Genomic DNA, 144179 nt, shown 5'->3' with positions numbered 1-144179 from the left:
ATTTCTACTCTACCAACCATATACACTATTGTTGTTGTTTTTCCTGCAGAAAAGAGCACAGGACAGACCGTGATCCAAACAGAAGGCAGACTGACCATCACAGAAGGACAACCTGTATTTCTCAATTGCACTTATGACCGAAGTGTAGATTATCAACCAAGCCCATTCTGGTACATTCAATATCTTGGACAACCACCTAAGCTTTTTAAGAGCACTTTTTCAACACCTAATCTAGATGCTAGCCTCCCACGAAACTTCAAGGTCATCTATAGTAAAGTAGAAAAGACTTTCAACATGAAGAAGTCCACCAGCCAACTCAACGACTCAGCTATCTACTTTTGTGCACTGAAAAACACAGTGAGGAAGGACAGAAGAGAAGCAGATCAAAAACCCACAGAAGAGGATGTGCAATGAAGAAGAGGATGTACAAGATGTTCAAAGACTTCAGCTACAATCAAATATACAACTATATTTGAGGCGTTTGTGAGTATCTTCTCTGACCTGGTCTCTTCTACATAGGCTATTAGATGGGAATTACCAGATAGGAATCATAAGCCCATTCAACTGATGGTACCATGTTGAAGCTGATTGAGATCCAATTAAATGGGGCTTTTATTACTTTCTACCACTTTGAGGAAATGTGTTTGTTCCATCTCAGTATTCTTTGCCTTCCTGGTCTTGTTTGTTTTATTTGGAATCAGAATTTCACATGTTTGGAATGTCTTGTGGATTCAAATTCTCAGAACTCCATCCAGTCAGATATAGAGAAGTTTCTTGGCAAGAACACAAAATTATGAGAGCCCATTGAAGTGAGTGGCTATAATATATTTAAAGAAATAAACAGATAAATAAAGCTATTAATTGACATCAAGGGCAAACTTTGAATTGTCAAGCTGTCATTTGACCTGTATATTTGTCTTGCAAAATTTATATAAGATGATGGTTGGACATAAGACAGAGAAATTTTACAGTCAGTCGGTTGGATTCCCTGATTATTAATTATATTTGATTTATGGAATCTTGATCTAATTAATGGCATTCATTTTATTTTTAAACCAAATACAATAGCATTGGCATAATGAGATATACACTTACTCCAACCATTTCAAGGTCTATCACTGCAATGGATTGACAACAAATTCTAGCATGGTCCTCTTTCCATTTTGTCATTTTTTCCTTTCCTCCAGAAGAAGCAATAGATATAAAATTGAATTCTGGTGTTGACTACTTAGGGTAACTCTATATTTAACTCATGTCTTCTACTCTGAAAAAGCTTTTATTTATTCCCTTTCTGTTGTATTCAATTAGGATACTTCCACCCCCCAGTTTTATTTAGAATGTTCTTATCAGAAGAATAATAGCTATATCTTTCTTTACCATAAAGTTTGTAAGAGAGAAATGAGTGACGGAGACCAAAACTTGTTATAAAAAGGGCATAATTGTTGATTAGATCTACCTAGGAATAGGCTTCTTATGCCACGGTTCTGACAGATGAAACTCTTCAAAAGAAATTTGAGGCATTGTTTACTTTTAAGAATCTTTATTTTGAGTAGCATAATATCGGCACTGCATAATCGAAGTCAAAAACTGAATTCCCCTCCCCTCAGCACATAGTATCAAAGCACAATTCCCTCCTCCAATTAACAGTCATAAATCACATTCCCCAAGTAGCTTGAAGCACAGGCTTCCTCTCCAGTTCTCCAGCCCACCAATTCCTTATCAACTCTGGTTACAATAACCTTGTTTCTCACACTAGGTTTAGTGTTGTTATGTCTAGCTGGACTCTCATTCACATCCCCCCTCCCAACATCCTCAACTATAAAAGCAAAAGGTAAAAGATGGCTACATTTCCATCTGTTGTCAATACAAAAACATCCAATGTTAGCAGTGTTGACATCTTATTCCTCCTGAAACTAATATATTTTTATCAGTAAAAGCTATCAACATGTGGTTTCTTAATCATTGATTTATATTTTCAAAAGAAGAATGTTTTTTCATTGGACAGTCTCACCTTGTCAAGGAAAAGAATAACTGAAAAAGAGTAAAGAGATTTAAAAAAACAAAGACATGGATTCTTCTCTTCTTTATAGCATCAAGTGAAGCATATCTTCTTAATCTTCTGAAAATTTTTTAGTAGTGATTAACTTCAGTCAAATTGTCTTATATGACTCAAAGAAGAAAAATAAATGGGTAGGGTCAAAAAAAGAGAAGAGATGGCAAGTGTAAATAGTGTAATCAAATACCCATCCAACTTTTTATATGTATAGAGATGTTTCTATTTTATATGTATGTGACACATATAGAGATGAGATTCCATTGAAGAGTTATGGCTACCATCTTCATTGTTTGATCTCCAGCAATGCCTCTGCTCATAAATTCAGTAATTCAATAATTCAATAATTCAGTAATTCAATAATTCATAATACAATAATACAATAATTCAATAGTAATTAGAATAAAAACAGTAAGTTAAGCATTTTTTTCTTGATTTCATTACATCTGTTCTTAAAATGATTAAATCTATAGACAAACATCATATAGTGACTGCCTTATTTAGTGACTGCTGGCAGTTATAACAATGAAGAAAAAAATAACTTTACAACCACTGCTTAGCATTTATGATCTGGGCATGTTTGCAAGTAAGATCATAAACCCAATTGTGGTTTCATTTAGCAATCTCTTCACAATTACTGAATTATCAGTCCTAATTGTGGTCTACCTGTAGTTTTGTCCCAAATTATATAATCTTAAACTCAACATATTCTTTCCTACAAAAAAAGAAAAAAAAAACCCAGAAAAAAATCAATTGTGATGAGAGAGGCTTAGAATTTTGTAAAGCCTTCACTGACTGTGGTTTTAACAAATAGGAAGTTCCTAGTTCACTTTGGAAAGGGAACAGAATTAATAGTAAAAGCAGGTACGCCTTGCCTATAAATATATATATATATATATATATATATATATATATATATATATATATATATATATATATATATATATTGCCCCCAACAATCTGGGTCCTTATTTTACCTACCCCGGAAGGATGGAAGGCTGAGTCAACCTTGAGCCAATGAGATTTGAACTGCTGACCTGCTGAACACAGTCAGCTAAAGTGGCCTGCAGTACTGCATTCTAACTGCTGCGCCACCTCGGCTCTTGTCAAGATTTTCAAAACTGCTCCCCATACCTTGTATTAAGAGGGTATTATGACCAACAACAGGAGAACTATTCAGTTCCAGTTGGTGAATCCTTCTCAACAAATACTCTAGCTCAGTGATGGTGAACCTTTTAGAGACCGAGTGCCCAAAACCCGCCCCCCGCTCCACCTCCCACCCTGCCTGCTCTGCCCCCTCCCGCCCCCTGCTCCACCCGCCCACAGGGCCATGCATTGCCTCAATGGCCTGTCGTAGCAGATCACCCAGGCATCCCTGCAAGGCCATGGCAGCCACACTCTCCGCCCACAGCCCGCAGCATCATCTGCATGCTATGAGCGTGGGTCTTGTCCCTGCTGCCTGGTTATGTCCTTGGTTGCACTGATCCCCGCAGGCCATGCCTGGGGGTGACTCTCCTCCAGGGGGGCTGCTGGAGAGGAGGGGCCACAGGGGGAGGTGGGGCTGGGGCGATGGCACGTGTGCCCACAGAGAGGGCTCCGAGTACCGCCTCTGGCATGCATGCCATAAGTTCACCACCATTGCTCTAGCTCAGTGGTTCTCAACCTTTTTAATACCGTGACCTCCAACCGGTCGTAAGTCGAGGACTACTCAACCAGTCGTAAGTCGAGGACTACTCAACTGGTGCAGCACCGTTTGCAGAATGGGACTTTTGGCGGGTTCAGCAGGGCAAAGACAGACTGGACAATTCCTACTGGCTTTTGAAAGCCAATAGAATTAGACTCTATTCAAGGGAGTCTATTCTATTGGCTTTCAAAAGCCAATAGAATAAAAGGGAGTAGCACAGCTAAGGAAAAGGGGGATAAAAATGGCGGACTGCGTTGTTTGGCGATCCCCGTGAAATGGTCGTTCGACCCCAAATGGGGTCCCAACCCACAGGTTGAGAACCACTGCTCTAGCTTAAACTTCACCTTTTTATAAAGAACCATATCGGTATGAATATTTTAAGGCATAGATTTTCTTTACAGCTCAGAATACTGAGCAGTTTATATGAACAGTGATGTGAAATCAAGAAAGAGCCAGCAGGCACAATGAGAAATGCAGAACGGTGTTCACCTTGCATTATTGCAAATGAATAATTTAGAGCCCAATCCAGATTCCAGTGGTTACCAATCTCATCAGGAAACAGGGAGAGTTTAAAAGTGAATCCTGGTGCATGCAAACGGAACATATATATGGAAATGCATGTGAGTTTGCACACAACTCTTATGATATTTGGATCTTGCGGCTTAGGATTAAAAAGAAATTGGACAAACAAAGCTGCTTTTTCAGGAGGCAACTGGACTTTCTTGTTTTTCTTTGAAGACGTTTTGCTTCTCATCTAAGAAGCTTCTTTAGCTCTCACTGGAGAGAGGGGAAGCTTTTTGGATGAGAAGTGAATTGTCCTCAGAGAAAAACAAGAAAGTCCTGAAAAACCGCCTTTGGGATAACCATGACCTTGTATGACTGAGAATCTCCATAGACAAGAAATTGGGCAGTTTCAGTGTTGGTAGTTGAGTTAGTAGTTTAGCAGTTGGTAGAATAAGATGTTCTTTTTTCTGGTTTTGTTTTTGGTTCTGGAACAATGTTGAGATGTTTTTGTCCCATGCAAACCTAACCACCAATGGGAAAGCATTGGAGATCTTGCCACCTCTTTGAATTGTCCTTATGAAAAGCACTCTTTTCTAGTTGGGGAGAGTTCCAGCTGTATCCCTGTAAGACAGACATGTCAAACACAAGGCCCAGGGGCCAGATGCGGCCTGCAAAGGGGTTTCATGTGGCCTGCAAAGCCATCCTGGAAATAGTGAGGGAACGGCCCCGCTGCCTTGACCCTGGCCCAGGCCGGCCGGGAGCCAATGTACAATTTTGTGGTAGCCATTTATGCTGAAATGCATTCAATCTTAGCTCCACAAGGCCGTCCGGAAACAGCGAGGAACCAGTCCCTGCCACATTGGCCCCGCCCCCTGGGTGCATGCTGGGGAGGTGTCACCCTTTGTGAGGAATGAAGAAATGGACCATGCCTTGGCACTTGCCCCGGTCCCACCCCCTTCTGCCAGAGACCCTCAGATCTGTCCCACTCCTGCCCAGGCCCCCACAGGCACCCTTGACGCAAACGATGTAGAGCTGGCCACACCCACTCAGTAGGCCACACCCACTCCATCCATGCCCACCCAGTAGGCCACACCCATCCTGGCCGCACCCAAACCCCCCCCCCCGAGGGCAACCGCAATGCTGATGCGGCCCTCAATGAAATTGAGTTTGACACCCTGCTGTAAGACTTTAGGGCAGTGCTTCTCAATTATTTTCTGTCATGCCCCCCTAGGAAGAGGAAAACATTTCGCACCCCCCCCCGCGCGACTGTCTATCCAATCGGGTCCTTTGCGTGTGTCACGTGCGTCCAATATGACAGTATTTGCCGAGGTCAAACGAGCCCCCCTTTATGGAGCCTCGCGCCCCCCCCCTGGGGGGCCCGCCCCACTATTTGAGAATCACTGCTTTAGGGTCAAGGAAAGGCAAAGGATTAATTTTGGGGTTTGGAGCATAGCTTCAGATCTTTTTTATTTTATTTTCTTTATTAGCTTATAATATAAAATAGGAAAATACAAAAGCAAGTAGTAGGGAACAAAGGGAAGGGGAAGGGAAAAAGAGAAGTGTGGAAGAGAGGGGAGAAAAAAGGCATTGACTTCCGACTCCCTCTGTTGAAGTAAAATAAGGCATTAGCGTCGAACGTCAACTTTTTACATTTCTATAGTAGTACCATAAACTAGCCATTTCTGTATTAACAAATCAGTCTAATCAGCAAAACCTACATCAAAGTATCATTTGTTTTTCCACCTCAAGCACAAGGTCCAGAAGTAGTAGAAACAAGTAAGGCAAAGCTTCAGATCTTATCCTGTAAGTGTGTTCAGTCCATTTCTCTCTCCTATTCATGCTTAAAAGAGTTCTTTCCAATAGCAAAGTCCCAAGGCAGTGCTCGTATTTCCCAGTTATTCTTGAGTTTTGCAAGATTTAAGACTAAGGAATTCAGGGCAATTTCAAATTTAAAAAAAAATGTAAAACACCAGAAATGTCCTGGAATGTCTTTAGACAATTTGATAGGGAGGGAGGGAGGGTGAGAGTGACTTTGTGGTGTGTGTGTGTGTGTGTGTGTGTGTGTGTGTGTGTGTGTGTGTGTGTGTAGCTTTCTCCTTAGAAAAGATCCTTTGATAAAAAGACAGTTACAGGTTAGCCCTGTCATTCTCTGTTTGCTTAACTCAGAAAAAAGGGGGTTTTGAATGCAATGAGGCTTTTTTTGCAAAGAAAAAAGAAGAAACTAGAGCCCCCAGGAAAAGTAATTGATAGGCACAGATGTCCAAAGGATGCTTTCAAATTTCTAGTAGCCTTAACATGCCCCTGACATTTTAATCCTAAAGAATAGAGATGTAGTTTTTCAAAGGAAAGTTATAACTGCTGATACAGATAGGAAGACATGTTTTTCGCAAGGCAGAAAGCACTGTATATAACTCTAGAAATGAAAAGATTCTCTTTGGAAGTGGGACTGGGCTGGTCATAAGTCCAAGTAAGTTTAAGTACTTTGTTTTTGCCACAGTGGTAAATGCAAGAGGGTCTTTTTGTATGCAGTCTTCAATAATTATCGCAACTAAATGTTATTTTCCTTTCCTTTCCTCTCCTCTCCTCTCCTCTCCTCTCCTCTCCTCTCCTCTCCTCCTTTCCTTTCCTTTCCTTTCCTCTCCTCTCCTCTCCTCTCCTCTCCTCTCCTTTCTGTTCTTTTTCCTTTTTTCGATCAGCAAGCATTTCTAAAGGAAGTTATGCTTGCTGATCGAAATAGGAAGTCATGTTTTTGCTAAGGCAGAAAGCACTGTGACCAACACTGGAAATGATAAGATTTTCTTTGGAAGTGGGACTAGGTTGGTCATCATGCCAAGTAGGTTTTCATTTGTTATTTCTGCTATTGTAGTCAGCACAGAGGTTCTTTTCTTTGCTCATAGTGCTCTCTCTGTGTGTGTGTGCTATCCCCATGTATTATAAAACATACTGGCACCTGGAAGCACATGTTATTGTGTTAAAACAAGAGGGTCTCTCCTACCGAATTCACATGCAGTCTTCAGAGATTACCAAAAGTAAAATGTATTCCTTTCCTTTCTCCTTTCTCCTTTCTCCTTTCTCCTTTCTCCTTTCCTTTCCTTTCCTTTCCTTTCCTTTCCTTTCCTTTCCTTTCTTTCCTTTCCTTTCCTTTCCTTTCCTTTCCTCTCCTCTCCTCTCCTCTCCTCTCTTTCCCTTTCCTTTCCTTTCCTTTCCTTTCCTTTCCTTTCCTTTCCTTTCCTCTCCTCTCCTTTCCTTTCCTTTCCTTTCCTTTCCTCCCCCTCAACTCTATTATTTTGTTATATGCATTTTTGTGAACCTTTTAAATCAAATCAGTACTTTTATTGGAACAGACTATACCAGTGCTTTGGGAATAGATGGCATTTTTATAGTTTGTAAACTTCAATGTTCATTGTTCAATGTTCTAGTCCAACAAAATGAAAGACTAAGGGTCTCATGATGGAAATTTTCCAATATTTGAGAGGCTGTCATAAAGAAGAGGGGGGGAAAAGCTATTCTCCAAAGCACCTGAGGGCAAGGCAAGACATAACAGATGGAAACTTACCAAAGAGCAATCCAGTCTAGAATTAAGGAGAAAGTTCCTGAAGCTGGACTGGCTTGACTTCAGAAGTTGTGGATGCTCCAACCCTGGAAGTTTTTAAGAGAGATTGGACACCATTTTTCTGGTATGGTATAGGGTCTCCTATTTGGGCAGGGGGTTGGACTAGATGACCTCCAAGGTCCCTTCCAACTCTGTTATTCTGTATTCTATGTATGGAATTAGGTCTTACATGAAAGCAAAGGAAAAGAAAGGTAGCTGTAGTTTAGTCTTCCAAAAGTTGGGTGGGAACTATTGTAGCTTTTTTACAACACATCTGGAGGACATTAGGAAAAGAAAGTAGCACTTTTCTGTTGTTAAATATTTTTTTTATTGTGTGTCTAACAACAATAAAAAGATGCACTTAGAAAAACTAGGCTAGGAGTGGATTAGGGTGAGAAGAAGAGAAAATATTGATGGGGCAGATGAAAATATTGGGGAGGTGGAAAAATAGTTATTGTCAGGAAGAATCATTGATGACTTGACTTCCGATCTTCCAGTCTTCCAATCAGAGTAGAGCTGGAAGGAACCTTGGAGGTCTTCTAGTCCAACCCCCTGCTGAAGCAGGAGACCCTATACCATTTGAGACAAGTTTTTGTCAAGGCAGAAAGCAATGTGTAATACCGATTACTTTAGTAAAGTCATCTTTGGAAGTGGGACCAGGCTGGTGGTAACACCAAGTAAGTTTTAACCCTTTATTCTTGGGCTAAACAGGAAGGAAAAGACCCCCTTGTATTGTGGTTAGTGTAAGAGGGTTTTCTCCTTCCTCTTCCCTCCTGCAGTTTAGATCCATTAATTTTCCTGATTTGTGTTAGAAAATGTCAACCCATTCTGCAAATTTACTCCCTGTGGTTGGAAGCTCTTACAAAAAATTGATGAGTTTTTGTTAAGGACTGTAACACTGTGATTTATAAAGTCAAGACAACTTGGGGATCTGGCACCAGGCTGATCGTTGCACCAAGTAAGTTGGTCCACTAATATTAAACCTCTACTTGTGTAGTGTCTGAAGTTGTTTCTGTCGGCTTCTGTGCTGATCCTTTCTTCAATGTGACTTTGTGTTCTGAGCTGCTGTTTGTTCCCAATCTCCCTTCTTCATTGCCAGGGTCCTATAGAATGATGCCCAGGTTTCGTAAAGAAAATTTCTCCTGGGTGAACAGTATACAAGATAGAATGATATCTGGAGTTAGACTGCAAGTTCAACTTGATAACATAAATGTAGACAATTCATTGTGCAAATATAGGTAATTGTGGGAGGGGGTGGCTGATGTGGTGATAGAGGATTCTGGACTAGACAGAGAAGTGAATACATGGCTATTCTAATGAGTTTTTGAAGGGGTGCAGTGGCCTAATGGTTAAGTCACTGGGCTTGTTGACCGAAAAGAGGGCAGTTCAAGACCCAAGTACCGTGTGATTGGATGACCTCCCATTCTTGACCCAGTTCCTACCAACCTAGCAGTTCAAAAGCAGGCAAATGCTGTTTTAACTGCTGCAAGGATAGTATTTGCCCAATTTTGGAAAAATGAGAATCTACCATCTGACCGGATTATTATTATTATCAAAATTTTAGAGTGTGCAGAAATGGATAGACTAACATTAGAAATGAAAGAAAAAGATTCAATTTATTTTAGAACTTGGGAAAATATTTTATCAATGGTTAGAGACACGTTAGAACTTGAAGGATTTAATATTTTAGAATAGATGACTGATTTTTAATCGAGTTCTAACATTTTGATGATACGATTACTTTTCCTGATTTACTGATTTTCATTTGTTACTTTTGATTGTTAGGAGTTTTTTTGAGATTTTATTAGTAGTGTTTACTTAATAGATCAACGTATTTGTTTACTAATTGTTTTTAATATGTTACAGTTTAAGCTTTGTTAAAAATGGTTGAATATGATATTTACTCATTATTATGATCTGGACGGTTGCTTGTTTGTTGAAATATGTGATTGTGCCTATCCTTATTTTACTCTAATTCCTTATTTCCTTCCCCTACGTTTTAGACTTAGTCTGATTGGAGCAGGTAGATTAAGACAACCCAATCCGTGGATTCTCCATCCAATCATGCTGGAGAATATGATATTTACTCATTATTATGATCTGGACGGTTGCTTGTTTGTTGAAATATGTGATTGTGCCTATCCTTATTTTATCCTAATTCCTTATTTCCTTCCCCTCCCCCTTTCCTTTTACCCTTCCCTTTACCATACCTGTATTGTTCCTATTTTTCCTCACCTATATAAATTAAATAAAATTTTGTTTTTAAAAAAGCATGCAAATGCAAGTAGATAAATAGGTACCACTTCAGTGGGAAGGCAACAGGGTTCTATGTGCCTTGGCATATAATCATGCCGGCCACATGACCACGGAAATGTCTTCGGACAATGCTGGCTCTCTCGGCTGAGTAATCAAGATGAGCACCACCTCTGAAGGAGAGGAGAGGAAGAAGAGGGAAGTAGGGAAGAGAAGAAAGGGAGAAAGAAGGTAGAGAAGAAAGAGTGTGGATACGGTGAAAGGGGAAATGGGCGAGCAACACCAAAAGTCATGTGTATGTATATATTTCATTTTGTTAAAAGTATCTTGTATGTGAGTGTGGAGGGAATGTATGTTAACATCTGATAAGTATTACGGTATATGTATGGAGGAGAGTTTGGAAAAATAAAAAATTATTAAAAAAAAAAGATGAGCACCACCTTCTAGAGTTGGACACAGCTAGACAGTGAAAACCTTTATCTTTACTTAATGGCTCTTTGAAGCTACTGGTAACATCTGGATCTACTGCAGTTTTTGTAAAGGACCACATTGCTGTGGCAGATAACTTCAGAAAATTCATTATTGGGTCTGGCACCCAGTTGGTTATAACTCCAAGTAAGTTAAAGAATTTTTCCACCATCTTATTCCTCTTCTGAGAGGATAAAAGTCATGCAATGTGTATCTTTCTTCAGCTTTTGCAATAAAAATGCTCATCAAGGAAATACTGCTATAGGCTGTGAGAAAGCTGGGCTGAAATAGGTACTTATTTCAAGAGAAACTTTTAAAGCCACAGCTTCTCAACAGGATGTTTAAATTTAAGAAAACTATAGGAATGAAGAAACAAACAAAAAATGACACATTTGTGGTAGCTAGAATTCTCTGTCATGGAAAGCTTCTCATGTAGCATTTTTTTTCATAGTCTCCAGAATGAAACTTGGTAGATCCCCTGATCTGGAACAAAATTCTATATTTTATAGTCTGATGCCCATTTGATGAATAGTTGCTTCCAAAGATGCTACCAACAAGCAAGGTCTAGATTTTCCCCAGATAGATTGAATGTCCATTTATTATAGATTCGTAGGATTGTAGGGTTGGAAAAGGGACTCCAAAGATTAGCTAATCCAGCCCTTTTATTCTCTTCAAACTTTATGTTAATTTCTGGTTCTGCACATACACTGCTACATTTTAAAGCAAGTAAGCTGAAGAACTTGCATTAAACTTGTAGATATAAAATCAAAGCTGAGATTCATATATTTTCTCTGCACAAATAGCAATTATCATGGATCTTTTAATTACCTTGAAGATACTTCTTGGGCAAAAGGCGACAGGTGAAGCATATTACAGTCAACCATCATTGCTTGAATCTTTAATACTAATTTTCTTTACACTGATTAATTGTGTTGAATAACAACGTCAAATAAGGAGTGGGGGAATATCTAGTATCTAGTAATGCAGAGAATCTTGACTTTTCTAAAGGAAGTTATGACTGCTGATAAAAATAGGAAGTCATGTTTTTGCTAAGGAAGAAAGCACTGTGTCTAGTGCTGGATATGATAAGTTTTTCTTTGGAAGTGGGACTAGGCTGGTTGTCATTCCAAGTAAGTTACATTTGCCATTGTGGTTAGCATAAGAGGGACTCTCTCTTGCTCATCCCACTAGTTATATGCATCCTCAATGATTATCAGAACTAATGTCTTCCTTCCTTCCTTCCTTCCTTCCTTCCTTCCTTCCTTCCTTCCTTCCTTCCTTCCTTCCTTCCTTCCTTCCTTTCTTTCTTTCTTTCTTTCTTCCCTCCCATCCTTTCCCATCCCTTCCCATCCCTCCCCATCCTCCTTCCTTCCTTCCTTCCTTCCTTCCTTCCTTCCTTCCTTCCTTCCTTCCTTCCTTCCTTCCTTCCTTCCTTCCTTCCTTCCTTCCTTTTTTCTTCTCATTTATTTGTAACATATATTCAGTCATTCTATTGTAACTACCTTAGTCTGTTACACCTGGATAGCTTCCATTAGCCATCTCAGAGTCATTAGCCATCTCAGGGGAAAAAAATCCATTACAAGTGCTTTTTTCTGAACAAATCGATTGTATGGCCTTGTAAATAAGAGTCTTGGAACATCTGAAAATAATCTGGAAATTAATTGATGGAAAGGCCAGATTAGATCCACGCCTCTGAAGAAGGTACTAGAGCATGAAGAAAAGGATTTTATACCTACAGATGTCCAAATGTTGCTTCAGATTCCCAATAGCTGCAGTATTTGATATTTTATTCCTAAAGTCTAGAGGTTTAGTTTTTAAAATGGAAGTTCTAACTGCTGATACAAATAGGAAGATATGTTTTTGTCAAGGCAGAAAGCACTGTGTCTAACACTGGCAACAGTAAGGTTTTCTTTGGAAGTGGGACTAAACTGGTTGTAAGGCCAAGTAAGTTTTTGTTCTTTATTTCTGCTGTGGTGGTCAGTACAAAATGGTGATTTCTTGGCTCATATCATTTGGCATGGACCAGCTCTACAATTGTCCTACATGTTTTCTGAAGTAGCCTATGGGCCAGGTCCACATAAAGTAGAAGAATCTTCATGTAGTTAAGGTCAATGGTGACTCTAGATTTTGAAATAGACCTATTAATCCATTTGTTTATCAGACTGGTACTAAGTAGGGAACAGTGTAGGGATAAGTGATTGTAGAGATATTGCAAAGGTTTGAATCAATGTGCATAATATGGAGGAGGAAGCAGTAAACTCACTTTTGGAGCTGGGACAAAATTGCATGTTATACCAAGTGAGTGATATTGTGGTGATACATTTTAAGAGTGATTCAAGCTCTTTCTTTCTTTCTTTCTTTCTTTCTTTCTTTCTTTCTTTCTTTCTTTCTTTCTTTCTTTCTTTCTCTCTCTCTCTCCTTTCTCTTTCTTTTTTCTTTTTCTTCTTTCTCCCCTTTTTCTCTTTCTTTTTTCTTCTTTCATTCCCTCTCCTCTCTTTTCTGACAATATTAATTTTTGATTAACATGGGTCAATGCTGAGATCTATGTTACCCTTTCTTTCTTTCTTTCTTTCTTTCTTTCTTTCTTTCTTTCTTTCTTTCTTTCTTTCTCTCTTTCTCTCTTTCTCTTTCTCTCTCTCTCTCCTTTCTTTCTTTTTTCTTTTTCTTCTTTCTCCCTTTTTTCTCTTTCTTTTTTCTTCTTTCATTCCCTCTCCTCTCTTTTCTGACAATATTAATTTTTGATTAACATGGGTCAATGCTGAGATCTATGTTACCATTTCTTTCTTTCTTTCTTTCTTTCTTTCTTTCTTTCTTTCTTTCTTTCTTTCTTTCTTTCTTTCTTTCTTTCTTTCTTTCTTTCTTTTTCTTTCTTATTTTCTTCCTCACTTCCTTGCTCCCTTTCTTTCTCTTCTCCTTCTCCTTCTCTCCTCTCCTCTCTTTCTTTTCTCTTTCTTTGTACTTTTTTCCCTTCCATTTCCTCTCCTCTCCTTTCCCTTCCTTTCCCTTCCCTTCCTTTTGAGACAAGATTAGTTTCTTGATTAAAGTGAGCCCACACTGTCATGAATGTTACAATTACTTCTTGTATTCTGATACCATCTTTTACGGCTAACAAATTTTCCTAAATGGCTCAGTTTTTTCTAAACTAAAAGTGTCTCTTTCTTCAATTATTCCCCCATTATTGGAAACTGGGCCCTTTGAGAAAAGATGCACAGCCCCCTTCAAAAGAGGGACAACCCAGGCAGGAATTCTGCATATAGGAGAACATCTCTTTAGTCCATTTGTATATCAGCAGGCTTCAGGTGAAGCATGCTACAGTTAACCATCATTGTTGGAATCTTTAATGCTAATTTTCTTTACACTGGTTAATTGTGTTGAATAACAATGTCAAATAACAAGTGGGGGAATATCTAGTATCTAGTAAGGCAGAGAATCTCTTTTCTGGATTTTTTCTAAAGCAATATTTTACAGTGCTGTTCATTTTCCAGTGACTACATTGGAAATGGGGTGAGTGTGAAAGTCAACCCAGGTAGATGCGAATAGAGGAAGCAAGTCTTGAAATGCCAGCACATTTACAGAAAAATTGCAGTTTAGAAGAGAGTTTTATGCCACCCTGGATGTGATTAAGATGGATATGATGACAAGATTCTTGTATCATTGCTGGTTTTTGTAAAGGGATGTGCTAGTGTGTGTTATAATGCAGACAAGCTCTACTTTGCATCTGGAACAAAACTCATTGTCAGAGCAGGTGAAAATCTGGAAGTCACTGCATATATATTGGTTGTAGGCATGTTTGTAAATATCAAATGTTAGCCCAATTACTTGACTACTTAGAACTTCTGGTGTAGAGAACTTTTTCAGATTTGTTTGTTCTAGATGAAAGTGTGTTTCCAGTGTTGGCATGTGCTGAGTTCCTCAATGATCAAACAGTATTGTGATCAAGTGCTTACATGTTTTATACAACATATAGTTCAATTTTGGAATTCCCAGGAATGAGATGTGGTGCTGTCAGTTGTCTAGCTTCCAAAAAAAGTTGGACCGATGGAAGTCAGGGGATCATTGGCCATTAGCCTTGAGAAGAGTGTGACACCTTTGAAGGACATCTGCTGGAAGACTAGTGAACTTCCTGGAACCATTGGTGGGCTTTTTTGAGTACAGATTGCTGGACTAGGCCAGCCAAGGTCCAATTCAGCGGTATATCCCATATATTCTTCTGTTCTTAACTTCTTGAGATCTTGATATGTCTTCTTTGGTTAAATGGAGGACCACTTCCATTTCATAACTACCTGTACTCCCTAATCCAAAATGGCTCAGGTGGAAAGGGCAGACTGGATTCACACCACTGATTCACACCACTGAAGAAGAAATTAGAGCCCCAATAGTAGTATTTTATACAGTAGGTACAGATATCCAAATGAAGCTTTGTATTTCCAGGAGTCAAGTCCTTGACACTTTTTAAAAACTAAGCCATTATAACTTCCTTTAGAATAGCTAAATCTCTAGACTTTAGGATTACTAAAGTCTAGAGATTTAGCTATTCTAAAGGAAGTTATAATGGCTTAGTTTTTAAAATGGAAATTCTAACTGCTGATACAAATAGGAAGATATGTTTTTGTTAAGGCAGAAAGCACTGTGTCTAACATTGGCAGCAATAAGGTTTTCTTTGGAAGTGGGACTAAGCTGGTGGTAAGGCCAAGTAAGTTTTTGTTCTTTATTTCTGCTGTGGTGGTCAGAGCAAAAGGTTGATTTCTTGGCTCATATCATTTGGCATGGACCAGCTCTATAATGATCCTACATGTTTTCCAATGTAGCCTGTGGGCCAGGTCCACATAAAGTAGAAGAATCTTCATGTAGTTAAGGTCAATGGTGACTCTAGATTTTGAAATAGACCTATTAATTTATTTGTTTATCAGACTGGTACTAAGTAGGGAACAGTGTAGGGATAAGTGATTGTAGAGATATTGCAAAGGTTTGAATCAATGTGCATAATATGGAGGAGGAAGCAGTAAACTCACTTTTGGAGCTGGGACAAAACTGCATGTTATACCAAGTGAGTGATATTGTGGTGATAGATTTTAAGAGTGACTCAAGCTCTTTCTTTCTCTTTTTCTTTCTTTCTTTTAGCCATTGGTCTTGCCTTTTTGGTTTATATAGGGGGGTCTTTTGTATTAATCATTAATAATTGCTGTAAAAGAAACTCCTTTTGTTTCTTTACAATTTTTTTGTACCTTTGGCTTTTTGCTTATTTTTGCCTTTGTTTTATTTTCTTCCTTTTATTTATCTTAGTTCTAGTTAGATTATGTTTCTTTTAAAAAAAATTCCAATAAATTTAGAGGACAAATTGGATAGCCCAGTAAAAATCTGGAAATCCTTTAAATTATGGGATAGAAAATGCCAGAGGCAATTCCAAAGAAACCAGAGCTGCAAGAACAGTATTTGATAGGTACAAATGTCCACATGATGTTTCAGATTTTCAGGACCCATGTTCTTGACATTTTTATTCTACAGTCTAGAGATTTAGCTTTTCTAAAGGCAGGTATGATTACTGATAGAAATAGAAAGCCATGTTTTTGCTAAGGCAGAAAGCACTGTGTACGATGGTAGCAGCTATAAGGTCTTTTTTGGAAGTGGGACTAGGCTGGTCATAATACCAAGTAAGTGATTAACTGAATAACAGAATAACAGAGTTGGACAGGACTTCTAGCACAACCCCCCCTGCTCAAACAGGAAACCCTATAACATTTCAGACAAATGCTTGTCCAATCTCTTCTTAAAAACTTCCAGTGTTGGAGCATCCACAATTTCTGGAGGCAGGTCGTTCCACTGATTAATTGTTCTAATTGTCACTTCTCCTTAGTTCTAGGTTGGTTCTCTCCTTCATTAGTTTCCATTCATTGCTTCTTGTCCTGCCTTCTGGTGCTTTGGAGAATAGCTTGACTCCTTCTTCTTTGTGCAGCATCTCAAATATTGGAAGACTGCTATCGTGTCACCCCCTAGTCCTTCTTTTCACTGGTCTAGACATATCCAATTCCAGCAACCGTTTTTCATGTGTTTTATCTTCTGGCCCCCTAACTATCTTTTTTGTTCTTCTCTGCACTCTTTCTAGAGTTTCAACATCTTGTTTATATTGTGGCAACTACTTCAAAAATAATTGTTATGAGTAGTAAGGTCTCCCTTGAACTAGTAGGTTTTAGTAAGGGATTGTAACACTGTGAATGATGATAGTTTCAAGATCGCTTGGGGATCTGGCACAAGACTAATAATCAGACCGAGTAAGTTGGTCCACGAATATTGCACATTATTTCTCCTGTGACGGTCAGTGCAAAAGGCTGATTCTTTGGTTCATATCCTTTGGCATGGACCAGCTCTACAATTGTCCTACAGATATCTTGTTGTAGCCTCTGGACCAGGTCAACAGAAAGTTGTAGAAAGACCTTCTTGTAGTTAAGATCAGTGATGACTCTAGATTTTGAAATAAACCTGTTAATCCATTTGTTCATTGGGGGTACAAAGTAGTGAATAGTACAGGGATATTGTATGCAGAGATATTGCAAAGATTTAAACTAATGTGTATATTATGGAGGAGTAAGCAGCAAATTCACTCTTGGTGCTGGGACGAAACTGCATGTTATACCGAGTTAGTGATATTGTGGTGATAGATTTTTAAGAGCAATCAAGCTTTCTTTCTTTCTTTCTTTCTTTCTTTCTTTCTTTCTTTCTTTCTTTCTTTCTTTCTTTCTTTCTTTCTCTCTCTCTCTCTCTCTCTCTCTCCTATCTCTCTTTTATTTTCTTTCATTCTCTCTCTTTCTCTTTCTCTTATTTTCTTTCTTTTTTCTTTCACTCATATCCTTTCTTTTTCTTTGTTTCTTTCTCTCTCTCATTTCAGTTTCTTTTTTCTTCTTTCTTTCCCCCTTCTCTCCTTTTTGACAAGATTTTTTTTTTGTGTATTAAACTGGGTCAACACTGATATCTATGTTACAATTACGTTTTGCATTGTGACAGAAGTACTCTGATACCACCTTTTCTGGCTAACAAATTTTATCAAATGGCGTAAGCTTTCCTAGAATAAAAGTCTCTCTTTTTATGATTATTCCTAATTACTAGGAATTGGGCCTTTGAGAGAAGCTGCTGAGGCACTTTCAAGAGAGGGACAACCCAGGCAATGATTCTGGATACAGGAGAACATCTCTTTTGCCCATATGTGGTATGGCACAATACTGAGGTTAACTTTGAAATCTGTTACCATGAAACAATTACCAAATCCTGCATCAGCCATTAATAATATTTTAATCCTAAAGTCTAGCGATTTAGCTGTTCAAAATAAGGTATAAATAGTGACAGAAATAGGAAGATATGTTTTTGTCAAGACAGAAAGCATTGTGTATACCAGTGGTACATATAATGTCTACTTTGGAAGTGGGACTAGGCTGGTTGTCATGCCAAGTAAGTTTTAGCCATATATTTTATCCTTTTGGTCTAGACAGGATAGTCGTTTGTACTAAAAATTGCTGTAAAGAAAATCTGAAACTCCTTCTGTTTCTTTCCACTTTTTTTAAAATTATATTGGCTTTTTGCTTGCTTTCTTTTTTTCTTTTCTTTCCTTTCCTTCCTTTATCTTAGTTCTAGTTAGTTTTTGTCTCCTCTTTTTTTAAAATAAATAAATAAATATATTCCAATATATTGATAGGAGCTTTTCCTGAACAGTTTGTATGGCCAGCAAGAGTCTGGAAATACTCTTAATTATGGGATAGAAAATGGCAGAAGGTGGATTCACATCTCCAAAGAAGAAAATAGGGCCCTAGTAATAGTATTTGATAGGTACATATGTCCAAATAAAGCTTCTGATCTCCAAGAATTGAGTCTTGGGCGTTTTAATACTAAAGTCTAGGGATTTAGCATTTCTAAAGGAAGTTATGCTTGCTGATCGAAATAGGAAGTTATGTTTTTGCTAAGGCAGAAAGCACTGTGACCAACACTGGAAATTATAAGATTTTCTTTGGAAGTGGGACAAGGTTGGTCATCATGCCAAGTAGGTTTTCATTTGTTATTTCTGCTATTGTAGTCAGCACAGAAGTTCTTTTCTTTGCTCATAGCTCTCTCTCTCTCTCTCTCTCTCTCTCTCTCTCTCTCTCTCTCTCTCTCTGTGTGTGTGTGTGTGTGTGTGTGTGTTATCCCCATGTATTATAAAACATAGTGGCACCTGGAAGCACATGTTATTGTGTTAAAACAAGAGGGTTTCTCCTACCGAATTCACATGCAGTCTTTAGAGATTACCAAAAGTAAAGTGTATTCCTCTCCTTTCTCCTTTCCCTCTTCTCCTTTCTTTTCCTTTCCTTTCCTGTCCTTTCCTAAGCAGTTTACAAAGTCAGTCTATTGCCCCCAAAAATCTGGGTCCTCATTTGACCAACCTTAGAAGGATGGAAGGTGGAGTCAACCGTGAGTCGCTCAGAATCGAACTGCTGGCAGTCGGCAGAATTAGCTTGCGGTACTGCATTGTAACCACTGAGCCACCACAGCTCTTAGTTGAGGGAATGTTTTTTTTCAATCTTTTTACTGTGTCAATAGTTACAATTCACACATAATATTTGGGAGTAGAAACAGGCTAGAGGTGAGGCTGGGTGAGTTGGTTCTACAGAAGATATTTAGTGTTGAAATGACTAGTTTGTGTTGAGTAGATTCTAACTAGGCTTACAGGATGTAAGTAGCTGTGCCTGCCTTAATATGAGAGGGTTTTTAGAAAGGGTTGTTATGCTGTGTAAATAACAATTTCAAATTCTTTATTGGGTCTGGTACAAGACTGAACGTAATCCCAAGTAAGTACTTTTATAAATTCACTGGTGGTGAATTCTCTCCTTCAAAGAAAGACTGAGGCAGTTCTTTGTGTAGATACATTAGGGAAATGAGGACCATTCCCTACTTCCTAGATCAGGGAATGTCCATGTTCTAATCAGGGAAGAAAGGGGCACATTTCAGTTCTTAATTCAGCCTTCCTCCACATGATGTGCACTAGGTGAGGTCAAATGGATGTTCTTAAGAAGTAGAAGTCCTTGAGGGGACCATGAATGATTGGGAATACTAGGAATTTGGCACTTTGAGAAAAGCTGCAGAGTTACCTACAAGAAAGGGACAACCCAGGCAGAAAATTTGGATGCACATGAGCATCTCTTTACCCATATGTGATATAGCACAATTCTGAGGTTAACTTTTAAATTAGTGCGCATGAAACAAACACCTAGAGTTGGAGTCAACAATGATGGGGATCATTTTAAGGAAGTTCTTATGTTCCAGAACTCTGCATTTATCATGCATCATTCAATTACCTCCCAATTAATATTATTGCTTGGCTTTTCAAAACAAATTAATGGAAAGAAATTGTGTTGACTCCATCCCAATCCCCAATCATAGATACATACACTGTTCTGCCAGGAATATATCCAACACATCTTCCTCCTTCTATTTTTCCCAATACTCTGTGAGGTTGGCCTCAGAGTGAATGACTGGCCCAAAGTAACCCAGCTGGCTTTGAGGCCTAAAGCAGCACTAGATTAAGAGTTCTTGGGAGTAAGTCTTTCAACATATAAACATTTTTGTGGTTCCTTAATATAGAGAACATTAACCACTTAATTAAAGTTCATTTAACAACATGCCAAATAGACGGAAGGAAGCACCTGTGTTGCTCCTTCCTTTTTGTAAAGTCCTTTCTCATTGTGTAATCAAGATGCCTACGGGAAAGTGATATTTGGGCAAGGCACCAGATTGACCATCATGCCAGGTATGTCAGATAATCTCAGTAGATTGGCTTCTCATGAGTGTGACACAGGGGTAATAGCACAACTTCTCTGCTCTGAAGCGGAGGAGATATATATTTTTGCTCTGTTCCTTTTGGGAATGAATGCAATTTTGTTTGGTATTTTCTATGTTTTTTTTTAGAAATTTACATAGCTGTTTCCTCCCCTCTTTCCAAAAGTGATTCATATAAAAAAGAATCAAAATGGTATAGGATCTCCCGTTTGAGCAGGGTGTTAGACTAGAAGATCTGCAAGGTTTCTTCCAACTCTGTTATTCTGTTATATCTGTGAATGCTTTTTTTTTACTCCTTTACGCTACACTTTTCTCTTTTCCCCTTTCCCCTTTTCCTCCCCTATTTTCCCATTATTTTTCCTTGCATTTCTATATTTTATATTTTGATAAACTAATAAAAAATTTGAACACCGAAAAGATGGAGAGGGAAGGTGTAAGATGATGGGGGAGGGAAGGTGGGGTCTGTTATTAATCTATCAACTATCCCCTATGTGAAATCCCTTCATTGGAATCCCAAGCTAACTGGCAGAGCCAGGTCTGTTCCTAAAAGTGTTTGGGTGCCCTTTGGATCAAACTTTGGATATACAAACTTTCCACACTAGATTGTCTTTTGGAGAGTCACCCTTCACCTAATATTGAGGGCATGATAAGTAAAACTCTAGAAATTCTCTAAATTACGGGAACGGAACTGGCAGAGGGAGCTCAAACTTCTATAGTCCAAGGAAAGCATTTTATAGAGACAGGGGTGGAAATGATGCTTCAGGTTTCCAGTAGCCACAATCCTGGATATTGTAGTCCTGAACTCTAGAGAGTTAGCTTTTCTAAAGGAAGCTATGATTGCTGATAAAAAACAAAATAGGAAGGCATGTTTTTGCTAAGGCAGAAAGCATTGTGTATGGTAACAACAATAAGGTCATATTTGGAAGTGGGAGTAGGCTGGCCATAATACCAAGTAAGTCATCCCTGCCATTGGTGGGGGCTCTTGCTCACCCCCCCTTTCTATTTATATGCAATCTTCAGTGATTAGTAAGATTCTGGAAACTCTCTAAATTACAGGAACAGAAATGGCAGAGTAGGTTCAAACTTCCCTAAGTTCTATAGCTCAAAGAAAGCATTTTATAGAGGTCCAAATGAGGCTTCAGATTTCCAGTGGCCCAAATCCTTGATTTTTTTTAATATCCTGAACTCTAGAGATTTAGCTTTTCTAAAGGAAGTCATGACTGTTGATCAAAATAAGAAGTCATGTTTTTGCTAAGGCAGAAAGCACTGTGGTTAACACTGGAAATAGGATTTCTTTTGGAAGTGGGACTAAGCTGGCCATAATACCAAGTAAGTTATCATTGCCATTGGTAGGGGGTCTTCCTTGCTCATCCCCGTTTCCAGTGGTGGGATTCAGCCAGTTCTCACCAGTTCGGCAGAACTGGTAGCTATTTTTTTGTTGCCCAGGCCGGGAACGGACTTCCAGAAGTGGCATCCACACAGAGAAGCAGTTGTTCACATATTTGAATCCCACCACTGCCCCTTTCCATTTATATGCAATCTTCATTGATTATCAAAATTGAAGGGCTACATTTCTTTGTTTCTTTTGCACTTATTTCTAACACATATTCAGTCATTCTATTGCAACCCATCTCAATAAAGGAGTATATTTATAGCTCAGGATTGAAATGATGGTCTCTGAATTTGGTTGTTTTGTGAACCTGTTTGTTTCCATCGTGCTCTCTGAGGCTGGTTGGTTCCTTGCAGTCATTTCATTAGCCAAACTAGTAAACTAGCCAAACTGTAACCTAGTTTGGGTAATGAAATGTGTGCAAGGAAAGAACCAAACTCAGGGTGTAACTAATCTATTATACTTGGATAGCTTCCATAACTACTTCAGTAACTATGAATTAGTTATCAGGCATCTGATAACTAAAAAAAAGTTTCATTACAACGGCTTTTTCTGAACAGATCAATCGGATGGGCCTGTAATTAAGAGTCTTGAAATATCTGAAAAGATGTCTAAAAATTAATCAATGGAAAGGCCAGAGTGGATTCACACATTCAAAGAAGACACGAGAGCATAAAGAAAAGGACTTTATATCTCTAGATGTTCAAATGATCTTCAGCTTTCCAGTAGCCGCAAGTATGACTATGCCATTTTAGTCCTAAAGTTTAGAGATTTAGCTTTTCAAAAGGAAGTTATAATTGCTTATACAAATAGGAAGACATGATTTTTGTCAAGGCGGAAAGCACTGTGTATAACACAGGCATCAATAAAGTGATCTTTGGAAGTGGGACTAGGCTGGTCATAATGCCAAGTAAGTTTTAACCATTTATTCTTATTGTTGTTCGCAGTGCTAAAGGATTTTTGCAAATGCTGTAACATCTGAATCTACTTCTTTCTTTTCCTTTTTTATTGTTTCCTCTTGCATGTTTGCCTTTTTCCTTTGTTTGTTTCATTTTCTCTTTTATTTTATTTCCTTTAGTTCTCATTGGGTTTTTAATCTCCTTTTTTTAAAAAATCAATATATTTAGAGGAATTTTCCCAAACAAATTTGATGAAGCAGTGTCTGGAAATACTATTAATTATAAGGATGGGAAATGCAGATTGTGTATTCACACGTCTGAAGAAACTAGGGTTCAAAGAAAATAATTTTGTACCAATAAAGGAGAATATGTGTAGCTCAGGGTTAAAATGAGGGTTCTTTGGTGCTCTCTGAGCTTGCTTGTTTTCTTCTTTGAACTCTAGTTCTCCTTTATTAGTACCAAATAAGGGTGTCAAACACTTCAGAAAGCATGTAAATCCATCACTAATAGGATAATGTCACCTATTTTGGGTAATGAAATGTCTGCAAGCTCAGAAAACACCAAGGACCCCTTAGGAATTTTATAGTTACAGATGTCCAAATTATGCTTCATATTTCTAGTAGCTGCAGTCCTTAACATCTTAAACCCTAAAGTCTAGAACCATGTCGAGAAAAATCTGTCCAATGTTTCTCATCCTTAGCCATTTTAAGATTTTTGAATTTTCTTCTTCCCAAAATATCTCAGCCAGCAATACTGGAGCATGTGCCTGCTTTAATGTGATAGGTGATTAGACAGGATTTAATAGAGGTAGAGATTTAATATAGGTGCAGATTTCCAAAGACTGCTTCAGATTTCCAACAGTTGAGACCTTGACATTTTAATCCTAAACTCTAGAGCTTTTAGTCTAGAGAAAGTTGTAATTGTTGAAATACATAGGAAGAGATGTTTTTGTCAAGATAGAAAGCACTGTGTCTTACATTGGTAACAGTAAGGTTTTCTTTGGAAGTGGGACTAGGCTGGTCATCATACCAAGTAAGTGATTAACTGAATAACAGGATAACAGAGTTGGACGGAACTTTGGAGATCTTCTAGTACAACCCCCTGCTCAAACAGGAAACCCTATAACATTTCAGACAAATGGTTGTCCAATCTCTTCTTTAAAACTTCCAGTGTTGGAGCATTCACAATTTCTGGAGGCAGGTTGTTCCACTGATTAATTGTTCTAATTGTCACTTCTCCTTAGTTCTAGGTTGGTTCTCTCCTTGATTAGTTTCCATTCACTGCTTCTTGTCCTGCCTTCTAGTGCTTGGGAGAATAGCTTGACTCTCTCTTCTTTGTGGTAGCATCTCAAATATTGGAAGACTGCTATCATGTCACCCCTTAGTCCTTCTTTTCACTGGTCTAGACATACCCAATTCCAGCAACTGTTTTTCATATGTTTTATCTTTCAGTCCCCTAACTATCTTTTTTGCTCTTCTCTGCACTCTTTCTAGAGTTTCAACATTTTGTTTATATCATGGTAACTACTTCAAAAATAATTGTTATGAGTAGTAAGGTCTCCCTTGAACTAGTAGGTTTTAGTAAGGGATTGTAACACTGTCAATGATGATAGTTTCAAGATCGCTTGGGGATCTGGAATAAGACTAATAATCAGACCAAGTAAGTTGGTCCGCGAATATTGCACATTAATGTATTTCCATAGTGCTTGAGGAAGGTTGCATGTGGTTGTGTGTTGGAGACCTTTTCGAGTGTGCTGCTCATGTTTGAAGTAGCTACATTTCCTGAATTCACTACTTATTTTGCTGGATGCCAGGAAGTTGCATATCTTTTAATTAAGCTTAATTGATATAATATATTCAGTATGTTTTCAGAATCATTCATGTTCCAAATTGATAAGTTGGATGGCCCTGTAAATAAGAGTATTGAAACACCTGAAAAGATTCTGGAAATTAATTGATGGTAAGGCCAAAGTGGATTCACTCTTCCGAAAAAGCAACTAGAGCACGAAGGATTTTATACCTACAAATGTCCAATTGTTGCTTCAGATTCCCAGTGGCTGCTGTCCTTGACATCTTAACCCTAAATATTAGAGCTGTAGCTTTTCAAAGGGTAGTTCTAATTGCTAGTAGAAGTAGGAGGACATGTTTTTGTCAAAGCAGAAAGCACTGTGTATAACTACCTCAATAAGGTCATCTTTGGAAGTGGGACTAGGCTGGTTGTCATGCCAAGTAAGTTTTAGTCCTTTATTTTCCCCTTTCCAATCTACACAGGAAGGTCTTTTACATGAATCACTACTGTAGAGAAAAACTGATGTTCTTTCTTTCTCTTTCTTTCTATTCCCTCCCTCGCATCTTTCTTTCTTTCTTTCTTTCTTTCTTTCTTTCTTTCTTTCTTTCTTTCTTTCTTTCTTTCTTTCTTTCTTTCTTTCTTTCTTTCCTTCCTTCCTTCCATCCTTCCTTCCTCTTTCTATTTCTTTCTTTCTTTCTTTCTTTCTTTCTTTCTTTCTTTCTTTCTTTCTTTCTTTCTTTCTTTCTCTCTCTCTCTCTCTCTCTCTCTCGCTCTCCCTCCCTCCCTCTCTCTCCTTTTTTCTTTCTTTTTCTCTGCTTTTTGTTTGTTTTCTTTCCTACCTTTCATTTAACTTGGTTTTACCTTGTTTTAATCTTCTTTTTTTTAAAAAAAAATCCCATAAATCTATAGGAGCTTTTCCTGAACAAATTGGATGGCTCCGTAAGCATCTGGAAATCTTCTAAATTATGGGATAGAAAATGGCAGAGAGTGGATTCACACCTCTGAAGAAGAAACTAGAGCCCTAATGATAGTATTGGATAGATACAGATATCCAAATGAAGCTTCTGATTCCAGGAGCTGAATCCCGGATATTTTAAAGTCAAGAGATTTTGACTTTTCTAAAGGAAGTTATGCTTGATGATAAAAATAGGAAGTCATGTTTTTGCTAAGGCATAAAGCAATGTGTCTGGTATTGGATATAATAATGTTTTCTTTGGAAGTGGGACTAGGCTGGTCGTCATTCCAAGTAAGTTCCATTTGCCATTGTGATTAGCACAAAGGGGTCTCTCCCTTGCACATCCCACCCTCAAATTTATATGCATCTTCAGTGATTATCAGAAATAAAATCTTCCTTCCTTCCCTCCTTCCTTCCTTCCTTCCTTCCTTCCTTCCTTCCTTCCTTCCTTCCTTCCTTCCTTCCTTCCTTCCTTCCTAGAAAGCTTTGTGTCTAATGTTGGATATGGAAAGATTTTCTTTGGAAGTGGGACTAGGCTGGTTGTCATGCCAAGTAAGTTTTTGTACTTTATTTCTCCTGTGATGGTCAGTGCAAAAGGCTGATTCTTTGGTTCATATCATTTGGCATGGACCAGCTCTACAATTGTCCTACAGATCTCTTGATGCAGTCTCTGGACCAGGTCAACAGAAAGTTGTAGAAATACCTTCATGTAATTAAGATCAGTGATGACTCTAGATTTTGAAATAAACCTGTTAATCCATTTGTTCATTGGGGGTACAAAGTAGTGAATAATACAGGGATATTGTATGCAGAGATATTGAAAAGATTTAAAGTAATGTGTATATTATGGAGGAGTAAGCAGCAAATTCACTCTTGGTGCTGGGACGAAACTGCATATTATACCGAGTGAGTGATATTGTGGTGATAGATTTTTAAGAGCAATTCAAGCTCTTTCTTTCTTTATCTTTCTTTTTTCTTCTTTCTTTCCCTCTCCTCTCCTTTTTGACAAGATTAATATTTTTGTATTAAACTGGGTCAACACTGATATCTATGTTACAATTACATTTTGCATTGTGGCAGAAGTACTCTGTTACCACCTTTTCCAGCTAACAAATTTTATCAAATGGCGTAAGCTTTCCTAGAATAAAGTCTCTCTTTCTACGATTATTCCCAATTACTAGGAATTGGGCCTCTGAGAGTAGCTGCTGAGTCACTTTCAAGAGAGGGAAAACCCCAGCAATGATTCTGGATACAGGAGAACATCTCTTTAGCCCATATGTGGTATGGCACAATACTGAGGTTAACTTTGAAATCTGTTGCCATGAAACAATTACCAAATCCTGCATCAGCCATTATTAATATTTTAATCCTAAAGTCTAGCGATTTAGCTGTTCAAAATAAGGTATAAATACTGACAGGAAGATATGTTTTTGTCAAGATAGAAAGCATTGTGTATACCAGTGGCATATATAAAGTCTACTTTGGAAGTGGGACTAGGCTGGTTGTCATGCCAAGTAAGTTTTAGCCATATATTTTACCCTTCGGTCTACACAGGATAGTTGTTTGTACTAAAAAATGCTGTAAAGAAAATCTGAAACTCCTTCTGTTTCTTTCCACTTTTTAAAAAATTATATTGGCTTTTTGCTTGCTTTCTTTTTTTCTTTTCTTTCCTTTCCTTCCTTTATCTTAGTTCTAGTTAGTTTTTGTCTCCTCTTTAAAAAAAAAAAAATTTGAATAAATTGATAGGAGTTTTTCCTGAACAGATTGTATGGCCAGCAAGAGTCTGGAAATACTCTTAATTATGGGATAGAAAATGGCAGAAAGTTGATTCACATCTCCAAAGAAAGAAATAGGGCCCTAATAATAGTATTTGATAAGTACATATGTCCAAATGAAACTTCTGATCTCCAGGAATTGAGTCTTGGGCGTTTTAATACTAAAGTCTAGGAATTTAACATTTCTAAAGGAAGTTATGCTTGCTGATCGAAATAGGAAGTCATGTTTTGGCTAAGGCAGAAAGCACTGTGTCTGGTATTGGAAATGATAACATTTTCTTTGGAAGTGGGACTAGGTTGGTCATCATGCCAAGTAGGTTTTCATTTGTTATTTCTGCTATTGTAGTCAGCACAGAAGTTCTTTTCTTTGCTCATAGCTCTCTCTCTCTTTCTGCTATCCCTATGTATTATGAAAACATACTGGCACCTGGAAGCACATGTTATTGTGTTAAAACAAGAGGGTCTCTCCTACTGAATTCACATGCAGTGAGATTACCAAAAGTAAAATGTATTGCTTTCCATTCTCCTTTCTCCTTTCTCCTTTCTCCTTTTTCTTTTCTCCTTTCTCCTTTCCTTTCCTTTCCTTTCCTTTCCTTCCCCCTCCCATTTTGAACTTATATTCATTTCTCTAATTGTTACTAGTCTATTAGACCTGTGTAGTTTCTGTAACTAATTCAGCAAATACGAAGTAGTTGTTCTTTCTTTCAGAACAGAAGAGTTTCTTTGATAAAAAAGATCTTTAACCCACACAAATAGATTGATAGATTCAGATTGTTGATATTTTTTGTTTGTTTCTAGCAAGCCTTTAAGCTCTTTTGGTTATTGGTTAGAAATGTTGAATTATTGCTAGAGAGAAACTCAGCTATGTGATTGGACTTGGGCTAATTCTCCTGGAAGCAAAGAGATTTGAAAACATCTCAGAGATCACCTAGACTAGGGGTGTCAAACTGCCGGCCTGCGGGCCAGATGCATCATAGCAAAACCGCGCTGACCCTATTGCCAGCAATGGCAAAAAAGTCACGATATGTCACGACACGTCACCTGACTTTGTGAGTTTGACACCTCTGACCTAGACCAGCCCCTTACTCAGTACAAGGCTGGTTAGATTATCTCTGACAAAGGACCATCCAAGGCTGGCTTGAAAACTTCTGGTGAAGGAGAACTCATTACTTCATATGCCAGCCTGTTACAAAGTCCATGAGGGAAACCGGATTCACTTAATGCCCATGTGATTCAGTTAATAAACAGCAATAGCACTTACACTTATATAATACTTCATAGTGCTTTACAGCCTTCTCTAAGAGGTTTACAGAGTCAGCCTATTGCCCCCAACAATCTAGGTCCTAATTTGACTGACCTTAGAAGGATGGAAGATCAACTGTGAGTCGCTCAGAATCGAACTGCTGGCAATTGGCAGAATTAGTCTGCAGTACTGCACTCTAACCACTGAGCCACCACAGCTCTTAGTTGAGGGAATGTTTTTATCAATCTTTTTACTGTGTCAATAGTTACAATTCACACATAATATTTGGGAGTAGAAACAGGCTAGAGCTGAGGCTGGGTGAGAAGATATTTAGTGTTGAAATGACTAGTTTGTGTTGAGTAGGTTCTAACTAGGCTTACAGGATGTAAGTAGCTGTGCCTGCCTTAATATGAGAGGGTTTTTAGAAAGGGTTGTTATGCTGTGTAAATACCAATTACAAATTCTTTTTTGGGTCTGGTACAAGACTGAACATAATCCCAAGTAAGTACTTTTATAAATTCACTGGTGGTGAATTCTCTCCTTCAAAGAAAGACTGATGCAGTTCTTTGTGTAGATACATTAGGGAAATGAGGACCATTCCCTACTTCCTAGATCAGGGAATGTCCATGTTCTAATCAGGGAAGAAAGGGGCACATTGCAGTTCTTAATTCAGCCTTCCTCTGCATGATGTGCACCAGGTGAGGTCAAATGGATGTTCTTAAGAAGTAGAAGTCCTTGAGGGGACCATGAATGATTGGGAATACTAGGAATTTGGCACTTTGAGAAAAGCTGCAGAGTTACCTACAAGAAAGGGACAACCCAGGCAGAAAATCTGGATGCACATGAGCATCTCTTTAGCCATATGTGATATAGCACAATTCTGAGGTTAACTTTTAAATTAGTGCGCATGAAACAAACACCCAGAGTTGGAGTCAACAATGATGGGGATCATTTTAAGGAAGTTCTTATGTTCCAGAACTTTGCATTTATCATGCATCATTCAATTACCTCCCAATTAATATTATTGCTTGGCTTTTCAAAACAAATTAATGGAAAGAAATAGCGTTGACTCCATCCCAATCCCCAATCATAGATACATATGCTATTCTGCCAGGAAGATATCCAACACATCTTCCTCCTTCTATTTTTCCCAATACTCTGTGAGGTTGTCCTCAGAGGGAATGACTGGCCCAACGTCACCCAGCTGGCTTTGATACCTAAGGCAGCACTAGATTAAGAGTTCTTGGGAGTAAGTCTTTCAACATATACACATTTTGTGGTTCCTTAATATAGAGAACATTAACCACTTAATTAAAGTTCATTTAACAACACGCCAAATAGACGGAAGGAAGCACCTATATATTTCCTCTGTTCCTTTTGGGAATGAATTGCAATTTTGTTTGATATTTTCTATTTTTTTTTTTTTAGAAATTTACATAGCTGATGTTTCCTCCCCTCTTTCCCAAAGTGTTTCATATAAAAAAAGAATCAAAATGGTATAGGATCTCCCACTTGAGCAGGGTGTTAGACTAGAAGATCTGCAAGGTTTCTTCCAACTCTGTTATTCTGTTATATCTGTGAATGCTTTTTTTACTCTTTTACCCTACACTTTTCTCCTTTCCCCTTTTCCTCCCCTATTTTCCCATTATTTTTCCTTGCATTTCTATATTTTACATTTTGATAAACTAATAAAAAATTTGAACACTGAAAAGATGGAGAGGGAAGATGTAAGATGATGGGGGAGGGGAGGTGGGATCTGATATTAATCTATCAACTATCCCCTGTGTGAAATCCCTTCATTGGAATCCTGGCAGAGCCAGGTCTGTTCCTAAAAGTGTTTGGATCAAACTTTGGATATACAAACTTTCCACACTAGATTGTCTTTTGGAGAGTCACCCTTCACCTAATATTGAGGGCATGATAAGTAAAACTCTAGAAATTCTCTAAATTACGGGAACGGAACTGGCAGAGGGAGCTCAAACTTCTATAATCCAAGGAAAGCATTTTATAGAGACAGGGGTGGAAATGATGCTTCAGGTTTCCAGTAGCCACAATCCTGGATGTTGTAGTCCTGAACTGTAGAGATTTAGCTTTTCTAAAGGAAGCTATGATTGCTGATAAAAAAAAAGGAAGGCATGTTTTTGCTAAGGCAGAAAGCATTGTGTATGGTAACAACAATAAGGTCATCTTTGGAAGTGGGAGTAGGCTGACCATAATACCAAGTAAGTTATCCCTGACATTGGTGGGGGCTCTTACTCACCCCCCCTTTCTATTTATATGCAATCTTCAGTGATTAGTAAGATTCTGGAAACTCTCTAAATTACAGGAACAGAAATGGCAGAGTAGGTTCAAACTTCCCTAAGTTCTATAGCTCAAAGAAAGCATTTTATAGAGGTCCAAATGAGGCTTCAGATTTCCAGTGGCCCAAATCCTTGATTTTTTTTTATTCTGAATTCTAGAGATCTAGCTTTTCTAAAGGAAGTTATGATTGATGATCAAAATAGGAAGGCATGTTTTTGCTAAGGCAGAAAGCACTGTGGTTAACACTGGAAATAGGATTTCTTTTGGAAGTGGGACTAAGCTGGCCATAATACCAAGTAAGTTGTCTCTGCCATTGGTAGGGGGTCTTCCTTGCTCATCCCCCCTTTCCACTGATGGGATTCAGCCGGTTTTCAGCAGTTCAGCAGAACTGGTAGCTAATTTTTTGTTGCCCAGGCCCGGAACGGACTTCTGGAAGTAGCATCTACTTCACACTTCTGAAGAAACTAGGATTCAAAGAAAATAATTTTATACCAATAAAGGAGAATATTTGTAGCTCATGGTTAAAATAAGGGGTCCTTGCTGCTTTCTGAGCTTGCTTGTTTTCTTGCAGATGTTTTATTTAATTTTGCTTCTGATCTAGTTTGGGCAATGTCTGCCAAAAAACAGCCAAGCTCGGAGAGCACCAAGGACCCTCATTTCAACCCTAAGCTGCAAATATTGTCCTTTATCAGTATTACCTTTTTCTTTGAACTCTAGTTCTCACCAGATAAGGGTGTCAAACACTTCAGAAAGATTGTAAATGAGAAAAAAAATTGTTTGTAGGCACACTTCCATCACTAATAGGATAACGTTACCTAGTTTGAGTAATGAAACTTCTGCAAGAAAACAATCAAGCTCAGAAAGCACTAAGGACCCTTCAAGAATTTTATAATTACAGATGTCCAAATAATGCTTCAGAGTTCTAGTATCTGAAATCCTTAACATCTTAAATCCTAAAGTCTAGAGCCGTGTTGAAAAATATCTGTCCATTTTCCTGAACAAATTGGATAGCCCAGTATGGGATAGAAAATACCAGAGGCAATTTCAAAGAAACTGGAGCTGCAATAGTACTTGATAGGTACAAATGTCCACATTCAGATTTTCAGGACCCAGGTTCTTGACATTTTCATCCTACAGTCTAGAGATTTAACTTATCTAAAGTCTATCAGTTTCTACTGATAGAAATAGAAAGCCATGTTTTTGCTAAGGCAGAAAGCACTGTGTACGATGGTAGCAGCTATAAGGTCTTCTTTGGAAGTGGGACCAGGTTGGTCATAATACCAAGTAAGTGATTAACTGAATAACAGAATAACAGAGTTGGACGGGACTTTGGAGATTTTCTAGTACAACCTCCTGTTCAAACAGGAAACCCTATAACATTTCAGACAAATGGTTGTCCAATCTTTTCTTAAAAACCTCCAGTATTGGAGCATCCACAATTTCTGGAGGAGGTCGTTCCACTGATTAATTGTTCTAATTGTCACTTCTCCTTAGTTCTAGGTTGGTTCTCTCCTTGATTAGTTTCCATTCATTTGTTCTTGTCCTGCCTTCAGGTGCTTTGGAGAATAGCTTGACTCCTTCTTTGTGCAGCATCTCAAATATTGGAAGACTGCTATCATGTCACTCCCTAGTCCTTCTTTTCATTAGTCTAGACATACCCAATTCCAGCAACTGTTTTTCATATGTTTTATCTTTCAGTCCCCTAACTATCTTTTTTGCTCTTCTCTGCACTCTTTCTAGAGTTTCAACATCTTTTTTCTATAGTTGCAACTACTTCAAAAATAATTTTTATGAGTAGTAAGGTCTCCCTTGAACTAGTAGGTTTTAGTAAAGGATTGTAACACTGTGAATTATAATAATTTCAAGATCGCTTGGGGATCTGGCACAAGACTAATAATCAGACCAAGTAAGTTGGTCCATGAATATTGCATATTAATGTATTTCCATTGTGCTTGAGGAAGGTTGCATGTGGTTGTGTGTTGCTTGTTACGTCCTTGGCGGGAAAACAGACACGAGAAGCAGCTGGAGTTCTCAGTTTCTTTTATTCAGCGTTCAGCTTACAGGAAGATGGCTTCAGCCTCGCCCAAACGCCTCGCAGCCTCTTATATAGGCAACTCCCGGGTAAATGGGTTACTTTTCCCGCGCCAGCACCCGCGCATGCGAACGGCGCTGGCGACAGCCTGTCTGGTCCCGGGCAGCTTTGCACCTGCCCGGGACTGCCTGCAAACGCCCGAGCCGTTTGCAAGGCTCGGGACATAACACCCCTTTCCCCCGGGCTAAAACTAATACCAACATACAACATTTATTTTATATGACATTTTGCTCCCCAGTGCTCCCACTGATTACTGGCTTTTGCCTTGCCAGCAATGTTATGTAATCTTCTAGATACTTAGGAGATTTCTGTGCTCTCTGTGACCTTCGTAGCTCTGGGTTACTGGCATAAGTCCCCTGACTGGAGGGAGGCGTGAGCCTGTTCTCTCTATTGTGCCCTGGTGTCTTCCAAGGACTGTGCCCCGATGCCTGGACTGCTTGCTTGCCCACCGGGCTCGTCAGGCCAGGGCTTCTGTTACTTTGTGACCTGGTTGACCTACCTAGCTGTAGACCCTCAGGCCCCTTGAAGTGATAGCCGCTGTTGGGCGTCTCTGTAGAACCTCCTAGGTCAGTCCAAGACCTGTCAGGAGGTTGTCCATTCCCTGAACCCCATTCTGTGTTCGGGCTCGTGTGGGTTTCTGTACTTTCCCAAAACTCAGGTGTTCCCTGATTGTGATAGGGTTTGTTGTAGTCGGGACTGAGTTCCTCGAAACTCTGTGTAGGTTTGACCCTGAGGATTTGGGGTAAGGTCAAGGCCAACCTTTGGGAAATGGTTGTGCCAGTTCTCTTGCGGGGAATGATTTGTTGGGATGCCCCCGGGTTATCTCCGTGCTGGAGTGCTGTGTGACGCATCTGTGTGTGGAAAGTGAGTATGCCCCCGGGGTGACTCCCTGGCTGGGTAGGCTTGAGTGCCTGTTGGTGGGTAAGTCCATGACTTCTTTTCGGAGCAATTGCAGAACCTTTGGACGAGCGTTTTGTGGCTCCCTCAGTGGAGATGGGCAGTAACTCTTGCCCTTCCCTTTGCTCCAAAGGGTCCCCCTCCCCCCCTGGAAAAGACACAGGAGTTTCAGCAGAAAAGTCCCGCCTAGAGCGGAGTTGGTCGATGTGCCGACGCAGGACACGACCGTTGTCCAAGGCAACCTCGTAGGAGAGAGGACCTGTGATCCTGGACACAGAAGCGGGGACCCATGTATGACCAGGCCCGTAATTGCGAGCCAACCCGGGGCACCCACAAGTAGTTGTCTAGGTGCCCTAGGATGTGAGGTAGATGAAGGCAGTCTGTCCGGATGCAACCGGTCAAGTCTAGTAGTAAGTTGGCGCCCCAACGAAGTTCAGCTGGACTTCTCCCTGTAGAAGTGGACGGTGTGGTGCGATAAGAAAGGAGAAAGTCAGCCAAACTGTGATGCCAGTCCCCGTAGGTGAGTCTCTTCAAGGCGTCCTTTGCGATGCGCACCATGCGTTCAGCCATACCGTTGGTGGACGGGTGAAAAGGCGCAGACGTGGCATGACGAATCAGGTTTGCCTGTAAGACAAGCTTGGAATTCGGAGGAGGTGAATTGAGGGCGTTGTCGACACAATGGACATATGGCAGCCCGCTGTGCAGCAAAAATCCCCCTCAGTACCTGAATAGTCTTTGCAGTGGTGGTGGATGAGACAGGTACAACCTCAAGCCATTTTGAATGGATGTCAACAAGGACCAAGAAGAACTGGCCCTGAAAGGGCCCAGCGTAGTCAATGTGCACCCTAGACCATGGGGACTGTGTGTCCTCCCATCTATGCACAGGAGCTTGGGGCATCTCTGGGCGAGATCGTTGGCACAGGTGGCATGCGTGTACCTTAGCTTGAATATCTTTATCTAAACCAGGCCACCACAAGTGGCTTCGTGCAAGAGCCTTCATACGAACAATGCCAGGATGACCCTCGTGGAGGGATTCTAAGACCCTAGTCCTCATTGAGGTGGGAATGACAACTCTGTTTCCCCAAAGCAGACAACCCTGAGAAAGGGACAGTTCGTTTCTTTTGGACCAGAAAATCTGAAACTCAGGACTAGGGCAGTGCTCAGGCCACCCGGACAGGACCCAGGAGCGGACACGTGAAAAATTTATGTATGTGTAGTGATCTGTACCGTTTCAGAGTGGTAAACATCCCTGGCACTAAGGAGGGAGCGCGGCCAAGGCTTGATGATAGACGGTGAACAGCTGGCGCGGGGGTCGCTTCTATACTGGCAGAGGCACTACGAGGCATCAGCAGGCCCATTTCCTTCAGAGTGTGGAGTAATGAAAACTCATATGCAGACAGAAAACATAGACCACCTAAGAATTTCTAGGGGAAAATGATGTGGGAGTATGCTTACGTGTGAGTAAAACAGTCCCAGCAGAGGCTTTATGGGCAGTGAAGACCTGAAATGCCTGCCATATAGAAAATCGTGGAATTTTTTAATTCCAGCAACAACAGCCAGAGCTCCCTGTCTATCTGAGCGTAGTTGCGCTAGGCAGAAGACAGACGTTTTGAGTAGTCTGCAATAGGAACCTGAGGTCCATCAGACCTGAGGTGACTCAGGACAGCTCCAACCCCGTAGGGGGACGCATCACAAGCGATGCACACAGGGAGAGACTCGTTGAAATGTGCAAGAACACTGTTAGAAGTGAGCAAGGCCTGGACTTCTTTAAAGCAAGCCTCATGCGCTTGTGACCACAGCCACACAGCCTGTTTGTCTAGTAGCCTGTGAAGAGGCTCAGCTACACTAGCTTTATGTGGAAGAAAAGAAATGTAGAAATTCAGGAGGCCTAGGAAGGCCTGAAGTTCGGCCTTAGACTTTGGCCTGGGTGCATCTAAAATAGCAGTTAGTTTGGATTCAGCAGGATGAATCCCAGCAGCATCAAATTTGAATCCCAGAAATTCAGTAGAAGGCACCCCAATCTGGCATTTGTCTTTTCTGAGCTTGAGGCCTGATTTCCTGAATCTTAACAGGACAGCCCTAAGCCTTTCAGCTAGAATGTGTGTGGAATCTCCTGCAATCAAGACATCGTCAAAGTAGGGGCAGACCCCTGGTATACCTCGTAGTGTGTTTTCCATAACGCTTTGGAAAATCCCAGGAGAGACATTCACTCCAAACTGTAGCCTTTTTACTTTAAAGGCACCCCTGTGGGTCACAATGGTCTGAGCTATGGCAGCATCATCATCAACAGGCAGCTGTTGATATGCTGGAGCTAGGTCAAGCTTTGCAAAAACACGCCCCCCCTTGAGAGAGGCCAGGATGTGACTGACCACAGGACCAGGATAGGCATGTTGCTGCAATGCCTTATTGAGTGTGCATTTGTAATCAGCACAAATGCGAATGTCCCCATTTGCCGTTAGAGGCGTGACAATGGGGGTCTCCCATGGGCTGGAATCAACAGGTTCTAGGATTCCTTGTTGGATTAGTTTGTCTAATTCAGTGTCAATCTTACTTTTTAAAGCAAAAGGGAACCTATTGCTTTTAAACTAATGGAGTGACCAGGGGGTCTAGCTTTTAAGGACACAGGTGTCTTTGAATGTGCCCAGCTGGGGGCTGAAAACATCTGCAAAGTCTTTGCAGACTTCCTGTAGGTCGAGTGTTTGTAAGCTGTTGAGGCCTGTGACGTGTATCCCCAGGGCCTCAAACCAATCGAGTCCTATGAGACTCGTTCGTTCACCCCCTACTACTAATAAGTCTAGTGGACCTTCAAAACTCTTGTATTGCACGTTAAGGGTGGCCTCCCCCTTAACACACACTCTTGCGTTCTGAAAATCTGTTAATACAATCTCAGAAGGCCTTAACTTGGCCTTAGACCCACTACTGGAACAAATCTTCCTAAATGTATGCAATGAAATGATGGACAGGGCAGACCCTGTGTCTAGTTCCATAGATAATGGAACCCTTGTAGCTTCACGTTGAGTGACAGCTTTTTCTTCATGGGCTTGTGTGTGCCTGTTCTACAGATGCTTCTACGCGAAGCGCAAAAACCTACCCTATTCTGGCTGGGGAATCTGGTACCTTTCAGGCGTTCTTCTTGGGGTTGTGCCTTTCGTCGGCTCAGACACACAGCTGCAATATGCCCTTGTTTGCCGCATGCCCGGCAGGTAGCGGAGCGGAACTTGCAGTCGGTTCTCCTGTGGCGACCTCCACAGCCGATGCACTTGAGCAGAGCCGAAGAGCTTCCCTTCTGGTTCTCTTCCTTCGCGGGGTGTAGACGGTCGACTTCCTCGTCCGGATCCTCCTCGGAGTTTCGTCGGACGTCTTCCTGGTGCACGGACGCACCCTCTGCACTGTTTCTGATCGGCCGCATGTTTTTGATGGCGCCGCCTGCTGCTTCTTCTGCGGTGACTTCCCTTAAGGCGTCTTGGAAGGATAATTCTTCCTTGGCAAAAAGTCTCTGTTGTAGCTCTCGATGCCTTAGCCCGCACACGAATCGGTCCCTCAGTCGTTCCTCGAGGTCCTTGAACTCGCAGGGCTTGGCGGCCTTCCGTAGCGCGGCGATGTATTCCTTGGCTGTTTCACCGGACCGTTGATCCCTCTGCTCGAAGGTGTGGCGCCATGAGATAACGGACACCTTGGGGTGGAAGTGCTCTTTCAGCAGCTTCTTCAGGTCTGTGTAGCTTACAGACTCTACTGGAACAGGTGCTACAAGATTTTCTGCGATTTCGAAGGCGTCTTGGCCGCAAACGCAAAGCAGGGTGGCCGCCTTCAAGCTATCTTCCCTCACTTGATTTGCCTTGAAGTAGTTCTCCATTCTGGATACGTAGGACTCCCACCGCTCTGGATGTGAGACGTCGAATTCCGAAAGCCTTCCGATTTTCGCCATCTTCGGATCTTCAGGAGACGGGTCTATCAGCCAGCCTACCCCCGAATGCGCACCGGATTGGCGGGCAGCTGCCGAGTCGACGCCGTTCCTCTTCGCCGCTCAGGACTCCTTGGGTAAGCTTACACTTTTTCCTTTCCAGGTAGTGCAAGGCATCCCACCTTCGTCGCCAGTGTTGAGTCCTTGGCGGGAAAACAGACACGAGAAGCAGCTGGAGTTCTCAGTTTCTTTTATTCAGCGTTCAGCTTACAGGAAGATGGCTTCAGCCTCCCAAACGCCTCGCAGCCTCTTATATAGGCAACTCCCGGGTAAATGGGTTACTTTTCCCGCGCCAGCACCCGCGCATGCGCACGGCGCTGGCGACAGCCTGTCTGGTCCCGGGCAGCTTTGCACCTGCCCGGGACTGCCTGCAAACGCCCGAGCCGTTTGCAAAGGCTCGGGACATAACATTGCTCATGTTTGAAGTAGCTATATTTCCTGAATTCACTACTTATTTTGCTGGATGCCAGGAAGTTGCATATCTTTTAATTAAGCTTAATTGATATAATATATTCAGTGTGTTTTCAGGATCATTCATGTTCCAAATTGATAAATTGGATGGCCCTGTAAATAAGAGTCTTAAAACACCTGAAAAGATTCTGGGAATTAATTGATGGTAAGGCCAAAGTGGATTCACTCTCCCAAAGAAGAAACTAGAGCACAAAGAAAAGGATTTTATACCTACAAATGTCCAATTGTTGCTTCAGATTCCCAGTGGATGCAGTCCTTGACATCTTAACCCTAAATATTAGAGCTGTAGCTTTTCAAAGGGGAGTTCTAATTGCTAGTAGAAGTAGGAGGACATGATTTTGTCAAAGCAGAAAGCAATGTGTATAACTACCTTAATAAGGTCATCTTTGGAAGTGGGACTAGGCTGGTCGTCATGTCAAGTAAGTTTTAGTCCTTTATTTTCCCCTTTCCAATCTACACAGGAAGGTCTTTTAAATGAATCACTACTGTAGAGAAAAATTGATGTTCTTTCTTTCTCTTTCTTTCCATTCCCTCCCTCGCATCTTTCTTTCTTTCTTTCTTTCTTTCTTTCTTTCTTTCTTTCTTTCTTTCTTTCTTTCTTTCTTTCTCTCTCTCTCTCCCTCCCTCCCTCCCTCCCCCTCTCTCTCCTTTTTTCTTTCTTTCTCTCTGCTTTTTGTTTGTTTTCTTTCCTACCTTTCATTTAACTTGGTTTTACCTAGTTATAATCTTCTTTTTTAAAAAAAAAAATCCCATAAATCTATAGGAGCTTTTCCTGAACAAATTGGATGGCTCCGTAAACATCTGGAAATCCTCTAAATTATGGGATAGAAAATGGCAGAGAGTGGATTCACACCTCTGAAGAAGAAACTAGAGCCCTAATGATAGTATTGGATAGATACAGATATCCAAATGAAGGTTCTGATTCAGAGGGAAAAAAAATATATCTCCTCCGCTTCAGAGCAGAGAAGTTGTGCTATTACCCCTGTGTCACACTCATGAGAAGCCAATCTACTGAGATTATCTGACATACCTGGCATGATGGTCAATCTGGTGCTTTGCCCAAATATCACTTTCCCGAAGGCATCTTGAATACACAATGAGAAAGGACTTTACAAAAAGGAAGGAGCAACACAGATGTAGGAGGACATGTTTTTGTCAAAGCAGAAAGCACTGTGTATAACAACCTCGGTAAGGTCATCTTTGGAAGTGGGACAAGGCTGGTCATAATACCAAGTAAGTTTTAGTCCTTTATTTTTCCCCTTCCAATCTACACAGGAAGTTCTTTTAAATGAATCACTACTGTAGAGAAAATATGACGTTCTTTCTTTCTCTTTCTTTCCATTCCCTCCCTCGCATCTTTCTTTGTTTCTTTCTTTCTTTGTTTCTTTCTTTCTTTCTTTCTTTCTTTCTTTCTTTCTTTCTTTCTTTCTTTCTTTCTTTCTTTCTTTCTTTCTCTCTTTCTCCCTCCCTCCCTCCCTCCATCTCTCTCCTTTTCTCTTTCTTTCTCTCTGCTTTTTGTTTGTTTTCTTTCCTACCTTTCATTTAACTTGGTTTTACCTAGTTTTAATCTTTTTTTAAAAAAAAAAATCCCATAAATCTATAGGAGCTTTTCCTGAACAAATTGGATGGCTCCGTAAGCATCTGGAAATCCTCTAAATTATGGGATAGAAAATGGCAGAGAGTGGATTCACACTTCTGAAGAAGAAACTAGAGCCCTAATGATAGTATTGGATAGATACAGATATCCAAATGAAGCTTCTGATTCCAGGAGCTGAATCCCGGATATTTTAAAGTCAAGAGATTTTGACTTTTCTAAAGGAAGTTATGCTTGATGATAAAAATAGGAAGTCATGTTTTTGCTAAGGCATAAAGCAATGTGTCTGGTATTGGATATAATAATGTTTTCTGAAAAGATGTCTAAAAATTAATCGATGGAAAGGCCAGAGTGGATTCACACATTCAAAGAAGACACAAGAGCATAAAGTAAAGGACTTTATATCTCTAGATGTTCAAATGATCTTCAGCTTTCCAGTAGCCGCAACTATGACTATGGCATTTTAGTCCTAAAGTTTAGAGATGTAGCTTTTCAAAAGGAAGTTATAATTGCTTATACAAATAGGAAGACATGATTTTTGTCAAGGCAGAAAGCACACAGGTGTCAGTAAAGTGATCTTTGGAAGGGGGACTAGGCTGGTCATAATGCCAAGTAAGTTTTAGCCATTTATTTTTATCGTTGTTCGCAGTGCTAAAGGATTTTTGCAAATGCTGTAACATCTGAATCTTCTTCTTTCTTTTCCTTTTTTATTGTTTCCTCTTGCACGTTTGCCTTTTTTCTTTGTTTGTTTCATTTTCTCTTTTATTTTCTTTCCTTTAGTTCTCATTGGGTTTTTAATCTCCTTTTTTTAAAAAAAAATCAATATATTTAGAGGAATTTTCCCAAACAAATTTGATAAAGCAGTGTCTGGAAATACTATAAATTATAAGGATGGGAAATGCAGAGTGTGTATTCACACGTCTGAGGAAACTAGGGTTCAAAGAAAATAATTTTGTACCAATAAAGGAGAATATGTGTAGCTCAGGGTTAAAATGAGGGGTCTTTGGTGCTCTCTGAGCTAGCTTGTTTTCTTCTTTGAACTCTAGTTCTCCTTTATTAGTACCAAATAAGGGTGTCAAACACTTCAGAAAGCATGTAAATCCATCACTAATAGGATAATGTCACCTATTTTGGGTAATGAAATGCCTGCAAGCTCAGAAAAACACCAAGGAACCCTCAAGAATTTTATAGTTACAGATGTCCAAATTATGCTTCAGATTTCTAGTAGCTGCAGTCCTTAACATCTTAAACCCTAAAGTCTAGAACCATGTCGAGAAAAATCTGTCCAATGTTTCTCATCCTTAGCCATTTTAAGATTTATGAATTTTGTTCTTCCCAAAATATCTCAGCCAGCAATACTGGAGCATGTGCCTGCTTTAATGTGATAGGTGATTAGACAGGATTTAATAGAGATAGAGATTTAATATAGGTGCAGATTTCCAAAGACTGCTTCAGATTTCCAAGCTGAGACTGTGACATTTTAATCCTAAACTCTAGAGCTTTTAGAAAGTTGTAATTGTTGATGTACATAGGAAGATATGTTTTTGTCAAGACAGAAAGCACTGTGTCTAACATTGGTAACAAGATTTTCTTTGGAAGTGGGACTAGGCTGGTCATCATCCCAAGTAAGTTTTGGTGCTTTATTTCTATTATTGTGATCAGGTTACTTTCTTTGCTCATAGCTCTCTCTCTCTCTCTCTCTCTCTCTCTCTCTCTCTCTCTCTCATAGCTGCTCCCATATATTAACAAACATAGTGGCATCTGGAGCTGTGTGCTTTGCAAAAAAAAAAAATATATACAGATTCAATTCTGGTCTCTCCATTTCCAGTTGAGGAAAAAAATGAGTTTGATTGGAAAGCTCTTGTCAACACTATTAAGCAATCAATACTATTGATCCATGTATGGGTTCGCAGAACCATCTGCAGTGCAACTCAGCAAATAATCAAACAATTACTCTCTTTCCCACATATGCTATTTGTCTCAAAGGTGCACCATATTAGAATTTCTTATGAAGTTGTTTAAGCTCTGAAGATTCTTTTTTAAAAAATCACTGTCTCATAAGTGTAGTAACTAGCAGTTGACAATATTTTAACGGCACATATTAATCAATCAATCAATCAATCAAGAGATGTGCTTCTCGGAATTTCAGCCTTCTGATCTTGGGTGACTGGACAAGGTTATCGTGATATGGTTATATTGGAGAGAGGGAGCTGGTGGACCATGAACTTCTAGAAATCCTTAAAGATGAGCAAAGATAAGACATAATTTTCCTCAGCTTTTCTTGATCCTGCAATTCCGAAGCTTTGGTAGCAACCCCAATTTTGAGATGGATTTTTTTTTTCCTGGAAAGCAGGTAATTGATCAGAATCAGAATCAGAATAACAGTTGGAAGGGACCTTGTAGGTCATCTAGTCCAACCCCCTGCCTAAGCAGGAGACCCTACACCATTTCTGAGAGATGGCAGTCCAGTCTCTTCTTGAAAGCTTCCAAAAAGATCTCAGCTTTGATGTCATAACCTCATTGGGGATTGTTGGATTGTGGGGAAATATATGAGGAGATCTAGATTTAGATCTGTTTAAAACATAGCAATTCTGTATGCTATTTTTTTTTTAAAAAAAAAACTTGGGTTTATTCTTAAAGTTCTTTCCCAACCCATCCTTTATGTTTACTACCTGTAGCTGAAAAATGTATAGAAACGAATGGGTTTTTGCAAAGAACTCTAACACTGTGAATTATAACAATGTCAAGATCACTTGGGGATCTGGCACACAATTAATTGTTATGCCAAGTAAGTGGGTCCATTACATTTAATGGATTAAATTTAAAGATTAATCTACGTACTGGTATGCTTTGGGGATGCTTCTGTCTGCTTGTGTGTTGGAGACCTTTTGCCTTTTCATGGACTGGTTTGAAAAATGAAGAAAAATAATATTGGGTTTCTCAAGACATATTGGAAGGGAAGAATGGGAATCACAAATAAAATTCTAGTGTTACCTAGTTTCCTGACAAGAGAGGCTTTCAGATATATTAGAATAGGAATGTTATGAATTCCCACCTCATACGGTCAAGCAGGCTCTGGTCAAGATAGGTGGGAATTTGTCTTCTTAAAGATTCTTGAGGAGAAATTGAGGGGAAGACAATGATTGCACTCTGCAAGCTTGGATTATGGTTAGAATTATGAAAAATATCAACCTTGAAAGATACCTTTTAGATACTCCAACGAATAGTCCTGAGTGGACATATCTATCAAGAGTCTCTTTCTTCTATCCCAACATTTTAAGAGGTATCTTTTCTTTAGCCATGTTTGTTGTCTTCAAAAGTTAAAATTTTCTGTGATTCTAACATAAACCGGCAGTAGATTTGTGACAGATAAATGTTTGTGTAAAGTCCCAGGCTGTTTATGACTTCTTCTAAGCATTCCTTGGTGAGATGGAGTTTTGAGGACAACAGAAGTGAGTTGCATTTTAACTATGAGGGAGACAATTGGAGGACCCCAGGATTCAGAATTTCCATTGTTACAATGAGATGTGAATTTGAGCCCTTACATTTGTTTAGATGTCATTTCAAGTGAGAAGCAGAACAACTGCATGTGCCTTTCCCTTGAGAAGGGAAAGATCACATCTCAAGGGCTTTTGATTGGGATTGCAAGAGTCTGAATGATCATTAGATGACAGCAACACCTGTAGCAATCCTGTGGTTGTCTGGATTTTTGGATACCAGATCACAGACTCCAGATTACTCCATGGAGCTTCATTAAGCTCTTAATTAATGTTCACTTAAAAACACACAAATGGATGGGGAATGAAATCCAACTGTTAGGAATGATCTTAAGGAAAACAGTCGAGGATATTTGATCATGGATGGACCAGAGACAATGATTATGGTGAATTATGGTAGACCAGAAGCCGTTGTGGACTTTCTGAAATACCAAGTCCACCAAAAAGCTTAGGTTGGGGTGAACTGGAGAAAAATTCTTTCTCTGCCAAGTCAAACATTTTTGAGGGCATCTCCACTACCTTTGCTTTTCATCTCTTTCTGCTTTGTGTACTTTTTGTCAAGAAAGGAAGCACTGTGGAGCTAGTAGTAGTTGGAATAAGCTTAGCTTTGGAAGTGGAACTCAACTAGATGTGATTCCAAGTAAGTTTCAACTTTTCATTTTCTTCATTCTTCTCATGTCCTGCCACTCTCAATGTCCAACTTCACAATATTTGGTCTTTGGCTTTTCCGCAAGGAGTAGAAGAAGCTTATTACAGTTTAGTCTAGAACACAATCACCATTCCCAAAAGTATCTTGGTGGAGAACATTTTAGATATGCAACCTTTCACTGCTGGATTGACTTGCAGACAGTCACTGTTTGCACCCCATTGATTGTATGATATGTAAGATTTTTTAAATCCTCTAAATTATGAGAATGGTAACAGCAAAGCAGCTGAAAGGAAAGTATTTTACAGAGACAAAAGTCCAAATGATACTTCAGATTTCTTAGTCCTCAACATTTTAATCCTAAAGTCTACATATTTAGTTTTTCAAAAGGGAGTTTTACTTGCTGATACAAATAGGAATCCATGTTTTTGTCAAGGCAGAAAGCATTGTGTATAATAGCTACGATAAGGTCCTCTTTGGAAGTGGGACTAGATTGATTGTAATACCAAGTAAGTTATTCTTGTCATACAAGGGTATTTTCCTTGCTTTTCTCATCCCCTATATATATATATATATGAAGTCTTCAGTGATTATTAGAATGAGTGGTTATTTTAGTAATTTCAGAGATTATTTCAACATTCAAGAAATTAATCGGTCATATAACATTAATTTTCTTGAATTGTCTAAGGAATCACATAATCATGCTGATATGACATTAAAAACACATTTGTCAGATAAACAAACTGAAAAATGGTAATCAGTATGGAATGAGCAGCAAAGATACCAATAGTTGCAATTGGATTAAGTTTAAATGTTAAGAAAATCTACACATTAATCTCACAGCACTGATAGTGAATCCTAGGAAGAAGTGAAGTAGAAATGAAATGATGTCTATGGAGATTCTCAGACATCCAGGTCACAGTTGTCCCAAAGATGCTTTTTTCAAGAGGCAATTGGACTTCCTTTGTTTTTCCTTGAAGACCTTTCACTTCTCATCCAAGAAACTTCTTCAATTCAGTTCTTCAAAACTGAAGAAGTTTTTTTTTGGTGGGGATGAGAAGCAAAATGTCTTCCATTTGAAATGTCTTGCCTCTTAAAAAAGCATCTTTGGGACAAATGGAAAGATGGAAAAAATATAAATTCTATTTTAAAGGACTGGGTCCATTTATAGTATTTTATATGTTTTTATTATCAGCAGGAAAATATTACAACGGGGTTTGGAAATCTTGGCATTTCTTTCCAGTCCTTGTCATATTTCAATCTGCTGAAAGGAATTTTGAAGTATCTGAGGTTTTCATCTTCCATTCTTCCATTCTGTTTTTTGAATGCATCCAAAGTCAATAATAAGCATTCTGTTCCATGAGCCAAAATTAAATTTCTGAAAAGGAGGTTGAGCAGATTTTCCTAATCTTGAGTTGGCTTGTAATATTTCATTTCATATCTTTGAGAAAAAATGTTATGATTGCTGATAAAAATAGGAAGACATGTTTTTGCCAAGGCAGAAAGCACTGTGTATGATACTGGCTACAAGGTTTTCTTTGGAAGTGGGACTAGGTTGGTTGTAATGCCAAGTAAGTTTTTGTTCTTTATTTCTGCTATTGTGGTCAGTTCAAGAGGTTGATTTCTTGGCTTATACCCCCTCTTCCCCCCATATTATAAAATATAGTGGCATCTCAAGCTGCATGCTTTGCAGAAAATTCCAGATTCAGTTCTGGTCTCCTCATTTCCAGGTGAGGAATAAAGCCTTTGATCAGAAACCCAATGTCAATCCTATTAAGCAATTACTACTCCTGATCCATATCTGGTTTTATAGAACCCCTGGTTGCCCAGCTAAATGTGCTAATTCCCCAAAGGAAAAAGCATATTATAACTTTATTATGAAACTGTCTGGGCTCTGAAAAAGTCAATTTAAAAACATCATCAACTCATAATTCTTATTCCCATAAGTGAGGTCTATCTGATCATTAAGAGCTGACAACATCTTGATAGTAGATAATCAATCAATCAAGATATGTGCTTCCAGGATTTTCAGCTTTCTGATCTTATATAACTTAGACTTGGCTCATGGATGGTTTGAACAATGATATCTTGACATGTTTACATTGGAAACACACACACACATGTAGATAGATGATAGATAGATAGATAGATAGATAGATAGATAGATAGATAGATAGATAGATAGAGACAGATGCAGAGAGAGGCAGAAAGACAGAGACAGACAGTGATAGAGAGAGAGAGAGAGAGAGAAAGACAGAGAGAGATGGACCATGAACTTCTAGAGAACTTTGAAGATGAACTGTGAGAAGATACCATTTTCCTCAGCTATTCCCAACATTGTTAGGAACCCCATTATTGAGATAGTTCTTTTTTTTTTTTTTAAAGCAGGGAATAGATCTGCAAACTGTCCCAAAAGCCCCCTGGTTCAATGTAACTGCCTCATTATGGTTTGTTAGAACGTATATGAGGAGATCCCGATACTTAGATCATGAGAGAAATAGTATTTCTGTATGCTTTTGTCAATAATCTACACAGGAAGTTCTTTTAAATGAATCATTATTGTAAGGAAAAACTGACATCCCTTCTTTCTCTTTTTTTCCATTCCTTCCTTCCTTCCTTCCTTCCTTCCTTCCTTCCTTCCTTCCTTCCTTCCTTCCTTCCTTCCTTCCTTCCTTCCTTCTTTCTTTCTTTCTTTCTTTCTTTCCTTCTTTCTTTTCTCTCTCTCTCTCTCTTTCTTTCTTTCATCTCATTCTCTTTCTTTCTCTCTCCTTTCTTTCTCTGTTTTTTGTTTTCTTTTTGTTTTTTTCCTACCTTTCATTTATCTTGGTTTTACTTAGTTTTAATCTTCTTTTTAAAAAATTCCAATAAATCTATTGGAGCTTTTCCTGGACAAATTGGATGGCCAGTAAGCATGTGAAAATCCTCTAAATTATGGGATGGAAAATGGCAGAGAGTTGATTGTCACCTCTGAAGAAAAAACTAGAGCCCTAATGATAGTATTGGATAGATACAGATATCCAAATGAAGCTTCTGATTCCAAGAGCTGAATCCTGGATATTTTAAAGTCAAGAGATTTTATTTATTTATTTATTTATTTATGAGGCTTATATACCGCTTTAAGTGCAAGCACTCTCTAAGCAGTGTACACCAATAAGCAATGTATATATATATATATATATTTACATTGCCCCCAACAATCTGGGTCCTCATTTTACCTACCTCGGAAGGATGGAAGGCTGAATCAACCTTGAGCCGGTGAGATTTGAACCGCTGACCTGCTGAACACAGTCAGCTAAAGTGGCCTGCAGTACTGCACTCTAACTGCTGCACCACCTCGGCTCATCATTTTGACTTTTCTAAAGAAAGTTATGAATGCTGATAAAAATAGGAAGTCGTATTTTTGCTAAGGCAGAAAGCACTGTGTCTAGTTTTGGATATGATAAGGTTTTCTTTGGAAGTGGGACTAGGCTGATCGTCATTCCAAGTAAGTTACATTTGCCATTGTGGTTAGCACAAGAAGGTCTCTCCCTTGCACAACCCACACTCAAATTTATATGCATCCTCAGTGATTATCACAATTAAAATCTTCCTTCTTTTTTTTTTTTTTTAAAGCAGGGAATAGATCTGCAAACTGTCTAAAAAGCCCCCTGGTTTAATGTAATTGCCTCATTGTGGTTTGTTAGAACATATATCTTGAGATAGTTCTTTAAAAAAAAGGCAGGGAATAGATCTGAAAACTGTCCCAAAAGCCCCCAGGTTCAATGTAATTGCCTTACTGTGGTTCGTTAGAAAGCATATGAGGAGATCTGGATACTTAGATCATGAAAGAAATAGCATTTCTGTGAGCTTTTGTCAACAACCTGGGTTTATTCTTCATCTTCTTTCCCAACCCATCCTGTCAGATTACTAGCTGTGTTTGAAACACTTAACTAATGGGTTTGTGTAAGGGACTGTAACACTGTGAATACTAACTATGGCAAGATCACTTGGGGATCTGGCACCACCCTGATTGTTATGCCAAGTAAGTTAGTCCACTAATATTACACATGAATGTACTTGTGATTGAGGGTCATTCTATCTGCTTGTGTGTTGGAGACCTTTTGTGTTGTCATAGATTGATTGGAAAAATGGGGGGGAGTCTTGGTTTCCTCAAGATATGTTACAAGGGGAGATTGGGAAATGGAAATAAGGTTCTACTTCATCTTTCTGACAAGAGGGATTTCCAAAAATGTTAGGATGAGAATTTTATGAATGTCCATCTAACATGGTCAGGCGGGCCGTGATTAGTATAGATGGGAATTCTAGAATTTGTCCTCCTAAAGATTCTGGACGGGAAACTGAGGCGATGTCATTGGTTATAAATGCACAGGTCTTGGAAAAGTTGGATCGTGATTAGAATTATGAAGGTTTGTTGTCTAGGGAGATTCTCAGTCATCCAGATCATGGTTGTCCCAAAGGTGCTTTCCAAAAGGCAACTGGACTCCCTTGTTTTTTTCCTTGAAATTGTTTCACTTCTCATTCAAGAAGCATCCAAGAACTTGAAGGCAGAATAAGAAGCATCTTCTTGGATGAGTAGTGAATTTTTAAAAAAACAACATCAAGAAAATCCAGCTGCCTTTTGAAAAACACCATTGGGACAATTACGAAGGTTGTCATCTCACACTTTGGAAGACTCGACTGGGGAAAGATGCGTTAAAAATATTACAACAAATAATCTTGAATAGACTTATCTATCAAAAATGTCTTTCTTCTGTCCAATTATTTTCAGAGGTATGGCTTCTTTAACCATACCTGTTGCATTAATCACAGTTGAGTTTGCAGAAATCCTAAACTATGGTTTAAGGACTTTCTATTTTGAGAATTGTACATTAAAAAGTAGTGGCTGCTGTAAAGTCCTGAGCAGTTTGTAAGAGGCTGTTTTTCTTTGAGTGAGATTCTAGTTTCAGCATTGGATTAGATCCAAGGTTGATGTTAAAATTGGGGTGAAAAAGGTCATTCTCTGTCATGTAAAGCAATTTGAGGGTATCTCCACTATCTTCTCTTTCAATGTTCTCCTGCCTTGGAAAGGAAGCACTATTGAAGTAGAAGGTTCAACAAGGTTAGTTTTGGAAGAGGAGCGGAATTGGAAGTGACTCCAAGGACACTTCAGGTTTTCATTGCCTTCTCATGTCCAGCCTCATTCATGTGTCCACCTTCCCAATATTGAGTCTTTGGCTGTTCCACATGGAGCAGATGAACCCAATGACTACTTAGCTCCACCAAGCAACCTCCATTCCTAGAAATATCTGGGTGCCCTTCAGATCAAATTTTGGATATGCAACCATTCCATTTCTCAATGATGCTTCAGATTCCCAGTAGCTCTAGTCCTTGATATTTTAATACTCAAGTCTAGAGATTTAGCCTTTCGAAAGGAAGTTATAAATGCTGATGCAAATAGGAAGACATGTTTTTATCAAGACAGAAAGCACTGTGTATACCAGGATATCTCCAAAGTCATCTTTGGAAGTGGAACTAGACTGATCATAATGCCAAGTAAGTTGTTTCTGCCATTGTTGTAAGAGCAAAAAAGGTCTTTATCTTGCCCACCCCCACATTTTATATGTTGTCTTCAGTGATTAACAAATTCACTGATTATTTCTGTGGTTTCAGAGATTATTTCAACATTCAGGTGTCATATAATATTAATGGCCCTGATTTTTGTGCTAATAATAATAATAATAATAATAATAATAATGATGATGATGTTGGAAGGGACCTTGGGGGTCATCTAGTCCAACGCCCTGCTCAGGCCTATACCATTTTGGACAAATGGCTGTCCAGTCTCTTCTTAAAAACTTCCAGTGTTGGAGCATTCACAACTTCAGGAGGCAGGTTGTTCCACTGATTAATTATTTTAACTGTCAGGAAATTTCTTTTAAGTTCTAGGTTGCTTCTTTCCTTGATTAGTTTCCATTCGTTGTTTCTTGTCCTGCCTTCAGGTGCTTTGGAGAATAATGACTCCCACTTCTTTGTGGCCACCCTTGAGATATTGGATCACTGCTCTAATGTCACCCCTCGTCCTTCTCTTCATTAAACTAGACATGCCCAATTCCAGCAACCGTCCTTTATATGTTTTAGCCTCCAGTTCCGTAAACATCTTTGTTGCTCTTCCCTGCACTCTTTCTAGAGTCTCGATGTCTTTTATAATATAAACCCTTAAGTTTCTTTAGATGTCAATTCAGCTGGGAACTAGGACAATGTCATGTGCCTTTGCCTTGAGGAGGGAAAGTCTACATCTCTAGGGCTTTGAGATTAGGGCTGCAAAAATCCAAATGAGCATTAGAAGGAGACAAAATGTGTAGCAAACCTGTGGCTGTATGGCCTATACAAATAGGCAGACATGTTTTTGCCAAGGCAGAAAGCACTGTGTATACCAGTAGTTTCAGTAAGGTCATCTTTGGAAGTGGGACCAGACTGGTTATCAAGCCAAGTAAGTTTTGGACCTTTATTTTTGCCATTATGATCAGCACAAGAAGATTTCTCTCTTGCTCATTCTCTCCCTCCACATTTATATGCAGTCTTCAGCAATTACCAAAACAATGCTTATTTCAGTGATTACTTTGATATTATAATATATATATATTATATTATATATATATATATATATTAAAAATAACACTAAAAATAGAAGACTGATTCCTGGGTGTATACATATTAAAAGACAAAAAGGTGAGCACCAGGAAATACAAACAATAAAGTTTTAATAAATAAAACCAAGCTTTCGATGGCCTAAAGCTGCCATCATCATCAGGGTATAAGCAAGCTCTCCCATCGACCTGCTTATGCCCTGATGATGATGGCAGTTTTAGGCCATCGAAAGCTTGGTTTTATTTATTAAAACTTTATTGTTTGTATTTCCTGGTGCTCACCTTTTTGTCTTTTAATACATATGTGTTGTCTTAGGTTTTTGTGGGTGTTTGCATGTAGGTCTTTGGTTATTCGGGTTTTCTCCTGCATAAAATTGGAAGTGTCTTGGCGACGTTTCGATGAAGTCCCATTCGTCATCTTCAGGCTGGTGTTTTCAGCTTTGTGCTCCTCAAAGCATGAGGCTGAAAACACCAGCCTGAAGATTACGAATGGGACTTTGTCGAAACGTCGCCAAGACACTTCCAATTTTACATGGGAGAAAACCCGAATAACCAAAGATAGATAGATAGATAGATAGATAGATAGATAGATAGATAGATAGATAGATAGACAGACAGACAGACAGACAGACAGACAGACAGACAGACAGATAGATAGATACACACACACACAAACACACATTCATTTATGTGAAATCTTAATACAGAAAATATCATGCTTTTAAATTTAAATTAAATTATATAAAACCAGTTATTTTATTGGAAGAGACTTTGCCAATGCTCTGGGGATATGTGCCATTTTCTCATGAGTCCTAAACTTCAACCTTCATATATGGAATAAGATACTACATGGAAGCAAAGGAAAAGAATGGATGCTATAAGTCAGTCTTCCCCAATTTGGGTGGGAACTATTGCAGTGGTTTTCCAACACATCTGGAGGACAACACTCCAGGACACTCGTTCTTTTATTCACAACAGACCCCCTTTAAATACCTTTTGTGGTCACAAACCATGCCCACAGACCCCCAAGATTTAACTCAAGATTTATAGAACAGAATAGAATAGAGTAACAGAGTTGGAAGGGATCTTGGAGGTCTTCTAGTCCAACCCCCTACCCAAGCAGGAAACCCTACACCATTTCAGACAAATGATTGTCTGATCTCTTCTTAAAAACCTCCAATGTTGGAGCATTCACAACTTCTGGAGGCAGGTTGTTCCACTGATTAACTCTTCTCACTGTCAGGAAATGTCTCCTTAGTTCTAGGTTGCTTCTCTCTTTGGTTAGTTTCCATCCATTGCTTCTTGTCCTGCCTTCAGGTGCTTTGGAGAATAACTTGACTCCTTCTTCTTTGTGGCAGCCCCTGAGATATTGGGACACCGCTATCATGTCACCCCTAGTCCTTCTCTTCCTTAAACGAGACATACCCAATTCCAGCAACCATTCTTTATATTTAAATCATAAAATTTATTCAAGCCTTCGTAACCCTCAGGGTCCATGGACCACAGGTTGAGAACCACTGCTCTCGGAAATTAAAGTAGCATTTTGTTGGCGTTGTTGTTATTGTTGTTAAGGATTTCTGTATTGAGTGTCTGTTAACAAATCAAAGCTATATTTAATAAAACTAGCCTAAAAGTGGGCCCTCACAATACGAGGAAAACTATACATTGGACAGATAAAAATATTGGGAAGGTTGAGAAGATAATTATTGTCAAAGTGAATCATTGATGGATATGGGTTTTTTTTTTTGACCAAACTAAAAATAATTGTTATGAGTAGTAAGATCTCCCTGGAACTAATGGGTTTTTGTAAGGGATGGTAACATTGTGAGCAGCAATGGTTTCAAGATCATTTGGGGATCTGGCACAAGACTCATCATTAGGCCAAGTAAGTGGATCCACCAATATTGCACATTAATGTACTTCCATTCTGCTTGAGGAACTTTCAATCATATTTGTGTTGGAGACCTTTTCAAGTGTGGTGCCCATGTTTGAAGTAGTTATATTTCCTGATTTTGCCACTTACTGTATTTTGCTGGATGCCAGGAAGGTTTGTAGCTTTTAATTCATCCTAATTCATATAAGCTATTCAATGTACTTACAAATCAACAAACTGAACAAATCAGCTAATGGCCCTGTAAGTAAGAGTCTTGAAACGTCTTAGTACAGTTTGGAAATGAAAGGATGGAAAGGCAGAATGGAATCATAACTCTGAAGAAGAAACAAGAACTCCAATAATATTTTATCCCTACAGGTGTTAAAATGATGCTTTAGTTTTCCAGCAGCTACATTCATTGATATTTTAATCCTAAAGTATAGAAGCTTATTTTTTTTCAAAAGAAATTTGTACTTGCTAATACAAATAAGAAAATAAGTTGAACTCTTCCATTTTTCCATTCATTTTTTTAATTAAAAGTTTTTAAAAATTTCACACGATATATATCCCCAATCCCTCCCCTCTCCCCCCCACTTCCCAGAGCTGATTACAGGGTTACAAATAAACAAACATAATCTAAATAACATTACCCAACTATACTATTAATCAAATCCATAACCTACTTTAACTTCTCTTCAAAATAAATATTAACAAATTGAAAACAAAAATAATTATATGATTCTATAATTATATAATTAAACCATAATACTAAAAATAATATAATATAAAATATTATATAAAATAAAATAAATTCAATCATATTAAATAAACTATTAATAATCTAAAAATTACTCATAAGCAAGATAATATTTTCAGTCTGATATTTCTTTTGAATATAATCAATCCATCTTCTCCAAACCAAATATATATTATTCTTGTGAATGGTCCTTTAAATAAGCGGAGATTTTTGCCATTTCTGCGAAATTAGACACCTTAAGTATCCATTCTTCCATAGTAGGCAAAATATTTTTCTTCCAATATTGTCCCACCACATTTTTCCATTCATTTAATGCATTTAAATTTAATAATATAAGCATTCTGTTCCAAGTGCCAAATTAAATTTTTGAAAAGGAGATTGAACAAATTTTCCTAATCTTGAGTTAGCTTACAATATTTCATTTCGTACCTTTGAGAAAGAATAGAATAGAATAGAATAGAATAGAATAGAATAGAATGGAATGGAATGGAATGGAATGGAATGGAATGGAACGGAACGGAACGGAACGGAACGGAGTAGAGTAGAGTAGAGTAGAGTAGAGTAGAGTAGAGTAGAGTAGAGTAGAGTAGAGTAGAATAATAGAGTTGAAAGAGACTTTGGAGGTCTTCTAGTCCAACCCCCTCCTCAGGCAGGAAACTCTATACCATTTCAGACAAATGGTTGTCCAATCTCTTTGTAAAAACTTCCAGCGTTGGAGCATTCACAACTTCTGGAGGCAAGTAATTCCACTGACTAATAGAATGTTGTAATTGCTGATACAAGTAGGAAGACATGTTTTTGTCAAGGCAGAAAGCACTGTGTTTAATGTTGGATACAGTAAGGTTTTCTTCGGAAGTGGGACTAGGCTGGTCATCATACCAAGTAAGTTTTTGTTCTTTATTTCTATTATTGTGGACAGCACAATATATTGTTTTCTTTCACCACCATCACCACCACCACCACCACCATCATCATCATCTCTCTCCTCCTCCTCCTTCTCTATCTTCCTCCCCCCCTCTCTCCTCTCTTTCTCTCTTATTTCTTTCCTCTCTCTCCCCCCTCCTCTCTCCCTCTCTCTCCCCTATACCCATGCACACGCTTTGCAGAAAAAAATGATTTTGTTTGGAAACCCTGTGTAAATGCTTTTAAGTAATCAGTACTGTTGATTCATGTCTGGGTTCACACAATCATGTGTAGCCTAACTCAGGAAATAATTAAACAATTGCTCTATTTCCCAAATGTGCTAATTGTCTCAAAGATGCACCATATTAGAATTTATAATGAAGTTGTTTGGGCTCTGAATTTTTTTAAAAATATTAACTCATAGTTGCTGTTCCCATAAACAAAATATATATAGTAACTAGGAGTTGACAGCATCTTAATGGCACATAATCAATCAACCAATAGATTTGTTTTCTAGGAATTTCAGCCTCCTGATCTTAAATAACTTGGACCTGGATGATTGAACGTGGTTATCATGACTTGGTTACATTGGAAAGAGGAGAGGAGAGGAGGAGAGGGTCCATGAACTTCTAGATATTCTTAAATTGGAACAGAGCTAAGACACCATTTTCCTATATAGTTTTACTCAAAACCTTACTCCCAACCCCAATCTTGAAGTGAATCTTTTTTTTCTGGAAGCAGCAACTAGATCTGCAAGCTGTCCAAAGAGCCCACAGCCTAGATATAATAGCTTCATTGGGGTTTGTTGGAAGATACATGAGGAAACTACTTAAATCAGGAGAGAGCAATAGCAATTCTGTATGCTTCCCACCCCCCGAATCTGGGTTTATTCTTTAGCTTTCTTCCCAACCCATCCTATTAGTTTACTAGCTATGAATGGGTTTTTGTAAGGGACTACGACACTGTGAATAATAACTATCAGTTCACTTGGGGATCTGGCACCAGGCTGATCATTATACCAAGTAAGTTGGTCTACTAATATTACACCCAAATGTACTTGCATGTACTTGAGGGTGCTTCTGTCTGCTTGTGTGTGTTGGAGACCTTTTCTTTTTTCATAAATCGATTAGAAAAATGAAGAAAAGATAATGGCTTTCACAAGATCTATTACAAGGGGAGAATGACAAATGCAAATAAAATGTTGGATTTTGTACTAATTTACTTATGTTTTTTAGTTTATATAGTTTTTATTTTTTATGGTTGTAAGCTGCCCAGAGTTATCTTGAGATATGATTGGGCGCCCTATAAATTTTACAAATAGATAAGTAAAATTTTACTTCAGCTTTTTGCTAATGGTCCTTTCAGAAATGGAAATAATTGTACAAATTCTATTTGCTATTGGTGCTTCCAAAAAATGGAAAGAATGATATAAATTTCCATCTAACCATGATCAAGCAGGCTATGGTCAGAATAGGTAGGAATTCTAGGATTTCTCCTCATACAGATTCTTGAGCAGAAAGTGAGGTGAAGCCAATGGTGGTCACTGTCCAGTTCTTGGATTGTAGTTAAATTTATGGATATTGTGATCCCGTAACTTGGAGAGCACTTTTGGGAAAGATAGATTAAGATATCTATCCATTTCTACTGCATTAATCTCAATTGGATTTGCACAAATGATAATGCATAAAGGAAGTAATAGACTTCCCAGGACTGCTGAAATTCTTCCATAATTCTGACATATGTGTTATTGGAATTTCATCATGACTTGTCATCAACGTTGGCTTAAGTGATGACTTTCTATAAAGATCCACTTTACTATGATAAATGATGGCACCTTCAGAGTTGTATTTGGAACTGGAACAGAACTGAAGGTTCATCCATGTAACTTTCTGAAGAGATCTTCAAAAGATAAGCACTCTATAATACCAACATAAACTGGTAGTCCATTTGGGACAGAGTTCTGTTTGTGTAGAATTCCAGGCTGACTGCTTCTAAGCATTATAAAGTTTTGAGGGCAACAGAAGTAGAAGATCCTTGGGTATCTATATTTCTACTATGAAGGAGATAACATGGGGACCTGAGGGCTGAGAACTTCATTGTTAGGATGGAATGTGCACATTAGCATTAAATTTGTTTAGATGTCATTTCAGGTAGGAAGAGGACAATCTCATGCTTCTTTCCCTTGAGAAGAGAAAAACCACATCTCTGGAGGATTCAGATTCAGGTTGCAAAACTCTGAATAATCATTAGATGATGATAGATTGTGTAGCAAACTTGTGACTGTATAAATTTTTGCATATTAGACCAGAGAATACACAGTACTTCATGGACTTTCATTAAGTTCTTAGAACAGAACAGAACAGAACAGAACAGAACAGGACAGAGCAACAGATTTGGAAGGGACCTTGGAGTCTTGTAATCCAACCTCCTGCTCAAGATGGAGATCCTATAACATTTCTCCAATCTCTTCTTAAAACCTTCAGTGTTGGAGCACCCACAACTTCTGGAGGCAAACTGTTCCATTCTAACATTCTTAGTTAATGTTCATTTAAGAACACACAAAATAGAGAGAAGTCAAAACCAAATAATGGGAAGGTGGACATGTGAGTGGGCAGATCATGAGAAGAATAAAGGGAATGAAAATTGGAAGCTTACTTGGAGTCACATCTAATTTAGTTCCAGTTCTGAAGCTAAGCTTATTCAAAATACAGCTAACTCTACAGTTGTTTTCCTTTTTTTGATGAAAACTGCCCAAAGCAGTTTATGTCAAGGCAGAAAGCACTGTGTATACAGTGGCAACTATAAGGTCATATTTGGAACTGGGACAAGGCTGGTTGTTATGCCAAGTAAGTTTTAGCCCTTGATTCTTGCCCTTCCAATCTCCACAGGAAATTCTTTTAAACTAATAATTATTGTAAATAAAATCTGAAGTTCCTTCTTTCTGTTTATTTCCATTCCCTCCTTTCTTTTTTTCTTCTTTCTTTCCTTCTTTCTTTCTTTCTTTCTTTCTTTCTTTCTTTCTTTCTTTTCTTTCTTTCTTTCTTTCTTTCTTTCTGCTTTTTGTTTGTTTTCTTTTTTGCTTTCTTTCCTACCTTCCATTTATCTTGGTTCTACTTAGTTTTTAATCCTCTTTTTAAAAAAGTTAAATTCCAATAAGTCTACAGGAGCTTTTGCTGAACAAATAGGATGGCCCAATAAGCATCTGGAAATCCTCTAAATTATGGGATAAAAAATGGCAGAGTAGATTCATACCTCCGAAGAAGAAATTAGAGCCCTAATGAAAGTATTGGATAGATACAGATATCCAAATGAAGCTTCTGATTCCAAGAGCTGAGGCCCAGATATTTTAAAGTCAAGAGATTTTGACTTTTCTAAAGGAAGTTATGATTGCTGATAAAAATAGGAAGCCATATTTTGCTAAGGCAGAAAGCACTGTGTTTATTGCTCGATACGATAAGGTTTTCTTTGGAAGTGGGACTAGGCTGGTCGTCATGCCAAGTAGGTTTTAGCCCTTGATTCTTGCCATTGTGGTCCATGCAAGAGGGTTTTTCCTGTGCTACCCACCCCCATTAATATGCAGTCTTCAGGGATTATAACAAGGGAAGTGTACATTTCTTTCTTTCTCATCTATTTCTAACATATATTTTTCCCCCCTTTTTTTTTACTAAGCAAAAGAGCTCTTAAGTGAGTTTTGCCTCATTTTACAACCTTTCTTGTCACATCTGTTAAGTGCATCACTGCAGTTGTTAACTTAGTATCATGGTTGTTACAGTAAGTGAATTTGTTGATCAGAAGGTCGCAAAAGATGATCACATGGCACTGCAATGGTCATAAATATGAATCAGTTGCCAAGTGTCCGAATTTTGTTCACATGACTATGTGGGTGTGTAATGGTCATGTGTGAAAAATGATCATAAGTTACTTTTTCTAGTGCTGTCATAACTTTGAGTGGTCACTAAATGAATTGTTCTAAATCGGGTGGATTCAGACAGATTATTGATAATTTTTGCTTCCATCTATTTCTAACATATATTCCTTTATCCTATTGTTAGTAGTCTATTACAGCTGGATAGATGAGGTAGACTACTTCCATAAGTAGTTCTGTAACTAAGTATTAGTTATTGGCCAAATCAGAAAAAAAAAGACTTTCATTGTTCTAAAGAAATTAAACCCACAAAACAATATGAATGGATTCAGATAGATTATTGATGTTTTTTTTTTCCTTTCCAGATAACCTTTGTGTTCTTCAGGTTAATAATGTTGAATTACTGGTGGGGAGAATCAGCTATGAGGTTGAACTGAATGAACTGCCAAGATACCAATAGGTTAAAACAGTATTAAATGTCTACGGAGGTTCTCAATCATCCAGTTCACAATTATCCCAAAGATGCTTTTTCAAGAAGCAACTGGACTTTCTTGTTTTCCTTTGAAGATGTTTCGCTTCTCATCCAAGAAGCTTATTCAGCTCTGACTAGATGGTGGGGAATCTAGTCAGAGCTGAAGAAGCTTCTTGGATCAGAAGCGAAACGTCTTCAAAGGAAAACAAGAAAGTCCAGTTGCCTCCTGAAAAAGCATCTTTGGAATAGTATTAAATGTTGAAATTCACACATTTATTACAAAAAAGAGACTGTGAATCCTAGAAAGTGACATGGAAATAGAATTGTGGGAAAATTACAAATTCTATTTTCAGGGGCTAAGTCCATCTATAATATCTGAGTCCATAATATACGTTCTGTTATCAGCAGGAAAATATCCTGACATGGTTTGGGAATCTTGGCATTTCTACCCAGTCTTTGCCATATTAAAATCATGTTCCCCCATTACTTTTAATCCTAAAATCTAAATCTGTAGCTTTTCAAAAAGAAGTTGTAACACTAATAAAGGAGAATATTTGTAGTTTAGGGTTGATATGGGGGGGGGGTCCTTGGTGCTCTCTGAGCTTGCTTGTTTTCTTGCAGATGTTTCATTACCCAAGCTAGGTAACATCATCAGTGCTAGTGATGGATTAGAATAGAACTGGAAGGGACCTTAGAGGTTTTCTAGTCCAGCCCCCTGCTCAAGCAGGAGAACCTATTCCATCTCAGACAGGTGAATGTTCAGTCTCCTCTTAAAAATCTCCAGTGATGGAGCATCCACAACTTCTGGAGGCAAGCTGTTCCACTGGTTAATTGTACTCACTGTCAGGAACTTTCTCCTTAATTCCAGGTTGCTTCTCTCTTTGATCCGTTTCCACCATTGTTTCTCATCCTTCCATCTGGTGCTTTGGTGAACAACGTGACCCCTTCTTCCTTGTGGCAGCTCCTCAGATACTGGAACACTGCTATCATGTCTCCCCTATTTCTTCTTTTCTTTAGACTAGCCAAACCCAAGTCCCGTAGCCATTCTTCGTATGTCTTAGTCTCCAGGCCCCTGATCATCTTAGTTGCTCTTCTCTGAATTGTTTCCAAACTCTCAACATCTTTTTTGTGATATGGTGACCAAAATTCACTGCAGTATTCCAGGTGTGGTCTTACTAGGGCTTTATAATGTCTGCAAGAAAACAAGCAAGCTCAGAGAGTACTATGGACCCCTTCGAACGTATAATTGCTGATATAAATAAGAAGACATGTTTTTGTCAAGGCAGAAAGCACTGTGTCTAACTTTAACAACAAGGTTTTCTTTGGAAGTGGGACTAGGCTGATCATAATGCCAAGTAAGTTTTCGTTCTTTATTTCTGCTATTGACCTCAGGTTCCTTTATACTTTTAATGGCTATAAGGAAAATCTGAAGCTCCTTCTCTCTGTTTCTATTCATTTGCTTTCCCCCCCCCCACTTTTGGGTTTCTCTTTACTTTATTTTTTTTTCTTTCCTTCCTTTCTTTTATTTTAAGGGGGGGTTGGTTTAGATTTCTTTTTAAAAACCTTTCATTCTCATATTTTTATAGGAACATTTCCTGAATATATTCCTTGGCCCAGTAAGAGTCTGGAGATCCTCTAACTCAGAGTTCCCCAATTTTTCGGGGTTGGCGGCCTGCACGATGAGGAGGGGGGGAAAGAGGGGATGGTTTTGTGTGAGGGGCTGGTGTGCACACCCGCTGCTTCAGCGAATGGGACAGCGAGCACTGGTGCCTGCCACTCGCGTGAGTCGGGCTGCGCACTCGCACGCTAGCCCACCACTCATGCAGTCTGGTTGCAAGTAGGCCACATCCCATAGTGAGCTATAGCCCACAGGTTGTGGACCTCTAATCTAACTCATGGAACAGAAAAGGCAGAGAATGGATTCACACCTCTGAAGAAGAAACTCTATTTAACAGATACAAATGTCCAAATGATGCTTCAGATTTCCAGGAGCTGAGTCCTTGACATTTGAATCCTAAAGTCTAGAGATTGAGCTTTTCTAAATTCCTTAATTCCTTACAGAATTAGAAAGGCATGTTTTTGCTAAGGCAGAAAGCACTGTGCCTCTAATATAAGGTTTTCTTTTGGAAGTGGGACTAGGCTGGTTGTCACGCCAAGTAAGTTTTAGCCCTTTATTCCTGCCCATCTGGTCAGGACGGGGGGAGGGTTCTTTTGTATTAATATTTTGCTGTAAAGAAAATCTGAAAGTCCTTTTTTCTGTTTCTTTCCTTTTCTTTTTTTGGCCTTTTGCTTGTTTTCATTTTGGTTTTCATTCTTTCTTTTGCTTTATCTTTGTTCCTGTTGGTTTTTGTCTCCTTTAAAAAAATAAAAATAAATTCTTGTATATTTATAGGGGCTTTTCCTGAACACATTTTCCACACATTTTCCTCTAACGTGTGGAATAGAAAAGGCAGAGAATGGATTTCATAATTAAGGAGAATATTTTTTTAGCTCAGAGTAGAAAGGAAGGGTCCTTGGTGCTCTCTGAGCTTGGTTGGTTTCTTGAAGACATTTCATTATCCAGTGTTGATGATGTTACCTAGTTTGGGTAAAAAAATGTCTGCAAGAAAACAGCCAACCGCAGAGAGCACCAAGAACCCAGCAATGGATCCACACCTCTGAAGAAGAAACTAGAGCTGAAAAAAAAATGACAAATGTCCAAATGATGCTTCAGATTTCCACTAGCTGCATCCTTTGAAACTAAACTGGGTGTTACTCAAGTAAACTTCAGCTTTTCATTCCCTTTATCCTGCTTTCTCAAAGTCCACCTTCTCAATATTTGATCTTTGGTTTTTTCACATGAAGCTGATGACTGCTTAATCCACAAAGTAACCTCCATTCCTAAAAAAAATATCTATTTCCCATCAGGTCAAATTTTGCTTCTATAGCCTTTTAGAGACTTGCTTTGAGTGCATGATAAGAAAGATTCTCGAAATTCTAAATTATGGAAACTGAAAGGGCAGAGTGGGCTAGAACTTTCAAAAGAACCTACAGCCCAAACTAAAATATTTTATAGGGAGAGATGTCCAAATGATGCTTCAAGATTTCCAGGACCATAACCCTTGATATTTAAGCCTAAACTCTAGAGATCTAGTTTTTCAAAAGGATGTTATAATTATGATGCAAATAGGAAGCCATGTTTTTGTTAAGACTGAAAGCACTGTGTCTTCCTTGGGCAATTCTAAAGTCACCTTTGGAGGTGGGACTAGGCTGGTCGTAATTCCAAGTAAGTTTTAGCCTTTTTGTCTATGGAGATTCTCAGTCATCCAGGTCATGGTTGTCGCAAAGGTGTTTTTTCAAGAGGCACCTGGACTTTGTTTTATTTTGAAGACATTTTGCTTCTCATCCAAGAAGCTTCTTCAGCTCTGATGGGATGGTGGGGAATGGAAGGATTTATATTCCTCTGCAGACAGCTGGTCATTTGCATTCTTTTAGAGAGTCATTGAGGCCATTTGGAGGCTTACCTGTGTCCTCAGGGTCAGCTGAGTGGTGCAAATGGGTGTGGAGCCTTCTTGGAACTGCTGAAAAGACAGTGTTGTAGACTGGAGATAGATGATGTCATATACCTCTTCCTCTGTTGAGAGAGGACTGTTCAATTTTGATATAAATGGCCTCTTCGACCCTTTTTTAGCCCTTTGTTTTGTTCTTATGATCCGCACAAGGTGGTCCTTTCCTTGCTCATCCCACATTATATGCAATTTTCAGTGATTATCAAAATCACCCTGAATTTATATTCAGCCTTCACTGATTAGAAAAAAATCTCAAAAGGTTATGCACATTTTCCTAATCATGACTTGGTTTTTCAATATTTCATTTCATACCTTCATATTCAATATTTAATGCCTAGAATGTTTGGGGGGTAGACTTCCTAGGACTGCCAAAAAGTAAACCATCCATAGCCGTGACAAAAGTATGATCTGAAGTCTCTTCAATGCTTCTCATCAAAATGGGCTTAAGTGATGACTTTCTGTAAAGACCCAGATCACTGTGATAAATTATGGCACATCGAGAGTTGCATTTGGAACTGGAACAGAGTTGAAGGTTCATCCACGTGAGTTTCTGAGCAAAGATTAAACTCTCTGTAATTGTAACAATACATTTGTGATGAAAATCTGTTTTTATAGCGTTTCAGGCTGATTCTAACTCTGACTTTGAAGCATTTCTTAAATAAATGGAGTTTTGAGGGCAAGAGAAGTAAGAAGAACACTTGAAGTTTTTAAGAAGAGATTGGACAACCATTTGTCTGAAATGGTACAGGGTTTCAACTAGAAGACCTCCATGGTTCCTTCCAATTATTCCATTCCATTCCGTTCTGTTTTATTCCGTTCCGTTCCATTCCATTCCATTCCATTCCATTCCATTCCATTCCATTCCATTCCATTCTATTCTATTCTATTCTATTCTATTCTATTCTATTCTATTCTATTCTATTCTATTCTATTCTATTCTGGGTCCCTTTTAACTATGAGGGAGTCCACAGGAGGACCTGAGGAGTGAGAACTTCATTGTTACTATGGGATGCGAATATAAGCCTTTAAATTTGTTTAGATGTCCTTTCAAGTGGGAGTAGGACAACCTCACGTATTTTCCCTTGAGAAGGGAAAGGCCACATTTCTCGAGCTATCAGACTGGGGTTGCAAAAATCTGAATGATGATTAGCAAATGTGTGCTTCTCTGGATTTTTGCATACCGTAGATCAGTGGCTGCAAATTATTCCCTGTATTTTCAATAAGTGCCTACATCACGTTCATTTAAAAACACACCAAATGGAGAAAAGGGAAAACCTTTCTGCTTCCTTTTTGTAAAGCCTTTCCTGATTGTGTAATCAAGTACCTATGGGAAAGTGACATTTGGGCAAGGCACCAGGTTAATCATAATGTCAGGTATGTTAAGACATTTTCGATACATTGGCTTCTTGTGAGCGTTACAGATGAGTAGGGTCTCGACTTCATTGCTCCGAAGTGAAGACATTTTTCCCCATTTTGTGGGGGAATGAATGTAATTTGGCTTTATATATGCTACATTGTTTTATAAATGGTAGCACAGTGGTTAGAAAGCAGTATTGCAGGCTACTTCTGCTGATTGCCAGCTGCCTGCAGTTCGCAGTTCGATTCTCACTGGCTCAAGGTTGACTCAGCCTTCCTTCTTTCCGAGGTCGGTAAAATGAGGACCCAGATTGCTGGGGGCAAATATGCTGAGTCTGAAAACTACTTAGAGAAGGCTGTAAAACACTGTGAAGCTGTGTATAAGTCTAAGTGTTATTGCTATTGCTATTGTTTTAAAAATTTGATATTTTCTGCTCACTTCCCAGAGGTTTTTTTTATAGGATGAATTACATATAAATTACAAGAGATAATTCTTCTTTGGGAGAAAGAAAGCATAGAAATATATATCTATGGAGATTCTCAGTCATCCAGATCATGGTTGTCCCAAAGGTGCTTTATCAAGAGGCAACTGGACTTTCTTGTTTTTCTTGAAGATGTTTTGCTTCTCATCCAAGAAGCTTCTTCAGCTCTGACTAGATTCCCCACCATGTAGTCAAAGCTGAAGAAGAAGCTTCTTGGATGAGAAGGGAAACGTCTTCAAAGAAAAACAGGAAAGTCCAGTTGCCTCCTGAAAAAGCAACTTTGGCATAGAAATCTACGCATTCTCCCTCCCTTCCTTCATGTACTGCTTCACCACCGTCATCCTCTGTGCAAAGACATTTACAATTCTTGATTTCTCAATGGTTCTGAAATATTGAGGATATAACTAAGAGGACGTCCTGTTGCTTTTGATGTGCGACAATACATCTAATGTTAACTTAATGGCTCTGAACTGCTGAGAAATTTGGGATTTGAAATCCTCACGGCTAGAATCCTCCAAGAAGATTGGCTGGATGTGAACTGGAGAAAAAGTCTTTCTCTGCCAAGTCAATCATTTTTGAAGGCATCTCCACTAGCTTTCTTTTCAATATTCTCTGCTTTGGGAAGTTTTTTTTTTTATCAAGAAAGGAAACACTATAGATCTACAATGCTTTTAATAAGCTCAGCTTTGGAAGTGGAATTAAACTTGATGAGATTCCGAGTAAGTTCAGCTTCTCGTTCCCTTTATCCTTCTCATGTCCTGTCCGATTTACATGTCCACCTTCCCAATATTTAGAATTTGGCTTTTCCTCTTTGAGCAGATGAAGCCGATGACTGCTTAGTCCATAAAGCGACTTCCATTCCTAAAAGTCCTTTGTGCTCTGTCAATCAAATTTTGGAGATGCAATTTTTCCATGCTGGTTTGTCTTTTTTGAGAGTCACCCTTTGGACAATATTCACTGTAGGATAAATAAGATTCTTGATGCTCTCTAAATTATGGAAATGTAAACTGCAGAGTGGGTTCACACTTCCAGAAAACCAACATCTGAAAGGAAAGCATTTTACAGGACTGCACGTCCAAATGATTATTCAAATTTCCAGTAGCTGTAGACCTTGATATTTTAATGTTAAAGTCTGGAGATTTAGGTTTTCCAAAGGAAGTTATAATTGCTGATAGAACTAGGAAGGCATGTTTTTGCTAAGACACAAAGCACTTTGTATAACAGCTACAATAAGATCATCTTTGGAAGTGGGACTAAACTGGTCGTTATGCCAAGTAAGTTTTATTTGTTTATTATTGCCCTTGTGGTCAACACAAGAGAGTCCTTTCCTTGCTCATCCCAGTCACAATTACTATCCATTAATTTTCTTGATGTGTGTACATCTGCCTAGGTATTCATACAATCATGCACATATGACATAAAAACACATACACATGATAAACTGAAAAGGGTAATCTGTAAACAATAAGCAGTCAACAGGTGACGATTGTATTTAGCTTACATGTGCTTAATTTAGGCATTTATCTCACAACGCTGAGAGTGAATTGCATTAAGCAAGTGATATAGAAATGGGCCGATGGAAAAAAATTATACGTTTTACTTTCAAGGACTGAGTTTATCTATAACTTCTTGTAATTTTTGTTATCAGCTGGAGAATATTGTGGGAAAGTTTGGGAATATCATGACATGTTTTGGGGATCTTGGCATTTTTATCCAGCCCTTGTCATGTTAGTCATTTTTTTTTAAATATCAGCTACTGTATTGCACCTTTCTCAGATTTGTCAGAGGCTCTAATTCTATATTTTAGGTTAGTTTTAACCAACAAGAATGAAACATTTAGCATATTTTTCTATGTATCTCTCCTCCTTGGATTTTTGAATGTTCTGGCTATTTGGAAAATATTTTCTTTTATTCTTTCTTTCTACTAGTTAATGTCCTCCATAAAGTTATTTATATTTCAGGAGAGATGGAAATTTAGAGTATCTGAGGAAAAGAGAAGATTGCAATCTTCCATTCTGTCCTAAACGTGCTTTTCCAAAAGGCAACTGGACTTTCTTGGTTTTTTTTTCCTTGAAAATGTTTTGCTTCTCATCCAAGAAGTTTCTTTGCTTCTTTAGAGAACTGAAGAAGCTTTTTGGATGAGAAGCGAAACGTTTTCAAGAAAAAAACAAGAAAGTCTAATTGCGTTTTGGAAAAGCACTTTTGGGACAACCATGATCTGAATGACTTGAGAATCTCCATGGGCAATCTTCCATTCTCTCTTTGATTGCATTTAAACTAAAGAACCCAAATATTTTGTTCCAAAACCCAAATTAAATCTCCTGAAAGATGATATCTGTATCCATAGGAAAATATCAGAATAGGATTTGGGAATCTTGGCATTTCTGTCCGGTCCTTGCCATATTTTATTTATTTATTACTTTCTTTCCATTTCTTTTTGGAGATAGCGATAAGGTCAGTAACTTTTTTAAAGTTTTATTTGGCATGCAGTATTTCATGCCCTGGTGAACAAAGTTCTAATTCCTGACAGAAATAGACATGTTCTTGTTAAGGTAGAAAGCACTGTGTCTGACAATGGTTTCAGGTTTTCCTTTGGAAGTGGGACTAGACTGGTTGTCATGCCAAGTAAGTTATTTTTTTCCCTCATTGTATCAGCCCTTTTGCACTTATAATTGTTGAAAAGAAAATTTGAATCTCATTCTTTCTGTTTCTTTTCATTCTCTTTTTTTCCTTGCAGTTTTGGCCTTTGTTTATTTTCTTTATTATTTTCTTTCCTTCCTTCCCAGAGTCTGAAAATAACAGAATAGCAAAATAACAGAATAACAGAATTGAAAGGGACCTTGAAGGTCATCTAGGTTAACCCCCTGCTCAGGCAGGAGACTCTATACCATTTAAACTAAATGGTGTTCAATCTTTTCTTAATAAACTTCCAGTGATGGAGCACTCACAACCTCTGGAGACAAGTCATTCCACTGACTGTCAGAAATTTCTTCTTAGTTCCAGGTTGCTTCTCTCTTTGATTAGTTTCCATCCATTGCTTCTTGTCCTGCCTTCTGGTGCTTTGGAGAATAGCTTGACTCCCTCTTCTTTGTGGCAACCCCTGAGATATTGGAAGATTGCCATCACGTCCCCCCTTGTCCTTCTCTTCATTAAATTCTTCTTCTTCTTCTTCTTCTTCTTCTTCTTCTTCTTCTTCTTCTTCTTCTTCTTCTTCTTCTTCTTCTTCTTCTTCTTCTTCTTCTTCTTCTTCTTCTTCTTCTTCTTCTTCTTCTTCTTCTTCTTCTTCTTCTTCTTCTTCTTCTTCTTCTGCCATATCCATGATCGGATGTTGGCGATCATGTTGGCGATTCTGTCTGGACCTTGTTTGCCTTCAATCTTTCCCTGGAGTATGCCATATTTTTCTGGGTGTTGCATCACATGTCTGAAATATTCTAATTTTCATTTTTTAATTGATTTGATGATTTCCCTTGGCTTTCCCAGGCGGCTTATCACCTCCTCATTTCTGATCTTGTCAACCCAGCTTTAATTTAATTTAATTCATTAAATTAGACATACCCAATTCCAGCAACCGTTCCTTATGTGTTTTATCTTTCAGTCACATAATCATCTTTGTTGCTCTTCTCTGCACTCATATATATCATATATATCAAATACTCTAAGTTGTAACATAGAAATGTCAGAGAGTGGATTCACAGCTTTGGAGAATGAAACTAGACCAAAAGAAAAGTATTTTCATTTCATGTCATTTTCCTTAACATTTTTATCCTAAAATCTAGAGATTTATCTTTTCAAAAAGAAGCTATAAATGCTGATAGAAATAGGAAATCAGGTAAATGTCAAGGCAGAAATCACTGTGTATAATGATGGCTATAGTAAAATCATCTTTGGAAGTGGGACTAGGCTGGTCATAATTACAAGTAAGTTATTGTTCCCATTTGCTGTAAAGAAAATCTTCCTTTCTGTTTCTTTCCATTCTTTCTTTTTGCCTTTTTGTGTTTTCTTTCTTTCTTTCTTTCTTTCTTTCTTTCTTTCTTTCTTTCTTTCTTTCTTTCTTTCTCTCTCTCTCTCTCTCTCTCTCTCTCTCTCTCTCTTTCTTTCTTTCTTTCTTTTTTCTGACTTGCAAACCCAACCAGATAAGCTTGGAAAGCATTGGGGGGTGCCTTGCATCATCCTTGAATTGTCATTTTGCAAAGCACTTTCTCTAGACGGGGACAGTCCCAGCTGTATCTCTGTAGGACTTTATGCTCAAGGAAAGACCACTGTGCAAATTACAGAACTAAGGTTATTTTTGGGTGTGGGATAAAGCTTTAGATCTTGCCCGAGTAATGTGTTCTATGAATTTCCCTATCCACATATTCATGTTTAATGCATTTCTATCCAGTGGCAAACTCTCAAGGCATTGCTCCTATTTCCCAGTTATTCCTCAGCTTTGGAAGATTTAAGGCTAAGAATTCAGGGCAGTTTCAAATGTAAAAAAATGGAAAACATCAGAAATCATTGTCCTGAAATGTCTTTTCTATTCTGTTCTTTTAAAACGTATATACCATTTGGCATATAACATGAAAGAAAAAGAGAAAGACAGAGAGAGAATAAGAGAGAGAGAAAGAAAAAAGAAAACAGAGAGAGAGAGAGAGAAAGAGAGAGAAAGAAAATCTATCAGCTGTCCAAATATAGACTAATAAGAGATCAAGAATTCCTTTATACTGATAATCTAGGCGTTTTTCCACCACTTTCAGACTATTTGATAACTAGACAGCAGCAAGTTAAGTCATTGTTTGTTTATTCACAAGTAAAGGGCTCTGAATGCAGTGGGGCTTACTTACAAATAAATGAACATACAATTGCAGGCTGCCATGAAGTCTTGATTCTTTGAATGAAGCTGTGATTTAATATTTTTATGGAGGCCTTTTCTGAACTGATAAATTGGATGGCACAGTAATGAAGAGCCAGGAAATATTTGAAGAGTCTGGAAATTATGGAATGAAAAGGGCAGTGTGGATTAACATTTCTGAATAAGAAACTAAAGGCCAGAGAAACGTATTTTATAAGCTTATGTGCCCAAATGATGCTTCAGATTTCCAGTAGCCACAATCCTTGGCATTTTTTATTCCTAAAGTCTAGACTAGAGACTTTGCTTTTCAAAAGGTAAGAGTAATTCTGATGCAAATAGGAAGGGATGTTTTTGTCAAGACAGAAAGCGCAGTGCCTTAACTTTGGCAACAATAAGGTGATCTTTGGAAGTGGGACTAGGCTGGTCATAACGCCAAGTAAGTTTTATCTCCTTATTTTTGCCACTGTGGTCAGCACAACAGGGTCCTTTCCTAATACTGATTTCCCTGTTTTGTGTCTATATGTCCAGGTATTTAAGCAATTACACACATATGACATAAAATACATACATATATGATAAATAAACTGAGAAAAGATAACCAGTAAGGAATGAACATCCAAGATATTAAAAAGTGACAACTGCACTATGCTTAAATATGCAGAAAATGTACACACTGATCTCACAAAATTGAGAGTGAATACCGTTAAATGACGGATATGGAAACGGAGCCGTGGAAATGTTATAAAGTCTACTTTCAAGGGTTAAATCCATCTATAATATTGTGTAATTTCTGTTATCAGCCAGAAGAATATCATGACAAGGTTTGAGAATCTTGGCATTTCTGTCCAGACTTTGCCGTATTTCAATCTCTCCACAATCCTTTTGGGAGATAATTACAAGGGATAATGCTCAATATTTTCATCCTAAAGTCTAGAGCAGGAGTAGGCAACCTTGGCTCTTTTATGACTTGTGGACTTCAACTCCCAGAATTCCTGAACCTGCATGGGGGAACTATGGCCCTCTCATGACTCATGGACTTCAACTCCCAGAATTCCTGAGCCAGCATGGGGGAACTATGGCCCCCTCATGACTGGTGGACAACAACTCCCAGAATTCCTGAGCCAGCATGGGGGAACTATGGCCCCCTCATGACTCATTGACTTCAACTCCCAGAATTCCTGAGCCAGCATGGGGGAACTATGGCCCCCTCATGACTGGTGGACGACAACTCCCAGAATTCCTGAGCCAGCAGGGCTCAGCTTGGAAACCTTTCCCTTTCCCCTCAGCATGGCTGGCTCAGGAATTCTGGGAGTTGTAGTCCACAAGTCATAAAAGAGCCAAGGTTGCCTACCCCTGCTCTAGAGATTTAGCTTTTCAAAAAGAAGTTATAATTGTTTATACAAATAGGAGGATATGTTGTCTATGGTTATTCTCAATCATCCAAGTCATGGTGGTGCTTTTCAAAAGGCAACTGGATTTCCTTGTTTTTTTTCCCTTGAAAACATTTCACTTCTCATCCAAGAAGCATTCAAGAACCTGAAGGCAAGATAACAAGATTCTTTTTAAATGAGAAGTGAAATATTTTCAAGGAAAAAAAAACTAAGAAAGTCTACTTGCCTTTTTAAAAGCACTGTTGGGAGGAGGACATGTTATTGTCAAGGCAGGAAGCACTGTGTCTAGCACTGGATACAATAAGATCATCTTCGGAAGTGGCACTAAGCTGGTCGTAATGCCAAGTAAGTTTCATCCCTTCATTCCTGCTATTGAAGTCAGTTCAAGAGGGTTCTTTCTTTGTTCATCCTATCCCACTTCCCATATTATGAAATTTAGTGGCATCTGGAGGACCATATTTGAAAACAAAATCCAGATTCAATTCTGGTGTCCAATTCCAGCTGAGGAAAAATGACTTTGATTTTAAAGGTTGGCAGTTCCATATCAACACTCCTGAGCAATCAAATACTATTGATCCATTGTGAGTTTACACAACTCCTGAATTATAACCTGGCAAATAATCAAGCAATTGTTCTAATCCCTAGTATGCTAGATTCCCAGTAGATAAATTATATTATATCTTCATAAGTTGTTGGAGTTTGAAGATGATATAAATTTATAGTTGTTCTCCCATTGGAGAAATTCTTTATACACTATCCCTGTGTGTCTCTCACCTGGTTGATTGTTAATGAAATGAATCTCTGGGTTGAAGAATCTAGCAAACTCTCTCTCTCTCTCTCTCTCTCTCTCTCGTTCTTCTGTCTTTTCAAGGTTTGGATAGAAGTGAAAATTTTCTACACTATGTATTTATTAATAAATCTATTCTTTTATTCCAACATAATGAAGGCCTGTTAAAATTCATTGGTAGATAACTTCATACTTTTCATCCAAGACAACTTTATTAGCTTAGAATTAGCTATCAGATTGGGATATCCACAGACCTTAACATTTTCCCTCTGATCTGATAATCCATGCAACCAACTGTTACATACCATCTGCATTCACTGCCTTTTTTGTGTCTGGGAAGTTTTTGACAAGGCTGAAAACACTGTGGGACAGTAGTAGTGGCCGGAAGCAAACATTTGGAAGTGGGACTAGACTAGTTGTGACACCAAGTAAGCCTCTTTCTCTCCTTAATAACTAAATTAATTTATTTTACAAATGTAATAAAATATTTTTTGTTTTTCTTCATACTCCAGCAATCTGGACCAAATTTGGTCTTCCTCTGTCCAGGGCAGATACATTGGGATGGAGGGAATAAGACGTTGTTAGTTTATAAATCATTGGTTTCTTTAGTGAATCAGCAGATTCTTGGGAACAGGCTAAAGTTTTTCCCTTCCCTTCCCTTTCTTCTCATTCCCATCTCCTCCTATCTTCCTTCCTTCCTCCCTTCCTTCCTCTCTTCCTCTCTCCCTCCCTTCCCTCTTTTTCCCTTCTCATTCCCAATCTCCTTCCTTCCTTTCCTTTTTAATTTTGGACCCAAGAATAAAAGTGATAGATTCAACAGTTTGTAGCCATCAGTCAACATTAGAGCAACTTTCATGTACTAGTCTTTTCTTATTTGTTTGATGTATTTATCTGCCACCATGTTGAATAAGACTCCAGCACTAACTTTAGTTGCCTTCTATGGGGACTGCTCAGTCAACATCTATTTGTATTTTTTTCCTTCCATTCAGTTGAGTCTGAATCTTGGAGACAAGAGACAAATCCTTTTACTTTTTCAGAAGTGGCTTGCCATTGTCTCCTTCCTAGGGCTGAGAGAAAATGACTGGCCCAAGGTCCCCCAGTTGGCTTGGTGCCCTAGGCAGGACTAGAATTCACAGTCTCCTGATATCTAACCTGATGCCTTAACCATTACTCCATATCAGCTCTCGCCTGTACTACTGATGACCACAAATAAACTTATTACCACTTAGAGCAGTGGTTCTCAACCTTTTTAATGCAGCGACCCCCCAACCGGTCGTAAGTCGAGGACTACTCAACCGGTTGTAAGTTGAGGACTACTCAACTGGTGCAGCACCGTTTGCAGAATGGGACTTTTGGCGGGCTCAGCAGGGCAGAGACAGCCTGGACAATTCCTATTGGCTTTTGAAAGCCAATAGAATTAGACTATTCAAGAGAGTCTATTCTATTGGATTTCAAAAGCCAATAGAATAAAAGGGAGTAGCACAGCTAAGGAAAAGGGGGAAAAAATGGCGGACTGCGTTGTTTGGTGACCCCCGTGAAATGGTCGTTCAACCCCAAATGGGGTCCCGACCCACAGGTTGAGAACCACTGTTTTAGAGGTATGGATACCAGTAGCCTGGTAGGTATTATATAAAGATTCTTAGAATTCAGAAGTCATGTGGGATTCATTTTAACCCTCCTTACTCTTAATTGATCCTTAATTTGATCCCCCAGCTCAAGCAAGAGACTCTGCACCATTTCAGATAAATGGCTGTTCAGTCTCTTCTTAAAAGCCTCCAATGATGGAGCGCCCACAACTTCTGAAGGCAAGCTGTTCCACTGATTAATTGTGCTGACTGTCAGGAAATTTCTCCTTAGTTCTAGGTTGCTTGTCTCCTTGATTAGTTTCCATCCTTTGCTTCTTGTCCTGCCTTCAGGTGCTTTGGAGACTAGCTTGACTCCCTCTTCTTTGGGGCAGCCCCTGAGATATTGGAACACTGTTTTCATGTCACACCTACTCCTTTTCTTCATTAAACTAGACATACCCAATTCCAGCATTCGTTCTTTATATGTTTTAGCCTCCAGTCCCCTGATCATCTTTGTTGCTCTTCTTTCCACTCTTTCTAGAGAGTTGACCCCCCCCCCTTTCTGTGGCAGCTCCTTAGATATTGGAACACCGCTATCATACATAATAATATTTCTTTCTTTTACATTAAAAATTACTAATGACTTTTGAAATTACATTGAGAGTGTCTTCAAGCTCCTTGGGGGCCATCAAAAGCTTTAGATTAGAGACTTCTAAACTTATTATTGCAGCAAGCATATTTACTGAGTAAAAATAAGCAAAATGATATTTGAAAATATTGTAACAGAAATGGCAAACTTTTAGTGTGAAAATATATAATCAGTTGAGGGGAAGACCAAAAGATGTTCTGGAGCTCTTCCTACAGGTTGTCATTTTGTAAAGGAAGGTGTCATAGTGTTACGCAAGTGGATGGAATATTAAATTTGGAAGTGGCACCAAAGTACTAGTTCACCCTGGTAAGTGGACATTTTATGCATGCCATATTTAAGGAATAAATCTAAGAAACTCTCTAATGAAATTGTGCTTTCATTAATCCTATTGTTTATTTGAGAACATTACTATAATTACTTTTACCCCGTAGCACACAAACTGATAATCTCTCTTCAGGGTTACGTTGATTCCCAAATAGCTCCATTTAAACATCTCTACGCTCATAAAATAACCCCCAGCTTGGCATTCTGCAATTTAAAATAACATATCCTGCCATTTTATCAGAAAAAAACACTATGATACTGATAAAATGAAAGCTCTAATCAGGGACGGTTTATTCAAGACGCATAGCCAAAGACCAGTAATTTGGGGAAATAAATCATTAAGTTGCATTAATATGTTTTCAAAAAAGCAGATAAGAGGAATATTATAGTATAATGTGTAAAGTCCAGTCTGGAAAAAAAAAAGAACAAAACTCGTACAATTCTGAGTCGATTTATCTACTGTCGGAAATGACAGAAAATGGATTCAGAAATGTATTTTCTGAATCAGAGTAAATGGTCCAGAATTGATAAGGTTTGAATTAGATGAGTCTAATGGGAGAAGCAAAGGTATTAATTTTTTAAAAAAACATGATGAAAACTGGACTAAAAGCTAGATGTGATAGCTAGACAGAGTCTCTCCCACCCTGAATTCAAGTGCTGCACATAATCAACATAAGAACATATATTTAATACTTGGCAATATTTGGGAATTCACAGAAAACATAGATAAAGAAAAGAGAATCTCTTCTGTCAAGCAAGTTAAACATGTCCTCTGATGTTGTTTTTTTTAAAGAGGGATAAAAGTAATTAGAGATTTAGAGGAAGCAACATCTGTGGGAGGTGGAAATGATTTAGTATTGTAACAAAGATACGACTTAGGATTTACGGATCCCAGTACATAGACGGATCAGTTAAAGAAGGCCGTTTTGTAAAGATATTCCTCATAGTGCTACAGTACTTGGGCAAAACTCACTTTGGAAGCGGGACCACACTTGTTGTCATCCCTGAATGTGCTTCTTTTGGGAACAATTGGGACTTCTTGGTGGTTTTCTTGGTGCCCGTTGAGTTTGGTGGTTTTCTTGCAGTCATTACATTACCCAACTAGGTAATATCATCAGTGCTAGAAGAGAGTGGGGTTTGCTCTGATAATTTTGTATATACTTGTGGCTTGTCCTGTCAGTGTTGGTGAGAGTGTGAAGGACTTTCCATGGTGAAGGATTCTGTCAGACAAAAAGCAGAGGTGCAAAGGGCTGCCATGTTGTAAAGTCCCTCCTCATAGTTTTCAGCAAATACTTGGAGTTTTCAGTTTGGCAGTGGAACCACACTTAAAATTCTTCCTGGTAAGATCTTTCTTTCTTTCTTTCTTTCTTTCTTTCTTTCTTTCTTTCTTTCTTTCTTTCTTTCTTTCTTTCTTTCTTTCCTTTCTTTCTCTCTCTCTCTCTCTCTTTCTTTTTCCTTCCTTCCTTCCTTCCTTCCTTCCCTCTTTCTTTCTTTCTTTCTTTCTTTCTTTCTTTCTTTCTTTCTTTCTTTCTTTCTCTCTCTCTCTCTCTTTCTCTCTCTCTCTCTCTCTCTCTCTTTCTTTCTTTCTTTCTTTCTTTCTTTCTTTCTTTCTTTCTTTCTTTCTTTCTTTCTTTCTCAGCTGTGCAATTTCATAGATACTTTGGCAACTGCGTTAGCAAAAATTCCACTTTGGGCCATTCTACACTTTTTCTATTGTATATATCTAGGTTACATTCATTTTTTGTAGGGGAAAAATTTCACTACTTTTACATGCTGACCATGTGGTGATTGATTTCAAACCTTCAAATGTTGGGTTTTGTGTAGTATGATATTATTATATTTGTTGGGCCTCAACTCTAGAATTTTCAGACAGTGTGGACAAAGCCTGCAGTAATCTAGATGGAGAAGAATTCTATATTATGATAGGTATCCAGGAGTTTTTATCTAAATTTAGATAAAAACTGTATTGTTTTTATAAAAACAATACAGTTTTTATCTAAATTAACACTGGGGCCATGTTGTCCTTCCTCCAGATCCCACCAATTCAGTAACCTTAGGGGTATTCCTGGTAGTTTTTCAGAAATTTCCAGAATTCAGATGCTATAACCCTAAGAATGGAACATTTTGCACTTAGTTATTCTGTGACGTCACATCCAATTACACAGTGTAATGCATATAGACTTTACAATTTCTTCCTTCTTGTGTTGGCCTCAGGTGTTCTAGAAAATAGATTGACCCCCTCCTCTCTGTGACAATTACTCAAATATTGGAAAACTGCTACATTTGAGAGCTGTCACAGAGAGGAAGGGTTCAACCCAGTGGTGGGATTCAGCCAGTTCGCACCAGTTCGGCCGAACCAGTAGCTAATTTTTTGTTACCCAGGCCCAGAATGGACTTCCAGAAACGACATCCACACAGAGAACTGGTTGTTCACATATTTGAATCCCACCACTATTTCAACCTATTCTCCAAACACCTGAGGGCAAGACAAGGCTGGAAAATTAACAAAAAGAGATCCAACGTACAATTAAGAAGAAATTTCCTGTCAATGACAACAATTAATCAGTGGAACAGCTTGCCTTCAGAAGTTGTGATTCTCCATCACTGGAGGTTTTTAAGAAGTGATTGGACAGCCATTTGTCCAGAATAGTATAGGTCAGGGGTAGGCAACCTTGGCTCTTTTATGACTCGTGGACTTCAATTCCCAGAATTCCTGAGCCAGCATGGCTGGCTAAGGAATTCTGGGAGTTGAAGGCCACAAGTCATAAAAGAGTCAAGGTTGCTTACCCGTGGTTCTCCTACTTGAGCAGGAGCTTGGACTAGAAGACCACCAAGGTCCCTTCCATCTCTGTTATTCTGTAACCCTGGTATCCTTGGGTTTGATCTTTTTGTAGAATGAATGCAGATTTGGGTCCAAACTTCATGCATATTTCTGTAAGGTCATTACTCTTCAATTAATTCACTAAATGAAGACAACAGCAGGAAATGCAGCAAGACAAGCTATTGCAAGTTCTTAGTTATAAAATGATAGCATCGGATGAAAGCCCACAGAGAGGGAGGTGTAAGCTTTGCAGGTTCTCCTCTGAAATAAGTTTTGAAAAGTTTTGAAAAGTTTTGCAAGCGCTTGAAGAAGTTATTAGCTTGTGTTGCAAAGCAAAAAAAAGTGCACAAGTCAAAAGAGGATGTATGTTGAGTTTTTGTGTTTGTGTTTTGCATTTGAACTGTGGATATGTGCATGGCTATTCAATGTAAGGGATCAAAATGTGTCTTTGTGGCCTTATGTTGGGACACCGAGGCCCATACAACTTTGGGGCTGGCTGGTCCCATGACAACCTCTCCCCTGCAGTCTGTATTAACAACTACTAACCCTCCCCATCTTGGAATTTTTCACTTTTTGAAATTTCATAATGTAACTTTGGGTTCACTTCTGGATCTTGTCCAGAAGTCCGCCAAACTGAAATACTTAATCTAGCAGAAAGGTGGGGAGGAGGGTTAAAAACTACACAGAAGTAACCGTTAACTGTTTTTAGTTTAATTTGCCTTGAAACACATTCAATTAAATTATATTTTTTAGTTCAGGGATGAACTGTGGAAGCCCTTGGTGTTCTTTGAGCTTGGTTGTTTTTTTGACCAAAACATTTCCTCATCAGCAATCAACATCCAGATGAGCAGAGATTAACATCAGGATTAACTCTAGACAAACAATCAAGAAGTAAACAATACCCCAATCAAGGAACTAACAATAAGCTAATAGACAAATAAGCTAACAGTGAACAACAGCCTGATCAAGCAATCACCAACAATACTCTCACCAACATTGACAGGGCAAGCTATTAATACATACAAAGAGAGCAAATTCCACTCCTCTCTAGCACTGATAATGTTACCTACTTGGGTCATGAAATGCCTGCAAGAAAACAACCAAGCTTAGCAAGCACCAAGTTCACACAAATTATAATTACTTTTCATCCTCACTTTATTGAATTTTTTTGGGTGTAATCCCTGGCACCCACTCAAAAGGCAATGAGTGACTCACGATCCTCCTTCAAAAAAGTCACAATTTATATCAGAATAGAGGAATCAGAATACAGCTGGGAACTTAGAGATCTTCTAGTCCAGCCTCTGCTCAAGCAGGAGATCCTATATCATTTCAGACACGTGGCTACCCAGTCTCTGCTTAAAAAACTCCAGTGATGAAGCAGCCACAACGTCTGAAGGCAAGCTGTTCCACTGGTTAATTGTCCTCTCTGTTAGGAAGTTTTGCCTTAATTCCAGTTTGCTTCTCTCCTTGATTAGCTTCCACCTATTGCTTCTTGTCCTGCCCTCTGGTGCTTTAGAGCAGTGGTTCTCAACCTGTGGGTTGGGACCCCATTTGGGGTCGAACGACCATTTCACGGGGGTCGCCAAACAATGCAGTCCGCCATTTTTTTCCCCTTTTCCTTAGCTGTGCTACTCCCTTGTATTCTATTGGCTTTTGAAAGCCAATAGAATAGACTCTCTTGAATAGAGTCTAATTCTATTGGCTTTCAAAAACCAATAGGAATTGTCCAGGCTGTCTCTGCCTTCTGAGCCCGCCAAAAGTCCCATTCTGCAAACGGTGCTGCACCAGTTGAGTAGTCCTCGACTTACGACCGGTTGAGTAGTCCTCAACTTACGACCGGTTGGGGGTCACGGCATTAAAAAGGTTGAGAACCACTGCTTTAGAAATAAGTTGACCCCCTCCTCTTTTTGGTAGCCTCTCAAATACTGGAAGGCTGCTATCATGTCCCCCCTAGCCCTTCTTTTCTCCAGACTGGCCATTCCCAAATCCTGCAATCATTCTTCATATGTTTTGGTCTCCAGGCCTTTAATCATCTTAGTTGCTCTTTGCACTTTTTCCAAAGTCTCAACATCTCTTTTGTAATGTGGTATCCAGAACTGGATGCAGTATTCCAGATGTGGTCTTACTAAGGCTTTATAAAGTGGTACTAATACTGCATGTGATTTTGAGTCTACGCCTTTTTGACACAACCAAGGATTGTATTAGCTTTTTTTGGCTGCTGCTGCACCATGCTGGCTCATGTTTAAGTTATCGTCCACTAGGACTCCAAGATCCCTTTCATAGTTACTATTTTTGAGCCAGGTTTCACCTAATCTGTACTTGTACCTTTGGCTTTTCCTCCCAGGTGTAAAACCTTGCTTTTCTCTACATTCAGCATAATTTTGGTGGATAGGACCCATTGTTCAAGCCTGTCAAGATTTTTTTGGATTCTGAGCTTGTCTTCTGGGTGTTGGCTATTCCTGCCAGCTTAGTGTCATTATTTTGTTAATTACTCTTTAGAATAGTTTAAAATTACAGATGTTTCCATAACTTCATTGCCTCTTATGACAGAGTACAATGTGAAGTAGAACTAATAGATGAGAAGATACAGCATACCCTTTATTGGTGTGATGTAACTTTTTACAGCTAGTCCTCGACTTATGACAGTTTGGATCGGAATTTCTTCTGTAAGTCAGTTGTTAAGTGAGTCGTGCTCTGGTTTTATGACTATTTTAGCTGCGGTTGTGAAGGGAATCACTGTAATTGTTAAATAAATCCTCCAGTTGGTAAGTGAATGCAGCTTCTCCCACTAACTTTACTTGTCAGAAGCCCAGCTGGGAAGGTCACAAATGACAACCATTGTAAATTCATGATGGTTGCTCAGCACCTGAATTGTGATCACGTGACTCTTGATGCTGCAGCCATTGTAAATTGGAGGACCAGTTGTAAATTACATTTTTTCAGTGCCATTGTATGGTTGCTAAGTGAACGGTTGTAAATCTAGGACGACTTGTATGTGTTTTCCAAGATTTTCAGATCTTAGTTCATGTTTCTGAGCAATGTCTGTTTTTATTGTAGAACTGGATGATTCAGAACCTTCTGTCTACCAGCTGAAGTCCCAAAATGAAGAAAGCAATGTGGCCGCTTGCCTCATTACTGATTATTCACCTAATCCCATCGATGTGAATTCAGAACCAGTCAGTGGCTCTACTGTGGTCGTAAAAGACGGCAACAATAAAGATTCAGCCAGCCTTGGGGTTGTCACATGGGGCAAAAATGATGACCAGTTTCATTGCTCTGCTACTTACAAAGGCACCCCCTATGAAGCTGAAACACAAGGTAAATCAATGAAGATATTGGTGTTTGACAAAAACATTCCAGATTCCAGAAATCTGTTTTGTTTTTTTTATCATAATCAGAATCATTAATGATTTTTGTTGCTGTTGTTGTTATAGGAGATGATACCTGTTCAAAAAATACACCGTCCGGCACTCCAGCTTTTGAAACAGGTATGTCTACTGTGGGTCAGAGCTCATATTGAAATAACAAGAGTTGGAAGGTGTCAGGGAATTGCGCAGCAACTGTTCCACATGAAGTCAGAAACAGTGACACGAACTTGTAACTTTATATAAATAAATAGATTTTACATTCAAATGGACAGCCATCAAGAGAGTCAGGAAAAACATGAGGTAAATTCAAACAGTAGTCAAGAGAGTTAGGAAAATCATGAAGTAAATTCAAACAGCAGTCAAGAGAGTCAGGAACATCATGAGGTAAATTCAAACAACAGACAGAGTTCACAGAAGAAAAAGGCAGGGAAAAAAGGAAAACTCCCCCTTTATACCCCACAGCAACCAATCATAGCATAGAATAGCCTCATGCATGAGTCAACACTCTCCAACCAATCAACTACAACTGTGTGTTCTGGCCCATTGTACAGGGTTTCCTGCCTGAGCAGGGGGTTGGACTAGATGACCTCCAAGGTCTCTTCCAACTTTACTATTATTATTATTATGGATCATCGCACAGTCAGCCAGATGTTCAGACTGGATTTGGCATTTTGTCTACCTATAGAGTCCTTACCCAGGACCTGGGATAGGCAGATGTGGATGTTTGATGGTATTATAGGTATCGTCGCAGAATGGAAGCAGTTCCTAGCAAGGCCGCCTTTTGCAATTGACTAATAGCGAATTTGTCAATGCCAATGGTGTTCAAATGGTGCTCCAGTTGTTTTGGGATTGCACCCAAGGACCCTATCACTATTGGTACTACCCTTGCTTGCTTTTGCCACAGTCTTTCTATTTCTATTTGTAGGTCTTTGTATTTTGTTATCTTCTTCTTCTTCTTCTTCTTCTTCTTCTTCTTCTTCTTCTTCTTCTTCTTCTTATTCTTCTTCTTCTTCTTCTTCTTCTTCTTCTTCTTCTTCTTCTTCTTCTTCTTCTTCTTCTTCTTCTTCTTCTTCTTCTTCTTCTTCTTCTTCTTCTTCTTCTTCTTCTCCTTCTCCTTCTCCTTCTCCTTCTTATTATTATTATTAAGTCCAACCCCCTGCTCGAACAGGAGATCCTATACCAATATAGGTATATGAATGAGATATATCAATTAGAAGTTGAAATAAAAACAGAGTGTTAAGTTTTCAGTAGGGCTTGAGGGAATCTCACAAAAGTCAAGATGGTAACTGTGAATGCCAGACCTAAGTCCCGCCTCTTATTTATTATGTGTGGCAGGCCCAACACACACAAAAAAGAGCAAGGTTTAAGTTGCGTATGGCTGACATTGCAATTTTATTTTAACCCACACTCCTCCACTGCGGAATCATTTTTTGAACATTCAAGTACATCCTTACTTGAGGGATCCTTGGTGTTCTCTGAGCTTGCTTGTTTTCTTGCAGAGGTTTCATTACCCTCACTAGGTAACATCATCAATGTTGAGATGTTTTGACACCGAGAGGTATAAGAGCCTTGAGCGCCTTCGGTCTTACATGTTCAATAGACTTAGTCCTATGGCAGTGATGGCGAACCTTTTAGAGACCAAGTGCCCAAACTGCAACCCAAAACCCACTTATGCATCTTCGGGTGCTGGGTGGATGTGGCCATTGGGTGAGTGTGGCCCATTGGGTGGGCATGGCTATAGTGGTAACGATAGTCTGGGTGGGACTAAAACGTTCAATCAATCAATTCCAACTTTGCAAGATCTTTTTTCCCCGCAAGTAATTGAAATTGACTGATTGATTGAACCTTTTTTGTTTTTTGCACCTGGGGGCAAAGGCCTAAAGCAAAAAGGTTTTATAAAATCCAGCTGAAGGCCTAGGACTGGGGAGATGGTGTGCATGCCCACAGAGAGGCTCTGTGTGCCACCTCTGGCACCCGTGCCATAGGTTCGCCACCACTGTCCTATGGGGTCCTTATGGAACCCATAATGGAAGAGGGAAGCCAAAACATGAAAGATTTTTGTCTATTCTGCTGTTCCTGGTCAATTCTGCTTGCCCCCAACTTTTGCTCCTTCCTCACATCAGGAAGGTTGGAGCATGTGGCATAAGTAGAGATCCCTAAAGCTTTGACAGATTCTGAAACCAGCTTGTCAACTTGGTGGGACCCACACCTGTTGACATACTTCCCCACCCCTGGCTAGACCAACCAATATTTTTTGAACTTCATCTCCCAGAATTCCAGACCCAGCCATGCTGGTTCAGGAATTCTGGGAGTTGAAGTTTACATATCCTAAAAGGGCCATAGTTTCCCACCCCTGGTCCAGGCAAACATCATAAGCAACCAATCTCAACGGTCACTAGGAAATCTTGATATTTCTTTCTTTTTTTCTTCTTTTTCTTCAGACGAAAGGTTGAATCTTCTCTCTCTCACTGTATTGGGACTGAGAATAATATTTTTCAAGAGTGTTGCTCTCAACTTGATACTCACCTATTGGGCATGGTCAAGATGAGGTAAGCAGATTCTTTAATGTCAATGGTTTCGATTTTGGCAATTTAGCCTGAAAGTTTATCTTATTACAACTGTACCCAAACCAGAACTGAGAACTCAGTACAGGTAGTTCTCGACTTACAACAATTCATTTAGTGACCGTTCAAAGTTACAACAGCACTAGAAAAAGTGACTTATGATCGCTTTTCACACATGTAACTGTTGCGGCAACCTTATGGTCACGTGATCAAAATTCAGACGTTTGGCAACTGACTCATGGTTATGACAGTCAGAGTGTCCCAGAGTCATGTGACCACCTTTTGCGACTTTCTGGCAAGCAAAGTCAATGGGGAAGCCAGATTCATTTTACAACTCTGCTACTAACTTGACAACTGCAGTGAATCACTTAAAATTTGGTGAGAGGTTGTAAAATGGGGCAAAATTCACTTAACAAATGTCTCACGTAGCAACAGAAATTTTGGGCTCAATTGTGGTTGTAAGTCCAGGAACTACGTGTAAAGCATGAATTGAATGTGCTCTGGGTTGAACTCTTTTATTTTCAATTCACAAATGCATCTTGATTTGCTTTTCAATCTTGCGAGTACAAAACTTTTGGATCCAACTTCCTTAGCAAAACCACTGCTTTAAACTGGGAGAAAGGGCAATTTCTAACTTCAACTCCCACAGGTACAATGTTTTCACCCAATTCTCAGGCAGGGTGCACATAGCAAAATCATGAATGCATTCCTACATTCAACCAGCTCAGTGTTTTCCCTCTTTGTGTATGTGTGCGTGCAGCATTTTGATAAAATAATTTGAGGGGAGGGATTGTGAGTGCACAGGGAGAAAAAAGCTTCACCACCTCTGGGAGCTATTTTCCTGATCTGAATGTCTTTTCAGAAGGAAAGCTTCTTATCATTTAGTACACATGCTGAACAATGGAACAACCACAACAAAGCTCTCCATCTCTTCCTGGGTAATTCATCCAAGAGGTTCTTTAGATGTTCACATTTTTTTTTACTTACATCAATCCTTTCCAACATGGTTGGTAATAATGGGAAAAACAATCCAAAGTTATTTATTTATTTAAAAAAACCTATATGGCTGCCTATGGAGAGTCTCAGTTATCCAGGTTGTGGTTGTCTCAAAGGTGCTTTTTCACAGGGCAGTTGGACTTTCTTGTTTTTCTTTGAAGATGTTTCGCTTCTCGTCCAAGAAGCTTCTTCAGCTGTTCTTCAGAGCTGAAGGAGCTTCTTGGACGAGAAGCGAAACGTCTTCAAAGAAAAACAGGAAAGTCCAGTTGCCTCATGAAAAACCACCTTTGGGACTATATGCAGTGGTGGGATTCAGCCAGTTTGCAGCACTTTGGCAGAACTGGTAGCTAATTTTTTGTTGCCCAGGCCCAGAATGGACTTCCGGAAGCGGCATCCACACAGAGAACCGGTTGTTCACATATTTGAATCCCACCACTGACTATACGGCCACCCGGCTCACTCTCTATGACTTTGGGCAGCTTACCAGGATAAAAGCCCAATATAAAAATAATTTAAAAAATAGTCCACCCACCCTGGCAACAACAATCAAACGAGCCATTTGATGGGCTCTATTCCTCTCTGGAATCCCTAGGCCCATTGGCAAAATCAGGTCTTCGGGCCTTGTGGAAAAAATGTCAAAGTGGGGGCCAATCTGCAGGGATGATATTCCACAGAGACGGAGCCACCACAGAGAAAGTTCTTCTTGGCCCTACTAGATCAGGGGTAAGCAACCTTGGTTCTTTTATGACTCATGGACTTCAACTCCCAGAATTCCTGAGCATGCACGGCTTAGCTTGGAAACCTCTCCCTTTTCCCTCAGCATGGCTGGCTCAGGAATTCTGGGAGTTGAAGTCCACGAGTCATAAAAGAGCCAAGGTTGCCTATCCCTGTACTAGATGGACCTCTTAGGAGAGGGGATTAGAGGATCAGTAATCCATAGAATATTGCTAATTAAAGACTTTACAGATTTATTCAAGTGTATGCTCACCCACACATCTACTGCAATATAGGATAATGAAAGGGAAGCACCATGCTTGAGTGAAGGTTATAAAACTAGGCTTGAATTAAATCATTTCTGGACTACACTGATGTGAATGTGTATGTGTGTTTGTGTTTCCAGTCCTTAGAGTCATGGGCTTAAAAATCATTCAACCAACTTGGGCTCCCATTGATCCTGATTCCTGTATAGCCACAGGTAGATTGGCCTTCCCTCAGTATGGACTTTGTAGCTAAATTTGATGGAAGTTGAAATCCATTACATCTGAATGATTGAATGGCTCTCACGAGGCTTTGAGTGGCACCCTTAAATTAAATGCAATTTCATGGTGATATAAACCAAGTCTAAATTTCAAGGCATATTGCCAATCTTTCAATGTTTGAAAATGGTCTGTGTTTGGGACAAGGGGTATCATTCTAATTCTCTCAGATAATCAGAATTCTCTCTTCCTCTTTGTGTATAGGAATGAGAGCAAAATGGGGAAACATAACTGGGATGTTGTGGAAGAATCATCTAAGGATTTCAAGATTTGACTGGACAGAATCATGCTACAAGCTTTCCTGGTTGCCTTCTCAACTTTTTAAAGAAAATGGCTTCACTTTTCAAATGTTTCATGGTACAATTTTTAAAAACATCTAGGTAGCTTATCAACCCAAATTCTTGCATTGTTCTAAATGTATTATACCGTCTTCTGAATATTATCTGTCAAAACATTTATAGTGTAATAAAGATGCATATTTGAATGTCTGCGTGTATGGCTCATGTTTTATTATTCGGGATCATTGTTACTTCTTCCCCCTTCATCAATAACAAATAAACTCAGAATGGCTTACAAAGATAACAGAATTGGAACGGACCTTGGAGGTCATCTAGTCCAACCCCCTGCTCAAGCAGGAGAACCTACCATTTCAGCCAAATGGCTGTCCAATCTCTTCTTTAAAACCTCCAGTGTTGGGGCACCCACAACGTCTGGAGACAAGTCACTGATTAATTAGTAATATATTAAAAGTCTATAATATTCCATAATATGGTTTATCTTATTTAAATGAGAGCCCAGCCTTTATGTTGCTGTGTGCCAACCCTCTTATATTGTCTTTGTCTAGATTTTCTTTCTTGAAAGCAAAGCCAGAATGTTAGAACTCGCACTTTTGAAAGTATAAACTTCTTAAGGCAAGCTTCTTAGAGCTCTTGCGTGCCATAGAATTTTATTTCAGCTTTTCATCTGTGCATCTAAGCACTGGCTTTGTTTTTACAAGAATTATATGCTGGATAAAAAATATTGGCCTTCTGATCTTATTTAGTTCACCATCTTTTTTAAAAAATAAATTAAAATTCATGTGTTTTTGAACATCTGAAAAGAAGTCAAAGTTACAAAGGCAATTTTTGTAATACTAATACTTAAAGGTATTCTGGGGTTAAAACAACAGAGAAGGCCCAGAACAGGATCACAGAGTCTGAGAAAAATCAGATTTGAAGACTATGCCAATCCTGTTCTATCATTTGGAAACAATGCGCAAAATCAGTATCAGTTGTTCACGGTGCTGATGTCATAGCATTATATATTTGAACAAAAAGTGCTGGAAGTTATCTCAGCCAGAAGTTCCTTAAGAAAATGACAATAATTCCCAACTCCCAATGCCTAGCCAATTGGGTTTAGCTACACTACTGCATCTGACTCCAAAGGTTTAAAAGTTGCATCACTTGATACTGAAACAACTATCACAGCAGTTATGATCAACCAGGTCTTTTACATTCACTTCTAGAAACTCTTTGTGACTTGACCTCTTGTGTTAGTTTTGCAATCTTGGTATTAAATCAGATTAAATAGGTGGGAGAGATTCTACAAAATCTACTCAGGTCTGAATCACATAAAATTCCATTGACGACTACAGAGAGGTTTCAGTAAAAGCAGAAAACAAACATAATTATAGTTTTGTTTTCCCAGAACAAACCACCGTATTCAAGCTGAGCACAGCAGGAAGTGAGGAAGAACTTGTTTGCTATCTAGTCTTTTACATCTAAGGAAGCTCCTTCAACTTAAGTCTTTAAATCAGTTGAATCTAAATCTGTTGCTAATTAGGATTTGGAGGAACTTTTATTTCATTTCATTTTTATCCCACCTTCGTTATTTTTTACAAATAGCTCAAGGCAGGGAAAATATCCAACACACCTTCCTCCTCCCGTTTTTCCCACAAAAACAAGCCTGTGAGGTGGGTTGGGCTGAGAGAGAGAGTCACTGGCCCAAAGTCACCCATCTGGCTTTTATGCCTAAGGTGGGACGAGAACTCAGCCTCCTGGTGATCAGCCCAAAGTCACCCGGCTCATTTTCATGGCTAAGGCAGGACTAGAACTCAGATTCCTATTGATTGGTCCAAGGTCACCCAAGAAGCTATCATGGCTAAGGCAAGACTTGAACTTTCAGTTTTCTAGTGATTGGTCCAAAGTCACCTAGCTGGCTTTCATGCCTAAGTGGGACTAGGTCACAGTCTCTTAGGTGGTTGGCTCAAGGCCACCCAATTGGCTTTCATGGCTAAGGCAGGACTTGAACTCAAGGTCTCCTGCCTTCACCACTAGACCAAACTGGTTCTCCAAATTAGCTAGGAATTATGCTGGTTGAATTCTCCCATATTGAGAAGACAGTGAATTGAGAAAGGCTGATTTAACAAAGCTATCGTCTTTCTTTCTTTATTTATTTTGGTAAGACCCACAGAGTTACATGTGTCTTATTTCTCAACTCTTTTGGTGTACCATATATAACTTTATAATTATTCTTTCCTTAAGGAATATTAAATCACCCACTGTAGGGAAAGCGTATAGATGAGTGTTTCTTATGAGAAATAAGAATCTGTGCCTTCCAGATTCAGGGGAAACAATCATGGGAAACAGCTGCCAAAAAGGCCAGCACAGTTCTAGGCTGCATTAACAGAGGGATAGAATCAAGATCACGTGAAGTGTTAATACCACTTTACAATGCCTTGGTAAGGCCATACTTGGAATACTGCATCCAGTTTTGGTCACCATGATGTAAAAAAGATGTTGAGACTCTAGAAAGAGTACAGAGAAGAGCAACAAAGATGATTAGGGGACTGGAGGCTAAAACATATAAGGAATGGTTGCTGGAATTGGACATGTCTAGTTTAATGAAGAGAAGAACGAGGGGGGACATGAAAGCAATGTCCTAATATCTCAGGAGCTGCCATAAAGAAGAGGAAGTCAAGCTATTTTCCAAAGCATCTGAAGGCAGGACAAGAAGCAACGGATGGAAACTAATCAAGGAGAGAAGCAATTTAGAACTAAGGAGAAACTTCCTGACAGTTAGAACAATTAACCAGTGGAACAACTTGCCTCCAGAAGCAGTGAATGCGCCAACACTGGAAGTTTTTAAGAAGAAATTGGCAGCCATTTGTTCGAAATGGTATAGGGTTTCCTGCCTGAGCAGGGGGTTGGACTAGATGACCTCCAAGGTCCCTTCCAACTTTATCATCATTATTATTAATAACTCCATTTTATTCTGAATTAGTTATAGCTCCTCTGACATACTGGGAGGGATCCTAGCTGCCTCTTTTTATGAAGCTATAGACACTGAAAATGGCCAATATGGAAAAAAAAAGTGAAATCATTTAGATTGAAAACCATCAGAAGAGAAATCGTACACTGCAAGATAAATCTGGGTGGAATTGTTTAAGAAGGGAAGAAATGGATCAGCAGGAATGGTGGGATTCACGTAACTGGGTGTCTTTAGTCAGATACTGGACAGCCATTTGTTAAAGATAATCTATTATTTGATATTGGGCCAATGTCTGATTTTAAGAGCTGTGCAGGGCCAATAATACTATGATAGTATATGTCATTAGTTACTCTCACAACTGTGCAATAAAAATTCAGGCATTCATTTATATTCTGCCTCTGTTTGGATAATTGTACAGTTCCAGCAGCCTTTAATAATAGGCATATTAAAAATCCTGGATGGTACCATCCCAGATGGCTTAGGGGACATAGTCTCAAAGGCGCTTTTCCAAAAGGCAACTAGACTTTCTTTGTTTTTCCTTGAAGAGGTTTCACTTCTCATCTAAGAAGCTTCCTCAGTTTTGAATGAATGATGGAGAAAGGAAGCATTTATGTTCCTTGCAGTCATCTGGTCATTAGCACTCCCTCTAACAGTCATTGAGGCCACTTGGAGATTTATCAGTGCCCTCAGGGTCACCTGAATAGTGCAAATGGGCATGGAGCCTTCTTGGAAGTGCTGAAAGGACTGTGTTGTAAATAGGGAGATAGGTGGTGATGTAAAAAAAGATGTTGAGACTCTAGAAAGAGTACAGAGAAGAGCAACAAAGATGATTAGGGGACTGGAGGCTAAAGCATATAAGGAACCGCTGCTGGAATTGGCTAGGTCTAGTTTAATGAAGAGAAGGACGAGAGGGGATATACTTGCTGTGTTCCAATATCTCAGGGGCTGCCACAAAGAAGAGGGAATCAAGCTATTTTCCAAGGCACCTGGAGGCAGGCAAGAAGCAACGGATGGAAACAAATCAAGGAGAGAAGCAACCTAGAACTAAGGAGAAACTTCCTGACAGTTAGAACAATCAACCAGTGGAACAACCTGCCTCCAGAAGTGGTGAATGCTCCAACACTGGAAGTTTTTAAGAAGAGATTGGACAGCCATTTGTTCGAAATGGTATAGGATTTCCTACCTAAGCAGGAGGTTGGACTAGATGTCCTCCCAGGTCCCTTCCAACTTTATTACTTTATTATTATTATTATTATTCCCCTTCTGTTAACAGAGGACTGTTCAATTTTAACGCAGATCGCGTCTTTGACTCCTCTTTCAAATTAGCCGTCTTCTCTATCGAGAATATGGACTTTGCTGTCTTCAAAAGGTTTTCCTTTGCTTTGGATCAGAGAACGCAAGCAATTTCTCAGAAATACTCATTCAAGTTGATGGATTTTAAAAAGTGAACAGACATAAAATTTTGTGGAGTTTTTATTAGGGCATGTTAAAAAAGAGGAGCTGGACCCAGCAACATTTCAAGGGTAAAAAGATTCCCGGTTTGAACTGTCTCGTTTCTGGGTGCTAAAAAATAGAAATCATCTTACAGCAGTTGTTTCAAAGGTGACATTACTTCCCTAACAAAAACTATCCTTCATTTTTTCCAGATAGCACAGTAGATGACTTTAAATTTAAACAATTATTTATTTAAAACAGTGAGATGGCTGCCCATTTTTCAACCAACCCTGGGCAGTTCCCAATCAAATTAAAAAAAAAATAAAATATTTTTAAAAACTATAACATTCAACCAGTTAAAACATAAAAGATTACAGCAACAAAAAACTGGTGCCAATCCGTGCTAATGTGCCAATACTAATCTTCTCTAATTATCTACTTAAAACATGCCTTAAAGCAATTTTCTCCAATTATTTAATTTAAAGCATGCATTAGCATGAGTTAAAACTTGTCTCTGAAGACAACTGGATTTGCTCTTACTAACAGGAATTAAGAGAAGAAGTTCTATTGAATAAACTTGGGGTAATTGGGTTAGGTTTTACTGTTCAAAGTAAAACAAAGCATTTTTCTGATATTTTAAATTTGAGGGACTATTTTTAACATCCTCCAGGTGTTATTTCAACCTTCATCTTGGCCACAATTTACATTTTAAGTTTTAAAAATATCTTCCCTGCACAGTTTACCCCTGGCCCAGCTAGCTAAGCAAAAGGAAATAAACAAAAGCAGGAAATGGAAAAAGGGGCAGATCTTAAAATGGGTCAAACCAACCTACCTGAGTCTTCCATGACGTCAGGAGCGGCAAAATTGATCTGGGCCATCTTTTGAAGCTCTTCCCGCAGAGACCGCTTCCTCTAGAAAAAGTTGTTTTGCAAAATTGAACAAAGAGCCGGCACGTGGCAGAGCTCGGGCGGAAAACCGGAATGGGGAGAACGTTACACCTCAAGTTGAGATCCTTTTGAGTCAAGGTGAAAACCCACAACACCGCTAGATACACAGGTGCAAAAGGGGAGAGGTGCAGCTAAGTATACCACTAGTAAAAAGACCTGCAAAGACTAAGAATAACTTTGTGGTTGTTCCATTTGCGGGCAACTTAGAACAAATAAACTGGAGCAAAGACCTTGTGCACTCCTTTGAGGAGGATCTAGTTTGCAAAAATCAGCCAATTTTATTTCTGTTACCAGAATATGTTAATTTTTTTCCTGCTCAGGTAGCAAGGATCCAATGATTTCTGGGGGTAGATCCCAAAATATGTCGTTGGAGTGAAAAGCATTTGATGGTGTTAAGAACTTAAGGGAAAAAAAGATCTGGGTGGCTTTATGGACCTTGTAGTGGTTTATCGAAGAGAAGGACAAGGGGGGACATGACAGCAGTATTCCAATATCTCAGGGGCTGCCATAAAGAAGAGGGAATTAAGCTATTTTCCAAAGCACCTGAAGGCAGGACAAGAAGCAACGGGTGGAAACTAATCAAGGAGAGAAGCAACCTAGAACTAAGGAGAAACTTCCTGACAGTGAGAACAATTAATCAGTGGAACAGCTTGCCTCCAGAAGCAGTAAATGCTCCAACACTGGAAGTTTTTAAGAAGAGACTGGACAGCCACTTGTCCGAAATGGTGTAGGGCTTCCTGCCCGAGCAGGGGGTTGGACTAGATGACCTCCAAGGTCCCTTCCAACTTTACTACTATTACAACATTAGCAGCTCAGACTCCTACAGCCATTTCAAATTCACTACACAAAATTCTTGACACCGTTAAGCATATTGGAGCTTAACACACTATGTGAATCCTGTTAACTACAGCTTAAGAACCAGGGTTTATCACTTAACATAGACTGAGAAATTAATTAACTGTGGTAGGTTAAATAAGCCATAGCACATGGCCATGCCTATGGGGGATAGGGATGGCATATAACTTTAATAAATAAACTCTACCTTTTCTGCAACTTCTGGAAAGCCTCTGAGGATCAGGTTAAGGTTTGACCTGGAATAGGATATGCTCAAATTACAAGCAGGGTCCTGAAATCTCCATCCATTTGTTCTCAATTAGTGGAATATAAATTAAGCCACCTCTGACCGTCCTTTCTTCCAGATGTTATTCACTGCCAAGCACAAGCAATGCAATGGAGTTGTAATTCAGCAACGCTAGGAAACTCATAGCTTCTCATTCAGGAAAGATTAAAAAACCTCTATTTTTAAGAGACCCACCTAAAATGCTAAACTGCACGTTTAGGAGTGGCATCGAGATGTGTTACCATATGAATCTACTTCTATTTCAGGGTTCTTCACACTTGGCCCTTTTATGATTTGTGGACTTCAACTCCCAGAATTCTTCAGCCAGTGTGCCTGGCTGAGAAATTCTGGGAGTTGAAGTCCACAAGTCGTAAAACAGTCGTGTTTGAAGACCCCTGTTCTATATGTACCAGTGTTTTTTAATCTTGGCAGCCTAAAGATGTGTGGACTTCAATTCCTAGAATTCCCCAGCCAAATGTTAATGTCCACACATTTTCAAGGTACCGTATTTTCCGGCGTATAAGACGACTTTCTAAAGCATGCAAAACATCTCCGAAGTCGGGGGTTGTCTTATACGCCGAGTCGTCTTATACGCCAGAAAATATGGTAGTTTCTGGCATATAAGACGACTTTCTAAAGCATGCAAATCGTCTCCGAAGTCGGGGGTCGTCTTATACGCCAAGTCATCTTATATGCCGGAAAATACGGTACCAAAGATGAGAAACACTTGATACATACTCTTTCAAAACATCCAGGCAGGAACAAACATTAAAATATGATTCTTTTGCTTTCAAAGTAAAAATTACATTACTTGAGACTATGTAGCAAAAGGCTAACTCCCATCATAATCATTCCTGATCACCGACTACACTGGGCAACTTAAAAGCAAATGGGACCTCTGTCTTTTTGTATAATTTAGACCAGGAGTGTCAAACTGCCAGCCTGTCAGCCTGACGCATCACACAGAAGCTGCGCCCACCCCATTGCCGGCAATGGCAAAACAGTTCCGATATGTTACATGATGTCACATGAAGTCACGAGTTTTACAGGTCTGATTTAGACTGCCCCTTAATTCACACCTAAAGGCCTCTGGTTTCACACAAAAACAATATCTGAGTGGAAACCACTATCAGGTCACATATTTCGCAGCCTAGTGATGGATGTGAATATCTGCGGTGATGCAAATATATGGATATCTTAAAGATACCATGAGTCTGTCAAAAAAGGTTTCTCGAAATCTGATAAATCTCAGATCGAAAGCTTGCAATATGTCAGAGAAGAGTTATTTTAACATGACTTGGCAGCACACATAATCAGTCCATTCTTAAGAAAACTCTTGTTCAACCTCCTAGAAATGTAAAGTAGCTTGAAGTTCCCTAAATGTGAGATTTAGCTGCATTTTTAAAAAACTTAGCTTTGCACAATGATGTCAAGGCTAAATGCATTTTAAGACTCTGAGCAAAAGTAGAGCTGTGTTGCTTTCTGCAAACTTACAGAGAAACTGTGTTGCTCTTGATACAACTGAATAACTTAGCAATCATTTAGTCCCATGTGACGCAATCAAGAAGAAAGAAGTTTGACAATGTAGTTGTTCTAAACAAACACCAGAGGGCAGCAAAATAAAGGAGAAAGTGATGAAATGTTAGCATTGTCAACATTGTTTTTAGAACCATGTCCAACGTCTAGGCAACTGGAAGAAAGCATACAACAGATTGGAGAAAAAATAAATCCACATTCAGTTGGCTGCAGGGTGAAGGCACCCAGGCAACTATCTGAAATATCCTTAATAAATCTGAAGATACAGTAGTGCCATCCACTCAAACCCTGCCAACACTGACATGGTTTTCCTAACTTTGTTGAGATCCAAACACATAAGAGAAGAAGTAACAAAAGTGAATTTATTGAGACATAAAAGGCAACAGCCAATTCCTTCGATCATTTTGATCCTCAAACTATTTCTCGTTAGGAAACAAACTGGAGCCTGGGATGTTGTCCAATAGGGGCCAGTCTTCAGCAAAAAGGAGAAGTCCAGGACAGTCTACAAAAGAAAATGAAGGTACAAATGCTTTTAAAGAGTGGGTATTTTGTTTGCTGTAGCAACACTACTTCTGTGCATTTGTTGCAAATTCAACCACATATTAATCTTCCTAAGCTCATGATTATGCAATGTATCTACTCCCCTTCTCTCTAGACTACATATAGAAAATTTTGGAGCTTCCCACTCACAGCCATCAACCTCAAATTCCATGCTTTCTATGAAAGCAGTGACTGACACCATCAATTCAATGTGCTCGACGTTAGTTTGGAAATGCCACACAAGGCATGAACTCATACTATGTCCCACAGATGCATTATTTGCTTGAGGATAAGTAACAGAGTAAAGACAAATTAAGAGGAGCAAAATTAATCACAATTTCTGTGTGATAATTATATGTACTAATATTATATCCAGCATCAAGCAATCAATCTTATTACAGATCTATCTATCTATCTATCTATCTATCTATCTATCTATCTATCTATCTATCTATCTATCTATCTATCTATCTATCTAATCTATCTATTGTCGCTCCGCTGAGATAGGCAGCATATAACCTTGGTAAATAAAAATGTCTATTCATCCATTTATCTCAGAAAACAGTAACTGACAATACAAACATATGACAGATCTCAATCAACCACCTCAATTGTCCTGATCCCCTACTATGGGCCCAAGCCAACTGGAACATAGGTGCAAGGTTATTTGCGACATGCCAACATTGTTTCTCAACCCTGACAAGATGTATGAACTTCAAGTCCCAGAATTCCATACTCGGTCATGGGGAAATGTTGAAATCCACACAACTTAAATTTGCTACGGCTGAGAAGCACTAATCTACATTCTCTGTCAATGAAGCTGAGGTCGATGTTTCATGTAGTATTGCCTGTGGTAACAGCCCCTTATTTGGAGGGCAGCTTCAATCTGGATGATTTTAGAACTTCTAGTATCAGCATGCAGATCTAAATTTGGGGGAAGACTAATAGGCTCCCAGGGAATGTGATAAAAGACCAATATATGGAAAGCGTCAAAGAGTATTGTTCCACATGGTGTCTGTGGTACAGAGAATACTTCAACTAAAATACACCATTTAAAAATAACATGAACACTAAAAGAAGGAACACAGAAAAACACATGTGTTGTTGGGTGGTCTTGACTCCACCACCACCACCCAGCATCTGAAATCTCATTTTAAAAAGCTACTGATAATTAAAGAACATATGAAATGCTATAACAGTGTCTCCTACAAAATTTTCAGCTGGAACTGATCTAAGCATGACATTTTTGCAAAATGTCCCTCCTTCAGCACAAAACTGCCAATTCAAACATGAGATGGGTTGTTTATTTGAGGGGTGGATGGGAAGTGGAGAATTGGTGGCAGTTGCTCTGCACTCGAAACATTTCCAGGTTACTCTGTGTGGCAGGCTTCCCACTTTTAAGAGAGCAACGATTTGCTACCCAAAAAGGGACATTTCACAAAATTGCTCCTGAAACATTTTTGTAACCTCTTATCTTATTTTCTACAAGAAAATCTTCTCTTCTGAAAAATATCCCCCCCCCCCATACCAAAAAGGTGTACAGACCTCCTTCATCAGCCTACAAAATTGATGACTACGAGATGTAGGATTGTACTAGCAAAGAGAAAGTCTGCAAAGGCCCGTTCTGGTGAGATTCCTTGAAATTCTCCCTTGTTCTGTGGGTTGATTTGAATCCTCAAGCAAACTAAAGAAGAAAAAAAAGGGAGGAAAAACATGCTGTTTTAATGGAACACTGGAGGAAAAATATCACAAGAGAAATTGTAGGAAAAAGAACCTATTGTTTTTTACAAAAACTGTAAGAAGACTTGCTAGCCTGTGAAGAAAATACATTGTATATATTTCTAATTTTATGAGTGTGGCTGAAGTTTGGAAACTGCATGTAGGAGCTAGGACCAGAGGCCTTGCTATACTAAAAAACTGGTCTTAACCAGAATTTGCTGATTATGATTGTTACTCCAGAGATAACCCCCTAGGACACGGATCTTCAGACGTGGCCCTTTTATGACTTGTGGACTTCAATTCCCAGAATTCCTCAGCCAGGCATGCAGGCTGAGGAATTCTGGGAGTTGAAGTCCACAAGTCATAAAAGGGCCACGTTTGAAGACCCCTGCGCTAGGAACTAGCCATAAAAGGTAATTTGAAATAAGGGCAGGGGGCAATAGAATGTGAGGAATGGGAGATGTAACTAGAGGCGTGGAATAATGTATTCACTTTAAGTGTTTCAGATAAGTTGTGACGGCCTGACTACTAAGCCAATGAGGTAAATTTGCAACGGCAATAGGGAATATAAAAAATATTAATGATTTAAGGTGTGTCCACTGTACTTGTGTGTACGCGATACACCCTCTTTGCAAAGTAGTACAAATAAATTACCATTGTTTTCTCTTGGAAGTTTTGGCTGGGGATTGTTTATTTAAACTAGACAACGGATCCCACAGAATGAATGAGAAATGGTCTCATTTCTCACTCATAACCTTAAATTGGCTTTAGCATTTCAAGAATGCAATGCTAAAGCCAATGCAACCTGCAAGAAAGACACAGTAACCAATCTAATAAGGACTTTGTCATATCATGATACAGATTTAATTACACTGTGCAGGTTGCTCTCGACTTACAACCATTCATTCGAAGTTACAAAAAAATGATTTGTGTGTGGATTTTCACACAACTGTTGCAGCATCTTTATCATGACCCCATCAAAATTCAGGTGCTTGGCAACTGGCATATATTTATGACAGCTGTAGTGTCCCGTGTTCAGTTGACCATCATTTGTAACCTTCCCAGCCAGTTCCCAATAAACAAAAATCAATAAGGGAAGTTAAGAGTCGCTTAATGATCAAATGATTCACTTAACAATTGGAGTGACTGACTTAACAACTGCGGTAAGAAAGATCATATAAATGGGACAAATCTTGCTTAACAATGGAAAATCTGGGGCTCGGTTGTGGTGGTAAGTCAAGGACTAGGTGTATTTCCAAGTCTTTGTATATTCTCAGATTTCAAATTAAAATATCTCTAGTGAGGTTCTCAAATATAGCTCATACCATTGCTATGGCAACCACAAAACCTCGCCCCCTCATGGAGCCTTTTTCTGGAGGTTGCCACGGCGACATAAGGATACTCGGCCCCTCCCCCCGGTCGCTAAGGGGGGAGAGGCTGGGGGTTCGCAGTTACTATGGCAACGCCAGAGCGTCAACCAGCTGCGATGGTTGAAATCAACGGGTTGCCATGGGGACAGTCGCGCCTGCGCAAAACACACTGGCTTTCCCCGACCCGGTCAGAAAGTGCCTCACCGCCCAGGATGAAGCTGCCCACGGCCGAGATGAAGCCGGAGAGGAAGGAGTTGAAGGGGAAGGTGCCGACGCCGAGGCAGTAGCCGAATTGCAAGGCCCCCGTTAGCATGACGTAGAGCAGATAGGCGTCCAGCACCTTCAGGCGGCTCGGCGTCCCGCTGCTGTACTCGCCTAGGAACCGTCTCACCACGGAGGTCACCGAGCTGGCCCCGGAGCCGGACGACCCAGAAGCCGAACCAGACATAGCGACGGCGGATACGCTGCCCAGATTTCGCTTGCTTGGGTGGCCGGAAGCGAGCTAAAGCTTCCGGGGTCGCTTTGGGACACGCGAATGCGTAGCATAGAAGCCGCGGCTCTCCCAAGGTCAACGCAGTGTGGGCAGAGTGGTACGCATGCGTAAACGTCAACCTTTGGCCGTTGACGCATGCGTGGGATAGTCTGATGAGCCGAGAAACGGTATTGGCTAGGAATCTCTTTCTACGCATGTGTGGTACAGTCATCATTGCGCGTGCGCTTTTGGTTCTGGCCCTGGAATAACAATGACTGAATTGATGCTCAGTGGGTGTGTGCTTTAAAAGAAATTAAAAAGCAACATTTTCATGCATTTGGATTTGAAGTCTCCAGCTAAAAGGGTGTGGGGGGATAAATTCCTCCAAGAGTTATAATGCAAAAATATGTGTAAAAAAAGAATTTAAAAAACCATCGGCAATATACTTTATAAAAGCATGAAGTAGCATTAACTACATGTTTATGGAAATTCTCATGGTTGTCCCAGACTTTGTTTTTCCTTGAAGACCTTTCTCTTCTTATCCAAGAAGTTTTTTTTTTCAGTACAGAACTGAAGAAGCTTCTTGGATGAGCAGCGAAACGTCTTCAAAGAAAATCAAAATCCAGTTGCCTCCTGAAAAAAAGCATTTTGGGACAAACATGACCTGGATGACTGAGAATCTCCATAGACATTAAAGCCTGCCTCTTGGGCGCACGTAAAGATCGAGCCGCTTCTCTCTTGCAGAGGACACACGGGAATCGCTCCCTTTCGGGGGGGGGGGGGAGTGAGCTTGGCTGCAATAGCATCTGTCCCCAGCTGGGCCAATCCCCATCCCCTCCCGTCAATCAAGCCACCCAGGCTCCTCCCCCTCTTTGTGATGCCTCCCCCTCCTGCCCACCCGCTTTGCTCCTCCCTCGCACTGATCGCCCCCCCAGGCAGGAGGGAGCACCAGGGAGGGCTGCCGCGCTCTCTTTTGGCGCTTCCCTCCCGCCCCCGCCCTTCCCTCCATTCAAAGCCCAGCAGGAACGTTCCACAACCTTTTTCCCCGCCCATCCCATTCATAAAATGCAAGCCCCGCCCCGCCCCTGCCAGAAACTGGGCACGCCCCCGTTCTGAACGACCCCGCCTTCCCGCCCAGCTGTTGCAATGCGTTCCTTCGTGAGGAGCCATGGAAGAAGACCTTGAGCCGTCGTAAGTCTGGGCCGGGTGTCTGGCCCGGGTTTCCGGCCGGGCGGGTGGGTAGAAGAGCCTGACGTGGGGCTGCCCCGCCTTTCTGGGGTTTCCTGGGGAGGGGTCTTCCCCAAAGTGGGAGGGGGAGGAAGCATTCAGATCGCTTGCAACGTCTGGAGGGCCCTTGTCCCATCAGACGTAGGGCTGATGGCAGGAGAAAGCAGGGTAAACGATTGTTGCTTAGGCCCCGGATTGTGTAATTGTGTGTTTGAGGTGGTGGCTGGTGGGCATGGATTTGTTCTATTTGTTTCTTTGATGATTGTCATTGTCAACATTTGGCTCAGCAAGGCTCTCTTGGCATTTTACATTTGCCCTATCTATCTGATGCCATCTAATACCTTCGCTTCCTTCCTAGTTGCACAGCTTGTTCTGGCTCTCGATTGTTGTGCGGTGTGTTCTGCTTTCCCGTGCTCGCGGGTGTTAAATCCTGAGTCATGGTTACAAAACTATCCCGAGCAGCTGATAAACTTCCCAGCCGGGCAGGAATTGAAATAACGGATAGCTGAACAAAACTGCTTCAATAGGAGGGCGAATTGTAATAATAACGGTGGTGGAAAGAGAGAGAGAGAGAGAGAGAAAAAAGCAGAAAACAAACCATAACAGCCTCAATTAGTCTTTGGGTGGCTATTAAAACATGTAAATGATGATGGGGATAAAGGAATAAAAAATGAAGAAGTGAAAGTGCTCTGGGACCCCAAAATTCAAACTGACAAACACCTGTTGCTATGCTTAAAAATTGTTGATAAGAAAGACCCCCCCCCAAAAAAAAAGTCTGGATAGTGGACCTGACAGAGCCTGGAGACAGCAGAATAAAAGAGAAAGAACTGGAGAAAATAACACAATATAAAGACCTGCTAATAGAAGTAGTAAGATTTGTGGCAAAAGAAAGTAGGCTAAAAGAATGAAAGGGAGCTGGTTTGATTTAGTAGTTAAGGCACCAGAAAAGAAAACTAAGAGACCTTGAGTTCGAGTCCTGCCTTAGGCATGAAAGCCAGCTGGGTAACTTTGGGATAGTCATTCTCAACCCAACCCACCTCACAGGACTGTTATTATAGGGAAAATAGGAGGAAGGAGTATCGGCTATGTTCACCATCTTGAGTAATTTATAATGAGAGGAAAAAAATATTCTTAAAAATACTTTTAAAGAGATAGTACCACTACTAATAAGCCCCTTGGATACAATCCTAAAACATCTGGAACATCACTTGAGTACTGTGGGCATTAACAAAAGCATCAGCCAATTGCAAAAGGCAGCTTTACTTGGAACAAGTTACATCCTGTGAGAATACAGAATAACAAAGCCGGAAGGGACAGTTCAGCCTCCTGTTAAAACCAAGAGACCCTATACCATTTCAGATAAATGATTGTCCAATCTCTTCTTAAAAACCTCCAGTGTTGGAGAACCCACAGCTTCGGGAGACAAGTTATTCCACTGATTAATTGTTCTAAGTATTAATACCTTTAGTATTATTATCCAACAACATTAGCCTAAGCCAGGTCCTTCGGAAGGACTCGATAGTGTGATAAAATGCCAAATCCAGTCTAAGCAACTGGCTGGCTGCGTGCGACCAATTATAATTATAGTAATTGTTATTTATTATTATGGGTGTCAAACTCCCTTTTGAATTGGGGAAGATTTCCTGGGAGGCTCTGAGACTTGATAAAGAAGATCAAATATGGTTTGTTCAAAGAATCTTTGTAATCTCCCATATTTGATTTCTCAGCCATAATGCAGGGTTTTAAGATTTGGGGGTTAAGCTTGCCTTTGTCAGTACAAGCAGGCTGGTAAGAAGGCAGATTGAAATGCAGCTGATTTTTATCCTCTGCCAGCTTCTAGATAGTGCCAAGAAGAGGCCTTGCACCGGGGACTAGCATGGACAAAATAAAACACCACAAAAGCGTGACCAAAACAGTTTAAAGGCAAAGAAAGGAAGGCAGGCAGCCTGGATCTGGGTCCTTGGGATTCAATAAAGGAGATTAAGCACTGCCCTCCAAATTATTTTCTGTTGCTAGGATTTCCGTGATTCTTCTTCGCATGGAGAAAGTGACTTTTCTCCCTGGTTGAATAAAAATAAAATTCAGGAAGGATCCTTTAGAGTCTGCTAGTTCCTCCGCCCAAGCCTTAGGCAAAACGGCTGGCATTTTGTGAAGCCCAGGCCAGTTTCATTTCTAAGGGAAAAAGGCAGAGAGTCAAACCCAAACTGGGAAGTGATGTAGCTCTTTCAAGGCCAGTTTGACGGCTGGGGACTTGCCGTATGCGGTGAAAGGGAGAAAACCCTCCATGTATGCTCAGAGGCCTTTGCAGGGTTGTGTGTTGTTTTAAAACCTCGCAGGGTTGTTATTGTAGGGAAAAATAGGAGGAGGAAGGTGGGTTTCATATGTTTGCCACCCTGAGTTATTTGTAAAAATAAAAGTGGGATACAAATACTGTATCGAATACTGCAGTCAATTCTGGTCACCATATCATAAAAAAAGATGTTGAGAGTATGGAAAAAATACAGAGAAGAGCAACTAAGATGATCCAAGGCCTGGAGACCAAAATATATGAAGAACGGCTGCGGGACCTGGGTTCGGCTAGTCTAAAAAAAAAGAAGAAATAGGGGAGACATGATAGCAGTGTTCCAGTATCTGAGGGGCTGTCCCAAGGAAGAAGGGGTCACATTGTTCACCAAAGCACCAGACGGAAGGACGAAAAACTATGGCTGGAAACTGATCAAAGAGAGAAGCAACCTGGAATTAAGGAGAAACTTCCTGACAGTGAGGATAATCAACCAGTGGAACAGCTTACACCCAGAAATCGTGGGTGCTCCATCACTGGAAATCTTTAAGAAGAGACTGGATAATCATCTGTCCAGGAGGCTGGACTAGAAGATCTCCAAGTTCTATTCTATTCTATTCTATTCTATTCTATTCTATTCTATTCTATTCTATTCTACTCTACTCTACTCTACTCTACTCTACTCTACTCTACTCTACTCTATTTTCTCCTCTCTTTCTATTCTATTCTATTCTATTCTATTCTACTCTATTCTACTCTACTCTACTCTACTCTACTCTACTCTACTCTACTCTACTCTACTCTATTTTCTCCTCTCTTTCTATTCTATTCTATTCTATTCTATTCTATTCTATTCTATTCTATTCTATTCTATTCTATTCTATTCTATTCTACTCTATTTTCTCCTCTCTTTCTATTCTATTCTATTCTATTCTATTCTATTCTATTCTATTCTATTCTATTCTATTCTATTCTATTCTACTCTACTCTACTCTACTCTATTTTCTCCTCTCTTTCTATTCTATTCTATTCTATTCTATTCTATTCTATTCTATTCTATTCTATTCTATTCTATTCTATTCTTATTTTATTCTATCCTATCCTATCCTATTCATTAGGAATTTCAGGAATTGGGTATATCTAGTGTAATGAAAAGAAGAATAGGGAGTGATATGATAGCAGTGTTCCAAATTTGAGGGGTTGCCACAAAGAAGAGAAGGTCAACCTATTCTCCAAAGTACCAGAAGGCAGGACAAGAAGCAATGGATGGAAACTAATCAAGGAGAAAAGTAACCTAAAACTAAGGAGAAATTTCTTGACAGTGAGAACAATTGATCAATGGAATGACTTGCCTTCAGAAATTGTGGGTGCTCCATCACTGGAGGCTTTTAACAAAAGATTGGAGAATCATGGCATAGGAATTCCTGCTTGAACAGGGGGCTAACTAGAAGACCTCCAAGGTCCCTTCCAACTCTGTTATTCAGTAATGATGATGATGATGATGATAATAATAATAATATGATAATGATAATAATATACTCTCATTAGCTCCAAGGCATTTTTGAGCTGCTTTGGATCAGAGAACAAGATATGTAAGGTAATCTCATACTGGATAAAAAGGGATTTTTTTTATATATATTCAGGTGTGTTAATAAATAATAAACTTCTGGAAATGATTAGGGGAATTAGAAGAGAGGGATTAAGGGTTGACTTTCTGCAGTTGGGTCCCTAGAAAGATGATGTAAAATGATCTTATCTGTGTTCACATTGACCCGGGACTCGGAAGTGATTCAACAGAAATTTAAATAAGTAATTCAACCTTCAGTTTGACCCCTGGCATGGATTTGTAACACTATAGTCTTGTTTTCTTGCTAGCTGGCTGGCTTTTTTGTGTGTGTGTGTGCGCGTGTGTGTGTGTGTGTGTGTGTGTGTGTGTGTGTGTGTGTGCATGCTTGGATTAATTTTGGAAGTGAGAAGGGGAGCCACTTCCCTTGTTTTAATGTAATCTTTTTCCTAGTTTGTGATAGGCAAAGGAGATCCCAAAGATGCTTTGTCAGGAGGCAACTGGACTTTCTTGTTTTTCTTTGAAGGCTTTAGCTGCTCATCCAGATTTGCTTAATGACTGGGCGACTCACTTAACTGCAGAGATTATCTGAAGAATTGCTTCAAGAAAGGTCATAACATTGAGTGCAATTCACTTAACAAATGCTGGTCTCAGTTGTGGACATTGAGTGTTCAAATGCGCTGGTTAATTGCTTCTTTTTAAAAATTGTGAACTTCCTTCTTTCCTTCCATCCATCACTCTTTCCTTCTATCCATCCAACTTTCTCTCTGTTCCTCCCTCCCTTCATTCTCTTTAATCCTTCCCTCCCTCCCTCCTCTTCTATCTCCTTCCTTCTCTTCATTCCCATCTCTTCCTTCCTTCCTTCCTTCATTCCTTCTCTCCCTCCCTCCTATCTTCTGTCTCCTTTCTTCTCTTCATTCCCATCTCTTCTCTCCCTCCTTCCTTCCTTCTCCTCATTCCTATCTTCTTCCTTCTACTCATTCCTCTCTGCCCTCCCTCCCTTCCTCCCTTCTTCCTTCCTTCCTTCCTTCCTTCCTTCCTTCCTTCCTTCCTTCCTTCCTTCCTTCCATGTTGAACTTAACATTCAAAGTTTCAACAGGGTGCATGTCCGAACTGAGTATTCACTTCATTTGTATGCCTGCCACCCTGAAAGCTGCAAGAACAGCTTGTCCTTTATTGTAGCATAAGTCTTTCATTGTTTTCCTTCCCACCCCCCGCTGCAAACTGGATAGAAAGAACAGCCGAGAGATAAAGAAGGAAGACTCTGTTGCACACATCTTGCCCCACTTGTGTGTCTGCGTGGAAGACCCCCCTTTCTGACTGATTGGCTGACTTTTGCAGAGGTTTGCATCTGTGTGCAGGTGTGCATGCATTATCCACCCACCGGTGCAGTTCCTGGATTCAGCTGGGGAAGGAAGGAGACAACATTCACCATCTCTGCCCTGAGCAATGGTGCCACTTGGGACTCCTATAATTGATTGTAGTTTTTTTTTTCTTTTCTTTTTAAGACCTTGTAATCCCCTGCTTTGGGGTGAGCATTTACTGGCTGGATGCCCTTCCTGATGCCTACGTGGCGTTCCCAGCAGATATTTTCTCTTTGCGCCCTGATAGAGAAGCATCTGTCACTTTCTAGGATTGAACTCTCAACCTTCCGAGTGGAAGGCGAGCATCTTCACCCCTAGGCCACTACAGCCACTCATATAATGGATTGTGGTGTCCTCTTCAAAATGAAGCCTCAGGCTGAGAGACTTTGATTCAGATCTCTCTGTCTTGAAGCTCACTACAAGTAGGCCTTGACTTATGACTGAAATTTGAGCCAATAATTTCAGTCATAAGTCACAGCGGTCATTAAGCGGGTCACCACCTGGTTTTGTGACCTTTCCCCCCCTCGTAGTCGTTATGCAAACACTGCAGTCATGAAGTGAACTTTGCAGTCGTTACACAAACACCACGGTTGTTAAGCAAATCCATTTTCTTCAATGGAAGATTTTTTTGCCAGAAATTAATGGTGGAAACCGGTAAAAAAGAAATGCCAAAAATTGCGGTCACTTGACCACAGGAAACGCCAATGGCCATAAGTGTGAGTCAGTTGCCGAGCACCCAAAATGTGATTACATGACAGCAAGTGTGTCTGTGTGTGTGTGTGTGTGTGTTCGTCACTGTCAGAACTCCAGAACCAGCTCTTAATTAACTCTGAGGAGATCCGTTGTAATTTTGATCAGTCACTAAGTGAGTGTTCATTAAGGGAGGACTATCTGTAACTGGAGTTAAACTTCCTTTCACCAAAATGGTGAAAGTCGATAACATTCAGGCTATAGAATGAAGTGTGGAATAATGTTGGGTTATGACAGGGGTAGGCAACCTTGGCTCTTTTATGACTCGTGGACTTCAAAGCTGGCTCAGGAATTCTGGGAGTTGAAGTCCACAAGTCATAAAAGAGCCAAGGTTGCCTACCCCTGGGTTATGACATGGTGGACATTTCAAAGCCACAGAGGCCTTTGATGAATTATCATTGTTTTTTCAAGGATGGTAGCTTAGTGTTCTGTTTCCTTGGATTATGGTTAAGGTTTTACACACTAAGCCTGAGAAAATCTGGCCTCAGATTCTAAGTTTACATATTTTACTGGATGACTATAAGTAGAAGAATTTATCTATGGGGTTATAAGGCAGTTGACAATCTTGACAAGTCTAGAAGAAAAGGATATATAAATGCAGCTAATAACAAAGGAAAACAATGCATTGTCTTTCTATAATCAAATGGGAGAATTGATGAAAGATCATTAAATTTATTTATCTCCTGCTTTTACTTTGTACAACTCATAGTATCATGCATAATGCGCCTAGGGCCTTCTGCTCTCAGGTCTAAATCCTCTAATTAAATGAATTAAATTAAATTCTCAATGAATGTAGAGATGTCCAGAGTTACTTATCAAGCATTTCTCAATAACTCACAAAAAGCATTATTTGCTTGGAAGTGACCTAGCCTCTCTGTAAGATTAAAGCTTCAAGGAATGGGATCCTTCAAAGAAAGCCTACTGCCTTTTTTCCTTCTTGAAAAACCTGGTGGCACCAGAATCTGTTGATTGGTGAGATTCCATGGACAGTCTACTACCTATGCAGTTCCAAAAAGTGACATGGAGTAAAATGTATGACATTAATTTCTGTCTATCAAAATGGAAACATTTTCTTCATTTATCTGTCAAAATACAGTAGATCTTCCTTCCTTCCTTCCTTCCTTCCTTCCTTCCTTCCTTCCTTCCTTCCTTCCTTCCTTCCTTCCTTCCTTCCTTCCTTCCTTCCTTCCTTCCTATGGTTTCCCTGTTTAGCTCTTTCCCTTACTCCTGCCTTCATTCTTGGGGCCAACTAAGGTTTTTCTTAGATTAGAACAGGGGTATTAAACTCAATTTCATTGAGGGCCGCATCACATTGTGGTTGCCCTCGGGGAGCCGGGTGGGTGTGGACAGGGTGGGCGTGGCCTACTGGGTGGGCATGGCTGGGGTGAGTGTGGCCTACTGGGTGGGCATGGCCAGCTCTACATCCTTCACATCAATGGTGCCTGTGGGGGCCTGGGCAGGAGTGGGACAGATCTGAGGGTCTTTGGCAGATGGGGGTGGGACCGGGGCAGGCACCAAGACATGGTCCACTGGAGGAGCCTCACTGTCCTTCTCAGGCCATGTGGGGGGGGCTGGATGGTGGCGTGGGCTTCCCAGAGCCCTGGGCAGCAGAGGTCAAACGCCCAGCCCAGCCCTCGAGCTCCTGTGGCACCAAGTCCAGCCCCACTTCTCCAAGGGGGTGCCCAGCTGTGCTTACCTCCTCCTCAAGGCTGCTGCTGCTGTGCTTGCTGCTCTTAGCCAGGTTGCTCAAGATGGGTGTGAGGGCAAAGTCAGATGGAAGTCCACTCCCTCTCCATGTGAGGAGGCCTGGCTTTGTATCCAAAGCATCCTTAACAATAGGATGGGAGACCCCCAGGATAGGCCAGGAGGAGGGGGCAAGGGGATGGTGAAAGGGCAGTAGGATAGAACTAAGGCAGGACTTCCATCAGACCCTCTCCTTCCTTCCTTCCTTCCTTCCTTCCTTCCTTCCTTCCTTCCTTCCTTCCTTCCTTCCTTCCTTCCTTCCTTCCTTCCTCCCTCCCTCCCTCCTTCCCTCCCTCCCTCGCTCCCTCTGTCCTGTTCTGTCTTATCCTATTAACAAATAAAAGAGTTAACTAACACACCTCCTATTGTCCCCACAACAACCTTGTGAGGTGAGTTGGGCTGAAAGAGAGTCACTGGCCCAAAGTCACTCAGCTGGCTTTCATGACTGAGGCAGGATTAGAACTCACCGTCTCCTGCTTTTTAGCCTGGGGCCTTAACACTGAACCAAACTTGGCTCTCTGTTTATTCTTATACTTCCTATTCCTTCCTTATCATTCTCCATGTTTGCTTTGTCCCTTAAACAAATTTTAAAAATGATTTTTTTAAAAAAAATAATAACTCCATAATAGGTGGAAGTTGGAAAACCATGTGTTTATATATATATATATATGTATGTATGTATGTATGTATGTATGTATGTGTATATATATATATATATATATATATATATATATATATATATATATATAACCTACAGTTGGTGGACCCCCACCCCCATAGTAAGACACAGGGAAATATTGGATTGAATCCTCCCTCCGATATGACAGGTATCAACACCATCGAAAGAGGAGGAGATGTAAGGTTACTAACGCCTCCGGAAACCAACAGCGGAAGGATAGGGAAGGGAATTTGAAGGAATGATAAAAAAGAACAAAACGCTACAGACATATTCCGATCATCAGCTGGTCAATCAGGGCCAGTGACACGGTCTAAGAGCCGTGCGCAGACGTTGACTGAGCCCACTCAAACCACCCTTGTTGGAACGGCCTTTTTAGCCTTGATGATGTTGGGGAGTTTCCCCCAATGAAAGCCTGGCAACTTTTTAGCATAAGTAAAGTATATTTTTAGTAAAGTATTTTTTACTTGAAACCCTCCCGGTGATCGTGTTTTATTTGTTTTATTCATATATATATATATACATATATACATATATATACATATACACATATATACACATATACACATATACACATACACACACACACACACACACACACACACATATATATATATATATATATATATTTGTGCAATCTAAAAAAAAAGAGAAACTACAGGAATCCTATACAGGAAGAGAAGACAAGCAATAAGATGCACACGCTCAACAGATCAAGAGTTTATGAAGTTATATAGCCGAAAGAAAATGAAAAGAATAAAATAAACCAACCAAAAATAACCTTGAAAGTATAGTATAGTAAATTGATGTAAGTCACCAAAATGTATCACATGGGTGTGCCATCATTTAATCACAAAGTTGGAATTGCAAGTATTTGAAGAACACCGAGTTGGGAAATGTCTCTATGGAGACGTTCTCGGTCATCCAGGACATGGTCATCCCAAAAGTGATTTTTCAAGAGGCAACTGACTTTCTTGTTTTTGTTTTCTTTGAAGACGTTTCACTCTGCTCTGCGCTGAAGAAGCTTCTTGGATGAGAAGCGAAACGCCTTCAAAGAAAAACAAGACAGTCCAGTTGTCTTGGGAAGATTCATTTAGCCTCTTCATTGAATTGTAATTATTCTCATTCTTTGTTTCCCAATCTGGAGAGAGCATAAGCTTTTGGATATGACAGTGTGGTGAGAGCAGGTTGTTGGAAAGAGCCCTCTTTTGCCAGTTGGATCAAGGACTATTTAGCTGTCTCGTTTCCTTTATCCATGTTTGCTAGATAGCTCTAATCATGTTCTCCTCATGGTCTCCTGTTCTTCCTACAGGTCCCAAGGTTGGCTAGGTGGTTGGTTGCCAGCCTGGCGGCCCACATCTATGTCTCACCTCAAGAATGTGGAAGCTCGGATCCTGCAGTGTAAGAATGACTTGTCTGTTCATTTTCCTATCCCCCTATGAGAAGTGTTGGCTGCACCACCTCTATGGAGGTTTTCCCTTGTTGCTAACCATTGCTCATAATATACCTAGTCCTCGAACTTACGACCATAGCTGGAAACCAGAATTCCCATCACTAAGCAAGAAGGTAGTTCAGGGAGTCCCAAAGTTGCCTTTTTCAGGAGGCAACTGGACGTTCCCTGTTTTCCTTTGAAGACGTTTTGCTTCTCATCCAAGAAGCTTCTTCCGCGCTGGCTGGATGGTGGGGAATGGAAGGATTTATACTCCTTGCAGACAGCTGGTCGTTTGACTTCTTTTAGAGCAGCGGTTCTCAACCTATGGGTCGCGACCCCATTTGGGGTCGATCGACCATTTCACGGGGATCGCCAAGCAAGGCTGTCCGCCATTTTTTTCCCCTTTTCCGGCGGGTGCCTTACCTCCCTTGGGCTGGGCCAGCTGGTGGCCCAGACGGTGGTCAGCCTGCTCTGTCTCTGCTGCTTGCCAGCTACACCTCGGCCAGCGCAGGGGGCGGCACTATGCATGCGCGGCGCTCCCGGGCAGGGTAAGTCCTCGACTTATGACCGGTTGGGTAGTCCTCAACTTACGACCGGTTTAGTCCTCGACTTACAACCGGTTGGGGATTGCGGCATTAAAAAGGTTGAGAACCACTGTTTTAGAGAATCGTTGAGGCCACTCGGAGTTTTGTCTGTGTCCTCAGGGTCACCTGAGTGGTGCAAATGGGTGTGGGGCCTTCTTGGCTGAAGGAAGTTTTCTGCCCTGGGTCCGTTCATGGTTGAAGACAGGCGCAGGCTGTTGGGGGATGAATCTGTGTTGTCTGCCTCTCAAACTGAAGCGCAGGTGGTCCCTGTAGTCTGCAATGTTTTCTGGAAATCCGTTCATACTCCCACACCATCCAAAGGGTGTCCATCCCCAACTGCATAGCTAAATGTCTATGGAGTTTCTCAGTCATCCATACTTTTTTCAGGAGGCAACTGGACTTGCTTTGTTTTTCCTTGAAGACATTTCGCTTCTCATCCAAGAAGCGTCTTCAACTCTGACTGGATAGTGGGGAATGGAAGGATTTGGAAGGATTTACCACCATCCAGTCAGAACTGAAGAAACTTTCTTGGATGGGAAGCAAAACGTCTTCAAGGAAAAACAAAGGAAGTCCGGTGGTCTCCTGAAGAAGCACCTTTGGGACAACCATGAACTGGATAATTGAGAATCTTCATAGACATTGTTAAGTGAGTTGTGCCCTATTTAATGACTTTTTTTTTGGCCATGGTTCCTAAGCAAACCCCTGCAGTTGTTAAATGAATCACCTGGTCATTAAGCGAATCCAAGCTTCCTCCACTGAATTTGCTTGTTGGGAAGGGTTGTAAATGGCGATCACATCCAACTGTTGTAATTACATGCTGGTTTTCAAGCGTCCAGATCTTGACTAAGTGACTGTAGGGATGCTACAATGGTCATATGTGTGAGGATAGATCATAAGTGTGAGGACCAGTCATAAGATAGGATTTTTAACTGCTTTTGTATCTTTGAATGGTCACTAAACAAAGAGTTGTTAGTTGAGGACTTTCCATAGTGGTCACTAGCATCTTTAAATGATCCTTGTGGATTTTTAGACTCACAATCAATTTACGACTGCCTAAGGTTGTGTGTGAATATGTTTTGTAAAGAAGGTGGAACATTTTTCCTTTGTTTTCCAACACTCCAGCTGCTTGTGAAAACAGATTTTCTGTTCTTGAGTGGCAGAAAGAAGACAGTGGGAGAATCCCCTCGAAAAGTTTTAATCCTATCAAAAGCTTTTGAAATGCAGCAACTGATGTGGCTTTAAAAGCCGGCTGAACACCTTCCCATGTGTGTTAAGTTAGCCCAACTCCCCAACAGGGTGCCTGCATTTTAGATTTAAAAATGACCACAGATTAAACAACAACAACAACAAAAAGCTTGCATGAGCCAACAGAATAAAAATCTGAGGCATGCTTGTGGGAAATTTGCTTGAAGACCTTGCATTTTACCTCTGTCCAATTCTAATTCTGAAGTTTTGGGCAGTTTGGATGCTCTAACGCTTGCTGTTGTGTGGAGCCGGTATAAAAACATCCCTTTTCCTGAATCTGGCTTAGCAAGGATGGCAGTCTTTGGAGGGCAAAGATCTTAACAGAATTTATAATAAAATAACAGAGTTGGAAGGGACCTTGCAGGTCTTCTAGTCCAACCCCCTGCTCAAGCAGCAGACCCTATACCATTTCAAACAAGTGGTTGTCCAATCAATTCTTGAAAACCTCCAGTGATGGAGCATCCACAAGTTGTTCCACTGATTAATTGTTCTCACTATCAGGAAATTCCTCCTTAGTTCTAGGTTGCTTCTCTCCTTGTTTAGTTTCCATCTGTTGCTTCTTGTCCTTCCCTCAGGTGCTTTAAGGAGAATAGGTTGATCCACTCTTTTTTTGTGGCAGCCCTTTAGACACAGGTAGTTCTCCACTTAACAACGGTTCATTTAGTGGCTGTTCGAAATTACAACAGCAAAAGTAAAAGTTACGACCACTTTTTGCACTTAAGACCGTTGCTGCATCCCCATGGTCACGTCATCAGAATTTGGATGCTTGGCAACTGACACGTACTTACGATGGTTCTGTGTCCTGGGATCATACGATCCCCTTTTGTGAATTTCTGATGAGCAAAATCAATGGGGAAGCCAGATTCAGTTCACAACTGTCTTGCTAACTTAATAACTGTGGTGATTCACTTAACAACTGTGGCAAGAAAGGTCGTAAAATGGGGCAAAACTCACTTAGCAACTGTCTCACTTAGCAACATAATTTTCGGGCTCCCTTGTCTTGAGCTGAGGGCTACCTGTATTGTATTAGGTCACCCCCCCCCAGTCCTGTATCTTGTTCTCTACCGGATCGCTCCCATTCCTTTGGGCTTCCAAGCAGCTGGAACCACTGGATTTCGAGATGTTTTGGCCCCTACGTACTAAACCCCTTGCTTCTCCTGCTTTTTCCCCAGGCCTCCAGAACCGATTTGTGGCCCGCTACGTGCCTCTCCCGAACCAGGCCAAAATCTGGACCATCTCGCTGTCACCACAATGGGGCAAGGGTCGTACCCCTTTGGTGATGGTGCACGGCTTTGGGGGTGGCATCGGGCTTTGGATCCTCAACCTGGACTCGCTGAGCCACCGCCGTCCCCTCCACGCCTTTGACCTCTTGGGTTTCGGGCGCAGCTCCCGGCCCCCGTTTCCCCATGACGCCCAAGGGGCTGAGGAAGCGTTTGTGAGCTCCATCGAGGCCTGGCGTGAGGAGATGGGCATCCCCAACATGATCTTGCTTGGCCACAGTTTGGGCGGGTTCCTGGCAGCCTCGTACAGCTTGCAGTACCCAGAGAGGTAAGCCCACCCTTCTACCTGGTTCACAGGTAATCACCTTTCTGTAGGTTCAATCACTTCCCCCCTTTGGACTGTCTCATCTAGTGAGCGATCTGGGACCCCAAGTGCTTTTTCTAAGTCAAGATAAACAGAGTGTGACCTGTGACTTCTGTGTATGTGTGCATGTGTGTGTGTGTGTGTGTGTGTGCACGCATTGTTGCAAATATATGCAAATGGTTTGCTAAGATCCTTTTTGCATCTCAGGTTGAGTGGATCTAAAACGTGGGCCTGTTTTTGCTTCTGAAAGAGCCAGTTTAGTCTAGGGCAGTGGTTCTCAACCTGTGGGTCAGGACCCCATTTGGGGTCGAATGACCATTTCACGGGGGTCGCCAAACAACGTAGTCCGCCATTTTTTCCCCCTTTTCCTTAGCTGTGCTACTCCCTTTTATTCTGTTGGCTTTTGAAAGCCAATAGAATAGACTCTCTTGAATAGAGTCTAATTCTATTGGCTTTCAAAAGCCAATAGGAATTGTCCAGGCTGTCTCTGCCCTGCTGAGCCCGCCAAAAGTCCCATTCTGCAAACGGTGCTGCACCAGTTGAGTAGTCCTCGACTTACAACCAGTTGAGTAGTCCTCGACTTACGACTGGTTGGGGGTCGCAGCATTAGAAAGGTTGAGAACCACTAGACTCTAGTGCAGCGGTTCTCAACCTATGGGTCGCGACCCCATTTGGGGTCGAACGACCATTTTACGGGGGTCGCCAAACAACGCGATCCGCCATTTTTCCCCCTCAGGGGGTGGTGCCGCGCATGCGCGCTGCGCGTGGGGCGGCGCCGCGCATGCGCGGCGCGTCCGTGTGACGGGGGTCGCCGTCACACAAAGATTGAGAACCGCTGCTCTAGTGGTTAAAGCACCAGGTTAGAAAGCAGGAGACGGTGAGTTCAAGTCCCATCTTATCCATGAAAGCCAGCTGGGTGACTTTGAGCCAATTCCCAGGAGACACTGAGTTCTAATCCCGCTTTAGGCATGAAAGCCAGCTGGGTGACTTTGAGCCAATCCCCAGGAGACACTGAGTTCTAGTCCCGCCTTAGGCATGAAAGCCAGCTGGATGACTTTGGGCCAGTCACTCTCTCTCAGCCCAACCCACCTCACAGGGTTGTTGTGGGGAAAATAAGAGGAGGAAGGTGTGTTGGTTATGTTCGCCACCTGGAGTTATTTGTAGAAATAATAAAGGCAGGATACAAATAAATAAAATAAAGAGGATGCTATAATCCTTGCAGCTTTTGGATGCCGTCTATTTCAGCCCTTACATTTCTTGCCTGCCAGGATTGAGGTCCTCCCCAGTTTTAATTGTGTGGCCCTCCTCACGCTGTGCCAACCTCTGGCTGATGGCAGTTGTGTTTCCTCCAGGAGATACATCATTAGTAGGAAAGTTGTGGTCTTGTGAGGCAATTGCCAGGCATCAAGACTGACTTGAAGAAGCAAAAAGAAAGTAAGAAAAAAAAACCAAGAAAAAAAAAATTGTATGGTTCACCTATCAGAGCCGAATGAAAGACGATGCTAAGCAATTCAGAAATCTTCCCCAAACTGCCTTTGTTTAGCAACCTTAATATAGAACATTTGTTGCTTCTCTTAGATTGGGGTAGGCACCCTTGGCTCTTTTATGACTTGTGGACTTCAACTCCCAGAATTCCTGAGCCAGCATGGCTCAGCTTGGAAACCTCTCCCTTTCCCCTCAGCGTGGCTGGCTCAGGAATTCTGGGAGTTGAAGTCCATGAGTCATACAAGAACCAAGTTTGAAGACCCTTGTCCTAGACCAGTGTTTCTCAACCTTGACAATTTTAAGGCATGTGGATTTCAATTCCCAGAATTCCACAGCCAGCAATGCTGGCTGTGGAATTCTGGGAGTTGAAGTCCACATGCCTTAAAATTGTCAAGGTTGAGAAACACTGTCCTAGACAGTCACTTCTCTGAAATGATATAGGACAGGGGTAGGCAACCTTGGCTCTTTTTGTGACTCGTGGACTTCAACTCCCAGAATTCCTGAGCCAGCATGGCTCAGCTTGGAAACCTCTTCCTTCCCCTCAGCGTGGCTGGCTCAGGAATTCTGGGAGTTGAAGTCCACGAGTCATAAAAGAGCCAAGGTGGCCTACCTCTAGCCTAGGCCTAGGCCAGGGGTAGGCAACCTTGGCTCTTTTATGACTCGTGGACTTCAACTCCCAGAATTCCTGAGCCAGCATGGCTCAGCTTGGAAACCTCTCCCTTTCCCCTCAGCGTGGCTGGCTCAGGAATTCTGGGAGTTGAAGTCCACGAGTCATAAAAGAGCCAAGGTGGCCTACCCCCGCCCTAAGATGAGAGGTGAATCTATAGAGCTAGATAAAGCACAATACCCCTAGATTAGGGGTAGGCACCCTTGGCTCTTTTATGACTCGTGGACTTCAACTCCCAGAATTCCTGAGCCAGCATGGCTCAGCTTGGAAACCTCTCCCTTTCCCCTCAGCGTGGCTGGCTCAGGAATTCTCGGAGTTGAAGTCAAAGAGTCATAAAAGGGCCAAGTTTGAAGACCCCTACCCTAGGCCTAGAGTCTAGACCAGGGGTAGGCACCCTTGGCTCTTTTATGACTCGTGGACTTCAACTCCCAGAATTCCTGAGCCAGCATGGCTCAGCTTGGAAACCTCTCCCTTTCCCCTCAGCGTGGCTGGCTCAGGAATTCTGGGAGTTGAAGTCCACCAGTCATAAAAGAGCCAAGATGGCCTACCCCTGTCTTAGATAATTAAATCTGAAAGCCATGCACATTCAGAAAGTTTGCTCCCCCCCAAATGCCAAGATTTCATAAAAAAAAAAAAAAGGCAGGAGGCCATTTAAAGGTTTGCTTGTTTGTTCAAAACATTTTCTCCCATTCCTTGTCCCCCTCCCCCCAAATCTCTCCTGGAATAGTGCACGAGTTTCCATAGACTCAGTGCTAGCAAGATACCCCCCCCCCACCGTTTGCTGGATTAAATTTCAAAAAGAAGCAACACGCAAGAAAAATATGTGGGGAGGAAAGAGGAAAGCGGCAAGTAGTCGTTTTTAGAAGTGAAAGAAAGTCATTCTTATTATGATCAGCTAGTGATATTTCAGAGAACAGAAGAGCTTGATTTCATTTCAGCGTGATTTTCTGTTTTATTCTACATCAGTGGTTCTCAACCTTTTTAATACCGCAACCCCAACTGGTTGTAAATCGAGGACTACTCAACCAGTCGTAAGTCGAGGACTACTCAACTGGTGCAGCCCCGTTTGCAGAATGGGACTTTTGGCGGGCTCAGCAGGGCAGAGACAGCCTGGACAATTCCTATTGACTTTTGAAAGCCAATAGAATTAGACTCTATTCAAGAGAGTCTATTCTATTGGCTTTCAAAAGCCAATAGAATAAAAGGGAGTAGCACAGCTAAGGAAAAGGGGGAAAAAATGGCGGACTGCGTTGTTTGGCGACCCCCGTGAAATGGTCGTTTGACCCCAAATGGGGTCTCGACCCACAGGTTGAGAACCACTGTTTTACATCCGCCCGTATTGGTTGCCGTACTAACGTTGATCATACTCAGCTTGATCGGGTGTCTTTGCATTTTATTCCCTTTTTGACCCAGGGTGAAACATCTAATCCTGGTGGATCCTTGGGGCTTCCCCACACGGCCATCCGATCCAGCTCAGGTCCGAACTGCTCCAACTTGGATCAAGGCTGTAGCGACTGTGTTAGGACGGTCCAACCCTCTGGCTGTCCTCCGAGTTGCAGGACCTTGGGGTGAGTGAAGTTGGCCAGAAGATGTTGAATCAAACTTGGCAAGTTCGCTTCTCCTCCAAGAGGCTTCTTCAGCTCTGACTGGATGGTGGAGAATGGAAGGATGTATACTCCTTTGCAGCCAGCTGGTCATTTGCCTTCTTTTAGAGAGTCGTTGAGGCCACTCGGAGGTTTGTCTGTGTTTCTGTAGCCTGCAATGTTTTCTGGAAATCTGTTCATCCTCCCGCACCATTCAAAGTGCATAGCTAAATGTCTATCGAGATTCTCAGTCATCCAGGTCCTAGTTGTGTCAAAGATGCTTTTTCAGGAGGCAACTGGATTTCCTTGGTTTTTTTCGCTTCTCTACAATGCCTTTAAATACTGCATCCAATTTTGGTCACCACGATGTAAAAAAGATATTGAGACTCTAGAAAGAGTACAGAGAAAAGCAACAAAGATGATTAAGGGACTGGAGGCTAAAACATATGAGGAAAGGTTGATGGAATTGGGTATGTCTAGTCCAGGGGTAGATAACCTTGGCTCTTTTATGACTCATGGACTTCAACTCCCAGAAGTTGAAGTCCATGGGAGTTGAAGTCCATGAGTCATAAAAGAGCCAAGGTTGCCTACCCCTGGTCTAGTCTAATGAAGAGAAGGATGAGGGGGGACATGATAGCAGTGTCCCAATATCTCAGGGGCTACCACAAAGAAGAGGGAGTCAATCTCTTCTCCAAAGTGCCTGAAGGCAGGACAAGGAGAGAAGCAACCTAGAAACTAAGGAGACACTTTCTGACAGTTAGAACAATTAACCAGTGGAACAACCTGGCTCCAGAAGCTGTGAATGCTCCAACACTGGAAGTTTTTAAAAAGAAACTGGACAGCCATTTGTCCAAAATGGTGTAGGGTTGCCTGCCTGAGCAGGGGGTTGGACCTGATGACCTCCAAGGTCCCTTCCAACATTATTATTATTATTATTATTATTATTATTATTATTATTATTATTATTATTATTGAGCATCGCACAGTCAGCCAGATGTTCAGACTGGATTTGGCATTTTGTCTACCTATCGAGTCCTTACCCAGGACCTGGGATAGGCAGATGTGGATGTTTGATGGTATTACAGATATCGTCGCAGGATGGAAGCAGTTCCTAGTAAGGCCGCCTTTTGCAATTGACTAATAGCGAATTTGTCAATGCCAATGGTGTTCAAGTGGTGCTCCAGTTGTTTTGGGATTGCACCCAAGGAGCCTATTACTATTGGTACTACCCTTGCTTGCTTTTGCCACAGTCTTTCTATTTCTATTTGTAGGTCTTTGTATTTTGTTATCTTCTCCAGTTCTTTCTCTTCTATTCTGCTATCTCCAGGCACTGCCACGTCCACTATCCAGACTTTTTTGTCTTTCTTATCGACAATTGTTAAGTCTGGGGTGTTATGTTGCAGGTGCTTGTCTGTTTGAATTCTGAAGTCCCAGAGCAGTTTAATTTTATCATTTTCTATGACTTTCTCTATTTTATGATCCCACCAGTTTTTGCTTACAGGCAAATGATATTTTTTGCAGATCTTCCAATGCACCATTGTTGCTACTTTGTCATGCCGCTGCTTGTAATCAGTCTGTGCAATCTTCTTGCAACAGCTTACCAAGTGGTCCACTGTTTCTTCAGCTTCTTTGCATAGGCGGCACTTACTGTCTGTTGCTGTCTTCTCAATTTTGACTTTGTATGCATTTGTCCTTAAGGCTTGGTCTTGTGCAGCCAGAATTAGTCCCTCGGTCTCTTTCTTCAATTTTCCTGCTCTTAGCCATTGCCAGGTTTTATTATTATCTGCTTTCCCAGCTATTTTTTTCATGTATTGGCCATGTAGTGCTTTGTCTTCCCATGCCTCTATTCTGTTCTTCATTTGGTCTTTCTTGTAGGCCAGTTTGGTCTCTCCAGTAGTTAGTAAGCCTTCCTGATATACTAATTTCAGTGCATCTTCATCATTGTTCTTCAGATATTCTTCCAAAGCCATTTTTTCTTCTTCAACCATCTGATGTACTTGTAGCATTCCACGCCCACCTATTTGCCTTGGTAGATAAAGTCTATCAATGTCACTGCGTGGATGAAGGGCATGATTCATTGTCATTATTTTTCTGGTCTGCCTATCCATTGCTTTTAGTTCTGCTTGAGTCCAGTCCACTATTCCAGCTGTGTACCTAATGACTGGGATTGCCCAGGTGTTGATTGCCTTTATGGTATTTCCTCCATTGAGTTTGGATTTTAAGATCTTCTTCACTCTCTTGATGTATTCACCTCTAATCTTTTTCTTGACTTCAGTGTGCTTGATGTTGTCAGCTTGAAGGATACCCAAGTATTTGTAGTACTCTTCCTCATCCAGACTCTTAATGTTATTTTCGTGGGGCATCTTGATTCCTTCAGTTTTCATTATTTTTCCTTGTTTGATAGTAAGTGTGGCACATTTGTCCAAGCCAAACTCCATTACAATATCTTGGCTATATATACGGACAGTGTTGAGCAGCGATTCTATTTCAGATGATGTTTTTCCATACAGCTTCAGATCATCCATATAAAGGAGGTGGGATAGTCTGGCAGATGTTTTTGATGTTTGATAGCCATGTCCTGAGTTATTCAGTATTGTTGACAGAGGAAACAGTGCAATAACAAATAGTAATGGTGATAATGAATCTCCTTGAAATATTCCTCTCTTGATATTAACCTCTCCCAGCCTCTCACCATTGATCTGCAACTGTGTCTTCCATTGTGCCATCGATCTTTGCACAAATTTTCTGATGTTTCTACTGACTCCTGTTATTTCTAGGCACTTTATTATCCAATCATGTGGCAGAGAGTCAAATGCCTTTTTGTAGTCAATCCATGCCACATTCAGGTTGGTCTTCCTTCTCTTGCAGTTTTCCAAGATCATTTTGTCTATTAGGAGTTGATCTTTTGTTCCTCTGCTATTGGGGCGGTTTCCTTTCTGCTCAGGTGGAAAGAGATTGTTTTCAACTAGATGCTGTTGTACTGCATCAGCTACCACACCAGTTAGTAATTTGAAAGTTGTTGGTAAGCAGGTAATTGGCCTGTAGTTACCTGGTGTTGCCCCTTTTGCTGGATTTTTCATTATTAGGTAGGTTTTCCCAGTTGTTAGCCACTTTTCAATTTCTCCTCCTTGTAGTATATTGTTGAATTGCTTGGCAATGAGTGGGTGTATAACAGTTAGATGTTTCAACCAAAACCCATGCAGTTCATCTTCACCTGGTGCTGACCAATTTTTGATTTTTTTTGCTCTTTTTTCTACCATTTTTGTTGTTATTACTAGTTCTTTCATTTCAACTTCTGTTTTATTTGCATCCACCTCTTTTAACCAAGCCGCATCCTTGTTGTATTTCTTTGGGTTATCCCATATCTGCTTCCAGAACTGCACTGTTTCTTCCTTGTCAGGTACTGACTGATTCCTTGCAGTTTCTCCATTGATGGATTGGTAGAAACGTTTCTGATTGGATTGAAATTGGAGGTTCTGCCTATAGTTTGCAATTCGAGCTTCATATCTACTGATTTTCCTGGCTATAGCTGTTATTTGTTGCTTTATTATTTCCAGTGCTTCCTTGATCTTCCTTGTTTCTAAGTGGTATTTCTTGATTAGGTATTCTTTGGTCTTCTTGTTCTTCAGCTTCTTTTCTTTCATCTGTTCTAGCTTGCTTGCATGTGATCTTAACTTGCTGATCTTATTTTCTAGTCTAACCTTCCATTTTTCTGGTGCACTGTTTGTTTGTTTTTCTTCTTTGTTGATTTTGCATCCCAGGTATTCTGTTATAACTGCAGCTGTGCTGTACATTAGTTGGTTTGTTTCTTGCATGAATTGGTGCTTATACTTGATATTGCAGTATTTGCATCTTTTAATGCTTGTGCTAGCTGTTTCTTTGGAACAAGCTTCAATGCAGGTAGCCTTATTCTGTTGTTTTTGTGCTGTTCTAGATGCTCAGTTATTCTTTGTTTCAATTCTTTTATTTCTTTAGTTAGAGGGTTTTGTTCTTCCTGAGGTAGAGGTGCCTGGTTTCCAAATGAGAACAGTTGTATATCTCTGCTAGATTCCTTCACTGCCAACTCCCCCTGGTTTGCCTCTACATTCTGAATTACTTCTGGTAAGGCTTTGATTTCTTTGCCCTGGGTAAACCTTTGCAGTTCGTCCAATTCTGTTTCTGTGAATATTTTATTTCGTGTTATAAATCGGCGTTGATCTGCTAGTCTCTGTTCTGTTATTTCTGATTCTGGATGTTGTTCTTTCCAGAACTGGTGCATTCGTTTTAGATATCCTCTTCTTGTTGGACTTGATCTATAGTAACAGATCATTATTTCTTTGTTTTCCATCACTGTGTATCTGCGACGGGTAAACACCTTTTCTTCCAGTAGTTCTGCAGCTGCTGGCCCTGGTTGCTCAGCCAACAGTCCTGAGTCCTGTAACCCATTTTTCACCAGATATCCAGGAACTCCAATATCTAGTGCGGACCTTGTTAACCCGGGCGACGTCCGAGCCGGTATGGCATTCTGAAATTTACGTCTCACCATATTTTTTATGGGAGAGACACTCTTTGTCTGACTCCTCTGATGAGACCTGTCCAGTATGGTTGAACCTCTGGCATAGCTCTCATCTTCCTCAGAGTACACAAGCCCCACAACCACGTCAAGGTAGTGCCTCACTGGGAGATTATTATTATTATTATTATCCTCCAAGAGGCTTCTTCAGCTCTGACTGGATGGTGGGGAATGGAAGGATTTCCATTATATGAACGGATTTCCCGAAAACATTGAAGGCTACAGGAACAGGGCAAAATATCCTGCAGCCAGAAGGCTCCACACAACTTTGCCCTATTCCGGTGACTCCGAGGACACAGATAATCCTCCAAATGACCCCAACGACCCTCTAACAGAAGGCAAATGACCAGCTGTCTGCAGGAATGGAGAAGGGTGCAGGTGTCAGATAGTGTTTCATCTAGTATATCTTCTGAATTTGTGCCTGGATACCAATGTTCCTTCCTCTTCTTTCACACCTCCACAATATCTTCATGGTATGGATGTCCCCAAAGTGTTTTTTTTTCAGGAGGCAACTGGCCTTTCTTGTTTTTCCTTTGAAGACATTTCGCTTCTCATCCAAGAAGCTTCTTCGGCTCTGACTGGATAGTGGGGATTTATACTCCTTGTAGACAGCTGGTCATTTGCCTTCTTTTAGATCAGGGGTGTCAAACTGGCGGCCTGTGGGCCATATGTGTCACGTGCAGGCCACACCCACCTCAGCTCCACACAGGTAAAAAAAGTCACGATACATCACAATACATCACATGATGCGATTAAGTTTGACACCTGTGTTTTAGAGAGGCCACTTGGAGATTTATCTGTGTCCTCAAGATCACCCGAGTAGTGCAAATGGCTGTGGAGCCTTCTTGGAACTGCTGAAAGGACTGTGTTGTAGACTGGAGATAGATGATGTCGGATCCCTCCCCCTCTGTTGAGAGAGGGCTGTTCATTTTTTTTAACTTTTATGGCCTCTTTGACCCCTCTTTCAAACCAGTGGTCCTCTCTGTACAAAACGTGGTCTTTGCTGTCTTCAAAAGAGTAACCTTTGTCTTTTAAATGCAGAGGACTGATGAATCTCGCCCTGTTGAGTTTGTTATCCTAAGTTGTGCCATGCATTTAATAATAATAATAATAATAATAATAATAATAGTAAAGTTGGAAGAGACCTTGGAGGTCATCTAGTCCAACCCCCTGCTCGGGCAGGAAACCCTACACCATTTCGGACAAATGGCTGTCCAGTCTCTTCTTAAAAACTTCCAGTGTTGGAGCATTTAATGCTTCTGGAGGCAGGCTGTTCCACTGATTAATTGTTCTCACTGTCAGGAAGTTTCTCCTTAGTTCTAGGTTGCTTCTCTCCTTGATTAGTTTCCACCCGTTGCTTCTTGTCCTGCCTTCAGGTGCTTTGGAAAATAGCTTAATTCCCTCTTCTTTATGGCAGCCCCTGAGATATTGGAATACTGCTATCATGTCCCCCCTTGTCCTCTCTTCGTTAAACTAGACATACCCAATTCTAGCAACCGTTCCTTATATGTTTTAGCCTCCAGTCCCCTAATCATCTTTGTTGCTCTTCTCTGTACTCTTTCTAGAGTCTCAACATCTTTTTTACATCATGGTGACCAAAACTGGATGCAGTATTCCAAGTGTGGCCTTACCAAGGCATTGAAGAGTGGTATTAATACTTCACGTGATCTTGATTCTATCCTCTGTTAATGCAGCCTAGCACTGTGTTGGCCTTTTTGGCAGCTGCAGCACACGGCTGGCTCATATTTAGGTGATTGTCTACTAGGACTCCGAGGTCCCTCTCACAGTTACTACTATTGAGCAAGGTGCTACCTATGCTGTACTTGTGCATTTGTTTTTTCTTGCCTAAATGTAGAACCTTGCTTTTTTCACCATTGAATTTCATTTTGTTAGTTAGTGCCCAGTGTTCAAGTCTGTCCAGATCCTTCTGTATCTTAAACCTGTCTTCTGGAGTGTTGGCTATTCCTGCCAGCTTGGTGTCATCTGCAAATGTGTTAAGATGTGTTTAGAATATCTAACTTTTTCTCTAGGTCCTGGGCTGGTCCAGCGGTTCCGTCCAGATTTTAAGCAGAAATTTGCCAAATTTTTTGATGACGATACCATCTCTGAATACATCTATCACTGCAATGCCCAGACACCGAGGTGAGGAAACCCCTCCCCCAGCCCACTGACATGACATTCTGGTTAACTGTGGCCCCAGTAAAAAGCATCCTGTCTGAGCTGGGACCACAGAGACCTGGATAGATCCCAGTCTGATAGTTCAGGCCTGGCTGCAACTGGCATTGGTGATGTTGATAAGCCAGTGAAACATTAGTACTGGTTGTTCTTGACCTTTCAAAGTTACAACCTGGAGTTGAAGTTCTGGAGGTTTTTCCCCTGCTCCCCCTGGGTCACCAAAGCTCACACTGAGCACTTGGACACAATAAATGTGTGTATGACCATTTGCAGTGTCCTGCGGTCATGTGACTGTGTTTTATTATGGTTTTGCCCAAACCCAATTGCTTCCGGTTTTCGGCAAAACACATCCACGGAAAATCACTCTACAACCGTTAACCACAAAAAATGATGTAAAATTTGGACTGTTCATGTTACCTAACGTTTTATGACCTTGATGACATGCAAGCAAGCATAATGGGCAGGTTCCATGATGGTCGTAACTTGGGGACTACCTATAAAGAAATGCATGGCATTCTCCATGCCTCCATTGTGTGGAGTTTGGCTGCGGTGGGCAATATTCAGGCTTCACAAATATAGTAATTGCAGTTCAGGCAGTTAGTATAAACATCATAAAATCCTAAGGCTGGAAGGGACCTTGGAGGTCTTCTAGTCCAACCCCCTACTCAAGTGAGGAGTCTTTATATCATCCCGGACCAATGGTTGTCCAATCTTTTCTTGAAAACCTCCAGCAGGCAAACTCCAGGAGGCGAACCATGTAATTATGTCCTTTCTTCTTGCTCCGCATCAGTGGGGAGGCAGCGTTCAAGGCCATGACCGAATCCCTAGGATGGGCCCGCCGTCCCATGTTGGAACGCATCCACATGATCCGGCGTGACTTGCCCATCACCCTCATCTACGGAGCCAATTCCTGGATCGATACCAGCACTGGGGAGAAGGTCAGGGACCTACGACCAGGGTGCTACGTTAATGACATGGTAAGACATTGGCCCAGAGAACGGGGCTTCTGCAAACATGGAGATCAAGTACAGAATGTGTTCTCTCTCTCTCTCCCTCTCTCTCTCTCTCTCTCTCTCCCTCCCTCTCTCTCTCTCTCTCTTGCTCTCTCTGTCTCTCTCTCTTTCTGTCTCCCTCTCTCTCTTGCTCTTTCTTCCTCTTTCTCTCCCTCTCTCTCTCTCTCTTGCTCTCTTTCTTTCTCTCTCTCTCTCTCTCCCCCTCTCTGTCTCTCTCTTGGTCTCTCTCCCTCCCTCTCTCTCCCGCTCTCTCTCTCTCTTTCTCTCTCTTTTTCTCTGTCTCTCTCTTGCTCTCTCTCTTTCTCTCTCTCTCTCCCTCTCTTTCTCTCTCTTCCTCTCTCTGTCTCTCTCTTTCTCTCTCCCTCTCTCTCTTGCTGTTTCTTCCTCATTCTCTCCATCTCTCTCTTTCTCTCCCTCTCCCTCCCCCCCTCTCTTGGTCTCTCTCTTTCTGTCTCTCTCTCCCTCTCTGTCTCTCTCTTGGTCTCCCTCCCTCTTTCTCTCTGTCTCTCTCTCCCTCTCCCTCTCTGTTTCTCTTTTGGTCTCTCCTTCTCTCTCTCTCTCTTTCTCTCTGCCTTTCTTTTTCTCTCTCTCTTTCTATTTCCATCTCTCAGTGTCTGTCTTTCTGTCTCTCTCTCTCTCTCCTCTTCTCTCACTGTCTTTCTCTCTCTCTCTTTGTAGTCCTCGATTTACATCCATTTATTCAATGACCATTCAAAGTCACAAAAGCACTGGAAAAAGCAGCTTAGTACTGTTTTTCAAATTTAAGGACTGTTGGAGCATCCCCACGGCCACAAGATCGAAACTCAGCCACTTGGCAGCTGGCCAGTATTTATGACAGAGTTGAGGTGTCCCGGGGGTCACATGATCCCCTTTGGTGACTTTCTGACGAGCAAAGTCAACGGGTAGCCATATTCACTGAACAACTGTGTTACTAGCTTAACAACAGCAGTGAGGCACTTAACAGCGGTGGCAGGAAAGCTTGTAAAATGGGGCAAAGCTCACTTAACAACTGTCTTAAGTGATTCGCTGCGGTTGTTAAGTTGCTAATAAGGTTGTGAAATGAATCTGGTTTCCCCATTGACTTTGCTTGTCAGAAGGTCCCTGGGACGTTGAGACCGTCATAAATACGAGTCACTTGCCAAGTGTCTGAATTTGGATCACGTGATCACGAGGGTGCTGTAACCGTCGTACATGTGAACAATGTCATAAGTCACTTTTTTCCCCAGTGGTGCTGTTAACTTTGAGCAGCCACTAAATCAGGGGTGTCAAACTCAATTTCACTGAGGGCCGCATCAGCATTGCGGTTGCCCTCAGGGGGCCGGGTAGGTGTGGCCAGAGTGGGTGCAGCCTACTGGGTGGGCATGGATGGAGTGGGTGCGGCCTAGTGGGTGGGCGTGGCCAGTTCTACATCATTCGCGTCAAGGGTGCCTGTGGGGGCCTGGGCAGGAGTGGGACAGATCTGAGGGTCTCTGGCAGAAGGGGGTGGACTGGGGCATGTGCCAAGGCATGGTCCACCAGGGCAAGTGCCAAGATGGCCACCACAAAGTTGTACATTGGCTCCCGGCTGGTCTGGGCCAGGGCCAAGGCAGCGGAGACCGTTCCCTCACTGTTTCCAGGATGGCTTCGTGGGCCACATGAAACCACTTCGCCAGCCGCATCCAGCCCCCAGGCGTTGTGCTTATTTATTTATTTATGAGACTTATATACCGCTTTAAGTGCAAGCACTCTCTAAGCGGTGTACACCAGTAAGCAATGTATATATATATTTACATTGCCCCAAACAATCTGGGTCCTCATTTTACCTACCCCGGAAGGATGGAAGGCTGAGTCAACCTTGAGCTGGTGAGATTTGAACCGCTGACCTGCTGAACACAGTCAGCTAAAGTGGCCTGCAGTACTGCACTCTAACTGCTGCGCCACCTCGGCATGTCTACACTAAATGACCTGTTATAAATCAAGTACTTCCTGTAAATGTTCGGCAGTCTTGCAAGCTTTGTAAGCAAAATTAGAACTGTGGCTAAACTATACAGGTAATCCTCAAATTACAACCAGTCACTTAGCTTACAGTCACTCCCTGTGGTATTTATAATCCAGTTATGATGGCAGCTGCCCCTCCTTCCCCGATCATGTGACCTCATGGCAGGCCCTTGGCAATCCGCCTGCATTAATGGCTGTTTGCAGTGTCCTGCGCTAGAATAACATTGATGATGTTACTTAGTTTGGTGATGAAACGTCTGCAAGAAAAACAGCAAGCTCAGAACACCAAAGACCCCCTCATGTTAATCCTGAGCTAGAAATATTCCCTTTTATTGTCCCCCCCCAAAAAATATTAGATTTAGGTTTTTCTTTTTTCTGGATATGTGCCTATATCCCTCACTGAGCTGGATGGCTGTTCCTCTTTTGTGTTGCTCCTCTAGGCCATCCCTGGAGCCTCCCACCACGTCTACGCTGACCAACCCAGGGCCTTCAACGCTGCAGTGGAACAAATCTGCAATGCCGTGGACTGACCGCCGAAGCTGGAGTGGAAAAATAGTTTCTATCCTTGCCAACTTATTGCTCAGCTGCGGGGAAGACGAAGAAGGCACACGCCACTTTCCGTGCCCCCGGGGGAGCTGAAACTGAAATCCCCGTGGATCTGACTGCAGATGGATCTCCGGGGATCTCTGCTGTCCAGCCTGCACTCCCTCCCTCCCTCCCTCTTGATTTCCCCTAGAAACATCTTTCTACTTAAAGGTTGCAGACCTCCTGTTTTGGGTTAATCCAAGTCTAACTATTCTATTTTTTTTACCCGAGAATGTTTTGTTCTTGGTTTGATTTACACCACATCCTCATGCAACGCTGGTTCCCCGTGTTGTCAGTTCCAACTACAATCCCTGCTCCAATTTTATTCCTCCTCCTCCTCCTCCTCCTCCTCCTCCTCCTCCTCCTCCTCCTCCTCCTCCTCCTCCTCCTCCTCCTCCTCCTCCTCCTCCTCCTCCATCCTACTACCTGTTGGAGATCTCGCTCCCTACCTTTGTGTATTTCAAAGGCGTTGTCGGTTTCTGCCGGAAAGCTATTTTGAATCTCTATGTTGACCCTGTTAGATGATGCTAGAGTTCTTCTCTTTGATACCTGGTGCCTTTGGGGATAAACTTCTAGTTGCAGAATTTTTACATATTTTGGGAAATAGATGCTATTATTAATTCAATGCAACAGAGACGTCTCTGTCAATGAAGCTTCAGGAAATGCACAAAACCCTTTAGGTGGTCTTCCGAAGCACCGTCCTAGGTGATTGCTGGAAACGGAGGACGATGTTCAGTAATTTTGAGGTGATGTCCTAAAATTAGATATATTTCAGAGAGACAGTGAGAAAGAGATTGAGATGTCAACTCCTAACCTCTTTCTCATGCACGATGTGGCCATACCTATTTCCCACATTACAACTCCTAATCTGAAAAAAAAAAAAAAAAAAAAAAAAACTTAAGTCCTAACTTAAGAGGCCAAGGACTGAGTGTAAATTCTCTTTGGAATGTGCAAACTGTGCAGAATTTAAATGGCTTTGACCTTGGAGTATTTTGTTTGAGCCTCCAAACACTCATTTTGCCCTTGAAAGGGTTCTCAACTCTTCAGGGCTGTTGTTTTGCACTTGGTGAAGAACATCTTTTGAGCTCAACTCATTCCCAAAATATTTGGGAGAACCTGAACCCCATCTATCCCCCTAAGCCTATGAAAAGTTTTTCTTCTCCATAAGATACATAGTTCTGTTCCCCTTGGAACCATGAGTCACATCCAAGTTTGATGGGAGAACTTTTTCAGAATGGTGAGTGTGATACTACTGGAAAAGTGATGTTGCAGAACTAATATGACTAACATATTAGAAATCCAGAATGGATGGTAAAGTTTGAAAAGAAGGGGATGGATTTAAAGGGAATTCCTCACTTTTAGGACCTCAACATCATCAGCCATGGCTTCAAGATGATCTGTCCTTCTAAAACCAGGGGAGAATCTGGAGCAGAGAGCGATTTAAGGGTCCTGCTTCAAATAGAAGATATTTGAGAGTTATACTTAGGCCCTACTACTTGGCCCTCAAACTTGTTTGTGCGTTTGTGATTATAAAAGTATCTTAACGTGAGGAACATCTGGCTGATCTCGTCTGGGTTTGGCAGTTGAGTGGGGTCCAGGCTAAGTAGCACTTGAATGAGGAATTACCAGGGAAATTTAAAGATAAAAACCACGACAGTTGGCTAATGACAAGTTTGACTTGAAGGCTTTACCTGAAACTGTTGTTCTAGTTATAAAGGGGGGTTCTTGCTGGACTTGAATTCCACCCCCAAACCATGAGCCTTTTGGCCCTCATCTATGTGTGAAAAGGTGGGTCTTGCCATTCAACGGAAGTAAAAGTGAATTCTCTTTTTGGGGGACAAATGGAGGAGAAGGAAGCTGGTCAGCATCTGATCTGCGGTGGTCTGTGAAAGCTTCCTAGAAAACAATTTAAGAGCAGACTCCATACCTCTCGTGAAATCCACCTCACCTCCCAAACCAGCTGCTCTTTCCTAACTGGGCTGGATGTCCCCGGTGGCTGGGGAATATGGGTGTTGGACTCTTAACACCAACATGGAGGCTTGGCCAAATTGAAAAAGGTCACACTATGGTTGGGGGAGAAAGAAAGCCTTCTTTTTCAACTTGATTTACTTCTCTTTGGTGTTCCTGTTAAAGTTGCCTGTTGGGATTCATGAATCCCTGCTCCCCTGCTGTATGAAGGTTTAATGGAGATAGGGGCAAAAAAAAGTTTGGTATCCAGGCAGTTCTTGGAGCTGAAGTTATTTGGAAAAAAGATTAACACTATTAACACAATTCCTAATACTGGCTGTAGGACACAGTCTGAATCGCACCTAACTGACTTCCCAGCAGTGCCATCTATGGAATTACCCTTTGTTTGTACTAATTTTGTATGTTTATTAAAATAAAATTATTGCTTAAAAAAACATTTGGGGGAATAGTCTGTGTCTTTGTAAAGCTTGTTGTGCTTTCTTTCCTGCTTTGGATATGATGTCCCATTCTTCTTATTTAATATTTCTCAACCTTAGCAGCTTTAAGTTGCACAGAATAATAGAGTTGGAAGGGACCTTGGAGGTCTTATAGTCTAACCCCTTGCTCAAGCAGGAGACCCTATATCATTTCAGACAAGTGGCTGTTCAGTCTCTTCTTAAAAATCTCCAGTGTATTGGGGCACCCATAACTTCTGGAAGCACGTTGTTGCACTGATTAAGGGTTATAACTCTCAGGAAACTTCTCACTTACACATACGAGATATTTTTTTTCTCTCCATCCTGTGACACTTTTTCACAAAATGCATTTAGCAGATGATTTAATTCCAAGGCAACAATATCCCTCTTTACAATCAGTTAAATAAACTCACAACTTCTGAAGGCAAGCTGTTCCACTGGTTAATTGTTCTCACTGTGAGGAAGTTTCTCCTTAGTTCTAGGTTGCTTCTCTCCTTGATTAGTTTCCCTCTGTTGTTTCTGGTGCTTTGGGAAATAGGGTGACCCCCTCTTTTTGTGGTGGCCCCTCAAATACTGGAAGATTACTATCGTGTCCTTTTCACTAGACTAGCCATACCCAATTCCTGCAACCGTTCTTCATATGTTCTAGCTTCTAGGTCCCTAATCATCTTTGTTGCTCTTCTCAACGTACATGGCTGGCTGGAGAATTCTGGGGGATGAAATCCACACATCTCCAAGTTGTCACAGTTGGGAAACATTGCTCAAAAGGATCCAGCTAGAATATAAAGTAGCCACTCTAAAAGTTTATTTATTTATTTATTTATTTATGAGACTTATATACCGCTTTAAGTGCAAGCACTCTCTAAGCGGTATACACCAGTAAGCAATGTATATATATATATATATTTACATTGCCCCCAACAATCTGGGTCCTCATTTTACCTACCCCGGAAGGATGGAAGGCTGAGTCAACCTTGAGCCGGTGAGATGTGAACCGCTGACCTGCTGAACACAGTCAGCTAAAGTGGCCTGCAGTACTGCACCCTAACTGCTGCGCCACCTCGGCTTTACAACCTTGCTAATGTGGAATAATAATAATGAAAAATCACATCACTAGAATAATGATTTGTCTGCATAATTACTGGAATAATGCTGTGTTAGCAATATGTGACTAACCAAATTCGCTTTGCACTTGGAAACAATGTATGTAGCAAAACTCTCTTCATTGTATGCCCGTGAGAAACGGACCTAATGTATCACAATATTAGTATAAATCTGAAGTCTGAATCTGCCCTCGGGGTTCAGAATTGCTTTTCTCTATATTGCTTCTGAACCTACGCAATAAATCTCTCTGCTAAACCCTCTGGAATTCGTAAAAGTTCCTTTCGTTTTCCACAAGATTGCTGCTGATGTTTTGGCAGTTCTACATATTTTTTGTAAAGTTTTTTATTGATTTTTTTTTCATACAATTCAATAGTATTTATTCAACAAATGTGTTGTCCGAGTTTATCATTCACTAATACAAATTTAATTCCTAATCCTTTATTCTTTTCTCCAGCCATTGATAAAATAAGTCCCAAGTTTGAAAATAATCTGTTTATCCTTTTTCTTTCAACGTCATAGTAACTCTGTCCATTTCAGCACATTCTAGTATTTTTTTTTATTATTTCTTCCAGTTTCTACACATTTTTAATTCACGACTGCCACCCACTGTCCAGCTTCTGACACAACAATCTTTAGTTCTTTGAGATGACGCACAGCAAAGATGATTAAGCTATTGGATTAGTTGAGATTTCCCACGCAGCTTCAGAAATTCAGTAGCCCCAATTTTTTTAGTCCTACCAATTCACAGGGCTGTTGTGTAAGAAAATGAGGAGGAATGAACACCTTGAACTTTTGATAAAAAGCTGGAATAAAACTCTAAAACAAAGGCTGATGTGGGTGGTTCATTTTGGAAAATAGGGGAGAAATAATAATAATAATAATAATAATAATAATAATAATAATAATAATAATAATAATAATAATGATGATGATGATGATAATAAAAAGTTGGAAAGGACCTTGGAGGTCATCTAGTCCAACCCCCTGCTCAGGCAGGCAACCATATACCATTTTGGACAAATGGCTGTCCAGTTTCTTTTTAAAAACTTCCAGTGTTGGAGCATTCACCACTTCTGGAGGCAGGTTGTTCCACTGGTTAATTGTTCTAATTGTCAGGAAATTTCTCCTTAGATCTAGGTTGCTTCTCTCCTTGGTTAGTTTCCATCCGTTGCTTCTTGTCCTGCCTTCAGGCACTTTGGAGAATAGCTTGACTCCCTCTTCTTTGGGGCAGCCCCTGAGATATTGGATATTGGAACACTGCTATCCTGTCCCCCATTGTCCTTCTCTTCATTAAAACATAGCTGTAAGAATGGCATAGACCAGGGGTAGGCAACCCAAAACACTCAAAGAGCCACTTGGACCCGTTTCCCACCAAAAACAAAACACCGGGAGCCACAAAACCCTTTTGATATCTAAAATGAAGATAACACTGTATATATCCTTTTTTACCTTTATTGTAAATGTGTGTGTGTGTGTATGTACACACACATTAAAAATAAAAGTAAAAATATGACTCTTGGGAATATCCATTCCACCAGATATCCACCAGATCCTGGTGATTGGCTCAAAGTTACCCAGCTAGCTCTCATACCTAAGGTGGGACTAGAACTCATGATTGCCTTGTGATTAGCCCAAAATCACATAGACAGAATAATAATAATAATAATAATAATAATAATAATAATAATAATAATAATAATAATAATAATAAAGTTGGAAGGGACCTTAGAGGTCATCTAGTCCAACTCCCTGCTCAGGCAGGAAACCCTATACCATTTCAGACAAATGGCTGTTCTTAAAAACTTCCAGTGTTGGAGCATTCACCACTTCTGGAGGCAGGTTGTTCCACTAGTTAACTGTTCTAACTGTCAGCAAGTTTATCCTTAGTTCTAGGTTGTTTCTCTCCTTGCTTAGTTTCCACCCGTTGCTTCTTGTCCTGCCTTCAAATGCTTTGGAGAATAGCTTGACCGCCTCTTCTTTGTGGCAGCCCCTGAGATATTGGAACACTGCTATCATGTGCCCCCTCGTTCTTCTCTTCATTAAACTAGACATACCCAATTCCATCAGCCTTTCCTTATATGCTTTGGCCTCCAGTCCCTAATCATCATGAGAAATGTTGACAGTTTTCATGCCTAAAGTGGGATAAGAATCCCCAGTCTCCTTGTTTTTTTCCCAGTGCCTTAACCGCTAGACCGAACTGGATCTTTTGTATTAAATATTAATTTAACATTAATGCGTATTTGCTTAGTTTTGAGGGAAGTTAGCCCAGAGAAAGAAATATTAAAAAGGGCAGAAAAATATATTTTTCATCAAAAGGACTTTTTAAAACCAAACCTGGCCCCAAATCTATCTCTCTGCCCCAAGCAAGACTTTAGCCCCGTACAAATGCAGATGTAAAACCATCAGAGAATTGAAGCCAGAGCAATCAAGAAGACAAAAGAGAAGATCTGCATACCCCACCCAAACTCTAGGAATCATTAGCCCCATCACCTGGGAAGCAGGATATGATAATAGGATTAAACCACAGATATCAAGGCCTAGACAAACACTCAGAAACAGCCTCAAGGTTCATGCCACAGGAACAGGAAACTATTCCAAACAAAAAGCTAGAGGGGGTATAAAAACCTACTACCCCATATGCTCAGCCCTTCTCTCTTCTGCTCTTTCCTGAAGAACCATCTTTTTGCAATAAACTGTAACCTTCTTCCCAAAGCAGTCGCCATGTTTGCTTATTTATTCCCGGCTTGGATGAACCAGGATGAAGACTTTACTTCTAACAGTTTAGAAAAGTTTTTTTTTTTTTTTTTCTGGGGAGGGACAGGCCTTAGTGTGATCTGAATGAGTGAGTTTCGACTTGTGGTTTACATCCCAATTAGAAGTCATCTAATTGGAACACAACATAAATAACTTTCCGTTTTAAATCAGCGTATCCCCTCTTGGGCAGACTGAGTAGACTTCAATTCCCAGAATTCTCTGCAATCTCTGTGCTGCCTGGGGACACCTCTAGAATTTATCAAGATTGAGAAACGTTGACAGTAAATAATAAATATAATAGACATATGTCTTCAGACACATAAATGTCTTTTATGGGGAAATAAGTGGGGTTTTTTTTCCCCTTTTTTCTTTCATGAGGAGACCTAGGCTCTTTTTAAAGACTCAGTTGCTGGGACCGACTATACCAAAGGTTACAAATCTTTAAGGTAGACTGCTGAGGCTATCTGAGGCTCCATCACCGCACAAAGTCCACAGGTATCGCAGGGGTTCCTCTTTTCTGAACCCCAATTTGTGACCTGCTAGAAGTGAAAGGGTTCCAGTATCTGGATCACGCGATGTCACTGAATTTGCTTCATTGTGATCCAGTTGAAATGCAAATGACGCGAAATCTAGTTTATAGCTTGACTTCCCACACACACACACACCACTCCGTTTTAAGGATGGGGGGGTCTCCCCAGCAAATGAAGGCATCAGCAAGGGAGGGAGGGAGGGAAGATGGGTGAGTTTCCCTTTCATCTTATTTCCCCCCCCCTTTTTTTTTTCATTATGAGGTCAGACTGAGAGGGGTTGAAAGCCATCCTCAAAGGCAAGGGCAGCTGAGTTTTCATCTATTACTCCAGGAAAAGCCCTGCAGCCTTGGCCCAGGTGGCCCTTGGGGCTAATGGGGAGCATACCTTCCCAAGTGGGGCTCAGCCAGGCTGCCTCCTGCACCCCTAGAAGGCAAGAAAAACACCCCGAAGTGCTGGATTGCTGCTGGCCGAGGATCTGTTGCATTGTAAGTGGTGGGGAGGGTGAACAAGATCAGTCTTCCAGTTCTAGGAGAAATGTTTTTTTTTTTTATTAGAGGTTGATCTGCGGAACTCACTGCCCCAGGATTGAGGGACAGAGATGAGTTACACAGTTCTTTATCTTGGTGAATTCTGATACTTTTACTTATTTCTTTATTATTATTATTTTTACAAATAACTCAAGGTGGCGAATGTAGTCAATGCGCCTTCTTCCTCCTGTTTTCCCCATAACAACAACCCTGTGAGGTAGGTTGGGCTGAGAGAGAGGGACAGGCCCAAAGTCACCCAGCTGGCTTTCGTAGTTAAGTCAGGACTTGAATTCACAGTCTCCTGCTTTCTAGTCTGGTGTCATAAAGAGTAGATCGGACTGCTCTCACAAACTCATTTTGGTGCTGCTGTAGCTTTAAGAAGAAAGCCTTTTCTCATTTCCCTTTATTTTACTTATTCCTGGCCATCTTGGAATCTATAAAAGGACCCTGTATTTTCTTCCTTCTTGTTCCACCCCCCCCCCTTGAATTTCCCGCCCTGCTTTTCCATGGTTATTCCAAGTTACCTTTAGTGTGATTAAATCTTTCTCCCACCAGCCAACAGATTAAATCTCTCGAATGGAGCTGAACTGGTAACTATAAATAATGTTGTTTGAAAGTCAGAACAGAATTGAACAGAATAACGGAAGGGATCTTTGAGGTCATCAAGTCCAACCCCCTGCTCAGGCAGGTAACCCTATACCATTTCGGACAAATGGCTGTCCAGTCTCTTCTTAAAAACCTCCAGTATAGGGAGCATTCACAACTTCTGGAGGCAGGTTGTTCCACTGATTAATTGTTCCAACTGTCAGGAAGTTTCTCCTTAGTTCTAGGTTGCTTCTTTCTTCGGTTAGTTTCCATCCGGTGCTTCTTGTTCTGCCCTTCTTCTCACTGTTAGTACATTTCTCCTTAGTTCTGTGTTGCTTCTATTCTTGATTAGTCTCCATCCAGTTCACACCCAAGAATTTTCTTAAATGATGCTGTTTTAATTGGTCCTGTGAACCCTTAAATCTAGCTCTCCAGTTCTCAGTCACTTTTGATGTCTCAATCTGAACAAGCCATTCCCTCTGTCATTACTTCTAAGATTTCTAAGTGCTCAAGCAAGTGACCCTATATCAGGAGTCTTCAAACTTGGCCCTTTTATGACTTGTGGGCTTCAGCTCCCAGAATTCCTCAGTCAGGCACACTGGCTGAGGAATTCTGGAAGTTGAAGTCCACAAGTCATAAAAGGGCCACTTTTGGAGACCTCTGCCCTATACCTTTCAGACATGTGGGTGTCCAGCTTTTTCTTAAAAATGTTCAGTGATAAAGCACCCACAACTTCTGAACGCAAGCTGTTCCACTGGTTAATTGTTCTCACTGTTAGGAAGTTTCTTAATTCTAGATTGCTTATCTCCTTGATTAGTTTCCATTCATTGTTTCCTGTCTTGCCTTCTGGTGCTTTGGAGAATAATTTGACTCCCTCTTCTTTGTGGTAACCCCTCAAATACTGGAATACTGCTATCATGTCACCCCCAGTCCTTCTTTTCTCCAGATTAGCCATACCCAATTCCTGCAATCATTCTTCATACGTTTTTGTCTTCAAGCCTTTAATCACCTTTGTTGCTCTTCTTTGCACTTTTTCCAAAGTTTCAACACCTTTTTTGTAATGTGGTGACCAAAACTGGATGCAATATTCCAGATGTGGTCTTACTCAGGATTTATAAATTGGTATTAATACTCAACATGAGTTTGATTCTATGCCTCTGTTTATACAACCAAGGATGGTATTAGCTTTTTTGGATGCTGCCTCACGCTGCTGATTCATGTTTGAGTGATTGTCCACTAGGACTCCAAGGTCCCTCTCACAATTACTACTATGGAGCCAGATTTCTCCTATTCTGTACTTATACTTTTGATTTTCCCTGCCCAGGTGTAAAACCTTCCTTTTCTTCACATTAAATGTAATTTTGTTGGTTAGGACCCATTGTTCAAGTCTGTCAAGATCTTTTTGGATTCTGAGTTTGTCTTCTGGGTGTTGGCTATTCCTGCCAGCTTAGTGTTATCTGCAAATTTGATGAGTTCCCCTTTTATTCCCTCATCTAAGTCATTTATGGAGATATTGAAGAGTACTGCACCTAAGACAGAACCTTGTAGTACCCTACTGCTTACTTCTCTCAGTGTAGATGTAGTACCACTAAAGACTACTTGTTGAGTACGGTTTGTCACCAAGGGTCCTTGGTGGTCTCTGAGGTTGGTGGTTTTCTTGCAGATTTCATTACACAACTTGAGTAATGATGATATTACGTACTTGGGTAATGAAACATCTGGAAAAAAACAACCAAGCTCAGAGTTTACCAACAATCCAAGTATTAATACCACTTTACAATGCCTTGGTAAGGCCACACTTGGACTACTGCATCCAGTTTTGGTCACCACGATGTAAAAAATATGTTGAGACTCTAGAAAGAGTACAGAGAAGAGCAACAAAGACGATTAAGGGACTGGAGGCTAAAACATATAAGGAAAGAGTGCTGGAATTGGGTATCTCTACTTTCATGAAGAGAAGGATGAGGGGGGATATGATAGCAGTGTTCCAATATCTCAGGGGCTGCCATAAAGAAGAGGGAGTCAAGCTATTCTCCAAAGCGCTGGAAGGCAGGACAAGAACCAACGGATGGAAACTAATCAAGGAGAGAAGCAACCTAGAACTAAGGAGAAACTTCCTGACAGTTAGAACAATTAAGCAGCGGAACAACCTGCCTCCAGAAGCGGTGAATGCTCCAACACTGGAAGTTTTTAAGAAGAGACTGGACAGCCATTTATCTGAAATGGTATAGGGTTTCCTGCCTGAGCAGTAGGTTGGACTAGATGACCTCCAAGGTCCCTTCCAACTTTATTATTATTATTATTATTATTATTATTATTATTATTATTATTATTATTACAGATTTTCTGTGAAATTCTCAAAGAATTGTGTGTGGTTTGAAGGACACAATAGAAGGGAGTGCAGTGTGTATCAGTGTGTATGACTTTCTGTGTGTCATTGAGAGGAAGTTTTGTTTTGGTTAATCCTTCCAGCAAAATTTGATAATCCTCGATTAAGATGTAATAAGAGAAGTGCTTGTAGGATTTGATTACTTGGTTCTATAATGGGATGTGGGAATCACCTGAAGACATGAGTGGGGTGGAAGAGAGGCTAGTCACAATCAGATAAGAGAGGGCATAGCCCACAGTTGTACAACAGGCACAGAAAGAAACTCAGAAACTGAGTTTCTGGAAGTTTTTAAGAAGAGACTAGACAAACATTTGTCTGAAATGGTATAGGGTTTCCTGCCTGAGCAGGGGGTTGGACTAGATGACCTCCAAGGTCCCTTCCAACTCTGTTATTCTACTCCACTCCATTCTCCATTCCATAATCTATTCCATTTCAGTAAAGCAGCGGTTCTCAACCTTTTTATACGGCGACCCCCGGTCACACGGATGCGGCGTGCATGCGCGGCGCCGCCCCCTGAGGGGGAAAAATGGCGGATCGTGTTGTTTGGCGACCCCCGTAAAATGGTCGTTCGACCCCAGATGGGGTCGCGACTCATAGGTTGAGAACCGCTGCAGTAAAGAGACATGGGAGATTTGTACGTGCAAATTTTCAGATGTGCCAGTCACTCTTCCAAGGTAGAACCAGACAGAAAACATGTCCAACTGAGCTAGCTATACTTTACTTAAGGCTACATTAACCGAATCTTGAATGTCTGAATGTACAAACTTCCCACCGTCTCTTTTTACAGCCTGAGAAATTAGGGAAGCTTCATTCTGAATTTCTTTCTCAGTCCGTTATGCAGTTGTGGGCTGTACCCTCTCTTATCTCATCATTCAAGCATTCCATATCTGTGGTGTGGTCAAGTCAACAGGGGTGGGGTTGTGGTGGCATGGCAGCACAATTTTTTTTTTTCCCCCTAGCATGTGAATCTTTTTGACCAAGGCTCCCACTCGCTATTGCATTACAGGGGCAAGTAAGAAGCTGGAAGGAAAATTTCCGTTATCGGAATCTGCGTCTTTCGGGAGCGACGCTCCGTAAGCTGGAGTCTGCCCTCTTAGAGCTGACCCCACAAGACTTCCAGAACACTTACGAATGGGAGAAATTTCAACTCTGGCTCCAGGAAGTCATGTTTGCAGAATGGTGGCTGGACCAATTCTCCAGAGACATCAAACGTCGGTGGAAAAATATGACGATGTTCTGAGTGTCCTTGGGGTGAGGGAAGTCTAATTTGGGGTAATGCGATAAATTGTGCATTTTTTGCTGGACAATAAAGAACTGAGTGCTAAGATGGAGTGGCAGGCGAGTTTCATTCCAGTTCTCTTTCTTTCTTTCTTTCTTTCTTTCTTTCTTTCTTTTTTCTTTCTCTTTCTTTCTCTTTTTTTCTCTGTCTCTTTCTTTCTCTCTCTGTCTCTCTCTCTCTCTTTCTTTCTTTCTTTCTTTCTTTCTTTCTCTCTCTCTCCTTCCTTCCTTCCTTTCTTTCTTTTTGTCTTTCTCTCTCTGTGTGTGTGTCTCTTTCTTTCTCTCTCTGTTCCTTCCTTCCTTCCTTCCTTCCTCCCCCTTCCCTCTTTCTTTCTTTCTTTCTTTCTTTCTTTATTTATTTATTTATTTATTTATTTATTTATTTTTTCTTTCTCTTTCTTTCTTTCTCTTTTTTTCTCTCTCTTTCTTTCTCTCTCTCTCTGTCTCTCTCTCTTTCTTTCTTTCTTTCTCTCTCCTTCCTTCCTTCCTTTCTTTCTTTTTGTCTTTCTCTCTCTGTGTGTGTGTCTCTTTCTTTCTCTCTCTGTTCCTTCCTTCCTTCCTTCCTCCCCCCTTCCCTCTTTCTTTCTTTCTTTCTTTCTTTCTCTTTCTCTCTCTGTCTTTCTCTCTCTCTCTGTTCCTTCTTTCCTTCCTTCCTCCTTCCTTCCTTTCTTTCTTTCTTTCTTTCTTTCTTTCTTTCTTTCTTTCTTTCTTTCTTTCTCTTTCTCTCTTTCTTTTTCTATCTGTTTCTTTCTCTTTTTCTTTGTCTCTTTCTTTCTCTCTCTGTCTCTCTCTTTCTCTTTCTTTCTTTCTTTCTTTCTTTCTTTCTTTCTTTCTTTCTTTCTTTCTCTCTCTCTCTCTCTCTGTCTCTGTCCCTCCCTCCCTCCTTTCTTTCTTTCTCCTTTCTTCCTTCCTTCCTTCCTTCCTTCCTTCCTTCCTTAAAAAGTTGTTTTGTAAAGTCTTTAGGCACAGGAGAACCCAATAGTTTGTAAAATATGGTTCAGTTATGTTGCTTTTGAGTTGTGTCCTGTGGAACCAAGTGGTGGAACTTGGTTCAGAATGGTGCAATCATCATTCTGCCATTTTGATGAACACAGTGCTCATCTTGTCATTTTCACCAAAGAGGTGTCAAATATGATTTACCTTCTTTTTCCCCTTATGTTCATGTGATCACAATTTAGGTGTGTGGCAACTGGCTGACCTTTATGACCAATTGCAATGTCCTGCAGTCACATGATCACAATTTATGACTTTATTTTGCCTGTTTCCAGCAAAACCACCCATTTGGAAGAATGAGTTCACACTTATATTGCGGTGTTTGCTTAATGATCATGGATTCATTTAACAACAGTCATAAAAATGGCCATTAAACTGGGTCCCACTCAGTTTATGACCATAATAACTTACAACTGCTTCTATAAAGAAATCCCAGGGCTTTGCTGCCATCTAGTGGTGAACTCTAGTAGGTTTCCAAGTCAGACAATCCAGATTGTGGGTTCACATTGGACAGCCCCTCAGCTATGTGTTAAATACATACAACATTTTCACTCATCTCTGCTGCTTCACTGAGTTACAAGAAAAGTAGGATTTCCGTTCTTTCTAAAATTATTAATTTCAGAATACATAATGGCACGATCTACATATTGTCAGCTGGAAAGGTCTTTGAGGTTCAAATAGAGAGCTACAGAATTAGAATCTTGACTTCAAGGCTTAGTTCATAGAAATCTGTTGAAAGAAAGAAAAAGAAAAAGAGAAAGAAAGAAAGAAAGAAAGAAAGAAAGAAAGAAAGAAAGAAAGAAAGAAAGAAAGGAAGAAAAAAGAAAGGAAGGAAGAAAGAAAGAAAGGAAGGAGGAAGAAAGAAAGAAGCAAGTTTTAATCTTGGCTTAGAACATGATTTTCCAAAGACGGAGAAACAGAAAAAGGAAGAAAGTGAGAAAGGAAGGAAAGAAGGAAGGAAGGAAGGAAAAAAAGAAAGAAAGAAGGAAAGAAGGAAAGAAAGAAAGAAAGAAAGAAAGAAAGAAAGAAAGAAAGAAAGAAAGAAAGAAAGAAGCAAGTTTTAACATTGGCTTAGAACTTGCTTTTCCAAGGATGGAGAAACAGAAAAAGGAAGAAAGTGAGAAAGGAAGGAAGGAAGGAAGGAAAGAAGGAAAGAAAGAAGGAAAGAAAGATAGAAAGAAAGAAAGAAAGAAAGAAAGAAAGAAAGAAAGAAAGAAAGAAAGAGAGAGAGAGGCGAGTTTTAACCTTGGCTTAGAACTTGCTTTTCCAAGGATGGAGAAACAGAAAAAGGAAGAAAGTGAGAAAGGAAGGAAGGAAGGAAGGAAAGAAGGAAAGAAAGAAGGAAAGAAAGAAAGAAAGAAAGAAAGAAAGAAAGAAAGAAAGAAAGAAAGAAAGAAAGAAAGAAAAGAGAGTGTCTATGATGTGATTGTGCATTGCTGCAGTCATCTTGACTTTTGAGGCCTATCTCAGTGAAATCCCCTCCCCCCCAGCTTGGCTATCAAACTCCTAGGTCTCAAATCTGAATTCTGCTCCACCAAGAACAATGTGAATTAGGAAGCATTAAAATATTCCTGAACGTCCAGGTGGGGTTGACCTGAAAGTTACTGATCTCACGGTCTCCTTGGTGGCAGTTTCATGAGGTCACAATGGCATCATCCCACCACACCTCCCCAGCTGCGGTGGAGACTAGCAACCTGAGTTAAAAGAGGAGAAAGAGGGAGAAGGGCATCTCCCATCAAGGGGCGGTAAGCCCCCCTGGAATGGGGAACTGGATCTCTGGGAGGAAGTCAGAGGCAATGGAGGACGAAGAACTTAAACCAGAAGAACAGACGAAGGGATCTCAAGCTCCAGGACGACTGAAGTTCTTCCGGAGAAGCCAATGGGCAGTGAGTATCAGTGAGAATTGGGGGGGGGAGCTTATTCATTTCTGGATCTTGCAAGAAGAAAGACCGATCTTGAAGAGGTAGGACTGTTTTAACAGAAAACTTGAAAACTTCCCCTGTTTATTCATTGGCCCAGTAAGGCTTTAGATGAGGCTGGTTTCAGAGGTCTTCTCCAAACTGACTCCACCAGGTTCCGCCATGGGTCACCTCCACAAAACTTCGGTCTTCTAATTAGAATCAGAAAAGATGGAAGTTGGATGGGATCTGCTAACTCGCCTGATCCAACCTCTTGCGTTTTCCCCAAATCCACAATCCAATCCAATCCTGGCCAGCCATCTCACCACTGAAAACTTCCTTGGAGGAAGAATCCACCACTACTGTAGCCAAGTGTGTTTATCATGTTTTGCATTTGTACATCGCCCAGAGTTCTTTGGGACAGAGGCAATCAAATAAATAATTACTAAGCGGCCATAAAGTAAATGGAACTAAATGTTTCCTGTTTTTTTCTGCCCTTGTTTACGAAATTCTTGGCTTAAGTTCTTAGTGGCATGTTCCTCACAATTTTCCTTTCTAGTGTGATATCCTGTTTTAGTTACTTCTCCTTGCATAAGTAGGGAGAGTGATTCAAGGAAGGCCAGGTTACCATAACATTCTTTTTCCTCTTTCTCTTCCTTTTCTCCCTCCTCTTCCTCCCCCCCTCCTACCTTCCTCCTTCCTTCTCCTCTTCCTCCTCCCCCTCCTCTCTTCTCCTTTCTCCTTCTCCATCTCCTCCTCCTCTTTCTCCTTCATCTCCTCCTCCTCCTCCTCCTCCTCCTCCTTGTCCTTGTCGTCATCTTCCTCCTCGTCCTCCTCCTCCTCCTCCCCTCCTCCTCCTCTTCCTCCCCCATGTCCTCCTCCTCTTTTTCCTCTTCCACTTCCTCTTTCTTCCCTCCTCCATTTCTTCCTCCTTCTCCCCTCCTCCCCGTCCTTCCCTCTTCTTCCCCTTCCTCCTTTTCCATCTCCTCCTACTCCTCTTTCTCCTCCTCTTTCTCCTCTTTCTCCTCCTCCACCCCTCCTCCTCTATGTGCTTCTCTTCCTCCTATTCCTCCTCTTCCTCTTCCTCCTCCCCCTCCTCTCTTCTCCTTTCTCCTTCTCCATCTCCTCCTCCTCTTTCTCCTTCATCTCCTCCTCCTCCTCCTCCTCCTCCTTGTCCTTGTCGTCATCTTCCTCCTCGTCCTCCTCCTCGTCCTCCCCTCCTCCTCCTCTTCCTCCCCCATGTCCTCCTCCTCTTTTTCCTCTTCCACTTCCTCTTTCTTCCCTCCTCCATTTCTTCCTCCTTCTCCCCTCCTCCCCGTCCTTCCCTCTTCTTCCCCTTCCTCCTTTTCCATCTCCTCCTACTCCTCTTTCTCCTCCTCTTTCTCCTCTTTCTCCTCCTCCACCCCTCCTCCTCTATGTGCTTCTCTTCCTCCCTATTCCTCCTCTTCCTCTTCCTCCTCCCCCTCCTCTCTTCTCCTTTCTCCTTCTCCATCTCCTCCTCCTCTTTCTCCTCCATCTCCTCCTCCTCCTCCTCCTCTCTCTAACATCTTCCAAATCTGGTGCTGGAATAAGAAGAAATCTGCACTACAAGCAGAACAGCTTACAAAGGATCCTATGACTGACACAAAACCCACAACTGTGTGGCTTTCCAGGAGACTTTTCTTACAGATTTAGAAACAGAAGTGGAAGGTTTTTGACCTTTCCCTACGAAATAGAGCTCTATTCTTCCACTTCCATTGAAACGCCCATCTAATTCCCCCCAATTCAAACTGAGGTTAGAAGAACTCACCCAACCTGATCTTAGCAACTGGTTGGACTCCAAAAATGTTCTTCCCTTCTGTCTTTGTGTTCCAGTCCAAAGAGACACCACTTACCTCCAGGGAGATACTGTACCAAGATTTGGACCCCATTCCAAAGGAGGTGCCATCAGCCTGGGGACAGAGAGGAGCAAGACTACGTCGAGCTGCCCAGAGATCCTGTCCACCTTTGTCTTCTTGGACATTGTGGATTTCTGGAGATGGAGGAGAACGGGAAGAAAACCACCGTTACCATCGCCTGATGGGAACTCTGGTTTCATCCATGGTGGCAGAAGAAGACCTTCCTCCTCCTACATGGTACGTGGTTCCAAGGGACCATCGCAGGGGTCCCCCTCCCCCTCCCCCTCTCCGATACGTGGCTGATGGTGAGGTCAGGGAACAAGGGAACACATCGCCCTACCTCAGCCTTAACCAAGGAGAATAAAATGAAACACCTGGCAAGCGCATCTCAATTGGTGTGTGGTCCAACGTTTTCTCATTCAGCTCAGTTGAGGAATATGTTGTGCGACTGGGGAGGGGTTGTTGTTTTGAGAAGTGGCTCCTTCAAGATTTAGGGATCCGCTTGAGGCAATCGATTGGTTACAGCTCAACCAATCTTCTTCCCAGCCAAAGGTCTCTGTGCTGCCGAATGACACTTCCCAGGAATTCCAGATGTTGGGAATGGTAGAGTAACAAAAATCTGGAGAGCTCCAGGGTCTTCCAATTTTGCATTTCCCAGCAGTACTATATGTGGAGACTCCAAAAATGGAAATGCTGTCTTTGCAATGTGAACCCTGCATAGATGTTTGCAGGATCTGGTAAAAAATGTTGTGATGATGACCATGATGGCGCAATCAAACACACATCAAAAGAGGCGGGGCTTCAAATGCACCACTGTGGCCACCACCTGGACTTTTTGAATGATCCTTGAAAACATAATTTTCCTACCAGGTGTAAACCATAGTGCATTCCCAGAAAGGCAGCTTTTATATGTTTTTTCTTCCTCCCCTCCGTCCCTCCCTCCCTCCCTCCTTCCTTCCTTCCTTCCTTCCTTCCTTCCTTCCTTCCTTCCTTCCTTCCTTCCTTCCTTTCTCCCTCCCTCTCTCCCTCTCTCCTTATAGTTATATATCCAAGCAACTCTGCATAGACTTCCAGAATATCCTATATTCAGTAAATTAGTAAATGTCCATGAAATCTTTTTATTTCTGACAAGACTGTGACCTTTCTTGTTTTCCCACTTGGCCTGCCGTTTAGTTTGATCTTGAGGCACATTTTTTTGTTATTGTACTTGAAAAAGGAATAACAAGGACTGCTGGGAGAGCAGAAAGACTCACTTTTAATTCAGAAAATAAATTGCTAATTGCAGTGAACCATAGAAGGCTTTGAGCACCACCTCCAAGAAGGAAATCAACATACAGTGTAAAGGCAGAATATTAACAAGAGAGAGAGAAATAAAAATAAAACTGTTAAAAGTGTTTATCTCCCCCTTGCCCCAATCATCCCTTGCCATTCTTCTAACTTGGTTCAGAAATGATGAAAAATCAACATTTCTCATGAATCCACTCTGGGGAATTTTCATCACACCTCGGCATTAGTTTTAATTGTGTTAATAAATTTATAACTTTATATCTATATATAACCTGCATATATGCAGGTTCCCTGCAAAGGTTAATTGGACAACTTGGTTGTTTTCTTGAGGGATGAAGGAATCTGGGGATAAGTTTTCCCTCTATTATTAATTACTTTTTGAAAAGAAAAATGGTTGAATTTGATGAAATATATTTGGAGGAAAAAAAACCCCTCACATTGCTCAAGATTCATTCTAGTTCACTTTTATCCCCCTAACCTCCAGTTCCTTCTTTTATTATCCACATTACTTTGGAATTTCACCTTTAAAAAGAGGAAGAAATATATACCTTTTTGCATACATTTCTTATAATGTATAAACAGGGTTGAGTAGTATAGGTAGTCCTCACTTAATGACTAATGATGGCTTAATGACCGTTTGAAGTTACAACAGCCTGGAAAAAAGTTACTTTATGGCCTGTAAAGCATTTGTGACCATTGTAAAATGTTGCATTGCAAACACACATACATACACACACCCCACGATCACATAAGCTAGGAAAGGAACCGAGGTGGCGCAGCAGTTAGAGTGCAGTACTGCAGGCCACTTTAGCTGACTGTGTTCAGCAGGTCAGCGGTTCAAATCTCACTGGCTCAAGGTTGACTCAGCCTTCCATCCTTCCGAGGTAGATAAAATGAGGACCCAGATTGTTGGGGGCAATGTAAATATATATATATACATTGCTTACTGGTGTACACCGCTTAGAGAGTGCTTGCACTTAAAGCGGTATATAAGTCTCATAAATAAATAAATAAATAAATAAATGTTCCCAGCATCGCTTCCCTCTCTCTGCTGTGTTAAATAACCAGCTTCTAGTTCAGCCATTCATGCGTAATCTGGCTGACCTTCTCTGCTCCTGCCTTTTCTCTGTCCTATGTGTTCTTGGATCAGGTGCAGCAGGCAGTGCCTCTTCCTCATCACCGATTGGCTGCAGCTGCATGCTTTCCCCACCTGAAGCCTCAGGGGTGTCCTGCTGCAGCTGTGCTTCAGCCAAATCCCTCTTAGACAGCTGCTTGGAGCCATTGCCCAATTGCCCCCCAGATGTGCCTAGAAATGGTTCATCTTCCTCTGAGCTGACTCCTGAAAAGATAATGGGGGAAATGTCC

The 144179-nt window shown here is 40.6% G+C and overlaps 2 protein-coding genes and 1 gene segment (V, D, J or C); 2 read left to right on the top strand and 1 right to left on the bottom strand.

Moving 5' to 3' along the window:
• The first annotated feature begins 61407 nt into the window (after positions 1–61407).
• Positions 61408–84779, top strand: LOC120302033. The segment is given in 5 exon segments: positions 61408–61622; positions 79169–79429; positions 79546–79599; positions 81921–82028; positions 84500–84779. Coding segments are annotated over 4 exon segments (531 nt in total).
• Positions 84780–92928: 8149 nt separating this feature from the next.
• On the bottom strand, positions 92929–96738 carry DAD1 (defender against cell death 1). Its single transcript, XM_039329974.1, has 3 exons — positions 96415–96738; positions 94667–94805; positions 92929–93083 (listed from the first exon to the last, which is right to left on the bottom strand). Exons 1-2 carry the CDS (start codon positions 96656–96658, stop codon positions 94675–94677), a joined length of 375 nt encoding a protein of 124 aa, XP_039185908.1. The 5' UTR covers positions 96659–96738; the 3' UTR covers positions 92929–93083; positions 94667–94674.
• A 998-nt stretch (positions 96739–97736) lies between these two features.
• On the top strand, positions 97737–125316 carry ABHD4 (abhydrolase domain containing 4, N-acyl phospholipase B). Of its 6 annotated transcripts, none has more exons than XM_039329890.1 (9): positions 97805–97873; positions 102208–102364; positions 102987–103097; positions 107600–107688; positions 110721–111096; positions 114698–114852; positions 121450–121561; positions 122385–122571; positions 125025–125316. In XM_039329890.1, the coding sequence occupies exons 4-9, from the start codon at positions 107649–107651 to the stop codon at positions 125112–125114; spliced, it is 960 nt and encodes a 319-aa protein (XP_039185824.1). In that variant the 5' UTR covers positions 97805–97873; positions 102208–102364; positions 102987–103097; positions 107600–107648; the 3' UTR covers positions 125115–125316. The 6 variants fall into 6 exon arrangements, with proteins under 6 accessions (XP_039185821.1, XP_039185822.1, XP_039185824.1 ...); XM_039329892.1 differs by having other exon boundaries at positions 97838–97873; positions 102281–102364; XM_039329888.1 differs by lacking the exon at positions 102987–103097 and having other exon boundaries at positions 97798–97873; positions 102281–102364.
• Positions 125317–144179: the final 18863 nt, after the last annotated feature.

Source organism: Crotalus tigris, unplaced genomic scaffold (assembly GCF_016545835.1).
Source record: "Crotalus tigris isolate CLP2741 ecotype Arizona unplaced genomic scaffold, ASM1654583v1 scf7180000024422.1470167, whole genome shotgun sequence".
In the NCBI taxonomy this organism is placed as follows: Eukaryota; Metazoa; Chordata; class Lepidosauria; order Squamata; family Viperidae; genus Crotalus; species Crotalus tigris.
The sequence above is the reverse complement of the archived record's forward strand: the minus strand, read 5'-3'. Positions and strand labels throughout refer to the sequence as shown.

What these genes read in the sequence shown, in the direction of transcription:
- DAD1 (XM_039329974.1), bottom strand. Translation starts at nt 96,658, where the DNA reads ATGTCTGGTTCGGCTTCTGGGTCGTCCGGCTCCGGGGCCAGCTCGGTG. An exon ending in GGGCAGCTTCATCCTGGGCG is followed by an intron (nt 94,806 to 96,414) that starts GTGAGGCACTTT and finishes TTTCTTCTTTAG; the next exon opens with TTTGCTTGAGGATTCAAATC.
- ABHD4 (XM_039329887.1), top strand. Translation starts at nt 97,851, where the DNA reads ATGGAAGAAGACCTTGAGCCGTC. An exon ending in GGAAGCTCGGATCCTGCAGT is followed by an intron (nt 107,689 to 110,720) that starts GTAAGAATGACT and finishes CTTTTTCCCCAG; the next exon opens with GCCTCCAGAACCGATTTGTG. An exon ending in AGCTTGCAGTACCCAGAGAG is followed by an intron (nt 111,097 to 114,697) that starts GTAAGCCCACCC and finishes TTTTTGACCCAG; the next exon opens with GGTGAAACATCTAATCCTGG.